Raw genomic sequence first — 115,610 nt, 5'->3', positions numbered from 1 at the left:
TCCCAAGACTGGCACAAAGACCCAATACTTTTAAAAATACTTTCAAAAATAAAGAAATACTTTCAAAGACCTTGACCTTGAAATACTTTCAAGGTCAAAAATACTTTTGACCTTGTATTGGTTCATTGATTAAATTCCTTTTTGATTGCATATAACCCAAAAAGTCGACACAATTTCTAACTTGATTACTGGTGAGATTTCAATGGAAATACACAAGATATTCTTCAATTTCTATCAAGTTAGAATGGAACTGTTGAAAAGCCATACTGTTCTGCATAATGGTTAACGTCTTGACAAATGATTTTCCCAAAGGATAGAAATTACTATTTGGAAGAAAGAAGACCTGATTTATGGCAGTAATAAGGCAATCGACAGCCTCAAACTCTAGAGGTCTCCCTGAACGAAATAAACCACACGAATAAAATTTCTTTCTAGATGTGCAAAATTTCATTCCTCTATAGTTGAACGGTTTAATTAATGATGTACTTTAAATCCTTTTGTCACATCATTTCTACACGTAGTATGAATTATTTCTAGTTATCAGTGCCGCTAGCAAATTCTAAATAACACAAGACTGACTTTATTTAATTTTGCCCTTCATATATGGCTCGCTTTTTTTTCGTAAACTGGTCTCCGGCAGCAATTGCTTTTAATCCAATTTTAACAAGTTAACTACTGTCTTATCTATCCTATGTAGTTCCATTTTTAATTTAGACCATCTCTTAAATATAGATTTTATTATCGTTTCAATCAATATGAAATTTTTTTATGCATACTGCTTTAGAAATAGATATTAGCAAAAATTAACTTTCACTCATTAATGGCTTTAACATGTAATAAAGTAAAAAACAAGGTTTTTAACTGAAAGTAAAGAGCGACTTTAAAACTTAAAACGAACAGAAATTACTCCGTATATTAAAAGGGCTTTTCCCTCCTCAACGCCCCACTCTTTACGCTAATGTTTGACTCTCTCTCTCAACTTTACTTTTTAAAACAGTAAAAAACTTTAGCGTAAAGAGCTGGGAGTTGAGGAGGGAAAAGCCCCTTTAATATACGGAGTAATTTCTGTTCTTTTTAAGTTTTAATGCCGCTCTTTACTTTCAGTTAAAACACTTGTTTTTTCATTTTATTTCTGAACATTTTTGAATTAATATATATTTTTTTTTATTTTGGCTGTCCGCAAAATGAATAATTACAAGGAATTTGGACATTAATTTTTTTTTGGCTAAATGGCTTTCTCTTAGTTTTGATCGGAACATTTTGAGCAAAGAAGGGGTGAGGGAGGAGGCCTAGTTGCGCTTCAACCTTTAGGTTACTTAAAAGGCAACCAGAACTCTTAATTTTTTACGAACTTTTTTATTAGTAGAAAATATACGTAACTTACGAATTAACTTACTTAACGAATTTTTATATTTATATATTTTTATTACTTATATGAGGGGGGTTTGCCCCTCGTTAATACCTCGCTCTTTACACTAAAGCTTAAATTTCGTCCCAATTCTTTAAGAATGACCCCTGAATCACAAAGGCCGTAGAATAAATAGTTGAAATTACTAAAAATACTTTAGCGTAAAGAGCGAGGTATTTACGAAGAGATGAACCCCACACATGCGTAATAATTTCTGTTCGTTTTAAGTTTTAAGGCTGCTCCATATTTTTAGTTGAAGAAACTTTTTGTTTTAGATAGTGCTAGAATATCCTGCACCCCTTTCATGGAAAAAAATTTCTCCCATGGCAAATTCCTCCATGGAAAGATCCTCCCACGTAACCCACTCCCCTCAACTCCCCCCCCCCCAACCAAAAAAATCCCCCTGAAAACGTCTGTACACTTCCCAATAACCATTATTATACGTAAACACTGGTCTAATTTTGTAAATTGCAGGTCCTCCCTCTTGGACTGTAAGGGAGTAAGTCGTCCCTAAAGACATTGTTATTAAGTTTTTTGACTATGCTGAACAATATGGCTATCTCATATTTTTGATTCGTTGACTTTGGAAAAAATGAGCGTGGGAGGGGGCCTAGATTCCCTCCAGTTTTTTTTGATCAAGCAAAAAGCGCACTAGAACTTTTAATTTCCGTTAGAATGAACCCTCTCGCGACATTCTAGCACTACTGTGTAGAAATGATCGCCCCCGGAAAAAGGAAGAAAAATAAACATACACCTGTAATCAGTCTTCTGGCAAAAAATACGAAATTCCACATTTTTGTAGATAGGAGTTTGAAACTTCTACAATAGGGTTATCCGATACCCTGAATGCAAGAGTATGATTTTTGTTAAGATTTTATGACTTTTAGGGAGTGTTCCCCCTATTTTCTAAAATAAGGCAAATTTTCTCAGACTCGTAACTTTTGATCGGTAAGTCTAAATCTGATTAAACTTATATATTTAAAATCATCATAAAAACTCGATTATTTTAATCTATCTATTAGTTCCAAAATTCCGTTTTTTAGAGTTTCGTTTACTATTGAGCCGGGTCGCTCCTTACTACAGTTCGTTACCACGAACACAGTTCGTGGTAACTCATACAGTTCGTATGATTCTGCAAATTATAATTTTGCCATTGATGGCTAGGAAATGTAGGGAAATAATTTAAAAAGTATCCACAAGCGGTGCTGATCTTTCGTAAGATTATAGATTTAAGGTTTTATCAGTATATTTAAAAAAAAATCGAAAGGCTCAATTGTGGGTTGACACCTGCAGTGCTACATTAACAATTGTACACAGAAATCTTAGATGGCAGTTCAGTATTTTGTGTTACAGGTAACTGCAGAGAAAATGCAACTAAGCTAACATTCTAAGTCTTAGTAATCTGTATAGCAGATCACAGAGAATTAAAATTAGAAAGACTGCTGATTTGTATTTATTCCACTAATCTTGAGCAAAATTTCTGTCATCGAGCGTACCATCGCCGCACTACGTGCTTAAATATTCAAATAATTTTGGTAATATATCGTACTAAATGCCAGTATAAAGCAGCTTAGGGGGCCTAAAGCTTGAAACTATTGCCTAGTCAGTTTTATTCGTATGTAAGTAATTTTCGAGAAATCTATAAAGTTTCGAAGTAAGGAATAACATTTCAATTAGCTTTTGCTAAAAGTTGCTGTTTACGTATCATAGTAATAAAAACGGCCCTAATTTACCCCAATGTACTCTCCTACTATCCGGTAAAATATCTCCTATTTAACGTTATTCAAATTTTATTAGCCCAAAGGCCCCGGAAGGTTCAGGCTCATATCACGTTAGTTATCATTTCAAGGAAACGTCTTCCTTTATAAAAAATTATGGTAATAAACCGTCAGTAAAGAGTAACCTGTGCTAATATTAACCGAAACCCTAAAAATATAAATTTTGGAAACATTAGAATTATTAGAGCTATTATTTGTATATTATTTACAAAGCTATTGCAGTTGAAATATATGTTTACACCAGATGAAGCTTAATTTTAGGTTAATTCCAAGTAACAGCCATTATCAAAAGTACTGAAAAAGGGGGGGGGGTAAATTTTCTTTAATTGATCTGATGTAGATGGAAATCGCATTATCAGATTACAGATTTCTGTGAATCCACTACCAGAATTTTCAAGCTGCTACAAGCGGAAACATAAAATTTGAATTTTTGCGAGGCACGGGGGTGTTTATTTATTTTTTCATCTGTTTTTTTTTTTTTTTTTTTCACCAAGGGTGAAAGGAGTGATACCCTTTTTCTAGTAAGATTTGTTACTTGTGTCCTTTTAAAGCTATCCCCGTCCCATCGAAGACAAAAATGGTGTTAACTCAAAATTTCAAGAAGGTATATAGATCTTCGATGAAAAGAAGGCTCATTACACTTTGTTGACCTTACAGATTTTACAGATTATTTATAAAAAGGATTTCAGGTTTTCCCAGGGCAATTTCAGGAAAGAGACCCCAACAAATACAAATGATTAATTTCAAATGAAAAGCTGTATCAGCGAATTCAAGTAGAAAGTAAGAAGGTTGTAACTTGTTGGAATTTGGATCGGGCACATTTATTATTGTAAGCTTTCTTAGAAAATTCCACGATCCCAAGGGCTAGCTGACAATCTTTTGGAAAGCGTTGAGCACACTGCAACATTTTTAATTGAATGGCAAGAGTAAATGTAGTCCTAAATGATGAAAGGACTCTATGCCCTGGCTCCCTATATCCCCCTAAAAATATGGCCGCGAGGACTGCTTGAATTGATTCGATAATTAAGAGATTGGAAAGGTCTCTTGTTCCCATTAGTTGCAAAAAATGATTTGAAATTAAAAGTTTTTCGTTGAGAAAGATCAAACTTTACGAACTTTGTTTTGAAGGTAAGTTTTCTAACATATTCTCGTTATAATATTAGAAATGAATGAGCGAGATTCAAATTTAACATGGACAGGCTGCTTCGAGAATGAAAGTGTTATCAATCTACATTTAAATTCAACAATAAAATTTGTATATGAAATGCTTCGAAAGGCAAACGGTAATTAGCGGTAATAACGGTAATTATTGGAATTAGCAGCTGGCTATACGTACTGCAGTCTAAAATATGTCCAATGAGAGCACTAATCAAACGTAAGCATAAATAGTGGGGAGCTGAAGAGGGCGGTAGTCCTCCCTATATACAGGATAGTTCTTTCTCTTTTCATTTTTAGTGTCAATCTTTACTTTCATATGATTAAACTTGTCTTTTGATTTAATATCTATTTAAGATAGTTTGAATTACGCATCACTTGAGTAAAAGAAATCTAAGTTAAATTAGAAATAACACATAGGAATGCAGGAGTTTTCTACAGCCGTGCACCTTCCTCCTCCACCCTAATATATTCAAAGCTTCAGTCATTATCCCCCTTCCATACTCTTCCAGCTTCCTTTAAATTCTTCATTGACTCCTTCCTTACCCATTCGGGAATGAAAGTAGATATGGAGATGGTAAAGGAGATAAAAGAGATGATTATCCAGAGACAAAAAAAAATGATCTTATAAAAAGAACAAGAGGACTAAAACAAAAGAAATTTTAAATAAGAAAAAGGGAGCCAGAGAATCATTATTTCTTATAATAGAAGATTGTTCCATGAATTTGAACAATCAGTGATACAGGTTGCAAAATACATCGTCTACAATAATCCATCAATAGGAGAAGTAATTGTTACTAAGCTACTGACACAAATTACTTAGAATTTTTTTTTGTGTCCTGTGCCTGTGTTTCTGTGTCCTTAAAATGTGCTCAAAATATGTTTTCTGCCCTTTAACATACAGCTTCTAAGAACGCTCTGTATTTCGCAACATATTCACAAACTGAAATAGGAAAAATCCGAAAAGTTGAAAACAGCAATGAAGTAATTTGAATTTTCAGATATTTTAGAAACATATCTGGGACATTTTCTTAAAGGATAAAGATGGAATTTATGAATATACTCAAACTAACTAAGATTAAAAACCTAAATAAAGTTACCTCTTTACTAACTAATATTTGGTTTATCTTGTTGTTTGTGTTCTACTTATTGTAAGCTTTTCGTTTTCTTTCCTTGAAAAATAGTCTTGTAGATGGTCTTAAAATATTCGGATTATTGTTGCATTCGCTATCGAATGAACATATTACAATGGTATCCTTTCGATTGTTTTTCATATTTTGTTGCGTCCTTTTATAATGCACGAAATTCTAAATCTAATTCGCAACTTTTTAATTCTAGACCAGACAGACTTCAGAGACAATCACTTAAAAATACAATTTCTTTTAATCTTTCTTTTAAAAATAATTTGTTCACAGCTTAAAACACTAAACAGACATAAGATAGTTCAGCAAGTACAGTTATGCAGCACAGGAAAAAAAAAGTTAAATCCGACAAAAATAATTCCGGAAGGTTATAAGAAATCAATGAAATGATAATGAAACATAAAATGCACATACCCCTCTTCCTAAAACAAAACTAAAATTACCTAGATTTCAAGTTGTGCAAAAAAAAAAAAAAAGCAAAAAAGAATACGTTTGAAGTTCCAAATATATGTTACAGATCTATATTAACAGAAGGTAACAGATGAATTAGACTTAAATGTATTTTATACTAAAGGTATATGAAAATGGGTGTTTGTTATTCTAGTGCAGTAGAAAATTGCCTCATTTGATTCAAAAATCTTATAGTGTTTGAAAGGATGATTTCAAGGACGTACTAGCGACGAATTATGACACCAAAAGAATTCCCCACAAAAATGTCAAACTGGATATCCAGTTGAGGCTGTTGAACTTAAAGTGCAAGTCATCATTTCTGCTTTCCTGTATTTGCCTTCTGCCTCATTCATTTCTGGTTCCATTAAGTCACCCTCTCCCTCCTTCCTACTACATTTTTCTGGAATGAAGGCTCTGAACCCTTCCACCCTTACGGTGAAGAGAAGCTCTGCAGCTTAAGATACTCCTTTTCAAAACTTTCATAATTTTATCTATACCTACGCATGCGAGGCATAGACGCGAAACTTGAACTTCAGTCTTAGACTAGTAGCCTTTAAAACTAAATATCTGTATCTCATCATTTGCGTCACATATCATGATAGAGTCTCAAATGTGGAACTTTGTCCAATATCTCAAAGTCAAAAAAGTAATCCACTCCAGCTGCTCTGGTGGCTCGGCTGTTACTAGTGAATTGATCTACCCCGTTTTCCCCATATAAACTTTGAATGCTGAATTAATAGTTCTCATCCTCAAAATTGTCTAAAGAAGTGAAAAGGAAACTTAGTTCCCTACAACTAGGGGACTTTCCTCATGTAGCACAAGACTTTGAAGCATACAGAAAACATATCTACGCCCTTACGAAGTTAGAAGCCCCAAGATGACCTTCGAAGACTAACAGGACTAAAGCGGAGCCATGTTCTTTTAGACAAAATAGCCAAGAAGTGCTAGATAACTTCGAAGACCACACTGCCTTTCCATGACGAAAGTATAACAGTTCAAAATAGGGATGAAACCTTTTAATCGACAGTGAGCAGATATAAAATTTTTAACTGGATATTTCGAACACGGCAACTTCTTCTATACGAAGTGTCCTATTAAGTGCTATTTTATTTTTTCTATTAAAAAACTCTGAATATGTATACCGGAGTTTCATCGACTGTTTTCATGCAAAAAAGTTTTTTTGGCAAAAACTTGTTTGCTACTGATACTATGAAGCTACTTAACCAGATTATCTTCTAATAATTCTTTCTTCAAAGAAATTGAGTGTTCTCGAGGAATAGTTTAATGCCATGAAGCTAGGTGATGAAGCAGTTGAAGAAGTAGACAAGTCTCTTTACTTAAATGGCGCTATAGTTGAAGGATGAAAATTATAGTGAAAGTGGAACAGCAAATGCAGACGTTGTTTTTACTCAATCTATGACCGTGTGGAAGAGCAAATGTGGAATAAGGTCGAAAGTAAGAGTTTACAGGAAAACAGTGCAGTGACGGTGCTGCTGTGGTAAAATATGATTATGGTGCAGAGTACTGAAGAAAAAGGATATGATCAGTCTAGACTTTTTCAGAGAGGTTATAAAAGGACTAGTGTAGATAACAAGGGTTATTGAAAAGGTGGCAGCACTTTTTTTGAGCGATGTAAACTATTTTAAGATCTAGAAAACAGGCAACCTGAAACATGTAAAGATGATGACAGAGAATTGTTCACTGTTGTACTGCCTTTTGAAAGCTGCAAAGCGTCTGGGAGTGTGTTGGTTAGTGTTGGTTATTTTGGAGTGACCCCTGACGATTGGGACGAATTTATTGCATGCCGTCTTTTACGATCCTTTAATACTACTTAGGGTTGGGAAAATAACATTTTTAGGAAACCAAAAAAGCCTAAGATGTCGTGATTAAATACAACTGAATAAAAAATAAATGACAGAGAGGTAGAGTTTAAACACAGCGCCATGTTTATGCCTTATTCCCGTTTAACGTGAATAGGCTATTAATTTGATATTCTTCCTTGAGGTGAGCCACCTCTGTCACCCGAGTATCTTGGGCTATATTCAACTTCACTGGAAGCGCTCTCACTATTTAAGGTTGTTGAGGATCCGTATGGATCCATTGACGACTGAACAGACATTGACCGAGCAGTGTGTACACGACGACCTCTGTTCGGGGAGAGCTTACCAGGGTCTATGCTAGATGGGTCTGCCTGAAAGAAAGGAGCTATTATTTAATGTTAAGGGGTAGTTTTGTCAATTGCAATCAGCGACAATGGCAGCAGTAAACTCTTGGATGCCAACGAGGGCAGGCGCTGGAACTACATTTCTGACCAAAATTGCACATAATCTGTTAAACTTTGAAACTTTCTGAAAAATACGAAATTTTTCAAGTAAAACCATCTTTTTAACCCTCTCCCTCTTGAGAAACATGTTGCAAGTGTAACCCCGCAGGAAATGTTTTCTTTTTTCTTCCCTATAAAATGAAGACATCTTCCTTATATGGTTTTTAAGATCCTTCTGATGGATCTTCATCCTCCTCCCCGTGCAGCCGAAGAGTTCCATTTTCTTTATCAAAAATTGGAATACGAACCACACTCGACACAATAAACTTTTCATTATCTTCAGCCCCCAGCTTCCCCCCCAATTCACATTTTTTCGTATTATTATAACGATAATAAGACATAAATAATGCATAATTTCAATCAATCCCCTTAACAAATGGTGCATGTGCTATTGAGCAAAAAAATAAAAATATTAAATAAAAATATATATTAAATAAAAAATATTAAATAATTTACATAAAAAAATATTATAACGATAATAAGGCATAAATAATGCATAATTTCAATCAATCCCTTTAACAAATAGAGCATGTGCTATTGAGCAAAAAAATAAAAAAAAAGAGAAAAAAGACATACATTCTAACATGAATCCGAAGAAAATCAGTTGTAATACCTCTCGTAAGCTGATTAAAATGATTTAACAACTGATTAATATCATAATTTCAAATAAGATACCAATGGTCCTTATCACACTCGACGTGTTGGTCTACCACATTGAATAAGAATAAAATTTGATTATAATATTTGAAAATTTTGCATTACGGAGTAAAAACAAAAAAACAAGAGCTAAGATCTCATATGGCACTTGTGACGAGGTTGGAAGAGCCAAGAGCCAAGAGCTCACAAGGCACGAGCTCTAGCAAAATTCTAAGAATCAATAGATTGATTAAAAAGGAAAATCAGAGGCTTAATGCCGGTCGGGATTCAAAATAAGAGCTCTGAGACACAAGGTCCTTCTAAATATCAAAATTCATTAAGATCCGATCACCCACTCGTAAGTTAAAAATCCCTCATTTTTCTAATTTTTCCTCTCCTTTTAACCCCCCCCCCCAGATGGTCGAATCAGGTAAATAAAAACTTTATCAAGTCAATTTGTGCAGGTCCCTGACATGCCTACCAATTTTCAGCGTCCTAGCACATCCAGAAGGACCAAACTCGCCAAAGCACTGAACCCTCCTAACTCCCCCAAAGAGAGCGGATCCATTCGGGTTACGTCAATCACGTATCTACGACATTTGCTTATTCTACCCACCAAATTTCATTCTGATTTCTCCACTCTAAGTGTTTTCCAAGATTTCCGGTTTCCAAGATTTCTGTTTCCCTCCTCCAACCCCCTATGTCCCCGGATCCAATTCGAAATGAAAATGGACCATCTGAGACATAAGATTTTTTATATATCAAGTTTCATTAAGATCCGATCACTCACTCGTCAGATACCTCAATATTCACGTTTTCCAAGATTTCCAGTTTCCCCCTCCAACTCCCCCCAATACCACCAGATCTGGTCGCAATTTATAATAAGAGCTCTGAAGCACAGGCTCCATCTCAATATCAAATTTTATTATGATATGATCAACCGTTCGAAGTTAAAAATGCCTCATATTTTCAAATTTTTCTCAATTACCCCCGCCCCCAACTCTCCCAAAGAGACCGGATCTGGTCCGGTTGTGTCAGTCACGTATCTTGGACTTTTTTTGGTGCTTGTTCTTCCCACCAAGTTTCACTCTGATCTCTCCGCTTTAAGCGCTTTCCAAGATTCCCCCCCCCCCAATGACACTGGATCCGATCGGTCTTTAAAACAAGAGGTCGGAGTTAGAAGGTCCTTCTAAATACAAAATTTTCTTAAGATCCGAATACTTGTTTGTAAGTTAAAAATACCTCCTTTTTTCTAACTTTTCAGAATTAACCCTCCCCCCAACTCCCCCAAAAGAAGCGGATCCGTTCCGGTTATGTTAATCACGTATCTACGATTTGTGATTATTTTTCCCACCACGTTTCATCCCGATCCCTCCACTCTAAGCGTTTTCCAAAATTTTAGGTTCACCCCGCCCCCCCCCCCCCCCCAACTTCCTTCAATATCACCGGGTCCGGTCGGGATTTAAAATAAGAGCTCTGAGACACGATATCCTTCCAAACATCAAATTTCATTAAGATCTGATCACTCCTTCGTAAGTTAAAAATACCTAATTTTTATAATTTTTCAGAATTACCCCCCTCCACCAACTCCTCCAAACAGAGCTTATCCGTTCCGGTTATGTCAATCGCGCATCTAGGACTTGTGCTTATTTTTCCCACCAAGTTTCATCCCGATCCCTCCACTCTTAGCGTTTTCCAAGATTTTACATCCCCCCCAACTCCCCGCAATGTCACTAGATCCGATCAGGATTTAAAATAACAGCTCTGAGACATTATACCCTTCCAAACATCAAGTTTCATTAAGATCCGATCACCCGTTCGTAAGTTAAAAATGCCTCATTTTTCTAATTTTTCCGATTTAACCGTCTCCCACTCCCCCCCCCAGATAGTCGAATCGGGGAAAAGACAATTTCTACTTTAATCTGGCCTGATTCCTGATACGCCCGCCAAATTTCATTGTCCTTGCTTACCTGGAAGTACCTAAAGTAGCGAAACCGGGACAGACAGACTGACAGACCGACAGAATTTGCGATCGTCATATGTCACTTGGCAGATACCAAGTGCCATAAACATGTTAAATGCTAAAGTAAAAAAAAGAACGTACTACATTGCCACAGAGAGTTTCTCTGAGGATATCAATGTAGTATTTACTGCTATCGATAGGACAAAAGAGTAGTGTTAATAAGTGGCTCTAATTTAAGAAAATTTCGAGGGGGCAAAATGTATTTTACAAAATTTAGGGAGGGCTAATGTGTTTTTTTATAGATTTCCTCCAATAAACATACCCAAAAATGGGTGTAATCGCTGAGAATGTCAAACAAGATATTGTTTTAATCTAGGGAAGCTTGCTCTTCCCCTCCTTAAATTGACATCTTTGGTGGCAATCAATGATTTGTTCAAACAGAACCATCTTTTTTTATATAATCGGTGAACCTCTGTTACCCCAAAAAAACGTATATAAGCGCCAGGAAACCCTTTTATTTATAAACATTAATTCATCAAAGGTTTGAAACACTGGTTAGCTTATACATAATATTAGACTTCTAATTGTTTGAGCCTAATTTTAGGCCTTTTTCTGAAGGTAAAAAGTAGGCTGTTCGGAAATCATTCCTTTTTTTGTAGAGGTTGAGTTTGGGAAAGAGGAAATTTCATGAATTAAAGAAAACAAAATTTGTGTGGAAAAATAGAAGGTAAAGAAGGCATGTTTTTCTGTTGGCGTGGATTCCAATCTATGATACTTTAGAATTAGACAGAATCAGCTATATATATATATATATATATATATATATATATATATATATATATATATATATATATATATATATATATATATATATATATATATATATATATATATATATATATATATATATATATATATATATATATATATATATATATATATATATATATATATATATATATATATATATATATATATATATATATATATATATATATATATATATATATATATATATATATATATATATACTACTACTACTACTACTAATAACTCACTGCAGCGCCAAGCCGCCTGAGGCCAACACAGCTACGCACGCTCCTCCTCCAATCTAATCTATTTAAAGCCTCCCTCTTTACACCCTCCCAGGAAGTTCCCATTTCCTTTAAATCTTTATTTATGACATCCTCCCAACCCAGACAAGGACGACCTGCTTTCCGTGTAGCCCCAGACGGTTGGCCAAAAAGGACAATCTTCGGTAATCTGTCATCCTTCATCCGTAGAACGTGGCCTAGCCATCTCAACCTTTCTTTCATTATAGCCCCAGAAAGCGGGATTGAACCACACTTTTCGTACAACCTACTGTTTGAAATACGGTCAGTCTGCCGGGTAGCCAGAACAATCCGTAGGCAATTTCTCTGGAAAACATCTAGCAAATTTTCATCTGCTTTTCGGAGTGCCCGAAATATATATGTTATATATTATTATATATATATATATATATATATATATATATATATATATATATATATATATATATATATATATATATATATATACATATACATTATCACATATATAGCGGTTATGTGTATATATAGTGGTTAATAAATAGATAAATACATACATTGCTTACCTGATATGCAAGGGCATTCATAATTGTGTGATCTGGAACCAGACCCAGTGGATGTACTTCCCTCATTAAAACATTAGCTGGAATTTTGTGAAATTGGATGTATTCCAAAAATGTTGATACAACTTCACGTAAGTAGACCTGAGAGTTGCTGTCACAATACTTTTTAGTCCACATTAAAGCAGCCTGTAAAGTCAAATAAAATATTTTTACAACTCAAAATCTTCAGGAAAAATAATCATGTTCAAAATAATAACCAAGTTTCAATTTTCATAATTTTTCCTCAGTTGCTTTGATGCTCTCATTGAAGTAACTCTAATAGCTTCTTTTCCCTACGTGGATCAGTAGCAACAGTTGTATTTATTATTATTGGTGATGGTTTTATTTGTTTTTAGTTTAGTGGTTTTTTTTTATCTTGTGCTGAGTACGCCTAGTTTTGATACAGACGAAATATCCGCGTTATTTTAGTCTTTCCTCTATGTTGGCCGCAGTCTCGTTTGAGGTTTTTTTTGTGAAGTTTTATCTCTCGTTGTTGTTTATTGTCAAAATGATAAAGGTTAAAGCCAATATTTTTCGGAAAAGAAGACAGGCATAATAAGTCAAATTTCCTTATAAAGCCCTCGGAGGAAAAAGTTTTAAGGCAAAAGATGGAAAAGGGGAGGGGCTATCGAGACGACTCCCGAAATGGGTTGTCAGATCTTCAACAAACTTTGTTGGTAATAAGAGCAAGTATCCTAGTCATGCCTTACGAGAGCCAGGACTCGATCCCTGGGTTGTATACTGAGTGTCATAAATACTTTACATTGGGATATATAACAGAACAGGTTGTTGGAATCCGGTCAAGCCATGTTCAAAGTAAGAGGACGTGTCCTTATGCAACTTTCGGTATCTTTACCTTATCCCGCCTCTGTGGGGTGGGGAAGCGGGCTTTTAAATTCTTGTCATTGTCAAATTATGACCAAGCTTTCTAAGAGGTTTGGGTTAGCGTCCTTGTCATACTTTTCATATTCTGTGTTCTATACAGAATACCGAAAGACTGCATTTTGTAGAGGCCAAAATAATTTAAAAAACTGATTCGAAGGGCCTTCATCTCTACTTCTGATGACTTTCGGCTTGTTGAGTTCGATCCCGAAGAAGAATGTATCTCCTTAAGAAATTCACAGAGAGGGAGACTAAATACAACGCAAATGTTTTTCACGTCGAGGGAGTCTAAAATGGTAGGGACTCTTTAGACCAATTTTTATTTTGAATTAAGGGGGCTTTTTACTTATTTAGGTTCGTAATCATAAAAGCAATTCAGCGAAAAGGGTTAGTTTTCAGTCATTGATTCACATTTTGAAATGCAAGAGACACAAAGAATTTCAAAAATAGCTCAAAACCCTCACCACGATTTCTGCATAAATAGGTGTCGTTTATCGGGGAAGTTATAAGAATTTGTGCAGAAAAATTTTTGAGCTTCAAATGCTTTATTTCTTGATTATGTCCTAGTCCGGCCATTAAGAAACTGTCTTCTAAAGCGTGTTGCTTGCCTCAAACACGAAAGAATTTCTCAGGCATAGTCTCCAGTGTGGAGTTGGTGATATTTGGTTCTGGAGATAATGTTGAAAACCTAGATTTACTTCGAAGAGAGGTGGTAAAGCATCTTCATGCTTTCACTCCTCATACTTCAAACTTAAAAATCAAAAAGACACATAAATTCTCAAAAATTTAAAAAAGAGATGAAGGCATCATTACTAACAGGGAAGAAAAAGGGAAAAAAGTTGTTATTCTTTACAATTCATCATATAATAAAAAGTTATGAATTATTTTTTCCGATAGACACTTGATGCCTATAGATTAAGACGATACCGATAATTTCACCCAAAAAATACGAAAAGAACCAAGAATTTCAAAAAATGAAAGATTCATTACCCCACAAATGTATAAAATATTTTATCCTAAATGTTGCTCCGCTCTTTGGCCTCCCTGTCAAATTCTTTAGCCTCCCAAAAATTCACAAAGATATAGTTCCTCTACACTCCATTATAACTTCTTTTAGCTGGCCAGTAGAAAGAGTGGGTAAATGGTTGTCAGATTTTTTGTCCCCTAGAAGTAAGTCTATATAAAGTAAGTCTATATAAGTAAGTCTATAAGTCTATATAAGTATATGTAAGTCTATGCTATCTTCACATAATCAAAATGTTCACCTTGTAGAAAAATCAAAAGACCTTAATGTAAAAAAGACACATTTTTGGCTACTTTCGATGGCATTTCTACATTCTACTTTCTTCAGTGATATTTCAAAATGTGAACTTGCTCTTCAAACAAGACTATAATATAATATCGACCAAATAGACTTCAAAACGGTGGATATAAAAATCTTTATGAGTCTTGTCGACATTTGCAATAATTTGTCCTATGTTTCCGATATAATAGCCAAATTACCCCCAAACTACGAGTCTAACAATAGGTGCCAGTCTTTCACCTTTTTTGGCCACTTTTTACATATAATTTTTTTTTTAAACCTCTGAAATCTTTTTCTCTGAAGTACCATTTACGAGATAGGCTTAGGGATAATATTATTTCTTTGTGGGATTACGGAGAAAAATCACTCCGCACCTTCTTAACACATTTTAACACGTTAGATTTTAATCTTTATTTCACTTTAGAACTAGAAAATACTCAGAAACTATATTTTCTAGACGTTGTAGTTCTCAAATAGCTGCTCAGTCTTGATTTTTCTATTTATAGACAGACTAAAAATAACGATAGGTATTTGTATTTTCTTCCAAGCCCCCTCCTTGTGTAGAAATGGGAGTTTTTATATCCTTAGATAATCGGTCACTATGAACATGTTCTGGAGTTCTCAGAGCCCCAATTATCTCAAGGACGTTTTTATCTTAAAACGGATATCCCATTAATTTGTTGAAATCTATTATAGAAAAAAAATGTTTTGAAAGGCAAAAAAGATGCATCAAACACCCAGAGGCATTACAGGCCAAAATGTTAAGGGGAGAAGGGGGTTTATAAATTTTACTGACTGGCTGGTCATTTTTACTAACTGATTTGGGTGATATCGCTATTAGAATTACTGGTTTTATGATTTCATTGAATTTACGTCATACATATCCAATTTACCCTAATAAAGAAAAATTCGAGCCATTAAAATAGTGATGCATCAAGCCACTGTTTTACCGACTCAAAATTTTTCACTAAATGGTTATAAGCATTTAAGGGGCATCCCCAATACGTGAAGCCCCTGTCAACACCCCAACGGCTTACTGAGGTTGATTTGCCTGCAGAAAAGTAAGTTGATTTCCCTGCAGAAATAAATCCTTTTATTTTTTCTGGATGGAAGACTTATTTGGAATTTTCTTTGAATTTTATTTTAGTAATAATATTGTATTCCTCCCAGCAAACGCATTTTTTTTTTACTGGAAGCTTTATGCCAAAGAATTCAAACAATGCCAGCCACAGTTAGATGACTAAGGTTCTTAGCTTTCAAAATTAAAGAAACTCCCAAGATAAATTTGACACCAATTTAGAGTTTGACAACACATTGTTATATGTCTGGCAACACAAAAAATTAAATTTTGGTACAGTTGCCATTCGAGGCAAAATGACGCATTCCTTAAAGATAAAAATAGTTTCAGTTAAGTACTGTATTAAAAATACTTTGACAAAATAATCGACTTGTCATGACTTTTAGTTATAACCTACCCCTTTTTACTAGCCTACGTGAGTAGTGATAGCATAATGACTTTAAGCACGTCCAAAGAGTGTGTTCAAATGGAGCTACTAGTCCCTCACGATGCTATAATGGACACCTGGGTCTTGTTTAATACTATAGCGTATCTGTAGCGGTATCTTCCTATTTGGCATAGGAATAGAAAAATATTACTACTACTACAACTAATAACTCAATGCAGCACCAGGCCGCCTGAGGCTAACACAGCTACGCGCGCTCCTCCTACAACCTAATCTATTCAAGGCCTCTCTATTTACACCCTCCCAGGAAGTTCCCATTTCCTTTAAATCTTTATTTATGACATCCTCCCAACCCAGACAAGGATGATCTGCTTTCCGTGTAGCCCCAGACGGCTGGCCAAAGCATGAAAAAAAAAGGATAAAATACAAGCAAAAAAACATGGATTAAAGAAAGGTGGGAACCTAGAAACTAGTTACAAAGGGGAGGGGATTGTTATTAAAGATAAATTTAATCAATATTGAGAGTTATTTCTGAGAGGTCTTAATGAAAATTTGTCCTTTCTATAGCATTATTAGACGTGCCTGCAGGAAAAAGAGACACATTTTCGCATTCAGTTATTTCTCAGAGGTCTTAATGAAAATGCCACGTTTCTTTGATCCAAGACTATGCATATTTCACACCGACGTGACAATATGTGGCTAACTCACACTAGCAAGTAATTACAGAGAGACGTGGTTGTTATTTGAGATAAAGTTTTATCTACGGTTTAGTTCACGTTTTACAAAGAAACTATGAGAGAAATTCAGAATTTGGCATTTTTCTATTGAATAAACATCACAGATGCGTTTGTGCTGTGGAGCAGTTTTTTTTTTGCTGAAACAGATGTCTATGTTAAAAGTTGTTTTGTAGATCTATCTCCACCTTTAGAAGTGAATATGCAAACATGCGGCATTACTGTCTATTATACTCGAGGTTCTGTATGTGTATAGTTCTTGGGTAATTTTGCATCTAGTATTCATTCAACGCAGTCGCATTTCGCTAACTCTGATAATTAGTTACGTGTGATTATTGGCACGATTATTTTAGATGCTCAGATGTTTTGACATTTTTTAAGAATACGGTGAAGAAATCAATTAGCAGGTCCTGCTTATCACTGGGCCACCTGTCAAACGGTGATTGCCACTGCTGACGTGGGCCTGCCCCACTAACAGGTACGAGTTTTTTGGCAACTGTAGTAAATTACTTTTGATAATTTTGAGCTATAGATAATGACTAAATTTAGTATTCATGATCTGACTCTAGCAAAGTTTCGACGATTTCCCGATTGGCCAGTTCCTGTTAGTGAGATTTTGGATCCAAAGACTGCGAACTCGAAAGTCAAAAGCCTTTAAGTATCTGTTTTTTTGCTACGGGACACATGACACCCAGTTTGTTCTCGAGTCACGGCTTAAGCAGTTTGAGGCAAATATGGCGGAAGCTATGAAATCTACTAGCAAGGGTGTAAAGAGAGCATTTGAGGATTTTATTCATTAATCGAATATTTATATAGAACTTTACAAAGACAAGCCAAAAACTTAAATTCCAATTCCTGGGCAACAAACAATGGCGGGATCGTCCGCTATTATTACTCGCATTTCCACGAAAGAACAGGAATTCCAAAGTGTGATGGAAAATCTTGCTAAGAAAATAGACGAGAAGCTGGATGAAAAACTAGTGGCTACTGCTGCTGGTAGGCAGTCTCTATCCAGTGACACTTTGAATGCCATAAAAGCTCAGAGTTTAACTATCGTCAGTGAGATTTACTCAGCATTGATTGTTGAGTTTGAATCGAAATTCCTAGCCCTCAGTAACGAGCTGAAATTTCTAAGAAATCAAATAATATTTCTTGAGGAGAGAATTAAGTATGCAGAGCAGAAACTAGATATGTATGATCAAGACTTAAGGCTAGACAGTCTTCTTTTCAACTGTTACAGCTTCGAAGTAGTGAATTCAGGTCAGTAATTGGGGGTGTGATTCGCAATAAAATGGAAACATCTGGAGTATCTGATGGTGATATTGTGGAAGTGAGAAGATTTAAACTAAACAGTTCTACAACTCGTCAAGATACCACAGCTCCGGTCCTAGTCAAATTCAGGTCGAAAGAAATTGCCCAGAAAGTTTTTAAGCTTAAGTCGAAGCTGGCGCACACTGGTATATTTGTATCAGAAAACTTATCAAAGCAGAGACGAGACATTCTGAACCTAGCATGTGAAAAACACGGTAATAAACAAGTGTGGTCTGATCAAGGTCGCATTTATATACGCCTTGCGAGTGATGCTTTCTCCCGTCACCTTTAGTCGTTGCAAGATGTCGCTTTGATTGTTTTTATTTATTTTTTGTTTTAATTTTTTTATGTATTATTATTTTCGTTTTTTTATTATTAGTTTTTCCAAAAGGAGTCAGTACAGTTTATATTGTTCTTATTTCTTGATAATTAGTTTTGCCGTTACACCAGAAGGATCGGTTGGATGAATTAGAAAATAATGCTTTAGAATATTAACGAAATTTTAGAGCGTAAAATTGCTCAAGATAGTGTTGTAAAATGCCCTGAGCCAGTAAGATAAAGTCAATATGTAACATTTGATTTTGCAATACGGAAAGAAAATAAGAGTTTTCGTGTGTCTGAATGGAATTGCTATGTTACATCATCGTCTGAGGATATGGAAATTTTTTTGTCTGCTATGAACTGTAGTATTGATGTATTAGGTATCTGCGAATCGTTTTTGTCTATGGACAGCTGTCTCTCGTCTTACATTTTTCCAGGTTACCAAACGATTTCGAAGGTGAGAAATCGGATAAGACAAGGAGGTTTGTTTTTTTGCTGAAAAACAGAATAAATTTTGAAAAGAGGAATGATTTATGCCTTTGGATTGAAGGTAAGGTGGAAATTAATTCTGTGGAAATTGTATTTGATGATAATAAAAAGATAGTAATTTGTTTGGTTAATAAACCACCTAACACTCCCTCGGTTGAGTTCCTTGATTTATTTGATGATTATTTATGTAAACCTCTGTCTTGAAAAAATGAATGAATAATCATGGGTGATTTTAATTTTGATTTGTTATGTTTGATTAGCTATAATTTTGAGTTTTTTTAACTTGATGTTATAGATGGTTATTTTCCTATGAATCGCCTTCCTTCTAGAATAACTGAACATTCTGCTACTCTTGTCGATAATGTGTTTCTCCCTTCAGATTTAGTTCCTGATTCTATTGTGATATCATGATCCATCTATGATCTGATCATCTTCCAGTTACATATACGATAAAGCAACGGAGCCCGACTTTCGAAAAAACTAGGCGTAAACTTATAAGAGATATTCGGCCGGCAAATTTACATGAGCTCCGTGAACAAATAAGTGTAATATCATGGGAGAAAGTGTATGAAGAACCGGATCCCTCGCGTGCCCTCGACAATTTTCTTGGGATAATTACTCCGATATTTGAATCATGCTTGTCCCTTGAAACTTACTAGGAAAAAAGAACGAGATATCCCCCGAAAACCCTGGATTGATGATGAAGTTGTTGTAGCTATAAATGCTCTTAACAGTTGCTTCTTCAAAAGTTTAAATGACTCATCTGAAGAAAGTGAAAATGAATATATTCGTCAACGAAATTTAGTGAGTAAGTTAAGACATTCTAAAAAAAAGAAATATTACGTCGAAAAATTTAATTTAATTAAAGGCACATACCATCTAATGAAGTGCGTTAATAGTGCCCTAAAAAGGAGTCTTATCCCTCTTACTGTGTTCATAGATTTTAGAAAAGCGTTTGATACCGTTGATTTTAATCTTTTATTATGTGGGCTAACTTGTTTAGGAGTCCGTGAGAAGTGTTTGGAATGTTTTAGGTCTTACCCGCATGGTAGGTCCATTAAAGTTGATAGATGATGTGGTAGGGAAAGCCTTCAATGTGAATAGTGGAGTGCCTCAAGGTTCGGTACTAGGACCTTTACTGTTTCTGATATACGTGGACACAATGCGTCTTTATTTTCCTGATGCCATAGTTACATAAGTCGCAGATGACACAGCGCTTACAGTAATTGAGAAATCTGTCGAGGATCTTATAGAGATAACTAATATACCTCTAGAGAATTTATCTCAGTTCACAAAGCATAGTTTTCTTGCAGTGAATATTGAGAAGACTAATTATATGATTTTTAGTCGCATTTATAAAGTTGTAAATAATTGTCATGGTATTCTTTTACAAGGTGTTTCCATTAGTTAGGTTTTTCAATGTAGATATCTAGGATTTTATTTTGATGTAAATTTTAGTTGGATTCATCATCGCAAAGTTTTATCTTCAAAATTGGCTCGTGGAGTTTGTATTTTAAGAAGATTTCATAATTTTTTTCCTCTACATGTTCTGAAAGCAATTTGTTATTCAATTGTTTATCCTTATTTAGTTTATGGTTGTTCATTGTGTGCATGCAATTTTTCTAGTCATGTTAAAAAGGCCCAGATTATGCAGAATAAGGAAATTAGAAGTTTGGGTGAGTATCTTGCGTCTGGTAGTGCTAGAGATTGTTTTAGAGACTTACATATTTTGAATATTGATTTTATTAAGTCTCAGCAGATTATAATTTTTTTATGCCAGGTTTTAAATGGATCGTCTCCTGAGCGTTTTAGAATTGTTTATCGATATAATTGAAATTATCACGATTATTCAACTAGGAGCTCTGAACAGTTGACTCGTGAAATCAGGCATACAACGTGATCTGGGTTTATGATTAAACATGTAGGTGTTGATATTTGGAACTCAATTCCAGAGAGAAATCTGTTGGGGATAAAGTTTGAAATAATGAATTAAACTTGATGTAGTTGACTCAGTGAATTTCCCCAATAATGAAGTTGATTACAAAGATTGAACAGACGGATTAAATTTGATATGGTTTTGTTCCTCGAATTTTCCTAACAACTAAAAGCATTAACTCTGCTGCGTTAAAAGTTTGAACAAATGAGTTAAATTTGATACAGTTTTTGCCCCCTGCATTCTCATGGACGTGCATCCTACACGTCCCTGCCAGGACGTGTGGACACGCCGGTGAGCGCTGTTGAGTGTGCATTTGAGGGGCCTTCTTGCTCCTCCACCTGTATTTATGGCCCTTGGAGAGGATGCTCCAGTTTCTATTATGGACCCGCAGGGACTAGGTTCCCCTTGGTTCGTGCTTCCCAGGACGTATCCTACATATATGTAGGGTGTTTTCCTATCTCCACCTGGGGATACGCAGAGGGGCTCTAACATCTTATGAATTCCTTTAGGAAGGGCATACCTAAGTAGGATATTTTTTTCTTTTACGTCTGCAAGACACCAGTTATAGCTTAATTTTTCTGTTATTGAATATGCTTTCGACAAGAAAGTGTACTTTTTATTTGATGAAATTAACAGAATTTATATTTTTATAAAATATCATATGCATTGACTTTCAACACTTACGAGAAGAGGGGAAGACGGGGGAGGGAGTATTCCAAGGATGAGCTGTACGGCTTTTTTTTTTGGCAAAACAATTTTGTTGAAAGCCAGAAAGCCTTGGTTTAAAAAAGAAAGAAAAAAAAGACATAATTAGTTGCTCACGAGGTTGTCACGTAATATATCTTAAAACTTCCCAAAGCAGGCTAATAAAAATAAACTAGTATAACGAATAACCTAGTATCTCATCCCTATTGTAACACATAAATACTATTTTGCTCCAGTATATAAATCACTTACAGTCGTGTCTTAAACGTACTGATTTTTCAAAGTTTAAAGTCTGATTGAAAAAAATACTTCGGCTTTGCATAATAAATTCACGATTCCAGAGGTAGATCTTAAGAACTAGTGAATTTTTAATGTTGTTATAATTAACCTATTCAGTTTACTTTTCTTTTGATTGGTCCGCACTTCCTGGTCTCCAAAAAGGGTCAACTTTACTTTATTTTCATTACGGTGCTCCCAGTTCAATCCATATTAAGCTTCAATTGAAAGTGCGTTTAAGTTTAGGTCTGTGTGACAATCTAGTAAATAAAAGCGAGCCATTTCCTTTATACCATTATTAGTTAACCCTTAACTCAACTTAGGTTGAGGAAGAGAGTTTTAGGGTAGTTCTTGAATTTATAACAAACAGAAATTTGGTTACTGCTGCCTTGTACCCCCTCCCTGCAACCCTAAAAGTTATAAGGCATATTGCTTCATTAACAGTTTAGGGAAAAAAATACATTACAAACCAGGGCTGTATCCAGGATGTCTTTCAGTGGGGAGGGGGCATTAAAACACAAAACAAGAGCCAAGAGCTCCTATGGCACTGGTGACGAGGTCGGAACCTAAAATTAGGCTCGGTACTAGAGTCATCGATTTCATCGTCCTAGCACGTCAAGAAGCACCGAACTTGCCAAAGCACTAGAAATCCCTCCAACTCCTTCAAAAAGATCAGATACAGTCTGCTTATGTCAATCGAGTATCTAGAGCTTGTGTTTAATATTCCCAACAAGTTTCATCCCGAATTCTCCACTCTAAGAGTTTTCCAACATTTCCGATTTCCAAGATTTCCGTTTCCCCCATCCTCCACCCCTATGTCCCCGGATCCATCCAGAATTGAAAATGGAGCGTCTGAGGCATGAGATTTTCTATATACCAAGTTTCATTAAGATACGATCACCCATTCGCAAGATAAACCTCGCAACTACAAAGGATAAAGGATGAACTTGATAAACTTGAAAATGATAAACTTTCACTTCCTGCAAACTTAATATTTTCTTTGTGGATGTTTTCTACTTTTAAACAGAAACAGTGTGTAATGAAACAGTCTTTAAGAAACGAGCCATAATTTTTTTTTTTTTTTTTTTTTTTTTTTTTTTTTTTTTTTTTTTTTTTTTTTTTTTTTTTTTTAGGAAAATATTTTTCCTAGGATCATTATTTTACAAGTTTTAAGGAGTGTGTACAACGGCAACGTCCGACTGATGGGTAAGAAACAAACCAAAGTGTTGCTCCTGCATTACCCACTTCACAACAGTTTAAAATTTTCCAGGCAGCGTGAATCTACTTCTAAAATGTAATAGAGGCCATTATCCCTGCTAAGGGACAGAACCAAAAATTAGTCATTTTTTGCTTATTTTCCCCATGCTACTATTAACCTTTCTACTAACCGACTGCAGCAGCAAGCCGCCTGAGTTCAACAAAGCTACGTACGCTCCTCCGCCATCCTAATCTTTTCGAAGCCCCCCTTTTTACACCCTCCCAAGAAGTTACCATTTCCTTTAAATATTTCATTTGGACATCTTCTATCCTTTTTTTGGGATGACCTACTTTTTGTTTGGCCCTAGACGGTTGGCCGAAAAGGACACTTTTTGGCAATCCGTCATTCTTCACCAGTAGAAAATGTCTTAGCTATCTCATCCGTTTTCGTATTATAACCCTAGACTACTACTACTACTACTAATAACTCACTGCAGCACCAAGCCGCCTGAGGCTAACACAGCTACGCACGCTCCTCCTCCAACCTAATCTATTCAAGGCCTCCCTCTTTACACCCTCCCAGGAAGTTCCCATTTCCTTTAAATGTTTATTTATGACATCCTCCCAACCCAGACAAGGACGACCTGCTTTCCCTGTAGCCCCAGGCGGTTGGCCAAAAAGGACAATCTTCGGCAATCTGTCATCCTTCATCCGCAGAACATGGCCTAGCCATCTCAACCTTTCTTTCATTATAGCCCTATAAAGCGGGATTGAACCAAATTTTTCGTACAACCTACTGTTTGAAATACGGTCAGTCAGCCGGGTACCCAGAACAATCCGTAGGCATTTTCTCTGGAAAACATCTAGTAAATTTTCATCTGCTTTTCGGAGGGCCCATGCTTCAGAGCCATATTTGACCACTGTCATCACTGTAGCTTCCAATGTTCTAAAATTGGTTTGCAGACTTATTTTTCTATTCTTCCAAACTTTTTTTTAACTGTGAAAAAACACCCTGAGCCTTAGCTATTCTGCTTTTAACATCTTCACTGCTCCCACCATCTTTACTAATAATACTACCAAGGTAAGTGAAGCTCCCAACCTGATCAATCTTTTCGTTACCCAATGCCACCTTTTCATCTTGACTTATTCCTAGCCTTAGTGACTTAGTCTTCTTTTCATTAATTTTCAAGCCTATTTTAGCGCCCTGAACTAGCAAAACCTCTAAAAATTCATTCATTTTGCTCACACTTTCATCTAATATGCTTAAATCATCAGCATAATCTATGTCCAGGAGCGTTCTCCCTCCCCATTTGATTCCATGGTCTCCAATTGCATTTTCTGTGCTAATAAAGACGAAGTCCATCAAAATGATCCATATAAAGGGGGATAGAACAGAACCCTGCTTAACTCCTGATTTAATACAAAACCAGTTGCTAACCTCATTTCCTACCTTGACTACAGCAGTATTATTCTCGTACATGGCACAAATCACTTTAATGTATTTTTCTGGTATCCCATATAAGGATAAGACCTTTGCTAATGCTCTTCTATCAACAGAATCGAAAGCTTGCTCATAATCAATAAAACTGAGAACCAAAGGTGTTTGACAACGAAGGGACTTCTCAATTATTAACCTAAGGGTGAAAACTTGGTCGACACATCCTCTACCTTTTCTAAAACCGCATTGTTCTTCCCTTAAAACTATGTCTACAGCATCTCTCAGTCTAAAAAGTATCATATTACTCAGTAATTTGCTACCTACAGAGACCAGACTAATGCCTCGGTAATTACGACACTCACTCTTGTCACCTTTCTCATAAAGTGGTTTAATTAAGGTTTTCCTAAAATCATTGGGTATTTCCCCTTTTTCAAAAATCATGTTTATAATCTTCAGTAGCTTATTCCTAACCTCAGAGCCACCATGTTTAAGAAACTCATTAATCACACTATCAGCACCTGGAGCCTTATTATCTTTTAATCCTTTTAGTACTGTCACTAGTTCTTCCTCACTAAACAAATCTTCCTTCACGTCTAAGGTATCACGAGCTTTTTCATTTTCATCTATATCTTTTCCTGCAACTGTATCTCGGTCTAGCACATTCTCAAAATGTTCCACCCATCTTTCTTTAACTTTTTCCTAATCACTAATTGTGGCCCCATTTCTATCTTTAACTGATACTAGTCCGGATTGACTACTCGCTTTCAATTTATTAACATGCCAGTATAATATTTTACTATTATGCCGTCTAGCCGCATCTTCCAGAATCCTCAGCAATTTTATCCATGGCCTCCACTTCACATCTCCTTAGTTCATATTTTAATGCTTTCTCCACTTTCTTTACATTCCTTTGGTTTTCATACGACCTATCACTCAGATAATTCTTGTAAAAGGTTCTTGTGAACCCCTTCTACTCTCTATTAAGCCTAAAGCTTTTTCACTAATATTCCTAGTTGCAGTCTTAGCACTCTTCCCTAAGACACCAAAAATACTACAGATATACATTTTTTTATAGCTTGGATGCACGAAATGTCTTTTGATTTAGCTTATCATACCTCTGAACATTCCCTGAAATTTAGTCTTAAGACCCTTAGGATTTTGGGACACATTCAGGATCAAACATCGTCTCCTTTAAAATGATAAATCCTGCATGTAAAAATGAAGGAATTGCATAATTTACATTCTATGCCCCAGAAGCTTTTTTTTTGGGGGGGGGTTATGCCATCCCCGACGTCTTTGCTATTTGGCCTTTGTGGACTATTTCGAATAAGGCGGCAATTTCAAAATTTTAATCGGACGACTTTAGGAGGAGAACAGGTAAATAGGGTAAAAAGGAGGGGAGGAGGTGATAGCCCTTTGATCGTTCTTCAACATTCCCTTTAGCATACCCAGAAAGTTTCAAATTATTACCCTCACCAGTTTTTGAGATTATGTGGATACACCTTTTTGATAAACTGGATGGGCATAGTGTCTTTTGATTTTGTTCAATATACACCTAAACATTCATAGAACTTTCTTCTTAATACCCTTAGCTTCTTAGACACGCTGAGAATTCAACATTCCCTCTTTCCCTAATGATAAATCCTGAATGAAAACAATGGGCAAAGTGCATAATTCACAACCCTTGCTTCAGGGTCGTGGGGGCATGATATCCCCAGAGACCTAGTCATAAGATCGTTTAACTATTTCCGATAAAATAGCTTTTTGAAAATTCGACCGGTGTTGAGTGGAGGGGATCTATAAAAAACGAAAGGAGCCGGATTGGTTTCACTCAAATCACCTCTCTATATCCCCTCAACATACCCTGAAAGTTTCAACTTAATACCCTCAGCTATTCCTTAGATGTTGCTGATATTTCCTTTTGACAACCGGCATGCACAGAGCATTTATTAATTGCATTTGGCATCCATCTCAACATTTTCTTAAAGTTCCATCTCAATACCCTAATTCATTTTGGAGAACCAGGGTCAAACAAGCCTCCTTACGCCAATAAAAACGTTATCTTAGAAATGGGCAACGTGCATAACTTACAGCCTTTGCCTCAGATGCTGTTGAAACACATACATGACGCTTTTAACGATAGACTTGGTTTTCACTCACTAAGGAAGAGTGCAGGAGTAGAGGGTAGTATACAAGAGTAGGGGGTTTTAAACCTCCAGTGAAGGGTTTTTGACACCGGAGTTTACAGTAGTACCCTTATTATTCCCACCAGACTTACCAGCCAACCTGATAGCCATGGCAGAAAAAAACAATTAGAAATGAATAATTAGATGCATGTTAACCATGCAAAAAAAGCGAGAAAATAAAAAGGCTCAAGGCTTCAAGTTGAGATTTTCAGGTCATGATGGATCAATTAGTTATCTTAAAATAGACATTTCCTAGCACTGTAGGGCCCATTTAGGCAATTCTATGGCAAAAAAATTGTCGAAAATACCACTATGCTGTGTAAGATCGCTTTTTTATTTACGTCGTCATTTGCTGATGATTTTTCCAGAAAGTCTGGTTATCCCTGTACTATCAACGTCGTTATGAACCGAACTCACTGTGGTATTCACGTCATACTTCAGAACTCTTTTTTAAAATGGGTGCTCAGGACATGCTGTTTAGAATTTTGGCCTATGTAAAACCGATTGGATATATTAAAATCTCCGTTCTCTGGCCTTTTGACTCTCTTTTTGCTGTACCACAAAATGAATGTTCCTTGGCCTAAAACGACAGATAACACCACTTTGTTATGCAACGATCTTTCTAGTTACTTAAAAAGAGCACTAGATACGGGAATTTTATTGCTGATGAGCCCCCCCCCCCCCCAACACTCCGCGATCAATGGTGTAATACGATTACCCCTGGGAAGAAAACTGGAGACACATAAGAAGTTCCCAGAAAAAAAAAATGTGATTTTACTTGTTGCTTAAGGTGGAGGACTGTGATTCTCCTGCATAGCGTTTTCAACAATGGTCATTGACTCCAATGATTTTGCTCCTCATTTTGATAGGATACTGTTTTTAGGAGTATCAGGCTTTTTTTTCTAAATTCTCGTAGATCTGTTATGGCAATAAACTTTTACTATTAAGTCCTACAAAAGATTCATGCTCCATTCCAGCTACTTATGGAAAACCCACAAATTGATATATTTGGATCACGCCAGCTGCTTGACATCCATCTTGCACGGATCTGTCATACCCTGCGATACGCAGAAAAAGCTGCTGCATCTCTCAAACGTCTCTGCCGGGGTGTCACAATGCATTGGTCAAGTAATTCGAGCATTGTTGAAGCTGAGCGAAAATCACAGTTTTGGTAACATCTATAGCTACAATATGAGTGCCCTCGTTCTGGTTGGGTATCAGATATTCATTTTTCTATCAAATGGAAGTTTGGTAGAGATACAGGTTACGATATGCGCAAGCGCTTGATTTTTTCAATCAGGTCGATATGATATTCCATGCAGCAAAACTTGGGGTGAACCCTCCGAGATATGTATTCTCGTCTATAAGTTCGCCTAGTCCTCCATTCATCATCTAAAGTGGACGACCTTTCGATATGCCATTTTGTTTTGGTTCTTAATAGACAGTCCCCTACTCCCTCATCTTTCATCCTAGCTGGTCTCAATTTGTCTCTCGTCTATTCTGCAGACGACATTCCAAATTTAGTCGCAATATCCAGCGCATCAACGACGTTGTCATATCGTTACAATCTGAGTAAACAAAACTCAGTCTTGAATTCAATGTTGAAAAGTCGGAAGTTGTATTCTTCAACTGGAAAAACACAATCGGAATAGTAAGATCAAGCCAGTGGATCACATTACTTATTGGTCTCCTTATTGGTTTCTCAGTAACGCACACAGGACAACTCCTTATTGCTCACATCGAACGCCGAGTAAGGCTATCGTATGCTGCTTTTGTGACAAATAAGCTACGTTTCAACCACCCTCTTCAATCAAAAGTTTTTAACTCAACCACGTAATTCATATATAGAACTGTTTTGGAAAATATTTACTAAACCAGATATCCAGAACTTTATTCAGTTTTCTTCCGTTTCAAAAAATATCTCCTACGTTTCCCCCATGGACTCGGAACTCTTATCTTGTTCAAAAGCTCAGCCTAACTGACCCTGTTATAAGTGTAATTAAAAAAGCAGGTCTCTGTGTACAGTATGCATTTTTTAAAGCTGAATCCTCCTTGGTCTTCTGCACTAACGCAGTAATTTATCGAAGAATTTGATGTGTTTTATATTTTTTCGTGTCTGAATCCAGAGATTGTTCGGTCGGGATCAAAGGAGTCTCAACGGTCTGTTGGTGTCATGGTAGTGATGCACTCCCGACTGTTTGTCGAACTCATGATCCCTAACCATTAACAGAAAGCCCAAGTTGTGGAACTCAAAAAGGTAGAACAGTGGAACTTTCAACGAACCACACGCCTGGCGCAGTGTAATGCCAACGGACACAGGGTGCTGTGAGTCTGGGGAGCTTACGGTGAAAGTAATTCTCACGTAAGATCTAAATAAAGAATGAATGGTCTCAATAGTATATTATCTACTAACATCCCCGGCTTTAAGCAATGTTCCCTCACTTTTGATGGTGGTAAGGCGGGTAAATGAGTGACCCACCCCAATTACGACATCCCTGGCTTTAAGTGAAGCACCCACGCAAATAGGGATTGCGGCGAGGACGATGAATGAGCAAATCATCCCAATCCACATCAGCCAGATGAAAAATATTTTTGGAGAATTCAGCTGGAATGTAAGATCAATGAAAGAAGAGAAAACCCACCGAGTCCTAGCTTACGGGGAATTGCACACAGTGTGATCTGCCTTTCTAAAACAAGGATCGGAGGTGTCCTGTCTAAAGAAATATCCATAGCAGAATCACATGAGAAGTACCAATTTTTGATTTCTGGATTACAGAATGGTTCCAGGCTTCAAAGGAGTGGGGTTCATACTGAGTACTATAGCTCATCGCATGCTTCTTGCAAGGGATCCTATTAACCCCCGAATCGCCCTCATCCGCTTAAAGTGTGTTAACTGTTCAACATAAGTTGACGCATTCTAAATGGAGCTGCAGCATACAAGGATAAGATGCCCGAATCAAGACTACCTCATAGTAGCAGTAGATTTGAATGACCGTGTTGGAACTACTGACCAATCAGTACAATACGTCATTGGACGCTACACATACGGACAGCAATGCGAAAATGGTGAGTGAAATATCCAGTTTTCTCACGACCACAAATTTGGCTGTACATTCTTTGTTCCTGCAGAAAAGCTCGCAACGCATTACTTGGTGATCTAATGATAATTTCACCGTAGCCCTAATACACTATATCCTAGTCAGGATAAAATGGTGAAGCTCTGTCCAAGATGTCAGTGCCTACAGGGGAACCCATACTGGATCCAGAGCAGGGAGAAACCATACACTTATTCAAGTGAAGATCCTTCTCTGTCTTAGTACGAGAAGGAAAGTGACCCCAAAGAGAAAATTTAACATCGCCAAACTGGATTCTGATCAAGCCAATTATGGGTTTTGCCTTCTGCTGCAAAATAGGTTTGATGCTCTACCAATCGACGCTCAAGACCCCAAAGAAATGTGGTTGCAGTTTGAGACCACCACCACTGAAGTTGCAATTGATATACTTGGCTATTTCCTTCCATGTAGACAGAGTTGGATATTGAAAGAAACCCTGGAAATGACTGAAGAGTGGTGTTTGCTAAGTCATCTAGACAATAAGTCTAACGCTGTACTGAGGAAGTGTGTTAAGCAAAACGTGAGAGAGGACTATAACCGTGACTGAGAGGAAGTTGCTTGTGAACTAAAAAACACAGCCCAAAACTATGACTTACAATGCACATATAAAATTCGTAAATAAGCTGCCGGAAGGTATTCGAGTGTTTCCAACCCTGTCAATGACCACCAAGAAAATATCAATGCTGATTGTGCCAAAAAACTGACGAAATAATCGAAAAAACCTCCAAAGACATAAGTCTCCTGGCAATGACAGCCTTTGGCTTGAGATCTACACAGCTTCCCCCCCCCCACTCGATTGCAAGCCAGCTGCTACTACTATTTATTGAAATATGGAAACCCCAAAAGTTCCCAAAAGATTGATAAATTCCCGTCATCCTTTACATTTACAAAGTAGGTGATAAGTTGAAGTATGTCAATTAAAGAGGAATATATATCATCGAGATTACAGAAAAATTACTCTCCATCATTCTACTACAAGGATTCCGCACAGCGAGAGATAAGCGAACGCAGGAAAACCAGTCCGGGTCTAGTCCAGTTCAGCGGATACTCGGATCAGGTTTTTGCCTTCCGTTTGATCATGCAACAATACGAAAAGTACAACCTTCCACTCATCAGCATATTCATAGATAACGCTGCTGCCTTCAACTCAGTTGAACGGATAATTTGCGGAAGATTCTCCTTTAAGATGGCATGCCACAGGAATTCATTGACATCCTGGGAATTTATTACCAAGGAAGTGCATCCCGAGTCAGAGTCTATGGCAAATAATCTTCATTGTTTGATGTGGAATGGGGTGTCAAACAAGGCTGCATACTTTCTCCCATCCTTTCTAATTATTATTTTCGATTGGATCCTTGAACATACTCTCTGGAGATTTGAAGGAGTACTAGTTGGTGAAAACTTCAGCTTGACGGCCCTTGACTACGCTGACGATGTAAATCTTCTCACCCAAACCTAGAATCAGTTTAGCAAATGCTTGACAAAGTGGCATATAGAGGAGGATGTGATCAAGATATCAAAAGAAAAATATTCGAAGCTCAAGCAGTCTTTGCTCATCTCCGCAGGATTTATAAGTCGACAATGCAGCTCAGGGGCACACTCTAGAAGTCTTACATCACCGTTGCTTGCGTCCAATCTTGCGCACAAGGTTCTTAGACCACAGCTCTAGTAAGGAAATCCGCCAACGTTGTTATAATAAGACAGAATCTCAGGCACTATCAAGCTCCACCGGCTCCGCTGACTTGGACATGCATCATATCACCCTGAAAATCACCTCATTAAACCAATACTGCTCGCTGAGCCCCTGTCAACATGGCGTAGAAGATATGGAGGACAGTTTAAAAATTAATGGACGCTAGTTAAAAAATTTGAAGCTAACTTGAGGTATCGCAAATTTGGCCACAGATGGGACGAATACTGGCTTAGGTTCGTCGAAAACTGGCTCAAGACCGCTCATCATGAAGACCATCAGTAAGAAGCTTTATTTAGATGCCAAGTGAGTTGGAAACATATAATCCTGCTGCAATTACAAGTAAGTATAGTAAGTATTTGTTTGTGTTTAGTTGTATTTTTTCTTTTTCTTTTGTTTATGCACCGTCTTTCTTTTTTGTATGTTGGGTTTTAATAAAACTCGTTACTATTATTAATAAAAATACTAGTTACCATTCCTGAATCAGCTTAAAACGGCAATTTATTCTGACTAGACAGTTTTTTTCTATAAAAAAATATGTTTTTTAAAGGTAACTTTATTATGGACAGTGGTTCACCCTTTGCTAGGTAGTAGCAATCTCTGCAACCATAATGAAAATAAAAACAAAAACAGAATAAAAACTGGAAAACCAAGTGGAAAGTTTCTTCAACAGGAAATCAAATTTGCCATACCTGGAATTTTGTAAATTCATCAGCTTTCAACTCATCTCTTGATAAGATCAGCCTAACAACATGTTGTGGCAGTAATGTAAATGACCCCAGATTCAGCACTTCATTCCCATGTTCATCTACAAATTCTAAAACTTTCTGGACCAAACTTTTCGTACATTTATACTGGATATACCGCTCTGCGGACGACAATAAGGCACACACCGTATCGACATTAATACAGGTTTGAACAAAACCAATGCAACCACGACGAAGTTCATCTAAACCGTAATAGTCTGCAGCATTCATCAAACCTGTAAAGTTTCAAACTTTAATATATATGCATATATATTATGTTCAATTCACCGCTCTTCAGAAAATTATGAGGCACATACCGAATTGACAATTAAGATTTTTTTCAACTGTCTAAACAAAAAATATCAAAGAAACAAAATACAATAGCTTGACAATCTGTATATATGTCCATTATATGTCCATTATATGCATATGTTAGTCGTGATTTTTTTCTATAAGAAAAGTAGTTTTTGTAGTTACATTTCCCTTATTTTTTCCTTTGCATTTCCCTTTTTGAACTTTCAAAAGCTCATATAAAATCAAATTAGCATAAGTGACATGTCAAGATAAATATTACGAAGTATTTTATGGGATTTCATTCAAAGCATTTATTTTTATTTGCAATGATTATATTCTATATGTTATTATTTCAATAAAAATGTGTTGTTACTTTGTTATGTTTCCGTTATTATAGGGTAAGCTAGCAATTCGAACATTTGGAATTTTTATTATAAAGTTGGAGAAGCAGGAAAAGGAATCTTCATACATGTATGTATGAGAGAGAGAGAGAGAGAGAGAGAGAGAGAGAGAGAGAGAGAGAGAGAGAGAGAGAGAGAGAGAGAGAGAGAGAGAGAGAGAGAGAGAGAGAGAGAGTGAGAGAGAGAGAGAGAGAGAAAGAGAGAGAGAGAGAAAGAAAAAGAGAGAGAGACAGAGAAGCAAACAGCCGCTCTTTTAACTACAATAAACCCAGGTACTTGGTAAATCTCGAGTCTTTTAATTAGTGACTGAAAATCAAACATTAATGAAAATCACTTTGGCATGTAACAAACACAGCAAGTAGGTAAATTCCGAGTGTCTTAGTTACTGATCAAGCATGAAAAATTTCATAAAAGCACTTTTGTTTACAATAAACTGAGGAAGTGGATAAATTCTGACTGTCTTAGTTGCTGGCAAAGTACCCAAAAATTAATAAAAGTACCTTTGACTTCAACCTTTTTAATTCGTGACTGAGTACAAAAATTTAATAAAAGCACTTTTACATACAACAAACTCAGCTAGTAGGTAAAGTCTGGATGTTTTAGTTGCTGACTGAGTATTAACAATTTTAATATAAGCAGACTGCAATAAACTCAGGTAGTTGAAAAATTTCGAGTGTTTTAGCTGCTGGCTGAGTTTCAAAAAAATTAAATAAAAGTACTTTTGACTCCATTGAACTCCGGTAGTTGATAAATTCCGACTGTTTTAGTTGCTGGGTGAGTACCAAAAAATTAAAAAAAGCACTTTAAACAAAAAACTCAGTTACTTGGTACATTCCAAATCTTTCAATTAGCGACTCAGTGGAGAATAATTAATATAAAAGCATTTATTCATTGAACAAACGTCTACACTGTTTGTTTGTATGTGTTTTTGTCTCTCTCTCTCTCTCTTTCTCTCTCTCTCTCACTTTCTGTGCCTGTGTGTTTAAGCGGATGCTGGTTTGTCGCTGTGTCTGTAATCTGAGTTTTTGTTTATGTTTTCTTCTTTCTTTCTCTCGCTGTGGATGTGTGTTTGAGCAGGTGTTTGCTTGTCTCTATGTCTTTCTTTTTGTGTGTCCGACTCTTTGTGTTTGTAGGGGTTTTGTCTCTCTCTCTCTCTCTGTCTGTCTGAGTGACTGTTTGCTTCTCTCTCTTTCTCTCTCTCCCTCTCTCTCTCTCTCTCTCTCTCTCTCTCTTGCTGTGTGTCATAGTGCTTTTTTGCTAACCCCCCTCTCTCTTTGTGCCCAAGTGCTTGAGCGGGCAGTTGCTTGTCGCTGTGTCTGTCTTTGTGCATTTTTCATATGTTATTTTTCTCTCTCTCTCTCTCTTTCTGTCTTGCTCTCTCTCTCTCTCTTTCTCTCTCTCTTTCTGTCTTGCTCTCTCTCTCTTTCTCTCTCTCTCCCTCTCTTTTTGTATGCCTTTGTATCTGAGCGGTTGTTTGCTTATCTATCTCCTATGCCTGTGTGTATTCGCGGGTGTTTGCTTGTCTCTAAGTCGTTCCTTGCGTATTTTTGTGTGCGTATGTGTGTGTGTGTGTATTTGTTTCTGTCTCTTTCTATATGCCTGTATGTCTGGACCTCTGATTGCCTGTTGTCGTTTTTTGAGAAATATCCAACTCTTCTCTTTCAAACTTGGGTAAAAGTACCTGTTATCCTATCTCAGGTTTTGTTATACCTTATATGCTGTCACTAGTAGTACCTATGTCTCTGAAAATTTCTTTTCTCACATCTTCAGCTTTCTAACAAAATATTTTAAATGTTCGACTTGCTAGCTTACTCTAAAATAATGGAAACATATCAAAGCAATGCATATAGAATATTTTTATTGAGATAATTGCATGATGTAGAATATCATAATAAAAAACAAAAATGAATGCTTTGAATCCATTCCATAAGACACTTCAATGATTTCTCTTGACATGGCACTTATTCCATTTTGGGTCTTATATAAGTTGTTGGAAAAAAATTTTTAAGTCCCAAAAAAGAATAAAAAAATTTAAACTGAAAATAATATAAAAAAGGAAAAAATGTCACTACAAACATTATTTTTCTAATAGGAAAGTCACGATTAACATATGTATATCATTTTCATTTTGTATTTCGAAAGTGTTACAAATGAATTTCTTTTGTTATAAGTATATTTAATGTCATTTTAAAACACGTACAAAAATTGGAAAAATTTGTATGACCCAAAGAAAGTTGAAAACATTTTTAAGTAATTTTTTTTCAAAATTTAAGAGAAATTTTAAAATAAAAAAAGGGGGACAAAAAGTTGGTAGACTGGTATTCTAGGCCCTCTGATATGGGACGTGGATGGTCATATGTTCCCTTTTAGAAAATGCAATAGCAATTGATTCATTCGGGAATATAAAATCGCCAGTTTACTTTACCCAAGCGCGTGCCATAAAAAAGGGGAGCATATTTGCCACTTTTTGATTCGTTAAAATTTGGTTCTTATTATAAAATGCATTTAAAGTTCCCAGATTTCTATTCACGCAGTGTTTGTAAAAATAAGTGATTCATTGGATACAAGCGTTCGCTGGTTTAGTTTACCCAAGCGCATGTCATAAGAAGAAAGGGGTAGCAGACTTTTTGCTTTTTGATTCATTAAAAATTCCGTTCATATTACAAAATAAGTTTAAAAATTCTGCTATTATATTCGCTCAGTGTAGGAAACCTATAAAATGTAAACCGATTTCATTCAACTCGAATAAAAATTTTATTCATTGAATAGTCATGGCATCACTGAATATTAAGTATGTACCGTTTTTAATATGCTAATGACCTTTAGGATTTGGTTCTTATTATAAGATGCATTTAAAGTTCCCAGATTTCTATTCACGCAGTTTTTGCAAAAATAAGTGATTCATTGGATACAAGCGTTCGCTGGTTTAGTTTACCCAAGCGCATGTCATAAGAAGAAAGGAGTAGCAGACTTTTGCTTTTTGATTCATTAAAAATTCCGTTCATATTACAAAATAAGTTTAAAAATTCTGCTATTATATTCGCTCAGTGTAGGAAACCTATAAAATGTAAACCGATTTCATTCAACCCGAATAAAAATTTTATTCATTGAATAGTCATGGCATCACTGAATATTAAGTATGTACCGTTTTTAATATGCTAATGACCTTTAGGATATATGCAATGAAGTTAACAGTATAATATTTAAAGCCTCAAGCGTATCTTCCGCTTCTGTTACAGGGTTACTACTTAGAATATCCCAAGATACCAATTTTCCCGAAAAATATGACGCCGTTTTCGAAAAAAAATACATACATATATATCCAATTATCGCCCAACCAAGACCCATTTTTTGTTGGTGAGATATTATCTGCGATAGCTATGTCGGAGATATTAGTTTGGAACTCAATTTTGAACTTTTTAAATCGTGCTCAAAAAGCTGGCAATAAGAGTGATGAGATAAGTCGTAAAGCATGCGAGTTTTTTACGAAGGACGATATATACATGGCTAAGGAGATATTGTGGTCTTCTGCTCACTACACCAATAGAGTGTCAATTAAAAAAAGTGCCGAAGACAATATTAACGAAATGTTAAAGGTATTTGGACTTTGTGAGTAAAGTACAATTGAGATGCTAGTTTTCGTGAGAGTTGAACCTGACGAAGTCCCTATATGTCCTGGTGAGATACCAGCAGTAATCACCAGAAAAGTTACAGAAGTTTGTAATAAGCTGGACAATTTCACGAATAAGAACCCTCACACCCCCTCGACTGTCTCTACAGTTACTGAAAAAAGCCCTCATATGCAGTGGTACTCAAGAGTTTGCCCTCTGACCTCACGAACTCAGATTTGAGGAAAGACTTTTTGCAAAAAATTTGTGGCATAAAGTGCTCTAAAATTGTCAAAGTTCAGCCCAGAAAAGGTAATTGGCGAGTTGTTATAGCTGGCAAGGCTGACGCAGAAACTCTTGTTGGGGTATTTCAGAACGGTGATATATCCCTTTCTGCAACAATCAGGAGCCCCTCTCACCTTCGTATTGCTCAATTTGTTCCCATCAATATAAATGACGATGAACTTTGCGCCCAATACCAAAATGTGTCAGTTCAAAACAGATTGACAATACCCACTCGTTTCGATTGAAATTTGAAACCAAAGTTTACCTTTTGAATACCATAAAAAATCCCCCAGTCATAGATTATGAGAGGATCAAAGTTGCTGTGTATCTCTCCCTCCCGGTAAGATGTTTCAAACGTCAAGCCTATAGGCATATTTTGCGCAGTCTTCGGTGACCATAGTCATTCAAGCTCCAAAATATCTTGTCAAAGACCCAAGAAGTGTGCATTATGCAAATCACAGGATCATCCCTGTTACAGCTTCAAATGTCCAGTCGCCCTTTAAAAGGACTTTTAAGTAAAGTTAAGTCAGCATAATTGCTCGAGCCTTAAGTCTTTTATCATGGAATATCAATGACAAAGTGGTTGACAAAGGCCTAGTCCTCTCTGAACTTCTAAGTACAAATGAAATAATTTTTCTGCAAGAACATTTTTTATCTGATGAAAGGAAAAATATACTCAGCATTTCACAGAATTCTTATCTCTTACTTCACCAGCGAAAATGAACAAGTGCCGTGGCCGACCTTCAGGCAGATTAGCTATCATTTCGCAATTTCTCGTCAATCTCCTTGAGTCGAATGACCATTTTATTGCTACTAAATTTTCGGACCTAATGTGTATAAACGTTTACTTGCCAACTAATTACTGCTCTTCGCAATCAGAGAATAAATTCATAAATGGTTGCAAAAGGCTAGCGAGTTTTGTGAAGAGAGTTTCAAAGTGCCCAAATGCTCGAGTTTTGATCACAGGAGATTTTAATTGTGAGTTAACAGACAGTTCATCGTCATGAACCCAACTCATTCTGAATTCCTTCCCCCCCTTCCTACTCAGTTGCTACCAAAACAGAAACTTTCACGTTTATTGCTGTCCTGTCAGCGACTTCTAACCTTGATCATTTTATTGCATCTTTCCCCTGAGAAACTGTCGAGGTAATTAGTGATGGCTTTTATTCGGATTACCTTATAATAACGTTAAAAATAAATGCTCCATTTAGTGCCATTAAACAGCCAGGTAAAAAGTGGTTTTATATAAAATACTGGAAAAAAGTTAACCACGAGAGGTTTCGTCTTGAATATGACAGAACATTAAATAAAATAAAGGTGCCCTTTCGTTTGTTGTGCACGCGCTGGGGCCTTAGTGAAAAAGAAATAGCCATCGGTCTTACCACCTATCTAGCAGAAATTAATCATGTATTAAAGTGTGCTGAAACTTCAGCTGTCCCGTGCAAGCGTATTAGGAAAGGCTCTCAAGTTCAGGATTGGTAAAAAAAAACCCTTCCCTTATTTCCACGTGCGAGTCTTCTAAAATTTAGCTGAATATTTGGAAGGATTGCGGCAGGCCGAAGTTTCGGACTGTTGATGGTTTGCGGCTACGTTCTAATCATTTTTTTGCTAAAGTGTCAAGAAAACATAAGGCTGATCTTATTGAGAAAAACACTCACAAAATTGCAGAGAACCCTTGGAAGTTCTGAAAAAAATTTGAACGCCCTTGTGAACATTGATGCAAATAATATTCCTGATCCTGAGTGGATAAATTATAATAAGCATGAGTTTTCTGCTCCCGATCCTATTCTTGAATCAAAATTTGAAAAAAGAACTAAGTGCTTGTCTGAAAAAAAAACACGAATCTTCGACATTTATAATTAAGCCACATGATGTATGGTGTAATTGTAAACAAACTAAAGAAAAGAAATTCCGCAGGAGTTGATGGAATTACTGCTGGACATTTTGATTATGCAAGTGCTTTTCTTTTTAATCGTTTATCTCTACTTTTCAAATATCTGTTGAAAACGTTATTCCTTATCAATTTACGGTGGGTCAAAAAAACCCTATCCCGAAAAAAGGCAAAAAGGATTTTACTGCGTGTAATTCGTTCCGAGCTATGACGGTTTCTTGTACTATTTTTAAATTATTTGGGTCAGTTATTTTGGATGAAATTGTTTCTAAATGTTATGTCCCACCCCACCAGTTCGGTTACCAAAAAGGTATTAGCCGGGAGCATGCCCTTTCTGCTTTAATGAATGTTCTTGCTGCTGCAGAAAGAAGTAGATCCGATATTATCCTTTGTGCCTTAGATGTTGCTCGAGCTATCAACTCTTGCATTTTTTCCCAAGTTTTACTTGTAGCGTATAAAAGGGGAGTAAATTTTTGTATAGTAAAGTGCCTTCTGTATGTGTACCATCACCTCAAGGCGAGGTTAGAGGGGGGATCTTCCCTTTTTGATATTTTGAAAGGAGTCCGTCAAGGTCGCCTTACCTCACCTTCTTTATTTAACAACTCTGTTTTACATGCCCAAAATTCTGTTAGTTTTAGTTGTATTCACCATGGATTTAACTTGTCTTTAATAACTTTTACAGACGACGTTTTGAATCTAAGCCGTACTTTTATTGGATTTGAAAACGCGTTTAATTAGCTTTACAATGGATATAAAGATATTGGGCTTTCTTTCAATGTGGAAAAACAGTTGTCGTAGCTTTCAATTTTAAAGAGACAAATGGCCCTATTTTTTAATCTTTAGCCAATGCTCAAGTCCCCCTTTCTCAAAAATTAGTTTATCATGGAATAAATATTAGAAAAAAATATGAAAGAAACTGTGAAATTATCCCTTGAAAACGATGAAAAAACTGAGAATTGATTATGCTTCAATTGTATATAATATTAAACACATAGATAAATTAGATCTTGCGAAAAATTTATAATAGCCTAGTTGTACTTCATCTCCTTTTTCTTTGTCCAGTTTGGCAGTTTTTTTTTTTTAGCGAATCTCAGAAACTATCTGTTGGTAGGGTATATTTTCGTTATGCTAAATTCTTTCTCATTTGCCCTCCTTGTACTAGAAATACTTACTTAATGAATAAATTCTACCTAATTTCGCCTTTATATGTTATTGATAAAAGGCTACACGATTTTCGTTCTTCTATGTCAATAGTATCTCATCCATTATATATATATATATATATATATATATATATATATATATATATATATATATATATATATATATATATATATATAGACAGTTTGTGTGTGTGTGAGTATATACTACCGGCACTTGGCACGCGGCAGGCTTCTAAATATGGAAAAATTAAATAAAAAAAACAAGCTTTTTGAAATGAAAGTAAGGAGCGACATTAAAACTTAAAACGAACAGAAATTACTCCGTATATGAAAGGGGCTTTTCCTCCTCGACGCCCCGCTCTTTACGCTAAAGTTTTGAATTGTTTTAAAAAGTAGAGTTGCGAGAAAGAATCAAACTTTAGCGCAAGGAGCGGGGTGTCGAGGAGGAAAAGCCCCTTTCATATACGGAGTAACTTCTGTTCGTTTTAAGTTTTAATGTTGCTCCTTACTTTCATTTCAAAAAACTTGTTTTTTTTATTTAAATTCTGAAAGTTTTTGAATTAATGCATGTCTGATTTTGGCTCTCCATATATAAATTATTAAAATGAAATGTGCATATTAATTCTTTTTTTTGGCTAAATGGCTTTCTCTTAGTTTTGATCAGACAATTTTGAGAAATAAGGGGTGGGGAAGGAGGCCTAATTCCCCTCCAATTTTTTGGTTATTTAAAAAGGCAACTAGAACTTTTAATTTTTAACGAACGCTTTTATTAGTAAAAAATATACGTAACTTGAGAATTAACTTACGTAACAAACTTTTATATTCTTATATTTTTGTTTATATATATGAGGGGGTTTTCCCCCTCGTTAATGCCTCGCTCTTCAAACTAAATCTTAAGTTTTGTCTCAATTCTTTAAGAATAACCCCTGAATCAGAAAGGCCGTAGAATAAATAGTTGAAATTACTAAAAATAATTTAGCATAAAGAGCGAAGTATTTTAACTCCCCTGAACCCCACACCCAAACCAAAAAAATCCCCCTGAAAACGTCGGTACACTTCCTAATAACCATTACTGCATGTAAACATTGGTCAAAGTTTGTAACTTGCAGCCCCTCCCCCAGGGACTGTGGGTGGGGGTAAGTCATCCCCAAAGACATAGTTATTATGGTTTTCGAGTATGCGGAACAAAATGGCTATCTCAAAATTTTGATCCGTTGACTTTGGGAAAAAATGAGCGTGGGAGGGGACCTAGCTGCCCTCCAATTTTTTGGTCACTTAAAAAGGGCACTAGAACTTTTCATTTCCGTTAGAATGAGCCCTCTTGCAACACTCTAGGACCACTTGGTCGATACGATGACCCCTGGGAAAAAAAACAAAAAAAAAAAACAAACAAACAAATAAACATGCACCCGTGATTTGTCTTCTGGCAAAAAATACGAAATCCCACATTTTTGTAGATTGGACCTTGAATCTACATTCAAGATCCTATGACTTTTAGGAGGTGTTTCCCCTATTTTCCAAAATAAGGCAAATTTTCTCAGGCTCGTAACTTTTGATGACAAAGACTAAATTTGATGAAACTTATATATTTAAAATCAACATAAAATTCGATTCTTTTGATATATCTTTTAGCATCAATGTCCAGGTTGATTTTTATTGTCTCGCTCACATGTTTGGTGTCGTATATTTTCTAACCACGTGCGTCTTTGTTTTCCATTTTCATTTTTGACTTGCTCACATACTCAATATCGCTCGTCTTCTAGCCACGTGTATCTGATCTTCATTTTCATTTTCGATACGCCGCCGCTGTTCTTCTAATTGCGTGTACATTTGCTCTTCATTTTCATTTTTGACTCGTTCAAATACTCGTTGTCACATGTCTTCTAACCGTGTGTTTCTTTACTCTTCATTTCATTTTTGACACACTCTAATTATCGTTTTTGCATATTTTCTAACCCTCCGTATCTTTGCCCTTCATTTTCATTTTTGACACGTTTTTGGATTCTGATTACTTCAGATAATTTAGCAATGGTCTTTACTTTAGCTGTCCGTATTACTGTTGTTGCAATTGATGGTCCTGGTTGTCGATTTTCACATCCTACCACGTTTGATAATTAAGGTGTTGGGCTCCAAAGAATCAGCATTTATAAGAACTGCAACTGTAAATTTTTGTTTTTTTAGGCCTTCCAACAGACATTATGTTATATAAACAATTGGTACGTTGGAAACTCACAATCAGTGTCATATGAGTGTCACGTGTCACTCTTATGACAAGGTGTCATAAGAAATTTTTATATTTATTGTCATGTAACATAGGACATGACATTATTTTCAAAAAAAAAAAATAAGACTCTGAAAGAATTTTCTCAGACTTCTGACCTATCTATATAGTTTTTCATGCGAGAATATCCCAAGATACTAACTTTCCCTTATATAAATAATTGTTTCGTTGGAAACTCAATATATATAATATATATCAATATATATAATATCATATATATATATATATATATATATATATATATATATATATATATATATATATATATATATATATATATATATATATATATATTATGTAGATTCGCAAAACAGAAGCGTTATAACAACAAATCTACCCTTAATTATTTGCTACATTAATATAGTTACAAGTTAAATTATCATAAAGGAGTCACAAGAAGCCAACCAATAGGCCTACTTTTTTCTTCTTCTTTTAAATTAAAACCAGCCAAAAATTGTTGAAGCCAATGGTTTTATCCTTGAGTGATAAAAATCACTTCACTATTTTGAATAGTAAAACAAAAACATACGAATATATAATAGTAGTAAAATAGTAAAACAAATAATAATAGTAAAACAAAAGAATAGCTCTAAAAATTTAGGAAAAAATAAATAATCAACGAAATTTGTTTTTAGCAAATGGAAGAAATTTTAATAATGTATACGGCTGTTGAATAATTTGCAGCCATACACACACACTCACACACAAAAAAAGCCAGTGAAAAAATAATTTTAGCTTTAAATTTTTCTTCAAATCTACATTCCATTTTTCATAGTCAATAAAGTATCAACAACTTCAAAGTGACTCTCTAATCTTCTCAAAATAACTCTTGATACAGCTATTGTTTTTTACATTATGAGATATTATAGTAATTGTAAATATTTAGGCTGTTATAGTGATTAATTAAAAAAAACTTTTTCAGCAAAATAGTTTTCCAAAGAAAAGGAAAGAAATACGTAAGCCAAAGATGAGCAAAAATACATCAAATAATTTTTCAAGCGTGAAACTACTACAAACCAAACCCCCAACCCCCACTACACTTCCTGGCTGAAGGGCCAAGAAACGGATATCAGTACCGCCGCTAGGGACTGCAAAGTTTAATGCCATATTCTTTACCTTTGTTTTTAATAAATAATGAAATCCAACAAGAATAGAAAGTACAATAAATAACCGCCCAGTTGAAACTTTAATCGGATGTATTAGGGATAAAATGTGCACTTGAGCGGGCTGGTTTCCCTCAAATCGCTTGTTCTCTTAAATAGGACACTGGAACTTTTAATTTCCAATCGATTGAAATTCCAACGAGGCCTCTACCAATACTATTTGATGCATTCATTCGATGCAAAGTGACTTGGTAAAAAAAAACTAAATAAATAATAAATTTGGCCCACATCGTACTTTACTTTGGCAGCGCTAATGCGCTGCCTATGGTAGCATTGCTGTTGCCAATTCCTTTATGTCTATTATTATTACTACCAATAGTTTTCCAATCTAATTTTTTCAAAACTAACAGACTAAAAGACTTGACAGCGCTGCATATATACACGATAAGAATTTGATCACAAAGAACTCAATTCAAGAGAACTTTCTAACAACATTTGCTCTTAAGCTTTCTGTCTTTCCAAGTGAAATAATGATTATTTCCTACGCAGTCTGTTTTCCATGGATTTCAACTTAGGTTTGATAGAATGAGCCTAAAATGTTCATATGTTTCTGCATGAGTTTTGAATATATTGGGCATTTTGGATAAGGTGATGTTTTTAGAAAAAAAGATTAACACATTTCATGATTTTACACACTTCAAAATTATCTTTTTTCCAAAGAAATTTAGATTATGTGATGACAGAATAGTGGTTGCAGTCATATGCAAGCTATCCCACTAAAGCTAATATATTATTTAGCCAAGTGTCTAGACTATATTATCTATTTTTGAAAGAGAATGTAGCAGCAATGATGAAAATTATCTTAAGCTAGTCTCTCAATCTTTTTCTGTGGCTCCATTGGCGTATGGAAGGGGGCTAGGGGCAGCTGCTTCCCCCTCAAGGACTTCAAATTTACACTAGATATTGACGAAAAATTTTTGCATGTTGGAATTTTTCTGTTAGATGTTAAATGGTAGATGGTTGAAAAGGCTGAGATAAACAGAAATTTCAAAATATCGTTTCCGATATCGATATTTACGTTTCGATTTTCAATATTGATTCTTGGTCCAATGCATAGAAATATTACTTTTCATATTAAATATTCTCCTAACCTCAAGCTTTTGAAATGAATTCTTAGAACAAGACACTGTTAACTAAAATTAACGTGATTTGTGTCAATCGCTTTTATGGTGCCTATGTTTAAAAAAACAAAACAAATGACCGTGGATTGTCCGTTAAATTGACATATACTGATATTTATTCCTTCAGGTTTTGATGATTTTTTACTTATGATACCAAATTAATTGAAAAAAAAAATTAGAACGTATTTTGTTTTCAGTAAACCACAAATTATGTTTTGGTCTTGAGAAGGCACTAGATATTACACTTGATATTGGCGGAAATTGTTTGCATGTTGGAATTTTTCTGTTAGATGTTAAATAGTAGATGGTTGAAAAGGCTGAGATAAACAATTTCTTTAAAGTTCTATCCTTAATACCCTTAGTGTCATTAGTTACAGTAATTTGTAGTGATAACATTCAAAGTATGCACGTAGTCCCTTCTGGCTAGTTTAAAATCCCCCACAACTTGCCCTTAAAGGTCTAACTTAATAGTAAAAGTTGTGTTCTTCAAATATTGCTGTATCAGGTTTTTGAAAGTCCACATGCTCATAGTTTATTTTGATTTTGTTCAACATCCACCTAAATATTTCTTAAGATCGTTACCTTAATACCCCTTAGCTTGCGCATTAGCAATAGTTGTAGCTTTATAAGTAGCGGTACGAGCATAGCACCTTTGGTGTCTTCAACATCTCTTTCAACATAAGCCATGTTTCAGCAAAACCCCATAAACCGTTCCTGAAGCATTTCTGATATGTCCGCATGACAACCTGTGTGGGCATAGTGTGTTCCGAATTATTTCCATACACTTTCTATGCATCCAAAATTTTTAGCCCTAATATCCTTAATTTTAAAAGCAGTAGTAGTAGTAGTAGCAGTAGAATTAATAGTAGTAGCCTAAGATTCAGTGGCAGTAGTAGTAATAGAAGTAGTAATAATAGTGACAGTAGTAGTAGCATGAACAGAAGCAGTTGTATTAGGATGCCAATATTGTTTTTGGTTAGTTCAACATCCCTAAGTCTTTTTGACAACCTGCACACAGACGGTATGTTGTGATTCAGTTCACCTTCTCCCCCCTCAAAATTCCATGAAAATTTCACCTTCATATCCTTAGGCATAGTTGTAATAGTAGTCACAGTAGTAGTATTGATATTACTAGCAATGGTATTGAACAGCGGTAGTACAACTAGCAGCAGTAGTATTAACATATTACCTTTTAATCAGTAGAACATCCTTCTGATCAAGTCCTGGAAGTGTCAACTTAATACAATTAGCCATTGCTATGACATTGCTGATATATCCTTTTCATAGCCTGTATGTTCGTATGTTTTGTTGAAATTTTTATCTCAATGCCCTTAGCCTTAGAAGTAGCAATAGAAATACTAGTAGCAGTAGTACTAGTAGTAGTAGTAGTATTAGTATTAGTAGTAGTAGTAGTAGTAGTAGTAGTAGTAGTAGTAGTAGTAGTAGTAGTAGTAGTAGTAGTAGTAGTAGTAGTAGTAGTAGTAGTAGTAGTAGTAGTAGTAGTAGTAGTAGTAGTGGTAGTAGTAGTAGTAGCAGTTGTAGTAGTAGTAGTAGTAGTAGTAGTAGTAGTAGTAGTACTAGTAGTAGCAGTAGTAGTAGTAGTAGTAGTAGTAGTAGAAGTAGTGGTAGTAGTAGTAGTAGCAGTTGTAGTAGTAGTAGTAGTAGTACTAGTAGTAGCAGTAGTAGTAGTAGTAGTAGTAGTAGTAGTAGTAGTGGTAGTAGTAGTAGTAGCAGTTGTAGTAGTAGTAGTAGTAGTACTAGTAGTAGCAGTAGTAGTAGTAGTAGTAGTAGTAGTAGTAGTAGTGGTAGTAGTAGTAGTAGCAGTTGTAGTAGTAGTAGTAGTAGTAGTAGTAGTAGTAGTAGTACTAGTAGTAGCAGTAGTAGTAGTAGTAGTAGTAGTAGTAGTAGAAGTAGTAGTAGTAGTAATAGTAGCAGTAGTAGTAGTAATAGTAGTAGTAGTAGGAGTAGTAGGAGTAGTATTAGTGGTAGTAGAAGTAGTAGTAGCAGTAAATATAAGCTCTTCTCTTTAGGCATTATCTGGAAGTTCCAACTTAATACCCAAACCAATCCTTGAGATACACTCTTTTGACAATGTGCATGCGCATAGCGTCTTTTGACTGATGCACATAGCGTCGTCTGAAGACACACATAACGTCTTTTAGTCCAAATTTCCCCTAATACTGTAAAGGGGGTAGTATGGTAGTATTATTAGTATGGTAGTATGGTGGGTAGTAGTAGTAGCAGTATTGGTAGCATGCAAATACTTTCTGATCATCTCACTTATCATTTCCTGAATTTTCCAAATTAATCATATTCAGATATTCCTGTGTTACACCCTTTTGACCATTCGTATACATATAACGTGTTTGGATTTGGTTCAACACTCCCCTCAAATTTCTCCGAAAGGCTTACCTGAATGCCATTCGTCTTCTTGGAAAGTAAAGTTCAAACATGCATACCTTTCTCAATAACATATACTATAAGTAAACAATGAATGAATTGACAAACTTACAGCCCTTGTCCTGAGGAGTGCGTGGAGGTTGACATCCCCAAAGACATAATTACTGAACCTTTCAAATATACTGAACAAAATAGCTCTTAAAATTTCGATCCGATGTGTTTTGGGGAATAATAGATTTGGGAAGAGGAGGGGCTGATTGCCCTCCATTCACTTTTGACTTTTAAAAAGGGCACTAAAACCTCCAACTTCCAATCAAATAGGCTCCATCTAATCCAAAGTTTATAAAATCATCCGTTCCATAAAAACCTTATATGCCATGGAGCATAACTTACAACCCTTACCCATGGGCTCTGGGGGATTATGTTCACTCTAAAGACAACGTTATATGATTTTTAGACTATTGGTAACATTATGGCTATGTCACAATTTCAATTAGATCTGTTTCAGGAAAAGACGATGGCAGAGAAGAATGGGGGGTATTTAGTTTCCATCATGTTCGACTCTTAAAAAGCGAACTAAAAATATGCAGTTTGAATCAAATGAGCCTCTTTTTTAAAGTTCACACGACCCCTGGGGCATAGCCTGCAAGCTTTACCCCCAGACTCTGGGAGATTCTGTCAACTCCAAATGCCTTGCTATATAATCTTTGGACTATTTTTGAACAAATGACGATCTCTAAATTTCTATCCAATGCATTTGGAGAAAATACGACCTGGGGGTGACTGCCCCCGATCACTTTGACTATCAAAAACGGCACTGGAACATCTGGTTTCCAATTCAATCAGCCTCCTCCGGAGTTTATATGACCAGCCTTTCCATAAGAACCTTATATGCCATTGGTTTGTAACTTGCAGCCCTTGCGCTGAGGGCTGTGGGGAGCTTGTCATTCACAAAGACATGATTTCCAGTCCTTTCATTTACGCTGAACAAAATGGCTATCTCAAAATTTTGATTAGATTTGACTTGGGCGTTGATGGGTATGGGGGGAATTGTTGCCCTAAAACAACCTTGACTGTTAAAAGAGGCACTAGCCCTTTCAATTTCCAATAGAATGAGCCTTTCTTGAAGTTTCCATAACAACAAATGGCCATTTCAAAGTTTCTATTAGATGAATTTCGGGAAAACACAAAGTGTGGGGTGATATCCACCCTCCGATCACTTTGAATCTTAAAAAGGGCACCAGAGCTTCTGATTACCAGTCCAACGAACCCCTTCGAAGTTCATTCCATCACCCTGTCTATAAAAATCTTATATGCCCCAGGGCTTAACTTACAACCCTTAATCTGAGGGATGGGGGTGTCCTCTACAAAAAATAATTTCCAGGCCCTTCAATCTCAATATCTCAAAATCGGCTATCTCAATATTTTGATTAGATGTGCTACGGGAATTGATGTGCGTTGAGGGGGTGGGCTGGTTACCCTCCAATCGCTTTTGGCTATTAAAAAGGGCACTAATCCTTTCAATTTCCAATCAAATGAGCCTTTTTCAAAGTTTATGTGACAACAAATGGCCATCTCAAAATTTCTATCACATGCATTTCGGGAAAATACGAGGTGTGGGGGGTATCCGTCCTCCCATCACTTTGAATCTTAAAAAGGGGCACCAGAACTTCTGATTACCAGTCCAATGAACCCCTCCGAAGTTTATACCATCAACCAGTCTATAAAAATTCAATATACCCCAGGGCATAACTTACAACCCTTAACCTGAGGGATGGGGGATGTCCTTCTCAAAGAAATAATTTCCAGATCCTTCAACTACACTGAACAAAATGGCTATCTCAAAATTTTGATTAGATGTGTTACGGGAATTGATGCGCGTTGAGGGGGTGGGCTTATTACCCTCCAACCACATTTCGCTATGAAAAAGGGCACTAACCCTTTAAATTTCCAATCAAATGAGCCTTTTTCAAAGTTTGTGCGACAACAAATAATGCCATCTCAAAATTTCTATCACATGTATTTCGGGAAAATACGAGGTATGGGGGGTATCCGCACTCCCATAACTTTGGATCTTATAAAGGGCACTATAACTTCTGATTAATAATTCAATGAACCCACTTCGAAGTTCCTACGACCACCCACTCTATAGAAACCTTATATGTCCCTATGATACAACTTAAAACCCTTGCCCTGGGGGCCTGGGGAAGGGGTTTCATCCTCAAGGACGCAAAAGATCCTCAAGGATCTTTTAACTGCGTTGAAAAAATGAATATCTCAAAATTTTTATTGGATGTGTTTGGAGAAATGATGGGCCTGGGAGGGGGTGAGTTGCCCTTTAATCACTTTTGACTGTGAAAAAGGGCAATACAACTTTCAATTTCAAATCGAAGGATCCCTTTGCAAAGTTCCTACAATAACCCCGTTGATACAGAGTGGCCTGATCTAAAAAAAAAAAAAATAATAGACTGGGCCCGCACCGCTATTTACTTAGACAGGGCTATTGTGCTGCCTATTATATGTCTGCCACAGAAGATGTTTTTGGATTTTTCTTAGCTCTCACAGCTTTTCTTAGCCTCACATTGTGAAGTATCTTCTTCGATTTTGCAAGAATGTTTTTACAAGCAAGATTAGCTTTAAGAAATTGCATCTAATTATTTTATTCTCTTCAGTTTGAATGAGCTTATATTCTCATTTCATTCTTTTCGCCAGTCCTGGTTGAACTTCGTTGAAGTAAGGATGCTAGGGCTATTTTTAAAAAAAGTTTTAAAAGGTGTTTTTAAACTTGTAAAATCGAAGAAGATACTTCACAATGTGAGGCTACTGATAAGCCCTCAAATATTGTCTATCTTCCGTATATCCCAAAGATCACAACAAAATTAAAAAATATTTGCACAAAAAATAATCTGTACATAGTTTTTACTAATAATTTTAAAATCATCAATTTCTTAAATTCGGGTAAAGATAAGACCCCAGTTACTCGCCAAAGAGGGGTCTATCAAATACCATGTGATTGCAGAAAATACTATGTCGGCAGGACCCATCAGAATCTAGACAAACGGTTACAACAGCATAAAAATGACATAGACAAGGCCTTAATTTCAAATAGTTCCAACAACTCCTTTGATTCTGCTTTAGGTTGGCATATATTTAATAATCCGTCCCACATGATACTTTTTGAAAACTCTTCACTCATTAGTAATGATTTGGGAATAAAACAGGTGGTTCGAGAATCAATCGAAATTAATCTCAAAATAAATAATAATATTTCTTTGAACAGGGATTTGGGGGAATACTCACTAAATTCTTTATACTCAAATTTAATTAAAAATGATCTAACAAAATATTTTACTAAACCGATTTATAATAGTACTGAACCAACTACGAAAAGGCCTTTGAGACAGGCTGCTAAACAAGCAAGATTAGCTTTAAGAAATTGCATCTAATCATTTTATTCTCTTCAGTTTGAATGAGCTTATATTCTCATTCCATTCTTTTCGCCAGTCCTGGTTGAACTTCGTTGAAGTAAGGATGCTAGGGCTATTTTTAAAAAAAGTTTTAAAAAGTGTTTTTGATTATTCAGTTTTAATCCTCACAATTTGATGTAAGTTCTTTTATATATATATATATATATATATATATATATATATATATATATATATATATATATATATATATATATATATATATATATATATATATAGTTTCTCTCTTATTCTTGTATTGTGCTGAAGACGGCCCTTGGACATAGGGCCGAAATATCTACAGAAATAATTTCCACTGTCTTAAAATTTTCCCTATTGTCTCTACGTTGTATTTGTTTGTTATGGAAAGGCAGTGTGGTCTTCGTCGCTATTTTCGAAAAGTGAATATCGAAATATCTAAGGAACGGCTGAGGATATTAGGTTGACACTTTCCAGGTATTTTGAGGGATTTTAAGAGAGATTGGAGGGCTACCACCCTTTTTTATCATTTTCTATGCACCACTTTCATCATCAATAGTTGAAACTCTGTGACTTTCATTTTTTCAAACTAGTCAAAAGATTTAATAACTGTGCTTTCAAGCATCTATGCCCCCCACAGCACCGGGGCATGATTGTAAATTATGTAAGTTAGCTTGCATTGTTTACATGCAGGATTTATCATTAGAAAAAGGGAGAGGTTTTGGTTCTACCTGCACGATACTACCTCCACGATGGTTGTCAAAAGGGTGTATCAGCCAAATCTAAGGAACGGAAGAGGATACTAAGTTGAAACTCACATGGTATGTCAAGGGAGATGTCCAAAAAGCGATTGTAGGGCTACAAACACCCCCCCCTGAAATCTGCCCATTTTTACCCTCCCTATCCTCTCAACACTCATCAGAATTTTGAAAAAAAATAAGTATGTTTAAAATGGGTAAAGGGTCTAGGGACTATGCCTCCAGCTATGCGATACCCCTCAAAGCCCCCAGGGCAAGGATTGTAAATAATATAACTTACCCTTTTTAATTGCAGGACTTGTCGTTTGGAAAAGGGGGTATGTTTGACTATGAGTGTGTTCGAAAAGGGTGTATGTATTAACGCGAAACTTCGAGTAATGTTGAGGGGCATGTTTAACTAAATCAAAAACTACAACATGCATCCAGTTTTCCAAAATGGCGTGTCTCAATATTTCGAGAACGACTGATGGTATCTACTTTAGACTGTCGGGGCATGCTGATGGGGATGTCGAAAAGGGTGTGGAGGGCAACCAGTCTCTTTATCATGTGCTTTTTAGCTGCAATATCTCCTAAAACATCTTATCTACATTTTGGAATACCCATCTTGTTCAAAACAGTCAAAAAGTAGAATAACTCTGCTTCCAGCGATGACACAACCCCTACAACCCCCTGTGAAAAGTGTTGTACATTATACAAGTTGCCCATTTTTTATGTAAAGTTAGCTATTCGTAAAAGTGAACATGTTTGATCCTGAGACTCCAAAGAAGCTAAGGGTATAAAAGTAAAACCTTCAGAAATTTTCAAGTGGATGTTAAATAATATCAAAACAGTATGCTGGAGGGCTGTCAAATGGGTGCAATAGAAACATCTAAGGAATGACATTAGGTTGAAACTTCAAAATTACGATGAAAGGGAAGTTGGAAAGGAACACAGGGTGACCAGCCCCCTTTCTTGTCCCTTTTAGATTCTCCCTTTACGTTGTTCTCACGCATGTTTCTGCACTAATCACTAACAGTGCTAACACGAGAAAAAATCTCTAGTGTTTTGAAGTTGGAAAAGAAAATAAAAACTTGTGATTTGGAGGCTTTCTTTCGGTCGAACTTTTCTTTTTACAAAACGCCAATCACGCACAAACACATAAAAAGTATTCAAGAGTGGGGAGATGTTTCAGAGGAAAGGCACATAAAAAAAAGAAAGAAAAATAGAGTGAATTACGGGAACAAAAAGAAAAGGTAATTTGGGGGCCTGGTGTTCTCACACATGTTTCTGCACTTCTGCACTAGATTATGCAGACATTATGAGACCCAGGTAAAAGTTAACTAATATAAAACTATATCCTTGAGGGCTGTCAAAAGGGTACAATCGAAATATCTACGGGATGAAGAAATATCAAAGGTTGAGACTTCAAAATTTTCTTGAAAAGGAACTGAGGGTAACTAGTCCTCCTTCTTGTACCTTTTAGATTCTCCCTTTACACTGATAGAAATCTGAAAAAGCCATGCCTTCACAGTCCCCGGGCTGTGAAGCAACTTGTACTAAATTACTTGTGACTACTTTTAGGGAATGATAAGGGATGTTCAACAAAATCAAATCCCACTATGTGCATGCTAATCGTTAAAAGAAGGTATCAGTAATAATTCAGGAACAGCTGAGAGAATTAACTTGAAACTTATAGGGCATAATGAACTGTGCTTTAACCGGCAGAAAATGCTGAGGGCGACGTTGAACAGAATAAGAACATTCTATTTACATCCAGGTTTTCTGTCAAACGAAAGATCACGGATGTGTTTTCATTTGTTTTTTTTCCTTTTTTTCCCAGGAGTAATGGTATCGAACACTTTAGTACCACACCTTTGTACATTGGAGCTTCAAACGTCTACAGTAAATCGCTTAATATTTTAGGGTTTCCTCCCCTTTTTCGAAAATTTGGGCAACTTATTTCTGGGTCGTAACCTTTGAAATGTAGCATTAAACTGGATAAATTTTATATATTTTGAATAAGCATTGAAGTTCGATTCTTTTGATATATCTGTTGTTACCAAGACTATTTTTTAGAGTTTCTGCTACTGTTGAGCCGCATCGTTCCTTACTTACAGTGTGTTCGTTACCACAAACTGTTTGTTAGCAGTTAAAGTTAATCAATTGTGGAAACGTGGTAGTTGCTGTAACGATGGGACCAGTCTGCCTAACTCCAAATTCAAATGGATCTCCGTGGACTCTTTTTCAAGTAATCGATTCCATAATTTGGGACCATTGCCATTGGGGCTGCATAGACAATGTAACCTGAGGATGCACTTCTTTAGACCTTTGGTTATAATTCTGATTAAACAGCTAATTATAAATTTTGTCCTGTGACATTTAGGGCTACTGAAGCTAAGGGGACATTAAACACCTTCTGTCCAGTTTAGCCCCTCAAAAATAGCATTGAAAAAAATACTTGGAATTGGCTACCGAACCAGACCTTCCCTAACTGTCTGTGACCATTTATTATATACAGGCGCAGAAGTACTTTCCTTGGACCTTACGAACGTTTTGATTAAAAGGATATTGTGGAAATTTGGCGAGATGTCATGTGGGTTTTCGGGGGTACACAATGATTGTGTATTGTATCCTGATCGGTTTTGACCTTTAAGGGGAACATTTGAAGGTTTAAGGTACACAGGAAGGTTAAACCATCCCATCATTTATGCATATTTTATAACATCATCTGTTGTATCTTACGTAGTAAAAAAAAATTTATGTCATAAAAATTTTGTCTAAAATTTTATGTCAAGTATTTTAAAGCAGGACTTATAAGGGTATTTTCTCCCCTTGGTTCGTAGTTTTTATGTTTTATTTCCAAATCCTTATTTCCCTACCATATGACGTTGATAGATTAAAAAAAATAAACAGGAATACAAATCATTGTTCAAGCATTGCAAACTTATTTACCTAATTCTAATAATGCCTAAGTTTGTTTTATGCCAAAATATAATTAAACTCAAATCGCAAATCCGACACAGTGAACATTTTTAGAACTGTGTACGCACAGATTCTTAGATTGTTTCTTCCACAATTCCTATGCGGGGAGATTCTATTCTATTTTTCTTCACTTTTCCCAAAGGTATATTTCTTGAACCCATTCATCACATCACCAAGAATAGTTACTTTGAAGGCATCAAGCTTCGTCAGAAACCTAATCCTTTTTGTGAATTTCTCTTATCTGAACATGTTGGCACCTTTGACCATCTCCATAATGTGGCGCATCCTACAAAACTATTCTGTTAAATGTGCATCTATTTTTTCTACATATTCTATCATTCCTAAAAACTCACATCATCCTTTTATTTGCCTTCGCCATCTCATATGAATTCCTAAGCAGCTCGAATTCCTTTTGATCTAACAGGAGGCAAAGGTGGGGCATAATAATTTTCTTTTTCGTTTTTTGGGGGTTTTTCTTATTTATGTATACCCTTTGTGTAAATAGAATAAGTGCATACTTATTCTATATAAAATTTTTTGATATTTTAATTTTCTAAATTTTTATTCAGTTCACTTTAATTATCCATATTTTCTCTTTTCTTTTTTTCTCTCTTACTTCATTTTCAATTTTTTGTTGTTATGGTCCTCAACAAGTTCGCTTCCAGTTTTAGAACCAAGAAGTTTTAAAAACCAATTAATATTTGGAATCCTTTTTCGAAGAAGACAAGAAGATAAAACATAAAATCAAAGGCACAATTTGGAAAGGGTCTGATGGGGGGGGGGTTAGAAATCAAAGCACTTCCTGTGCTTTGAGTGAAGAGTCTCAAGTACATTGTCTTTGAAAATCTTTTGTATTTTCCAGAGACTTGTATTAAGGTTTTCACAATTCCCGCCTGTCCCGTTTCGAAACAGAGAAAGTTAATCTGTTTAAAATGAGTCTTTTTAATCCATCGATTGTTTCAAAATTAAGTTTAATTTATTTGTTATAAATTTCAATGCAATGTCAATTAGATAAAAAATTTCATATGAAGTGGTGTGAAACCCTTAGCCCTACTCCAGTCCAAACAAAGTAGCAGAGTCATTTATCTCTAAGAAGAAATGTTCTTACCTAAAAGGGTTCTCGGTTGAAGGGTAACACAGCCAGTATGAATATACTCTATCAACTGTCGGAAGACATCGGGTTCAAATTCCTCTACTATTAATGTGTTTTGCTGATTGGCACTCTGAAAAATTAGACAAAAATAAATTGAAGAGCAAAAAAAGAAATTAGAGGGGCAGCCTGTCTTAGGGGCAGGATGACTTGATTTTACTATGAAATATAGGCGTTCATTTTAAAGCGTGACAATTGAACAACGAGGAAGTTAAGCATTGGGTCCGCATAAAACAATTTTTATGATTACTATCAACCGGGATGATTGCTCCGGGATGATTACTAAGTGTTTCCCTACACTTCAGAGTCACCAGGGAATAACTTCTAATCTTTAAATAGCGAATTCCACAAATCCTCACTTTGCTATATTTGGAATTTTCGGTATATTAGGTTCTTCTTGGTCCATGGCCAGAAAGCTATAAGTGTAAATTGCTGATCAAAGGCACACAGTTCCTTGGCCTATTTTCAGGCCTCTAAAGGCTTACCAGTTCAAATAAATGCGTGATCTTTTTGGCCAAAGAATAGCCCTTGAAAGTTTAGAGCTATCCCACCCTTGATTTCAAATATGTCCTCTTCACTATTATTTCTGAACAATTAAGAATCTGATTTATCTACAGTGATTATACGGTAGGAAACTGGGGGCACATTTACTGGAATTTCCTTCTATTTAAAAAAGAACGATTATCTTAAAATTTGGATCAGATATCTTGGGGAGGGGTTACGGAGGGTTGGGTAGTAAACAGCACACGGAAGGGGGATATTTGCCTGCTAATCATCTTTGACTTTTAATAACAATATAAATATAAATTAAAATACGTGTTCAATAGCCATATTTTGGAGGAAGACCCCTACCTATATTAAATTAATAAAAACAAGCTTTTCCAAATGGAAATAAAGAAGTGTGTTGTAATGCTTTTTATATACATTTTAAATTACATATTAACAGCATATTGAAAATTTAGTCCTTTTAAAGTTTTGGTAAGTATTTGCATGAATCACTCCTTAGTTACAGTTTGTTACTAACAGCCATGTTTACACTTACCGTCCATAAACAAAGTTCGCAGTGTCATCTGCCCCCCCCCCCTCCGGGTAAATTTTCTGATTTTGCTCGCGATTTGTCCCACCTGTCCTCCTCTCTTCGTTTTCTGCTGGTAAGATTATGAGTAAAACCTTAGACGTTGTAAAACAAAACATTTCTCTGCATATATATATATATATATATATATATATATATATATATATATATATATATATATATATATATATGTTTATATATATATATATATATATATATATATATATATATATATATATATATATATATATATATATATATATATATATATATATATATATATGCCCTAACTTGCAATTTTGGAATGCATTAGGTTTTTGCCTTGTGTATTTTCAGAATCAGACATGTAAATTTTTAGAAACAACCAACAGAAATCATACGTACCATTACTTCTGGTATTGGGGCTAAGTGTTGGCCATATCCTCTCTGGAAAAGAGAAAAAGAGAATTAAAATCCATAGGTCGTGAATTTGTAACTAGCTGAGCATTCATGGTGGGTTCAAAAGGAGGTCGATAGAGTGATTCAGAGCCGTTCCTTGGGTTGATAGTGCCCACCCTCTCCGACTCATAAATAAGCAAAAAAAGCCGGATCAAAGAAAAATTTGAGAAAAGGGGGCAATCTCCCAGCCACCCCAAGCCGTGGGGCCTGGGACAGCTGACCCGATTGTCCGTGGAATGGTTCTGGAAGGATTACGGCCTAGGATGATAAATTATTACATCCTAAAATTCGGTCTGTCACTCTCTTCATAGCTATCCTCCCCCTTAGACATCAAATCAAAATTTTGAGAGAGTCTTTTTGTTCAAAATAACTAAAAGATCCAATAGCTATGCCTCCAGGGATTTCTTGACCCCCAATTGCACTATGGGCAAAGGCTCTAAGTTATGCAAGTTGCCTAGTGTTTACATGTTTTACATAGGTTTTGTAAATGGGAAAGGAGGGCATATTTGATCCTGGGTCTCCAAAAGGGTAAAGGTGTTATGTTGAAACTTTCAGGGAATTCTTAGGGGTATGTTGAACTAAATCAAAACACACTAGGTGTATGCAGGTTGTTAAGATTAGGGTGTTAAGATTAAACTTTCTAAGCAAATTAAAGCGGATTTTGAATTAGCTAAAATATATTATATGCATACTACTACTGCTGCTACTGCTACTGCTACTGCTACTACTAATTCTACTGCTATACTACTACTACCGGTACTACTACTACTACTAACACTACTACGACTAGTACTACTACTGGTGCGAGTGATGCTAATGCAAATGCTACTATTACCACAAAGACTTCGACTAATTGCAAAAGTGATTGTTATTACTTGCTATTGTGACTACAACTACTTGCAAAGCGCGTGTGTGGTTACTTGCGACAGCGACTACTTGCGACTGCAACTACTGGTGACTACGTCTGTGACTCCTTGCAACTGCCATTACTTGTGACTGCAACTTCCTGAAACTGCGACTGCAATTGCAAACTACTTGTAAATCATGGTAGTAACATGATGATGTTCAGTATGGCTTCAACCCTATAGAAGCCCAAAGATTATGAACACTTTTAATCCGTTTATTTAGATGGTATTCCATGCAAACATCCATTAAAAGCTCTATAGCACAACTATTATTAAAATTTTGATGCCTAATTTTTTTGAAAAATACAAGTACCAAGACAAAATCTTGATTCTTAAGGAGGAATACTGAAAATAGCTTTACAAATATTCCTTTTATTAACCAATAAAAAAACTATCGAACAGTTCGTCGTAACGAACTGTAGTAAGGAGCGACCCAGCTCAATAGTAACCGAAACTCTAAAAAACGGAATTTTGATACTAATAGGTATATCAAAAGAATTGCATTTTAATGTTGATTTTAAATATATAAATTTCATCAAGTTTAGTCTTACTCACCAAAAGTTACGAGTCTGAGAAAAACTGCCTTATTTTAAAAAACAGGGATTCAGCGTATCAGAGCCCTACTGTAGACGTTTCAAGCTCCTATCTTCAAAAATGTAGAATTTTTTTATTTTTTCCCAGAAGACAGATCACGGATGCGTGTTGTTTTGTTTGTTTTTTTTGTTTCGATTTTTTTCCCAGGGGTTATCGTATCGACCAGTGGTCCTAGAATGTTGCAAAAGGGCTCATTCTAAAGGAAATGAAGAGTTCTAGTGCCCTTTTTAAGTGACCAAAAAATTGTACGTTACCTAGGCCCCCTCCCACGCACATTTTCCCCTAAGGTCACTGGATCAAGATTTTGAGACAGCCATTCTCTTCAGCTTAGTCAAAAACCTAATAACTATGTCTTTAGGGACGACTTAATACCCCAGAGTCCCGGGGGGAGGGGCTGCAAATTACAAACTTTGACCATTGTTTCCATACAGTAATGGTTATTAAGAAGTGTACAGACCTTTTCAGGGGGACCTTCTCACGTTGGGTTGGGGGTGGGTCGGGGGGAGGGGTTTACGTGAGAGCACCTTTCCATGGAGGAATTTTTCATGAGGAAAGAGAATATCCATGAAGGGGGTGTAGGATTTTCTAGCATTATTTAAAAAAAAGAGAAAATAGATCAAAATAATTTTTTTCAACTGGAAGTAATAAGCAGCATTAAAACTTAAAACAAAAATAAAATATTACGCATATAAGGGGGTTCGTCTCCTCCACAACACCTGGCTCTTTACGCTAAAGTATTTTTAGTAATTTCAACTATTTATTCTACGGCCTTTGTGATTCAGGGGTCATTCTTAAACATTTGGGACAAAACTCAAGCTTTAGTGTAAAGAGCTAGGTATTGACGAGGGGGCGAACCCCCTCATTTATGTAATAAAAATAAACAAGTTTGTTACGTTAGTTAATTCGTAGGGTACGTATTTTTATTACTAACAAAAGCGTTCGTACAAAAATAAAAAAATCTAGTCGCATTTTTAAGTAACCAAAAATTGGAGGGCAGCTTGGCCTCCTCCTCAATTTTTTTTTTTTTGTTATCAAATCGTCCGATCAATACTATGAGAAAGCCGTTTAGCCAAAAAACAAAAAAAAATACAAATTTCGTTTTATTTATTCATGTGCGGTGAGCCAAAATCAAAACATGCATTAATTCAAAAACGTTCAGAAATTAAATAAAAACAAACGTTCTTTTTTAACTGCAAGTAAGGAGTGACATTAAAACTTAAAATGAACATAAATTATTCTGTATACGAAAGGGGTTGTCCCCTCCTCAACGCCTCACTCTTTACGCTAAAGATTTTTAATTATTTTAAAAAATAGAGTTGTAACAGAGTCAAACTTTAGCGTAAAGAGCAGGGCGTTGAGGAGGGGACAAGTCCTTTCATATACGGAATAATTTCTGTTCGTTTTAACTTTTAATGTCGCTCCTTACTTACAGTTAAAAAAACTTGTTTTTTTATTTAATGTCAATAAAAAATAAACAAAATTAATTTTAAAAAATTACAAAAATGATTTACTAAGGATAATTAAAGAGCTATATTAAATCTAAGACGAGAAGGAATAAAGTCAATCGAACAGAAATAATCACAATCTGTCAACAAGTTAAATAAAGTCATTTTTATACAATACCAAGATTCCTGAAAAAACTATTAAATGTACAGTGACAGTGTAAGCTGTGGTAAGTATTGCATACCACGCACACAAGGCATCGTCATCTGAGAGATGTCTCTATGCGTCAATCTTGAGTACCTCTTAGGGAATGACCTGATGGCTCCCTCCTCCCTTCCTAGAATTTACGAATTTATAAAATAGGAACCACAGGCCAAAAAAAACCTAAGAGCAATGTACAATTTTTTGAATAAAAAAGAAGATTTTCTGAACTTTTTGCTACTGCTGGAGAAATGACCATGACCCCATCCTTGAAAGAAAACTGAAACAGTGCTCTTGTGAAGCAAAGTGAAATTTGATATCTTTATCGCAAATGATTATATCCTGAAATTAAAGTGACCTTACCGATTGAGCCGAAGACTGTAGGTTCAAGACTGGTTCACTACTCCGCTTTAGAAACAATCTTAATTTATTTTCTCTACTACTTCCTTGTTTTCTTTGAGGGCTGGCTGTCGAATATAGCATCTTCTGAAACACCCTGTAAAAAAGATACAGACCCACGTCAATGCCACAAAAATTCCATTTTTAAGGCGAATATTCACGGCTTTATTATGCTATCAGTCATTATTTCCCGGGACATAATTTGTAATGGATGATTTTTATCATTGTGATATTTCTCATTCTAGGACATTATGCTAAATGCTGCAAAACTCACCTTTTGATAATTCATTCAATTTAGTTTGTCAATTAGTATTAGTTGCTTTTGGTTGTCAATTCGCCCCACAGTTGGGTGGAGAAAAGCCATAAGAAATCATATAAAAGAAACTGAAACTTAATGGGAAGAGGGTAAAGAGTTAAGCTTCAAATATGTAGGGGGAGGGTGAGCGTGCACAGATGTTAGGCTCAGGCTGCTTGATGCTGCAGTGATTTGTTAGTAGGAACACTAGTAGTAGTTAGTTTATTAAGAAGTTGCTGAAAATAAAGAAAACATGATGCACACAAGAAACAAGTCAACTCCAAAAATCACTTGCTTGTCTGACGTTTCTTGTGCCCAATACTGTGTATAGTGATGAATAATTGTGAATCAACCATTATGGAGAAGGGACTGTTGATCTTTGCATAGGTAGATGGACTGTGCCTAAAGATTAAAAAAAATATGTCTTGTGCCAATTAGTGAACCTTCATATAAACGTAAAAAGTTTTATGGAACAAGGGAGTGCAAAAAATATCTCTAATCTTTTTTTAATCCTGAGAAAATTTTTAGTCTGCGTCTCTAATTCGGGCACTATCTGCTCGGGCAGATAGTGCCCCTCTAATTGCAACAAATTTTTCCCACATACTACAAAAGCTTACATTCACATGGCTACCGGCACAAAGATGGAAAGGTAAGGGCATGGCATCATTAGTAACTCCTGTAAATCCCCGGGGGAGGGATGTAAACCATAGAAAGGGTCCTCTAAATAATACTTCAATTCCAAACTCCCAATAAACATCCGAGGAGTATATTCTATTCAGGGAAGAAGATTAAAATTAATTCTAAAAACAAACTGTAAGTAAAGAGCAACACTTGTCAATAGAATCCAAAACTCCGAAATAAAGTTTTGGTCACAGTATATGCAGCAACAAAACCCGTTATTCATGCCGATTCTGAATATACAAAATACATTAGTTTTGAAGTTAATTATTAAAAGCTATTACAATATAAAATTATGCAGAATTTCAGAAACAGGAATTAAACTCGGCAAAAATAGAAAACATCTTGATGGAAACTCTGCAATGTAGGTGGGGTTGTTGGCAGAAAATACGCAAAAAAATTGTTTATATGCATTTTTGTGACGTTTTTACAAGATAGACAAACATTTTGGGACGAGAGTCTATACCCCCTAATTCTCCTCCCTCCTACACCCCTGAATGTGATTCAACATATATGAGAGACCTAAGGGCACTGTCTGAAAAATATAAGAGATGTGCACAAAAACTCAAATGTTCATCAAAATTTGCTTATGTGTATTTTTTATTCACTAGTCAGACAAACGTTTTGGGAAGGGGTAGACCATCTAATATATGAATAGCCCTACATATGAAATATTCACCTTTTGCGAGTAGCTAGGTTCTTACCTTTACCTGCACATTTCATCAATGACAGAGATTCATGACATTTAGCTACTTTTAAAAACAACGGATACATTATTTTGTAGGCATACAAATATCTTAATTTCGCAGTCATTTTTGGAATGTAAGAGAGTTAAACTGTATTTTAGTATTTTCAGAAACTCCTACAGACGGGAGACTTTTGATTTTAAGCGAATTCTGTTTAACCTTTGAGCAATTGCATTATTAGTGAAAATCAAAATATCAGAGAAATCGATTTTTCATAGGTTAAAGCTTTGAAACAGGAGGTTCTAAGCTACCCTATCTTGATTGACTACCGCGGTGGGACGTTTGCTGCCATTTTGTCCCACCAAATATTTTTCGCCCAAACAGGATCAAAACATCAGATAATCATGCTAGAAAGGTTTCTAGCTTCAAACTGGAAAAAATATGAAATTATACAATTTTTGTTAGAAGAAAGATCACGGATACGTACTTATTAGTTCTTTTTTTTCTTTCTTTATTTTGCAAGGGTGATTGCATAAAAACAATGATCATATAAGAGGACTGAGTGAACAGAAATAACAGTTCAAGTCCCCCATTTTGTGATCAAAACAAAAGGAGGGCAACTAAATTCCTCCTACCCCCCACACTTCTTTTTCCAAAAGTCATCCGATTAAAAATTTGAGGTAGCTATTTTGATCAGCATAGTTGAAAGGTCAAGTGATCATGCCTCTGGGAAATAAACGACCCGGCAAGTCCCTGGGGAAAAGGATGTAAATTTAAAAATTTTTCGTTTGTTTATATATAGTATTTATCATAGGGAAGTGAATACAAATTTTTGGGTGGAGGGTGATTTTTCTGTGGGGGAAATATCTAACGGAAGAATTTACCGTGGGGAGGGAAGTTTTCAGGGATGAACTTTCAAAGGGAAACCGCACACGGGGAATTTACAAGAATTATTATACGAAATTAATTTTATTTGACCTACTTTCTCTTTGCCAATTCAACATTGAATATATTTCGAAGAAATAGCCCAGGCGAAATTCCAAAGGAGTCGAAGTTGTCTGGTAGGTATTACCGTGGGGGATTTTCTACGGGGAAGATTAAACATGGGGGGGGGTTTCACACGGGAGAAACCTTCCATTGAGACATTCGGAGGGGAGAATTTTCAGGGAAAATTTCCCGCAGAGGGAGGATTTCTGGCATAATTTGGAAAACGATTAGAAATAGAAAAAAGTGTTCTTTTTTTTAATGAAAATAGGCTTAAAATAGTTTTCAAGGTGGAATTTTCCGTAAGAAGTTTAATTTATGGGACTTTTTATTAGGAACAGAACTGCCTGGGGGAAAGAAGATCTTACGCGGAAGTATACTTTCCAAGAAGGAATTTTCTTGGGGGGATTGTCCACGGAGAGAAAAGGTAAATTTTCTGGCATTATTTCAAAAAAATGATCAGAAATTAAATAAAAAAAACTGTTGCTTCAACTAAAAGTAAAGAGTAGCATTAAAACAATCAGAAATAATTCCGTATTTGAGGATGAATCCCCCTCCTCAATTCCTCGCTCTTTATACAAATTTTAATTTTTTATCCCAATTACATAAAAACAACTCTTGAAACACAAGGGCCGTTTACTTAGAGTCAAAAGATTTTTGAGATACGAAAAGAAACTTAGGCGTGAAGAGCGAGCTATTGAAGGTTTTTCCTTATATATGGAAAAATTGATGCTCTTTAAAGTTTTAATGTTGCTCACTGCTTTCAGTTGAATTTTTTTTATTCAATCTTTTAAAGGATGAACAAATTCTCAGGGGAAAATATTTACATGCTGCTGATTTGAACAGCCAAAAATGGCCAGAAGCTGAATTTCCTTTATCCTGAGCCCAAGTTCCAAATTAGGATTCTTGTAATGTCCATTCATGTAATGGAAGTCTTTTTATTTTAGTCAAAATTTGAGAAAAAAGTTGCAAAATACTCTTTAATTGCAAATTTAGTTATTGAATTTTGCAAGACTTTAAAGTTAATCTGAGCAAAAAACTTAACAGAAATATCAAAATCGATGCATCGACTATCGAATATCGAAAGTAAAAATATCGATATATCGTTTAATCAAAATATCGCCCAACACTACCATCGTCCCTGGGGGGAGAACCGCAGGATAAGCAAACAAATAAACATACATCCGTGATTTTTCTTCAGGCAAAAAAATACGAATTCAAAGTTTTTGTAGGTAGGAATTTGGAGCATCTTTAGCGGCTCTCTAATATTCTTAATCTTATGGTGTGATTTTCATTGAGGTCACTTGACTTGACTTGGGGATGTTTTTCCCTTTTTCCAAAAACCAGGCAAGTTCATTCAGGCCAGTAGCTTTTGATGGATATAATTAAATTTAATGAATTTATATATTTGGAACCAAACAGTTCGTGGTAACGAACTGTACAATAGTAGTGATGCAACTCAATAGTAACTGAAACTCAAAGAAACAAGTCTCGATAACCATGGATACATCAAAAGAATCGAATTTTGACGTTTATTCAAAATATATAAAATTCACCAAGTTTAAATTTACCCATCAAAAATTAAGCCTGATAAAGCTTGTCCAATTTTTGAAAAAGGAGGAAAACACCACCGAAGCATCAAGTGGTCTTAATGAAAAGGATAATATCAGGTTCAGCATATCAGGAAACAATACTTCAGAGGTTTCAAGCTCCTATATAAAAAAAATATTGAATTTAAAACAGTTCAAAATAGGGACGAAACCTTTTTATTGACAGTGAATAGATATAAAATTATTTACCCGGATATTTCGAACACATATACAGTGTTCATCATCAGCAGTAAAACTCTTTTTTTCATCCTTTTCTTCTTGCATTGATGAAGAAAATCTTGTTGATTTATAACATTTACGTGTCTCTTATGGATGTTAATATATTTAGACACCTCCTTCGTCACATTATCCCCATATACTCGACGTAGATAACTTCGAAGACCACACTGCCTTTCCACGACGAAAGTAAAAAAGTTTTACTGCTGATGATGAACACTAATATGTGTTCGAAATATCCAGTTAAATAATTTTATATCTATTCACTGTCAATAAAAAGGTTTCATCCCTATTTTGAACTGTTTTACTTTCGTCATGGAAAGGCAGTGTGATCTTCGAAGTTATCTAATATTGAATTTTGCATTTTTGCCAGAAGGAAGATCACAGATGTGTGTTTTTTTGGTGTTGTTTATTCGTTATTTTTTCACAGGGGTGATCGTATTGAACAAGTGATCATAGAAGATCGGGATATGACTCACTTCATCAAAAATTGAAAGTACTATTGCCTTTTTAAGTGACCAAAAATACTAAAGGGTAGCTAGTCGTCCAATCAAAATTTTGAGATAGTATTCTTGTTTAACATAGTCTAACGATCTAATACCTATATGTTTAGCGATAACTTGACCCTCCTCCAACCACCAGAGGAAGGGCTACAGGCCCTTCCTCCGTCCATTGCTACTAATACTAATACTCCAATGGGGAGTATTCAGATATTATTCAGGGGTCGGAGGTCTGGCAAGGTTACATCGGAGTATCTTTTCATGGATGAATTTTTCATGGAGAAATTCAATTTTCCAAGGAGGAGGGATTGGATATCTCAGGACTATTAAAAAAATCAATAGGAAATTAAAAAAAAAAAACAAGTTTTCAAACTGAAACTAATCAGCAACATTATAACTTAAAATCAAAAGAAACTATTACATAAATGAGGGGTTTTGTTCCTCATCAATACCTCTCTTTTACGCTAAAGTCCATTTTTTATAACTTTTAAAGCCAGTGATAGTCTTCCTGATTGTTTTACAGGAATATTTTGTGAGAGGTCTGATGTTCATCACCACATTACTCGGATACGAGGTAATACTGAGGTTCCTCGATTAGTTTCAAGTAGGTCTTTTTTTCTTTTTTTTTTTTTACTTTTGAAACAGAATAAGTAAAATAAATTTTCCATAGGTTATTCATTGGTAATATTTATGTATTTTTGTTTGTTTGTTATTTTGTTGTCTTGGTGTCACGCAAGGTGATGTATTGTTTATGTTTTTTTGTTTTTTTTTGTTGATTTCGGTATATAGTCTCATTCTCCATATTCTCTCTTTATTTTCCTTGAATTTAGCACAGCCTCGCAAGCTTCACTTATGTTGCGCTGTTGATTAAGAAACGTTTATTTCTAATAAAATTGTTCTACTACCAAAAAAAAACAGCTTGTTATTCTATTTAAGCTACCTTGTGTTTCAGGAGTCATTCTTAAATAATTGGAATAAAAATTCAGACTAGCGTACAGAGCGAGGTATTGAGGATGTGGCGATACCCCTCATATACGTAATAATTCTGTTCATTTTAAGTTTGTATTTTTCTCTTTACTTTTAGTTGACAAAAACTTGATGTATCAATTATTCTGATGTATCAGTTGTTATTAAATTCTGTTTTTTAGAGTTTTGGTTACTATTGGTCCGAATTGTTCAGTACAGTTCTATATCACGAACTTTTGATTAATCAAGATCTACTGGATAATAATATTGGCTTTTATTCATAGTTTCAAACTCGTCTTTTGGATTAGGCCCCTTCGACGCTCGTATTGCTGAGATCAAGCAATAATTTTTTTTTTCTTTGAAACAATTGTTCAAAATGTGAAACAATTGCCAAGGACCAAAGACCAAAAGCGGTGGAAGGAGGGGGGTGGAGAGAAACCATTTCTGTCAAATTTTTATGGCTTTGCCTAAATGTTTGCCTTTCCCATGCAAGATATATCCCCCCCCCCCCCATTTTCAGTAAATATATACACATGTTGAAAGTTTATCTACAATCAGGGTAACCTTTTACCTGATCATCTTTATTTAATTTAGCTATGTATTTTTTTTTCTTTCTCTCTTTAAGTGCTCAAATGCTCCTTAAAAAAAAGAAAAAGGAAACGCAACTAAAAATCATTCCAAGCTTTTAATTTGCAGATCTATCCTAAAATTACAGCCAAATATATAATAAGTAAAAAAATTATATTATATATAAAAAATATTATATATAATATTATATAAAATTATTATATAATAAAATATTATACATAATATATATAATAAGTAAAAAAAATATATTTAAATACAGCAATATGAAAATATCTCTGTTCAACGAGAGAAACAGCAACAATTAGACAATAAGTAACTTTTATGAGGAAATTAGACATTGGAACAGGAAATCGGACTTTTATCAAGAAAATGTTTTTTTTGTCTTTAAATTTTATTCAATCCCTATAGTAGCAGTGACGTGTCACTGACTCTTTTAAAAGCCCTCTAGGACTTAAACCTTTGTTTGAATGAGCTTTTCCTGTATTCTCAACTACCGTTAACCAAATAAGTTCACCACCACCCACAGATTTACATCCCCAAACATTCACGGGAAGATTTAAAAATGCTACAAAGTAAATTATAAAGAAGTAACTCTGAATATTTTAAAATGAGCTAGGCTCCTTCTGACAAATATTTATTTTTCGTGGATCGTCCGCAATTCCTTCCTCCCTCTTTATGCAGGAGAACGCTATGATAAAGTTGTCCGCTTAATTCGTCAAACATTTCCTTGGTAGTAGAGTCAGAGCCCCTAAATAACAGTAAAAATGCATTCCTTCAAAATCAGGGGGTGAATTATAACCTGTTTCAGCAGGACCTGAAGGGCAATGTAATTAGGAGTAATTTTTTAAATACCCTTAAAAAGTAAATATTATACTTTTAAAGTATGGAGTTTTCGGACAAGCCTTGGTTTTGGAGCGTTACAATCCTCCTCCTTTAGAAATTATAACAGTGTAATCTTTCATTCTGAAACTAAAATCTTTCAGAACAAAAATAAATACTTCTTCCCCCATCAGGAACTATGCTTAATGCCAAATCTAAATAAAGTAAATATATTCTTTTCGATGAAAGGAGATTTGGCAGTAAAACGCTCTTTCCTTAAAAATGATTTAATGGAATTGTACCCCTGATCAATAATGGGGTTGCCTTCCTGCTCAATACCTTTCTCTTTATTCTAAAGTTTGACTGTTTGTCCCTTTTTTTAAGAACGACTCTTGAAACCTAAGCACCGTTAAATTAGAATAGGAAGCTTTTTTAAAATACTAGAAACTTCAGCGTGAACAGCAAGGTATTGAGGAGGGAGGCAATCCCTTCATATACGGAATAATTTCTACTCGTTTTGAGTTTTAAGATTGCTCCTTATTTTCAGTTTGAAAAACTTGTTTTTTTTATTTTAATAGATATACTGCTCACCCGCCCAAAGAACAATTTCAAGTGAACCCTTCCAAAAACTCCCGAATCACGAGCTTGACGTGATCGATCCTGAGGGAGGAAAGGGTAAAAGGACGAAGTAAGAACGCATCCAGGACTGACTTCTCCTGAAAAATTCGAACATGTATTTTTGCGGACCGAAATCGTCGTTTCATAGTTTTCAGATAATGTTGGGTTTGACGTGTAATTTTAATCAAATAGTATCACTTTTTTAAGTTGTCTATCTCCCTTACATAATAATTCAAATTTTGTCTAGCTGTTAACTTTCTCTAATGATTGTGGCATCAAACTAACTTGGGATTGGCATAAAAAAGTGACTGGTTTAAATGCATGCTGTTTTATTATTATTATTTTTTTTAGTTTCTATTACTTTTGACAAGGGTCGTTCTTTCCAACTTTTAATTATCATAACTTTTTTAAATTCGTGTTTTGTATTCATTTCAAAAATTGGATGTGTGCAATTACCAACAAGAGGGGGGCGGGGAAGATTAGACGAATTGTCACAAAAGTTGTGACACAAGTGCGTGAAGAAAAGAATAAATATAATCATTTTTCCAACCGCATCAGCTTGGCTACCTAATGGAATACTTTTTTTGTGGTCGAACTATTAAAACCGATTATTAAACCGAAAACCGATAATTAAAACCGATTATGGTCAAACTATTAAAACCGATATGCAGGAAAAAATAAAAGAAGAAACATTTTGTAAAGAGCAACGCGCAAGATAAGCTAATATTTGCTCATGAAGAATTAGACAGAAAAATAACCCATGGTATTAATCCTCACAAGTGCTCTGTGGCCTGTAAATGAGTAAATTGGCGTCTCAGATCGGCCTCAGCATAAGGCCTCAGCAAAAGGCATAAGGCCTTTTTTTTGGCCTCAGCATAAGGAACGCATGGTCGTAAAAACCAGAGAGAGCTCAATCGACCGGAAATTAAAAGGTGTAATTTTTCAGATTCGAAATCGATAGGGGAAACCTATAAGCCCTCCAATATGGAATTCAGACTACGCAAATCTGCTACATATGAGAGGGGTTGCATACGTCAATTCAGAGGATTAGTGATACAACTTATTCTTATGCATATCCTTATTATTCCAGCTATTAGATTTGAGCTAGATCAATCCTTAAAGTAATCAAATAAAAAAAAACTTTTATCAACGGAAAGTAAGGAGCAACATTAAAACTTAAAACAAACAGAAATTATGAGGGGTACACTCCCTTGCCAATACCTCGCTGTTTAAACTAAACTTCCAATTTTGTTCCAATTCTTTATGAATGACCCCTGAACCACAAAGGTCTCCTAACTCCTGAACTAAAATTGTCTCCTAACTGTTGATTGGTAAGATAAAAATAGATGAAACTCGCGCATTTGAAATCAGCATAAAAATCTGATTCTTTTGACATGGCTATTGGTATCAAAATTCGATTTTTTAGAGTTAAAAACTCTACTTACTTTCTTCTTTCTTACTTTCAGTTCGTTACCACGAACAGTTTGATTCAATTCATACTCAACATCGCTAATTTGATTTGATCAAGTAGGTAGACACAAGCTGGTATTAAGGGGATTTTTAGGCTTGTTGACTATGAATCTGAGTCAAAGTTTCCGACACAGAATTCCATCAATAGAGTTTAATTACCCCTAAAGTTGGTATAAAGGATTTCTAAGGTGCTTGATTCCACATGTGATGTACACAGCTAAATAGTTGTATAGCTGCCCCGACAATAACTAATGCGAAAGGATTAATTTTACCTCATTTTGCTATTATTAAACATAAATTGGTAACATTAATAAAAATAATCACCCGTTATTGCTACTAACAATAAAGTTAGGGGTCCTTCCGACAAAGATGTAGGAGGGCTTACCCCATAGCCTAGGTCGTTTGGACAAATGTATTTAGACGAAATATGTTAGGTGGGTGTTGCAGTGAGTGCTCCCCTTCTTACAAACAAATATTTTGTGTCCAACATAAAATTCGTCATTCCTACAAAAAGGGGGAAGGGCAAGGAAAAAGATATATTCAATAGTGTTGCCAAAAAGATGATTGAAAGACGAAATGAAAATCCTGCTCAGATCTCTAAGCAGGAGTTTTCCGAAAAACTCCAGTAGATACGGAGAAAATGACGTTACAAAACTTAATTTCGATAAATCAGCCCCTCCCTCTGAAATTTCCACAGAATGCTCTTCTCTAGGGCTAAAACCCTACTTTAAAACATATCAGAATACTTTATTAAGACAAACCAGAACTTAAATTTAAAAAAGGATAGAACATTTTTACTTTAAGTAAAGGACAATTTTAAAACTGAAAACTAGGAGAAATTCCTATATAAGAGACGAACTATCATTGTCTAAATCTACAAGAAACAATGTCTATTCTATGCTGATCAGGAATATGCAAATTTTGGTCGAAACCACAAGCAAGAGAGTGGTAGCTGGATTTCATCAATATCTGACATAATGTGTTTAATTGTTTAAGAATAATGAGTCAGGTAAATAAGTAGGGAGTTATTTCTGGCAGGGTTACCCCTCTCTCACCCTAAAAAAGGAGAAATATTTAAAAGATATCGAAAATAAAGGGAATTTTAAAAAATATCGAAGATTCAAGAGGGTGAACGCAAAAAAATCTCTCCCTATCTAGCTATGACTAGTGTTACTGACTTGTAAAAAATCAAGCCATTTATTTTACGGGATTATTTTAAAGTTTCAAAAACAATTATTTTAATTATTTTAAAAATTTAATTATTAAAATTTTAATTAAATTATTTTAAAATTTAGCTAATTTCGAGCATTTTCTTTCTTTAGTGCTCTGAAAGGCAGTCTAATTTTTATCACTATTAATTTCTTCTTATCAGGAAAAATAATTATATATATTCAGGGGGGGGGGAATAAGAGTGAAAAATATCGTACAAAAAGGATAAGAAATGCTCATTATAAAATTTGGTAAATATTTCTCAGTTCATATAATAGACTCACCAATAAAGTGAACATACCACTCGATGCCTTTTTTTATGTTCTTAACAAATATAATAATCGCTTTCGTCGCAAATTCAAATTTAAGCACTTTTTGACCTTACCTAACCCAACCTAAAAACCTAACCTAACTATAAATAATTTTGGCACTGAGAAAACGTAGTATTATTTTGTCGGAAACGACTGATAACTCATACATTAATTGAAAATTCGTCATTTTTAAGAGCTCAAAAAGTGCTTAAATTTGAATTTGCGATAGAAGCAATTATTATATTCGTCAAGAACATAAAAAAAGGCATCGAGTGGTATGTTTACTTTATTGGTAAGTTAATTATGTGAACTATCAAATATTTACCTAAAATTTTACCTCTCTTAGCATGCACTTTGTAAACTTTTATTCCTTAGGGGGAGCATGCCATCCTTACCCATCCCTCCCTCTCTCTCCGAAGGAAAAGAAAACACCACTGCAACTAATTCTGTTGTGACTCTTAGTCCAGGGGTTTAATACAGTATAACACTAACTGTGGCAAATATTAACAAACCACTTATTGTCATTTATATGTACCTGCTCCTCGCTGCTAACACCGCTCTAACTGCACAGACAGGTTCTCTTGTATCCCCGACTAAAAATGTCACATCACATAGCTCAGGCATGCTGGCCAAAAATTTCAAGTCCTCAGCCAATCCACTTTTATTCTCATAGATACATAAGTCGGGCTCCTCATTTGATCCATCAGTCACCTCAGTTTCAGCAACCCCACCTTGCATCACTTTCAATCAAAAACGAATGAACCAACCTGTTGGATTCTAAGACAGTATTTTCTCATTGTATCGATTGTTTCCCCGTAAGCGCAAGCGTGCAATTGGCTTTTTTACCTCGTGTTTAGTGAATGGGATATAGGGAAAAACGTCATTAGAAAACTTTCTTTTCCCTAGGCCTGATGGGCTAGAGAAAGCTTTGTAAACTTTTCCAGGGTAAAATAGGCATTCTTGAAAAGAATTGAGGTAGGTGTTTTGACGTCATAGGTAACAAAAGAAACGAAGCGTAGACTAAGATGAAGAGCGCTGTACAGGAAAACAATATCAAAAGAATGATTTGATTAAGAAAAAGAAAGACACATTGCTAGTGAGAATGTACGACAGTAATTTGTTATCCAAATGTGTTAGAAAGTGATTTCTGAGAAAAATCTATAAACTCTATCAGATTCGAGAACTTGCTTGATCTATAGCGAATTCTTTCCCGCGTAGGCGTGGCAATTGCCACTCATTTGTGACTGTTATGTTCTGAACGGGAAAAAAGCTATGTCAAGAAAAAGAATCAAGGAGCTGTAGTTATAAAGAAAGTATAAAAAAAAAAATAAAATAACAAGGAAGTCAGTTAAAAGCAAAGTAACTCTTCGGTGACCAATATCAGGGCATATAGAAGATAACCAACCTTCATTAAATTTTTATTAGTTTTTAATTGTCCTAAGAAAGAAGGACGATGTGCTACTCATTTTGAAGGTAAATCACCTAAGGACAATTTTAGGTACATATTCACGTGTGAAGGGTGCAATTTTGTGACAAGCCTACAGTTATAAGTTGCTCTGAAGAGGAATACCTATATCATTCGATTTATTGATTGCAGAATCCATCTATTCACTTAAATGTAATTTGGTAGATGGGTAAAACTGAGTCTCAGCTGTCGATTGACGTTGATATAGTCGTTTTACGTTGGAATATTGATGCCGAAAGGCTATAGAAAAATGAAATTTTATGTTAGACTTGGAACATATTAAAAAACGAGATAACATTGAAAATCTTACCAAAATTGTTTTGTTAACAGAGTATCTTGTCTTACCTTTATGTCTACTGTTGAGTAAGCAAGCCATTGGACATAACCGCACAGCAACGTGTACAATCACGCTCTGTTTCCTTTCATGTTTGATGAACTAACGGCCTAGCTACGAATCTTTACAGCATTTTTTTTTTTTTTTTTTTTTTTTTTTTTTTTTTTTTTTTTTTTTTTTTTTTTTTTTTTTTTTTTTTTTTTTTTTTGTAAACTAATAGGACCTTCCAATGAACGTAGGTAAGAAGAATATATAAGTAGGATCAAGCTGGGACACTTGAAACAATAATTGTAGCTGTTCGCTAGGTTTACTTGGGTTTTGCTGCCACCGTGCCTAGTAATTCGGTTACTTACGAAAGACTTTCAGCCCCCCCCTCAGGGAGCTTTAGTCAGGTGTAGGCTGTAGAAAAGTATAGCTATAACCCTAGTTTTTATATAGCCACTTGAATATAACAAATTTGAGTCGGGTATAACCACTCGAATCTAATGCATTTCTGATATGTGTACTTCGGTTGAGAGTTTGAGACCCCTTACTCCTCCGAAATATAAGTCAAATTGATCCCATAAAAAGCATAATGTAGGTACTAACAATTATTTTTCGCTAATATTCGGTTGATATCTCATCACTAATTTTGGTAGATATTATGATGACTAAGTTTGAAAGAAATTTTACACAATAGAAATCAAATTGGTTGGTCCCTCTCCTTAATGGTTGGATTTGATCCATACTCCAAAAAGCATAATCTAGACCTTACACTTACTTTTCACCAAATTTATTTGTGTATTTTCAATCGCTTTTAGTAGATGTCTTGAATGCAATAATATAGGAATCCCCTCCCTCGGTGTGGCAGGGTATTATTTAGATACCCCAAAGGAGCAACTAGGACATCAGCTCTTCAATCAAACTTAATTAAGTTTTGATCATTCTATCAGATAGATGTCTAGTTGACGATATTTCGGGAAAACGATCTCCTGCCGTCATCTACTATTCACCTCACTGTTTGACTTGTTTCTTTTAGGCCCAAGCTTCATATGGTTGCAATGATATTTAAATAGGGGAACTTCACTGGAAAACCAAAAAAAAAGGAAATCTATTTTGATATCGACGTTTTAAAGAAAATATCCAGGAGATGTAAGAGACATAAATAACATCAATCTCAGATTTCAGAAGAGATAAATCCATTTTCTTCACGCACTCGGCGTTAAGTCATCCCTAAGGAGTTCACTACTGAGCTCAGGACCGTTTGTGTCAATATAATTGAAAATCAGTATCCCAAAAATCTTTCTACTTACTCTCTTTTACAACCAAACTTTAAGTTTAGAGTTTTCGATGTATACGACATTCTGGCTCTCTAACTTGTCGACATTTTATTATTATTATTATTATTTTTTGGATCCTTGAAGCATTGATTTCTCACTTAATAAGTTACTAATAGTGACAATTTTAGCTAAACACGAATACACAAATATACTAAATTCAGAAAGAAGTGAGACTTCATTTACTTTTTGTTGTTTTTTTCTTCTTCGAGAAAGCGAAATAAATCGAAAATGTCCTGAAAATTTGCAAGGCCGTCAAAATTTGCCGATTTAGGACATATTATATAAATACTTCACTATTTCTTTTGTAAAAGGATGTCATGCTCAAAAACATTCTTCTCGAAATAACTTCATAGATAAAAAAAAAAAGTCGTGTTAATATGTGCGCATAAGAAGCTAAAAACTGCCATATCAGCAGACAGTATTTGTCAAAGGAAACCGAACTAAAGGAAAAAAAATATAAGTGGTATTACTAGTACTATAGTTCTTCAAAGGGCGAGGGCCCAGGAGACAGCCTAGTCAAATGATCCCATAAGTTAAAATGGTCCCATGTTAAGTGAAAAACATCTTTTTATTAGCCGTAAAATACTGTATATGCTACTTTCTGTGTCTTAAATGCAGTTTACCCAGGACTAAATTTCGTTTACCACGGAACATGGGAAAATAAAGGAATATGGCACAAAAGCTCTTTACCTGCAAAACAAATACTTTTATGAAAAATAAAACAGTAAATTGAGGCTAGAAAAAAAATGCTGTGGCTTTTTCATATTTTTTGCAAAGGTACGAGCAGTGTAAGAGACATTCTACTAAATCTAGAGTATATTTTCAAGTGATTCTTAAATCACCCTGAGTCGAACCAGCTCCAAATGGGTATCTAGAGAAATCTGGGAGAAAAACAAGGGAAGTATCGGATGCTTCGCCTCAACTGCGAATTGCACTCCCAGACACGGTCAGTGAATCAGGAGATCGGTATCTGCACTGAGCAGATCATTGGTCAGCAGGCCAAACAGTTTGATTTTTTCTTTTCCTTTTTTTATTCTTAATTTTGCTGCATCTCAGATTGAAAATTTAAGAATGAATTATTCTGAGTAGTTCTTGACTGTTAGGGGAGCCTAAAGGTAACTCAAAAGCTAAGAATTCGAATTCCTCGAAAAGATAAAGAACTAATTGAGCTAGCTCTAATCAACTCTTCATTTTGAAGGCTTAATCAAAGTTACGGCTTCTTGACCTCGAATGTTTTAAGCAATCCACATATTTAGAAAGTCGTATTTGTTGATACTGAAAAATGCATCATATGATTTGGAAAGCAAAAAAAGTTGGAACGACCAACTATGTGAATATAATACTCAGAAGAATGTTGGATTTACCAGCAACGAACTTTTCAGCACAAACATTGGCTCTTTTACGCTTTTTTGAGCCGGGTCGCTCCTTACTTACAGCTCGTTACCACAAACTGTTCGATACTCACCAAGGCAAGCAATGGCTGAACCAAGAGATCAATCAAGAGTTAAAGTAAAAAGCGTAAAAGAGTCAATGTTTGTGCTGAAAAGTTCGTTGCTGGTAAATCCAACATTCTTCTGAGTATTATATTCACATAGTTGGTCGTTCCAACTTTTTTTGCTTTCCAAATCATATGATGCATTTTTCAGTATCAACAAATACGACTTTCTAAATATGTGGATTGCTTAAAACATTCGAGGTCAAGAAGCCGTAACTTTGATTAAGCCTTCAAAATGAAGAGTTGATTAGAGCTAGCTCAATTAGTTCTTTATCTTTTCGAGGAATTCGAATTCTTAGCTTTTGAGTTACCTTTAGGCTCCCCTAACAGTCAAGAACTACTCAGAATAATTCATTCTTAAATTTTCAATCTGAGATGCAGCAAAATTAAGAATAAAAAAAGGAAAAGAAAAAATCAAACTGTTTGGCCTGCTGACCAATGATCTGCTCAGTGCAGATACCGATCTCCTGATTCACTGACCGTGTCTGGGAGTGCAATTCGCAGTTGAGGTGAAGCATCCGATACTTCCTGTGTTTTTCTCCCACATTTCTCTAGATACCCATTTGGAGCTGGTTCGATTCAGGGTGATTTAAGAATATTCTTATGGCTAAACCAATCCAAGGCAAAACACTCTCATTATTATGTAAGCTAGTCATGTTGGGCTTGTTAGTGCTAGTGTTCTTAGTTTTTTATACTTTGCAGTACAAGTAATCAAATATCTGAACTTTTGTTCCCTGCTATAGACATATCGGTTATAGCCAAAAATCGTAATTAACTTTATTCTTTTCAACAGATATTCACGCCATCTACGTTCACCTGCTTATCTATATTTGTCAGTGGAAATTCAAATTCTTAAAATGACCACCAGATAGCAACATTTTAGCGTTTTGGGCAATTCCTTGTCGAAAATCATTATGTTCTATCCCCTGGAGCCAACTGAGTAGTTAGCACCAGGAAAAAGAATTAGTTAGTACCAATATTTTGCAAAGTCAACCGCTTAGCAATGCATTTATGCAGTGCCTTTAAACTGGACGGCCCTTGGACACAGGGCCGAAATATTTACTGAATTGAATTCCTCTGTGTTGAGAAAATGCTCCCTATTGTTTCTAATTGTTGTTGGTTTGCTATATATGTTTTTACTGTGGTATCTGGGAATGGGTAGCAAGGTCATTTTGTATAATTGGTAAGTGTCAGTACCTCTAGCTCTAATCTAGAAACAATTGCGTTTGTCTTAATAATACATTTAAGTGTGAAGGCTTTGTGGTAATTTTCTATGAGATGTTCTTTTTCTATTAGTCTGATTTTTCCCAAAGGATTTTTTTTGTTAGGAATTTATAATGCATGGCTTTTAAGGAGATGGTCAACTTTGATCCGACCTAGGACGGTAATAAGCAAAATAATCAATGAAGTTAATTCCTGACACAATTAATTATTTTAATTAATAAATTTAAAGTAATGTTAATAGTTTGAAGACTGATCAAGCTATAGCAACTACTATGGGTCTCTTGTTTCTTCTACTCATTTTGCAAAAGGAATTAAATTTGTCCCTGAAGCAATTTTCTAAAACAAATTCTTCCGCCGTGGATGTTATTTACTGTTTATGTATCTTGTTATGTGTCTTGTTATCTTGTTATGTTATGTATGTTGTTATGTGTGAAGAAAAAAATCACCCGCCAACCTCAAAATCACAATGTTTTTTTTACAAAATAAATTATTTGCAAATGAAGGGCTACTTCTTAGCCCTGCTAATTCTGTCATTATGTGTCTGCGTGACGTATTTTTGTTACAAGATGGGCCCAGGATCACCCAGAGCCTCCCTAAAAAAGGAGGTTCCAGGGATTCTGCTGCCTATTTCTAAGGCGGCTTAAGTGCTTCACAGACTTAAGTGCTACAGACTAGAGAAGAGGTATTAGTCCCTGTCCTGCACTGGTTTGTAACCCATTACCTTTCCTGGGGTAATAATAATATCACTGAATTAAAATAATATAAAAATTCTAACTTGGAATGTTATAATGTTGAATAACGACAATTGTATTGACATTTTGACCGACGAATTCAACAGTCTTCAAGTGTACATGTTAGGAGCTTCAGAAACTTATATTGCAGAGGTAGGAAACATAAAATTAGACGACATAGAACTTATTCATTCAGACAGGAAGCATGAGGTTCAAAGGCAGGGAGTAGGGCTCATGAAAGCTGCTAAGTCTTGTTTAGGTTGGGAAGGTATTAATAATAGAAAGCTAGTGGTTCATTTTACTTACAGCTACAGGAACAAATAGATTGGATTCCTGATAGAAAAAGGGTTTTTTAAGGTGAAACTAACGATAATAGAATACTGCAATTTTGTAGGTATAACAATCCAGTTGTAACCAATGGGGTTTTTGGTGAGAAACTGGCCCATAAGTTACCATGATACTCTCATGGTGGAAAGATGGCCAATCCGATTTATTGTGTTATTATTTTTATATACATAGATTGTACACAAAAGACTAGCAGGATCAATACAAGATATAAGCTTATATGAGAGCACTGTTATTGATGTTGAAACTAATTATAACCATCTAGTAGTATTTAAGGTTAACAGAAATTCAGGAAGGGTATTTACCTTCCGGAAAGTTATAACATTGTTAGACTCCATGATGAAACTTCGAGTGAAAATTTTCAGGAAAAGTCTATAATTGAAAAATGTAGACGATGGATGGAATAAGTTTAAGGAAATAAATTGTGAAGTAACAGATGTGTCTGTAACAGATGGTGGAAAGTATGTTTTGTTCTGACAAGGAGCCTCACTGAGTCACTGTGCGGGAGAACGCTCATTTGGTAAGATGGCTTCAGCCTTTACTTTTATCTTTGGTATATTAACTTTATGCCTTTGGTATAACGTCACACAATTGTTTCCACAGCTAAAGGTTATGGATATTAGCCAATTGAAATACTATATTATTCTGTTTTACTGCTATTGTAATAGTTCTTTGATGGAGCATTTATAAATGTAACATATCTTCTTTATTATTTTAGTAGCCATGGCTATCTTCTTTAGGAATTCGTGACGTTTTACATAGAACACAAGATGTTAACTATACATTATAATTCAAAGTCTATCACTCGAGATTTCATATCACCACTCCTTCAAGGAAAAAACGTTCGAATCATACATCAAATTTGGCATTTGGGCAGCTACCCAAATATTTGGAATATACGGGTGTACTATCCCAGAAAACAAAAAATATGAGAAGTAGTAATTCCATCTAGTCAACCAATTATACCAATGGTCAACGAATTGGTCAATCAATTGTTCCAATGGTCATCTAATTGGTCAAACAATTGTGCCAGTAATTATCTAATTGGCCAGTCAATTAAACTGGTAATTGCAAAAAAATTGCATATATTTTGACAAGGGATAACAGCAATTCAAAAACTTCAAAAAGAAAATCAAAATTTTAAAGCTTAGTAAAAAAACATTGTTGGAAAACATCACTACCGAATTTCTTTTTTTCATAAGTACAATGTCTTTTTAAGGAATGAAAAAAAAAATGAGAATTTTTTTTAAGTTCAGTTTAGAATCGCTAAAGCTAGTATGTACGCTGCAAAAATATTTATGGTGCCAGAGCAATGAATTTAATGTTTGAATTCTAACAAGAAAAATACCTGAAAATATTTTTTTTGCAAGATAAAATCGACTCGCTACGTCATTAAACTTACAAATTTCAACGCAAACAGTTATATAATGTCGGTAGGAAGGCCCTAAAAACGAAAATTTTCAATTATTACAAAGCATGATCCTCTATTTGGCAAATGATTGCAACAATTCAAAAACCTTAAAAAAGAAAACCAAAAGTTTCAAGCTTAGTATTCTTTATTCCGTCTTAGTTTTCCGTTGTTAGAAATCGGAATAGCTTCAATAATCAAATATCTTTCAAGAGACATATTATAAAAAAAATAAATTGTATAAAGATAAAAAACTGGTAATTACAAAAATATTTTTATACATATTTTAATAAGGGATTATGCTAACTCAAAAACCTTAAAAATGAAAACCAAAAAATTCAAGCTTAGCAGAAATCGTTGTTAGATATTGGATCTGCTCTAATAATCAAACATATTTGAAAGGACCCAACATGAAAAGACATTAAATTCCGTAAAGAGCAAAAAACTGGTAATTGCTAAAGTGGTTTTATATATTTTAACGAAGATTACAACAACTTACAAACCTTAAAATAGAAAACCATAAATTTGAAGCTTAGGAGATATCGTTGTTAGAAATTGGACATGCTTTAATAATCAAATATCTTTGAAAAGACTTTAGAATGAAAAACATTAAATTATCTGAAATTATATATGGTTAGAAAACAAGAGGCAATGAGAGTCCATAAACATAGAAGTATGCCGCATGCTGAGAGCTGGAACCAGGACCGCAGTATAAAAACACATCAAATTGTCTACGGTTAAAAGACATGCGACAATGAGAATCCATGTATAGAAACCTGTCACGTGCCGAGCGCGTTGCTCTGGTAGTTCCTCGACACGCCTTCGTTGACGTAAATCGCACATTCCTAATCTAGCATTATCTCTTGAAGCCGCAAGCCTGTTTTCACGTTGCTCATGTGATTCCTAGACACACCTTCTTTTTTTACTTTTTCTTTCAGCAGCAAGTCTGGTTTCGCGTTGCTCTGGTAGTTCCTCGACACGCCTTCGTTGACGTAAATTGCACATTCCTAATCTGGCCCTTTCTCTTTGAACCGCAAGCCTGGTTTTGCTTTTTGGTAACATTCTATAACATTGACAGTTGGAGAAATCTCCACGTGCCAAGCTGGGTAAAGCTCAACAATTTATAATAAACCTCAAAATTTTAAGCATCAAAATTTTAAATATTTATGTAATTCCCAGTTTTTACATTTAAACCCTCAACACAAAAATACATACAACTTATTTTTATATATATATAGAAGATATAATCTGGCGTAACAGACAGAGTGTAACAGACATAACCCACAGACAACTTATTTATATCTTCTATATATATAAAAATAAGTTGTCTGTCTGTGGATGGATGGATGGATGTGTCAGGTGACGTCACCTGAAAAAACTGGATTAGGTGACGTCAAAACTGAAAAAACTAAAAAAAGGCAAAAACTACAAAAAAAACTAAAAACTAATAAAAAAAATAAAAAAGCTAAAAAACTAAAAAAACTATAAAGGTAAAAACCAATAAAAAACTAAAAAAAAAAGTGAAAAAACTAAAAAAAGGCAAAAACTACAAAAAAAACTAAAAACTAATAAAAAAAGTAAAAAAGCTAAAAAACTAAAAAAACTAAAAAAACTAAAAAAAGGTAAAAAACTAAAAAAAATAAAAATAAAAAAAATAAAAAATAAAAAAAAACTAAAAAAAAGGAAAAAACTGAAAAATAAGCTAAAATAAAGGTAAAAACCAATAAAAAACTAAAAAAAAAAGGAAAAAACTAATAAATGACGACACTCAAAGAGAAAGCGACCAGGACATGTACACCGGGATACAAATGACGACCGGGACACAGGGAATATAAATAACGACCGGGACACAGGGACACAACTACAACGGGGACACCGGGGGAAACAGGGGGATATAAATGACGACCGGGACAAAAAAACTAAAAAGAAATAAAAACTAAAAACTAATAAAAAAAACTAAAAAATCTAAAAATCTAAATAAGCTAAAAAAGAAAAAAAAAGGAAAAAAATAAAGGAGAAAAACAAAACTAAAAAACGAATGTATATACAGACCGGGACACCGGGATACAAATGATGACCGGGACCCGGGACACAGGGAATATGAATGACGACCGGGACACAGGGACACAACTACAACGGGGACACCGGGGGAAACAGGGGGATGTAAATGACGACCGGGACACCGGGACAGGGAATGGTCGATTAGCAATCACCATCAACAAAGCTCAAGGGCAATCATTAGAATCATGAGGTATAGATCTGAATACAGATTGTTTTCCCATGGACCATTATATGTTGCATGTTCAAGAGTCGGTAAACCTGACAATCTATTTATATGCAAAGACAATGGGACAGCAAAGAATGTTGTATATTCGCAAGTTTTACGTAGTTAAAACCATATATATATATATATATCTATATTCACAGGTGGGACATATGGACACAACTACAATGGCGCGTAACTATTATGGCGCGTAACGACTTACGCGCGCGGGGGGGCTTGGGGGGGGGCGCGAAGCGCCCCCACCAACTAGGTGTTGGGGTGGCGCGAAGCGCCACCCCAACAGCTAGTATATATATATATATATATATCTATCTATATATATAAAAATAAGTTGTCTGTCCGTTACGCCAGATTATATCTTAAATATATATAAAAATGAAACTAAACTGAAAAGCAAACTGAAACTAAAAATGTAGAAACTGGTAATAGCATAAATATTTCTATATATTTTGACAATAGATTAAAGTAATTCGAAAACCTTATAACAGATATTTATAATTTTGAGTTTTATTATAAATTGTCGAGTGTTTGCATGCTTGGTACGTAAAATTTTTTTCTAACATCAATGTTAGAATGAACACTGAAAAATTGAAAAACATTGAAAAAGGTATGTTTGTTCGCATATGACGTCTGAATTATTTCACAATAATACAAAAGAAGAAAAAAACTAAAAAAGGTAAAAACTACAAAAAAAACTAAAAAGAAAAAAAAACTAAAAAAGCTAAAAAACTAAAAAAAACTAAAAAAAGGTAAAAATCTAATAACTAAAAAAAAACTGAAAAAAATAAAAAAAGGCAAAAACTACAAAAAAAATAAAAACTAATAAAAAAAACTAAAAAAGCTAAAAAACTAAAAAAACTAAAAAAAACTAAAAAAAGGTAAAAAACTAAAAAAAACTAAAAACTAAAAAAGAAAAAACTAAAAAAAAAGGAAAAAACTGAAAAATAAAAGAGAAAAAGAAAACTAAAAAAATATGAATAAATATATATAAAAATAAGTTGTTTGTGGGTTATGTCTGTCTGTCTGTCTGTCGAGTGACGTCGTGTTTGTCCGCATATGACGTCTGAATTATTTCACACTAATACAAAAGAAGAAAAAAAACTAAAAAAGGTAAAAACTACAAAAAAAACTAAAAAGAAAAAAAACTAAATAAGCTAAAAAACTAAAAAAAAACTAAAAAAAACTAAAAAACTAAAAACCAAAAAAAACTGAAAAAACTAAAAAAAGGCAAAAACTAAAAAAAAACTAAAAACTAATAAAAAAACTAAAAAAGCTAAAAAACTAAAAAAAACTAAAAAAACTAAAAAAAGGTAAAAAACAAAAAAAACTAAAAACTAAAAAAGAAAAAACTAAAAAAAAGGAAAAAACTGAAAAATAAGAGAAAAAGAAAACTAAAAAAATATTAATAAATATAAAAAATATAAATATAAATATAATATAAATTAGCAATCAACAAAGCACCGAGACACAAATGACGACCGGGACACAGGGAGTATAAATGACGACCAGGACATAAGTAAAAAAAAAAATAAAAAAACTAAAAAAATGGTAAAAACTACAAAAAAACTAAAAACTAATAAAAAAACTAAAAAATCTAAAAATCTAAATAAACTAAAAAAGAAAAAAAAGAAAAAAGGAAAAAAATAAAGGAGAAAAACAAAACTAAAAAACGAATGTATATACAGACCGGGACACCGGGATACAAATGACGACCGGGACACAGGGAATATAAATGACGACCGGGACACAGGGACACAACTACAATGGGGACGCCGGGGGCACAGGGGGACATAAATGACGACCGGGACACCGGGACACAAGGAATATTAATGACGCCCGGGACACTCAAAGAGAAATCACAGACTGGAACACCGGGACACAAATGACGACCGGGACACAGGGAATATAAATGACGACCGGGACACAGGGACATAACTACAAAGGGGACGCCGGGGTGCACAGGGGGATATATAAATGACGATGGCGACTCAGGGAATGGTCGATTAGCAATCACCATCAACAAAGCTCAAGGGCAATCATTAGAATCATGAGGTATAGATCTGAATACGGATTGTTTTCCCATGGACCATTATATGTTGCATGTTCAAGAGTGGGTAAACCTGACAATCTATTTATATGCACAGACAATGGGACAGCAAAGAATGTTGTATATTCGCAAGTTTTACGTAGTTAAAAACATATATATATATATATATATATATATATATATATATATATATATATATATATATATATATATATATATATCTATTTATATTCACAGGTGGGACATAGGGACACAACTACAATGGCACGTAACTAATATGGCGCGTAACGACTTACGCGCGCGGGGGGGCTTGGGGGGGGCGCGAAGCGCCCCCACCAACTAGGTGTTGGGGTGGCGCGAAGCGCCACCCCAACAGCTAGTATATATATATATATATATATATATATATATATATATATATATAGGGGTTGCAGGCGGTGATTCCATCCCCAGAGGCATAGGTACTGGAGCTTTTGACTATTTTTTTTTAATGAAACGGCTAGCTCAAAATTTTTATGAGTGTAGGATTGGGGGCATCTAAAAAAGTCGAGAGGCGGGTTAGTTGACCTCCAGTCACTTTTCAATATCCCCCTGGACATTTCCTAAAATTTTCAACTTCATGCCCTCAGCCATTCCTATGATATTGCTGATGTGTCCTTTTGACAACCAGCATGCACAAAATGCAATTTGATTTGTTCAGTACCACCTTCAAAATTTTATTGAAGCTTCATGTAAGCCTTTTTTTGACAATGAAGATCAAACTTGCCTTCCTTTCTCAATAAGAAACCCTCTATGTAAACAATATGCAAAATGCTCAACTTACAGCACTTGCCCAAGGAGTTGTAGGGGGCATGTCATTCACAGAGGCATAATTGTTTGACCTTTATAATATTCTGAACACTATGGCTATCTCAGATTTTGATGAAATGACTTTGGAGGGAGTTGAGCTAAAAAGGGCATGGTAGAGGGACTGATTGCCCTTCATTCGCTTTTGACACTTAAAAAGCGCATGAGAACTTTCGCTTTACAATAGAAAGAGCTTCCTTATAAGTGTCTACGACCCCCTCTTCCACATGAAGTGGACTTGGACGGAATATTAAATTTAATAGTACAATAAAGGCTTATATGTCTTAAAAATCAAATAATACATTAAAGGCTTCTGTGACTTTACTGCAGGCAACATTAGAACGATGCCTCTGATAATGGACAACAAGTTTATAAAAACTCGTTGCATGCCACTTATTTTAACCTCATTTTGAAACCTCATTTTCAATGAGAGAAAACTCTCATTTAAAACCTCATTTTGTCTCACATAACTGAATTAGGAAATACTGTATATTAATTCAAGTATACAAAGACATTTACGAAAAAAACAAACAAAAAGAAACATTAAAAAGAATAAACTGAGCTGTACTTATTTCTTTTTGTCAGTGTTCAAGTTTCTGATTAGTTCCTACAAAACGAGCAAAATTATTCCCGAAGATGAACAAATGAATTAATGAAGTTAAAATAAATAAAGTGTTTAGCCGAAAACAAGGGCAGCGAATTCGCAGGCGACCCGCAGGCGACTCGCAGCGTTGTTGCCATCCTTTTGCCACGGTGAGGCCACCAAGCTGAATTTTTTATGAAGTAGCTAAAAGACTCATATCCAATATGCACAGTGATCTTTTAGTAAAAAGATTTTAATCAGATAAAAACAATTACAATTAAATAAGACAATTCTATAAAAAACCATACTCAATGGGCAGTAGCTTAATGGAACAAAATAAGATAGAAATTAAAATACAATATTGTTGATATGTGTTAAGATATATTCCTGCGATGAATAATCTAAAAGATTCCCTAGTAAGCACACAGAGCAATCTATTGCATTCAAACTGAATTATAACTAAAACAGTCAGTGTTTCAATCAGAGTAAAATTCAAACATATGGCAAGAAGAGATGTTTAAGGGGTTAGAAAGCTTCAGAACCAGAGAAGCATCCAGTTGGATTTTTCAAGCTGAGCCTCATTGAGGGCAAACCCTAAATTGCTACAATTATACGGGTGTCTCAATTGCGGACGTTAAACACAAGTAGTCATAAACAATTAGCGAGTATATTCTCTTTATTTTTCTCGGGCTAAAAGCTTTAGGTTCTTTTTCAGGTTTTTGAAATCAAATTTTTAAATCCAGCTACATAAGGGTTTGAATTTGAATATTTTCAATTATTTATACAATCTATTGACTGTCAAATGTTTTCAGAGAGGAACAGCCTTGAATCAACAATTCATTAGCTCCTGTATTAACTAAAAGTACTATGGTATATTTTTAAATTATTTAGTCTAATATTTTCTTATAAATATTTACAAGACCAGGTGATATTAATCTTTTATGCTTGAGAAATGTCTAATTTTTGTTACTTTTTTGTATTTTTCGTTACTTTTTTGTGATTTCGACAATTTACTTCATCTTAGAGAGTTTTTGTCCACAACTGTCAAAACACTCTTACAAAGATGGTGTTCTCCTCTAGAATAAACACACACCTTTCTGTGTTTATTTTATATGAATGTTGGTATTCAGGAGAAAAAAATTAGTCAAGATTTACTTAAAATTGACTATTGTAAGTTTACATTGCTACTTTTGAATTGTGGTTGCTAAATTTGGAGTGGAGCTAAATAGGGCATGGTAGAGGGACTGATTGCCCTTCATTAGCTTTTGACACTTAAAAAGCGCCTGAGAACTTTCGCTTTACAATAGAAAGAGCTTCCTTATAAGTGTCTACGACCCTCTCTTCCATATGTAGTGGACTTGGACGGAATATCAGATTTAACAGTACAATAAAGGCTTATATGTCTTAAAAATTAAATAATACATTAAATTATTCTGTGACTTTACTACAGGCAACATTAGAACGATGCCTCTGATAATGGACAACAAGTTTATAAAAACTCGTTGCATGCCACTTATTTATACCCGATTTTACCCGAAGTACAGTGGATGCAGTAAGACACAAAAGAGCTCGCATGAAATCTCTGATTCTATCCTCTAAAAGCTACTTTTGAATTGTGATAACAAAATCGTTAAAGAAACTTAACACAAATCAATTTCAAAATGCACTAACTTCTTTAATTTTCAACACGGATCTGTTTTCTTCTTTTGTTATTTCATTTCACTTCTTATGTTCCTTTCTTCTGTAGTCTTTTTATTCTTATCAGTTTTTTTTTCTTCAGTCTTTTTATTCTCTTCACATTTATTCTGTGAAACTAATGATGTGGATAGTGGATAGAGTTTTCGGATGCTTCGAAATACTGATAACAATTCTTTTGATCCCACAGATTCTTCAGTTCATGTTCAAACTTCCTATTCAAGAACATATTTGATTGTAAACTAAACATTTGGATGGTTTTATAATCATGCAATATTCCTTTTTCTAATCGATAAGTGTTCATGGACAAGAATTGCTACTGAGATGACTTCAAGTTTACCCCCATACATCTGATCCTATATAGCCAGCATTTGCTAGTAGCAGAGCTCAGTCACATAATATGTTACCTGGTATTAATTTTTAATCAATATGGGGTTCAAAGGTCTTTTTATACCTCTCCTTGGCCATGTGCCTAGATTCGTTATGTTAGTAAAAATAAAAATAATGCCTTTTCAAAACAGACGATTAAAAAGGACGAGTTTAGGAAATAATTAAAAAAGGTAGAAGAGGAAAATAGAGAGTGAGTGAAAGAAAGAAAGATAGACGAATTAAAAAAAGGTATTTTTCTTTTCCTTTTTTAATAGGGGGGGGGGGTCAAACGTCTTTTCACATATCTCCTTGGCCATGTCCCTAGATAACAAAAATTTGAAAACTGTTTGTGAAAACTAATATTCTATAAGATATTTTTATTGTAGCCTATAAACTAGCATGCTTTTCCCTAGAATGGGTTGTTATATGACACTTAAGATTTGATTTAAGCGAAAATTTCTTCTCACATAGATCACATTTATACGGTTTCTCACCTGTATGCAGTCTTTGATGTGCATTCAAATTGCCTGACCGTGAAAAGTTCTTTTGACAAACATTACACTTGAACGGTTTCTCACCAGTATGTACTCTCCGGTGACTGACCAAAGAACCTGACTCAGAAAAACTCTTTTGGCACACATCACATCTAAACGGTTTCTCACCTGTATGCAGTCTTTGATGTATATGTAAAGAGAATGCTCGAGAATAACTCTTCTGACATAAATCACATTTAAACGGTTTGTTTCCTGTATGAACTCTTCGATGTCTTTCCATTTGTGAATGGAAGGGAAATCTTTTATTGCATATATTGCACTCAAAGTTTTTTCTGTACTTCTTACTAAGCAAACCAATATTAGAATTTGAAGCTTCCGTAAATGCATTGGTATTACTTGATGATGTATCTGCAGCTCCTACAATAAAATAAATAAAGGGGATAGAAAAACAGAATGCACTATAATAAGACATTCTCAATCATATACCCTAGAACAGGGCCGTATTCAGGATTTATTCGAGGGGGGTTCACGAAAGGATTTTTGAGGGGTGGGGGGTACAAAAAGACTTAAGAAAATTAAAAAGTTGTTTTACGTTTTTACAAGTCGAAAAACTCTTCAGGGGGGCAGCTAACCCCCCCTAAGTCTCCCTGGAAGCAGCCTTGCCCTAGAGTAATATTGCTCACAGAAAAAAATGAATAGCAAAACGAGAGGCTTTAATAGATTCAAGTCTATTACTATAAGCATTATAAAAATATATCTTCCCAATTATTTACTTACAGATTTTACCATTGAAATAATAAAAATATCTCTCTGTTAAGAAAAAGAAGAAAACTTGTACTTGCAATTAAATAAACTTTAGGTTAGAACGAGGGTCTGATGGTCGAAGGCTTTGTTTGTCGATATTTTGAGCAAAAGAATGAAGAACGAATTTAAAAAAAAGTAGCCTGAAAAATTCACCCCCTTTCTTACATAAATGTATTTAAAATGAGCTAGCACTAAATCTGAAATTCCTTTATTACTTTATTTTTTTGTTTGCTTCGATATCGTACTTAACTTTAAGAAATGCAACTTAAAATTTCATTACAGCAGAAATTTCATTTCAGGTGTACACAGACTCCCAGGGATCCAAAAAGACTAGTGAAAGTTATTTATTTTGAGAACAATAACAAAACAAAACCGTTCATTACAGTTCACCGATCACCTGTCAGAACACGTGATTTTTAGGACTTGTGATTAGTTGTTATTTTAATTTTATGCTATTTTTATGTCTTGTTTTCACTTTCATCCGTGGAAAACAGTTTCAGATATCAAGACCGTAGAAAACAGTTGGACCTTCCTTATATCATATGCATAAAAATAACTGATCAGCCAATCAGCAGTGGGAACAAAGAAAAGACGATCAGCACTCGGGACAGGTGATTTTTAATGCTAATAAATCGTTGGATACAGTTGGAACTTAATTATATTCTATATAGATATGAAAGCCGATCAGCAGCCGATTTTTAAAGCTCTTAAGTCGTTGAAAGTTGGAACTGCTTATATGATTTTATATTGACAACCGCTTTAAAAAAAAATAGATATTCGAGATAGAGAGAAAGACATAGAGATATTAGGAACCTACCAAAACCAATTTGCATCAATTGATTACGTTTTATTTGCATGGAGTAGATTTAATTCTCCTTCATTGAGTCGCACCTGAGGTACGATTTAAATTAAAATGCTCTCTCGCATAGATCACATTTCCATGGCTTCACATCAGCATACACTCTTTGGTGCTGATTCTAACCTTTGTGTAAATTCATTGTCGCTTGTCTTCTAACCGAGGCTATTGTTCCAGTGAATAAACAGGTTGATTTACATCATCATCATCATTTCCCGCGTTTTCATTTAACCTCTAGCATAGTTGATTGCATCTTGAAATATTTATTGTAAGAGATCCTTTACGTCACGAGAGATCCCATAATTTAAAGGATGTGCAAGGCGTTCTTCAATAGTTTTATCTGGTCTAAAAAGTACATTTGACTACATGAAGGTGGTTCAAAATTGCCTCGAGGGGTTTGTGATGGGTCTGCCGCATAATTGGTTTGGTGATAAAATTGTCTCGCTACTTTGAAGCTGAAACAATTACAACTATTGATGGTTTGATCATCGCTTGTGTTAAGTGAAGCTAAAGCAGCGTATGAGTTCGAGTTTCGGATTTGTTTGTAGAATTAGAGAGCCAGCGACGTCCTATTCATTAGGACGTCAACGATCATTAGGAAATTGTGGAGGTGGCAATGCAGTTCAACCAAGCAAGCGGCAACCTCCAAATGAATCACCTTTATTGGCGACTTTTTCATTGGAAAAATGGAGGACTTTCCAGTGAATGCATACAAATCTGTAGGGTCCAAATAACTTTTAATTAACATTAGCATAGTTTACTGCATCTTTATTTTTTGTTCTTCATTTTTTTTATCCTTGTTGTGACATGTCATGCAATCGCATATTTTCTTGTATTTTGCTTCGTTTCTGGCTCGTCCTAATTCTCGCTGCAGCTTATCTTTCAATGGCATATTTCTTTTTTCTGTAATTTCGTTTATTATTGCTTCATTTTTCTTTTCAATGTCCTTCACCTTAGCTGCTCAGATTTGTCTTTTCACATTTGATGGTTGTTCATTTTTAACAGAGAATTTAAATTAAATATTAGCTTCCATTAATATTAAATTAAATATTAGAGAAATTAAATATTAGGAATAAGACATCTCTTATTAGGAAATACACTTTTTAATTTTTTCCTAAAATTTAAAATCATTCTAAAAGACTTCGGAATTGCTATATTGGAAACTAGAAGAAATTTCAGAATAAAACTTTCGCCAATAGTCGCATAACATATAATATATCAAGTGACAAAGTTTTTAACCCTACTGATGTAATCCAAATTCCACGGTTTCTTGAAGTTAGATAGCATTTAATATATGATACTAATCTTTTGACACAGACTAATGACAATTTTGTGTCTCAAATACTACCCTAGGGTATTTCTAAGGGAGGTATTTTGGCTTTTCTACCTCATACCTGTTTTAATACCCGTTGAGGAGCATTTTGCTATCTTGAAAATTTATTGGGTTAGGATAATGAACCTCTCAGAAACGGATACAAAGCTTCAATGATCACCTAGTAAATTAATGAAGATGCGATTAAGATAGCTAGTGGGACATGGCTTGTTAGACCCCTATTACCTTAAGCTCCTTATGATGAGTAAGTTCCATTAAGCTTTTTAGGATCTGTTGTGTTTTTATATTTCTGTTGGATTCACATATAAACACAATTCTTTTAAGAAATGTATATATCCCTGAACAGTTGAAAACTCTAAAATATGCATTAATATTTCAAATATTTAAAATTATTTTAGAAAGATCAATTAGGCTATCCTATTCTGTTGTATTTACACATTTGGCTGACTACTGGAAAATTATATTAATTCTTTTTTACTGATTTAAAGAAACATTACTTTTCAAACAGTTCGTGGTAACATTGTAGTAGGAAGCGAGCCGGCTCAATAGTAACCAAAACTCTATAAACGGAATTTTAATAACAATATGCACATTAAATGAATCAGATTTGTATGCTGATTTTAAATATATATGTTTCAACAAATTTAGTCTTACCCATCAATAGTTACGAACCTGAGAAAAATGTGCATTATTTTCGAATAAACTCGGAGAAACACCTTCTAAAAGTCATCTATCTTAATAAAAATCACACCACCAGCGTATTAGAGAACCCTACTGTAGAAGTTTCAAGCTCTTATCTGCAAAAAATGTGGAATTTTGTATTTTTTGCCAGAAGAAAGATCACTAATGCGTGTTTATTTGTTTATGTTTTGTCTGGGTGTGATCGTATCGATCCAACGGTCCTAGAATGTCATGAGAGGGCTCATTCTCGCGGAAATTAAAAGTTCTAGTGTCCCTTTTAAGGGACCAACAAAATTGGAGGGCAACTAGGCCCTCTCCCACGCTCATTTTTGCCCAAAGTCATCGGGTATAAATTTCAAGATAGAATTTTGTGCAGCATAGTCAAAAATCTAATAACTATGTCTTTGAGGACGACTAAATCCCCCACAGTCCCCAAGGGAAGGGCTGCAAGTTATAAACTTTGCCCGTTGTTTATATATAGTATTGGTTATTGGAAAGTTTACAGACATTTTCAGGGAGGATTTTTTCTGCCGGTGGGGAGGGGGTTACATGAGAGGATCTTTCAATGGAGGAAAAAAGAATTATATAGCCCAAATGATAATTGAAAAAGCTGACTGAATCGATGCGCATAAAATGAGCTCCATGATTCAGTGTGGCAATTAAGGAGATAATTTGTAAGATCAAAATAACAACTAAATATTATCTTAATATTTTAATAACAACTAAAATACTAATCGTAGAAAATCATCATTTTCAGGAGTGAATAAACATAAGCTGGATCGAGAGAAAAATATGCTTTATGCCCTTAGTGCCCGAATCATACAATTCTCTGTCACGAAAATGTCTAACATTGTATCCTCCCAATATATATTTAGAGGGGATGTAAGAAATCTTTACCATTTTCTAGTACGTTTTCAAAGCAAGTCAGATGAGTTTTACAAAATAATAAGAAAAAAAAATATTGTCAGAAAACTCACTTTCATCCTCACTAATATTTGATTCAAGTTCAGAAAGCTTGAAACTACCACTAGGCTGTTGAGATACGCCAGAAGAAAGCACCAAAGGAACATCTTCATGTTTGGGTGATAAAATGGGATACTTCCTTCCAAAAATATCTTCACTAAAACCTGGCAACGTTTCTTCAACCTCTAAAGAAAGTTGAAAATAAATCAACGTTAAAACGATCACAAAAGCAAACTCCTCTGTTATTACAAATAATAAAGAACAAAAACAATCATTACATGGAGCTTTAAAAATGAGACAAGGAAACTTAATAGTAAAAAATAAAACATTTAGACATTAAATTAGATTTAATGAAATTGTAAATTAGACATGTCATCTTCTAGTGCAACATGGCTGATAAATACAAAAACACTTCCTTGATTCTCAAGACTGACAAAATTAGATGTGGAATTCAGATCTCTCGGCCTTTTGAAGGCCGAACTCGCCCTAGACAAATTTTCAAAATTGGTGGAAATGGGCCTATAGAATTATTTTCAACAAAGGCGTTTATCCTAATAACTTCTCGTTGGCTTACTAAAAACTAGCAATTTTCATACATTTAGAACTAACTCCAAATCATGAGTTTTTTTTCAAAAATTATAAACAAATTTCATTTCTAAGAGTAGGACTTGAAATGACACTTGAAGATTTTAAAAATTTAGTTTGTAGTGACGTTTCACTGACTGACCAGCAGCAATCCTTTACTCACAGTCAGTTGCCCATAACGAATTGAAACCTGAATCTCAACAAGTTTCGAATTGTCATTTAATGTCTGAAAGCAGTTGAGTATCAATGACTAACAAGCATTATATATACAGTTGGAAGAGGGATAGAGGGTCAGCTTGGAGCCCATCAACCATTCATAAATTAACTCTCGGATTCTAGCTCATCCAAAACGTAACCAGTTAATCTTTAGAATAGACTTCATAATGCCCATGTCTTGAATGGTACTAGCGTAATTAAGCACACCTCACCCTTAGGCCTAAATCACGTCCTAATCCCCGCAGAGATATTTCTTTTTTGATAATTCAGTTTAATGGAATAGCAAAAGGGCTGAGTTTCATAGGATATACTCCGAAAAAAAAAGAGATACAACTGTCGCAGCAACATTTTCACAGACAAATTTAGACGCTTCGAACTGGACTTAATAGGAATTTTAGAAACTCATATCCCAGGATTAGGAAACTTGAAATTAGGGGATACAGAATTTACTTACTCAGGCAGGAAGGACGGGGTGAACAAACTTGGAAAAGGGCTTATTTAGAATAATGAAACTGCTAAGTCATGTTTACGTTGGGATGCTCATAATAATAGAATTATAGTTGCTCACTTTGTGACCATAAGGTTGTACTAGTATACAGCCGTACTAGTTATAAGTCGTACTAGTATACACCCCTGTAAATCGAAGTAATGGAGATAGTGGTGACTCAGGAGGTCATTGAAGAAATTTACAAAAAAAAAAGTTTGTGACACTTTGGCTGTTAATGAAGATTTATTTTGTGATGATGAATTAGTGACTATATTAAAAGGATAAAAAAATAAAAAGCACCTGATTGGGAAGTAATTATGGCAAAACCTTCTCAAAATGATTTTAGTCTGTTGATATATTACCTTTCCTTGTCATTCCACATAATTCCTGTTGGTTATAGGGATTATTTTTTTCATCATAGCAATATTTGTTATATTTGTGTTATTTGAAATCATATATTTTAATTTTCGGTCGTCCCAGGCTCTATTTACTCTTTTATAATAGTTTATATTCGTTTCAAAATTGTGTTATTATTAGACATTATTTCCACTCTTACTTGTACTTGTACTTGGGTCACGTTCGAGCCTTGTCCAGGCCCATCGTGGCCTGGGTGTATCTTGGGTGTCATGATTATTCCCACTCATGCGAGGCCGGATCCATCCATTGGGCCAGAATTGAATAGTATGGCCTTTTTACCTGAAGGGGCTATTAGGTCAAGTGTCGTTTATCCATTTAATCTTGTCTCTGAAACACAGAGTATGTCCAGGTTATATAAATAAAATTCTTCAGCTACGAAGGTTTGCGTTAGTGAACATTTGATGGAACAGAGGTTCCAGCAGCCGATATTCAGGCCATGTCTCCTTGATAGTATGGTAGCTAGCTCACTTTTCGACGAGGTCGCCAGCCTCGATGCATCGCTTAATGCCGGGAATGCCGTAGCCAAATTCGCTCTCATATTAGACATATTCAACATAATTCTGGATGTTTCTTGGGTATGATTAACCGCAGGGGCCCCAGTCCTACGGGTCACCCGGAGCACGTTGGCCGTCACTTCGCTTGGCGTGAAGCTAGGTGACGTTTACACCCTCTCACCGCTATGAGGTGTGCTAGCGGGTTTGCTCTACTGCCTAGGGACGGAAGGGGGGAGCATCCTTGCTTGCAACGCCACCACCGCCGTGGCAATTTGCAAGCTTAGCTTCCACCTTTGCTCCCACCTAGAATCAGTAAAGCCTTCAGGAGAGGGGGTATTTCCATTCATCATAAGTTTAATATTTCTTTTAATTTTCTTTTGAAAAACTTTTTCAAAACCCTCTTTTATATTCATCTAAAAAATCAGAACGATTATTTCAAACATTCTTCCCATCCAAAAATCTCACAGTAAGGCAACATTTTCAAAAACCGTCCAGAATTTAGTTTACTAAAATCTATTTTTTATACCTATTTTAAAATATTTTTAAATTTTAAAAGCAATTTTAAAATTTTGTATTTTTAAAATAATTTAAAAATATTATTTTTTAAATCATATTTTTTATTATTTAGAAAATTGGCAGAGTCGTCAAACAGGCACATAAAAGAACATGAAATAATATCGAGGTATTAATACTTTAGCGACTGCAATATAATAGTTTTGTATTCTAGTAGCTCTGTTTATGATAAACTCTCGGACAAATCACTGTCGTCAGTGATTGAGTGAGTAAACAACACTTTGAGCAACAAAAAAAAAAAAAAAAAAAAATCCTAGCACTCCCGTTTGAGGGTATCTTCGATCTTCGACAATGACTGAATTAAGAATTATGGATTTAGGAGAGTAAGGAGATAACTGCATTAGGAGAGAACTATATCTACACATATTCTATCTATAGGCTATACCTATTTCTACCGACCTGGGCTTTGAAATCTTCTAATAAAAACACCATATTTCTGCGAGGGACCCCGTCTATTTGTTCCTCTATCTGAAAGCAAAAGGAGGATGGGGTTAATTGTAAAACGGTTTTAGAAATGACGTAAGTAAATAATTTAGGATCATTTTAAGTTATTTTCAGAATTTTATCGTTTTTCTTCTCACTAGCCCCACCTGTGTATTGACACACAAATTTATTCTAACTATTATAAAAATGTGCGATATTATTTATATGGAACATTCTGGGTGTTTTTCACACCTTTTTAGCGCATAAGAAAAATTCAAACTAATAATAAAAATAAAAAAAAAAGATACCAAAAGTAACCTACAGAAATTAACTTTTTGGAAACGGTCTAGGTAAAAAAAAAGTTTCTAAACTGCCTCGATGCAACCGAGTTCTATTTTCGTTTATGAAGAGTTCTATCAAGGTCTTATTCCTCGTTTGTTTTAAATGCTAATTTGTATGCTCTACTTGGTGAAAGAATGCATGGGAAATATAGGATTTGAGTTCTATATTCTCATATTAGGAGGTCAGTGTTAGAGTAAAATAAAGCTCTTATAGAAATGATATAAGTAAATAATTTAGAGGTATTTTCAAAATTTTATCGTGTTTTCCTTATATTAACCCCAACTGTCCACTGAAACAAAATTTATTGTAACTTTTGCAAAAATTGCAAAAACCATTCTCGAGACATTGCATATACGGTATTTTGACAACCTGGTGGTCAGCACTAATAGAAACGATAAAAGCAAACAATTTAGGATTATTTAAAGTTGTTTTCAAAATTTTATCGTGTTTTCTTTATATTAGCCCCAACTGTCCACTGAAACAAAAATTTATTGTAACTTTTCCAAAAATTTGTGAAATCATTCACATGAAACATTCTGGAAAGCACATCCGTGTACGTTTTTTCTGATTTAAAAACTTGAGGTCCACTTTACCCTCCAAACAATCCCTGAAAATATCAACCTGATGACAAAACCGTTCTCGAGATATTGCATATAAGGTATTTTGACAACCTGGTATCACGGAATGTCTTGATTCAGATCTGCCCTCTCCCTCAAAGTCAAAATTCGACGTTCATCTAATTCGTTCCCCTCTACGCTGACCGCTATTCAACTTACATAAGCTGTCTTAAGATATTTCAAATAGGATTAAAAAAAAATAAACGGGATTATTTAGCATAATCGTGACTAAAAACAGGCAGGAATAAAACTTCAGCTTTTTTTAATAGATGTAAAAAGAAAACTTTAGGCTACGGTCACAGAATTTTTTTTTTTTTTGTCTAAATAAGAGGGGGGATGGGTAATTAAAACCCGCTCTTTAGTATAAAGTTTTTTTTTAACGTTTTAAGACCAAATGTTTTAACACGAATATACGTCGTATTTTTGTTTCATTAAATAAAATAAACAGGTTTTCTTTAACTGAAAGTAAGGAGCAATATTAAAACTTAAAACGAACAGAAATTATTCCGTATATGAGAGGGGTTTCCCCCTCATCAACGCATCGCTCTTTACGCCAAAGTTTTTTTACTGCTTTAAAGAGTAGACTTGTGACAAAGAGTCAAACTTTAGCGTAAAGAGCGAGGCATTGGGAGGGGATAGACCCTTTCATATTCGGAATAATTTCTCTTCGTTTTAGCTTTTAATGTCGCTCCTTACTTTAGTTTTAAAAAACTCGTTTTATCTACATAATTTCTGTTCGTTTTTCAACTAATGCAGGTTTGAATTTGGCTCACCGTAAATGAAAAATCAAAACAAAATTTGCATATTAATTTTGGCAGATTTATTGATCTTCCCAATTAATTTGTTTATTTATAATCTTCCCAGTTAAACTTGAACCAGTATTTTGTCATCGTAAGCATTAGACCAGTAAATATTTGACAAAGTAGACAATCGATTATCGAGGGACGCTAAATTACTACATTATTACAGTTTGTTTTTGTTTTTTAAATAAAAATAATAAAAAAAAACACCTCTAGGCCACAGAGTGCATAATCTCATCATAATTATCAAAGAATATGATAGATAAAATCATAACGCTTAACGTAACCCCCTAAGGTGTTATGTATACTATAGTGCATAATACTATTATAGAAAATGTGAAAAATCTTTACTTGTTATATTGATTCCTTCAGGAACCTTCAGTATACCTTCGAGCACTGAGTAAGAGGAGGTTTAAGTAAAAAATTAGCTTTAGTAAAAGAGTTTAATGGGTTTAAGCAAGTCATTATTCTTATTTCTTATATTCTAATAAAAATAAATAAACAGAAATAAGGGAAGAACGAACAGTCCATAATTTTACTTTTGCTTTCCCTTACTTTTAAATAAAACAATGAAAGACTAACCTGAGACATATAAACTTGTGTTTGGCTTCCTCGCTGTCCTTTCAAAAGTCCAATTCTCAATTCCCTTAAAAAGAAGAAGAAAAATTAAAAAGAAGAAGAAAAATTAAAAGAAGAAGAAAATATGTCTTTTAGCAACATCAATCCTGTTATTATTGATGTGAATTTAATTGCTTTCATAAAAAAAAAACAGGTTATAACACGGAGAAGGAGGGCGGGGCGACAATACATACATAAAAGAACAAAAAAAACTTTGAATTTCACTTCAGAAGCGGTTTTATCAAATGGGATATTACAAATCCGTCCAATTTACTTATACAATCATATAGAGGATGGAGAGAGGGGTATCCTATCGGAAATGCATAAATATGCATGGTTTTGAGACTCTTTATTCCCTTTCTTTTGGTGAAAGACACTCTAAGATATCTAGTATACGAAAAATTCCGCATTACTTTAAGTAGACTAAAAGAACATACACAAAAATTCAGGGTTTGAACAAGCTGAAGAGCCCAACATACTTGAACAAAGGTTTACAAATGTCTCCTAGCTTTAAAGATATGCAGTACACAATAAGAACAAAAAAAAGAAGCATAATGATTTAATTTACTAAACAAAACAGAGCGGCAGGAGAGAAACATCTTCTTATCGAAAACACGTTAACAAAAAAAAACTTTAAAGACTATTCAAGTACGGACTTCATGTTTTAAGCTGAGAGGAAAATGAAGATGTAATTTTCACTTGTACTATCTTAGGCAATCCGATAGCACTGCCTGAGCAAAGAGCAATGTGGGCGCAATGTATTATCTATTATTATGATTATTATTTTTAGACCAGGGCACTTTGCATAGAAGGACTTAGAAACATCAAAAGGGGCTCATTTGGTTGAAAATTGAAAGTTCTAGCGTCCTTTTTAATAGTCAAAAGTTGTTGGACGGCAACCAGCCCCTCCCCCATTATTTCCCCAAGCAAATTCAATCCAAATTTGAAATTTTTGAGCCATTTTTTCAGCGTAGTTGAAAGATCAAGTAAATATGTTTTTTAGGACGACAACCCTCCCCCCAGATTCCTAAGGGGAACGGTTTTAGGTGATGCTCTGAGGGCATATAAGGTTTTTAGGAAAAGAGAGGCCGTATAAACTTCAGAGGGGGCTCATTGGATTGGAAACAAGAAGTTTTAGTGGCCTTTTTAGGAGTCAAAGTGATCGGAGGATAACTACCCCCCCCCCACGTCCTATATTCCACAAATGCATTCGATAGTAATTTTGAGAGAGCCATTTGTTTAAAAATATTTCCAAGATCCCAAATATTTTGGGGCTGACACAACACCCCAAAGTCTGGGGGTAGGGGTGATAGTTTTTTTCCCGGGGATACACAAGGTTTTAATGAAAGGGATGGTCGTGTAATTTCTAGCAGAGGCTTCTTTTATTACAAATGTAAAGTTCTAGTTCTTTTTCAAGAGTTTAGAGCGATGAAATGCAACTAGCCCCCCACCCACTCCCTCACGCCCTCTTTTCCCCAAAACGCAGCAACCAAATTCTAGGATAACCGCTTTGTTCACTATAGTCTGAAGAGCATTTAACAATGCCTTCAGGGTGAAGACAACCACCGCCCCCCAGAGCCCAGGGGCCAGGGTAGTGATTTATATCTCAGGGCGTATAAGGAATTTATGGAACAGATGGTCACACAAACATTGGACGGGGCTCATTTGATTGAAATTCGGAAGCTTTAGTGCCCTATTTAAGAATAAAAAGTGAATGGAGGGCAATCAGCACCCCCCCCCTCCAACCAATCATTCCTCAAAACACATCCAATAAAAATTTGAAGAGAGCCAATTTGGCATGTTTGAACTTTACTTTCCAAAAAGACGAAGAGCATTAAGGTGAGCCTTTCAGAGAATGTTGAGGGAAGTGTTGAACTAAAACCAAAACACATTATATGTGCACCAATTGTAAAAGGGCGTAACTCAGGAATGACTGAGTACATTCACTTGGAACTTTCAGGAAATGATAAGGAAGATGATCAAAGAAGCAATATTTGCATGCTACCACTACTCCTAAAACTACCAAATTCGTTTACAATATTGAGGAAAAATTTGAATTAATTCAAAAAACCCTATTTACATGTACATCGACAAAAGAGCGTATCTAAAGAATTGATGTGGGTATTAAGTCGGAACTTTCAGAGAATGCTTAAAGGGGAAGATTATCTACCAAAAGGCAATATGTGCACGCTAGTAATAATACTACTATCACTTCTACATTAATAACTACTACTACTACTACTTCAAGTACTACATCAATCGCAACTACTTGTGGATACTAAGAGCATTGAGATGACAATCTCAAGAAGTATATGGACATAGAGGTTATTAAAAGTACATATCAGCAATGTCACGTCAATGGCTAATTGTATTAAGTTGAAACTTCCAGGACTTGGTGAGAGAGATGTTCAATTGACCAAAAGGCAATATGCTAATACTAATACTACTACTAGCACTACCGCTATTACTGTTAATACTTCTAATAGTAATAACAATGCTACTGCAATGACTACTGTTACAACGAAGCGAAACTTTTCAAGGAATTTTGAGGAGAGAATGTGAACTAGATAACAACATGTCATTTGTATGTAGGTTGTCAAAGGGCGTGCCAGCCATATCTTAAGAACAATTTGGTGTGTAAAGTTGAAACTAACAGGTATTGTTGTGTGGAGCGTTGAACTAAACATTTGCATCCTAAAGCTTCTGCTCATACTGCTACTACTACTACTATTACTGCTTCTACTACTAATACTGCTGCCATTAAAGTTAAGGTTACTGTTATTTATTCTACTATTACTACTGCTACTGCTGCTACTAAAACTAAGGGTATTAAGGCAAAAAATTTGGGAAATATTGAACAGGACGGTATTAAATCAAAAACACTATGCCCACACAGGTTGTTGGTAGTTGATGGTATTAAGTTGAAACTTTAAGCGTGTTTTGAAGGGGATAATAAAGAAGCCAAAAGTGCTATGCGCATACTGTTGTTATTTCTACAACTAATGCTACTGCACAAGCTGAGAGTCTTAAGGTGAAGCTTTCAAGGAATATTTAGAGGGATGATGAACTAAGTCACAACGAACTATGAGCATATAGATTTTTAATAAGAAGACAAAGCAATATCTCAATAACGGCTTACATTATTAAGTTATACCTTTAAGGGTATGTTGTGGTAGATTTTGAACTAGCCAGAAGACACTATGTCTACATTATTAATACTACCACTACAGTTAATGTAACTAATGACGCTAAGGGTATTAAGATGAAACTTATAGGAAAAGTTTAAGAGGAGTCCTAATTTATCAAAAAACTATATGCATGCAGGTTTTCGAAAAGGCATATAAGAAAAATCATAGGCAGCGCTGCTCTATGATAGCTAGAAATATCACTGAAACTTTGAAAGGAGCTAATTCAATCGAAAACTGTTGAAAAAGTTTCTCCAACATATAAATAGCAAGCCAAAGGATGGCCTAAAATTTAATTTTTTCAAAAAAAACTAAGTCAGTAAAAAACGAACAGAAATTATTTTAAAAAACCTTTTTCACAAAACAAGTTTTTTAAAGAAAAATAAGAGCTCCAATAAAAACCCAAAATTAGTAGAAACAAAGTCAAATAATCTTCCAAACGTAAAACTACCAGAAATTACAATCAACTAATAAATGAAACTCAAATCTAAAAGAAATTACAATAAAAAACCGAATCAAACTCAAAACGAGCGAAAGCAAACATGAGTACATCCCTCATGCCATACAGAGACCAGACAATAATTTGCACTTTACTGAAAACAAAATACATTTTAAAGTTTTCCCTTTTTTGCTTTAATAAATCGAAATTATTAAGACTTTTAAAAATAAATATCATCATATGTATATTAAACTCACAATCCACGGTCATTTTTTTTTCAGTGAAGTGCAAATTATGTTCTGGTCTCAATCGTATTCGCGCCTCAATCGAATTAGCTCCAATCGCAGTTGCAAGTAAAGACAGTCAAAGTCAAAATTTGTCCAAGTCGTAAATAGTGGCATAGACGTGAATAGTGGAAGTCATAAGTAGGTGCAAGTGGTCATAGTCAAAGTCACAATTAGTTATTGGCACACAACAAGTCACAGTTGCAAGGAGTCGCAAGCAGTTCAATACGCCAACACTAGCAGCAACGGTCACTAGCAGCTGCAACCACAAGTTGTTGTATTCACAATAACAAGTAGTCACAGTCTCAACTAGTCTTAGTAGTAGCTCTAAAAATTCCGACTCAATGTTCCTAGCTATTCTTAAGATTTTGAAGACAAACCCCTTTGACATTCGAAATGCACTCCGTGTCTTTTAGTCAAGCTCAAGACCCCCAGCTCTATTTGATACCTCAAAACTAAGATCAGTTTTGAACCTTACTTTAGACCTTAGATCCTCTAGAGCCAGGGGTGGCACATAGGGCGTCTAAGAAGCCTCACCAGAAATCTCGGAGCTTAGCTGCAGCCGTGACGTCCTCCCATTGTGGTTCACAGATCAGTTTTGAAGGAATATACAAAAGAGCAAGAGGGCTAGCTGCCTTCCAATTGCTTTTAACTTGCAAAAAAGCACTAAAACTTTTAATTTCCGGTCCTTTCCAAAGTTTCAACTTGTTATAAATGATGTGGACTGGAAAAAACTGCATAGAGCCCACTTTACATTTTACTTAGACAGTGCAATTACGATACCTGTATCTGAGGTCAATTCCTTTCAAGATTCTAATGTAAGTTTTCTAGCATAAAAATTAAACTTTTTTGAAGGAAGACTATAGTTATTGGTATTGCCTAGTGTGGGAGAAAAACGATGAGAACCTCTGTTATAGGTTATTCGTTTGACCCAATGCCATTTTGTGTAGTTTTGGAATGTTTTTCGAAACCCCCTTACATTTGCTCTTAAAATTAAATTTTACTATTAAGACCAATTTAGATAGCAATTACTATTTATGAAACAGCTAGAAATTGCATTGTTTTTTCTCTCTAGCCAGTTTTTTCTTTTTATAAGCGTTTTTTAAGTTTTATTTACTATGGGTCATTAGTATGATCCATACTATAGTAATCAATACTATATGAACTTACATGATCCATACTACAGCTGAGTATATTAAATAACAAACTCCAATTTCAATAGACATCATCACAGGGTTTTCTGTAACGTCATCTATGATTGTAATCAGCGATAAAACTTCATTCATCTTCCAGTGCATGGAGATACAAATTTGTTATTATCGAAAAATTGGTTTTATTTTAAATATTCGGTTTTGGTACACGCAAAAGACACTACATATAGGAAATTCTTTTTAATGAGCACTTAAAACAGCTCTCTGCAATGTTCAAGTATTCTGTCAATAATGAAGAAAAAAAAGAGCACACAACAATGCTACCCAAGCAAAAGTGATTCTTCATGTTGTTGAATCCACAAAACTATGGGTCTTCAGCCATGGCGATTCCAATAGTCTACTTTTTGTCTAAATCCGACACCCTTTTTTAGGGGGTTTTCAGGCAACTTTTTGAAATTCCCTTTGTTTTCCTTTTCAAGATAAAAATTTTGCTATTAAGACTGATTTAGATAACAATTACGATTCCTGAATCAGCAAAAAATGGCAATTTTTTCCAACGTGGCAGTTTTTCTTTATTTCATTTTTTTTTGTTTTGTTGCTATGTGCTACGTCCCCTGCTAGGTTACGGGTGCTGCAGGTAGTGACTTGGTCAGAGGTTGTGGTTGGTAGTGAAAAACATGGTCAATGTGATCTAAGACTTTAGAGCGTAAATAGTGTAAAGCAAGACAGATAGTCTCTGAGAGCGGCAAACATACCATAAACTTTTCAGAGTTGTATAAAAATAATTATTTTCACTTTGTCACGATAGTCTACCCCCCTAGGGCAGAACTAAGGCAGATAAAATGTAGTAAGGGTAATTAACAATGCCTTTCAGTTCTGTGAGACATTTAAAAGATATTTAAGAACAAATATGATTCAGAATTCGTGACTATGTCCACAGGACTTGCAAGTGAGTGGGCAACTGAGATTGTTCATATTATATGGGCTTTGCCAACTGAGAAAGGCCACTAGAATCGTCTACTGCAGCAGCCATTAGAAACTAAATACCTTTTTACTAAATGACAATTCTCTAAAAGGAAAAAAGTCAGTTTTCTTTTTTAGCCAGTAGAATAAACTATCTTTACAAATAAGATAACAGAAAAGACTAAATTTGAGAAAGTCATAGATTTGAAAGATTTAACCTTATTCGAGTCCCATGATTGAACTGATGAACGGCCCCCTTTTGAGCTTTCTAATTTCTATGGTTTCAACAGGAAATATATTTTAATGAAGATAAGCAGATAATCATCCTTAAACATTCTTATTACAGATCTAAAGATAGAAACAGAACTACCAAGCAGAACTGCCAAAAGGAGAAAGACCTGTTTCAAAATGAAAAGCTATGATCATGTACACTGAAAAAAGCAAAAGTAATAAAGGAAAACAGGTGGTTACTTTTTCACTGCCATAATCAAAATTTTGTCCATCATCTTCAAACTGACAAGAATTGTTGTTCCTTCCTTTGCAAATACCAACACCAAATTCGTCTTTGACTTGCTAAAAATAACAATCCAAATTAAAATGAATATTAGCAAAGGATCAATATAAAGAGAAGGGCAGAGCTTAATTATCCATCCAAATTAGTATTTTTTGGACAGATAAATGAAATTCTTAAACATCATGAGAAAATTGAGGTTACTTTCTATAGACCTTTCATAATCTTGTTCAGAAGAATACAGACACATTTTGATAGCTCAGCAGTTTCATTACAAAATACATAATATGAATACCTTTTTTAAATTACTTACTGTCGATGAATTCAGTTATTCCAGGGAAATACTTGATATGGCTGTCTATGCTTGAGCAAATTTGTCAAGAAGCATTTACCACAAAGAAATGAATAAGTCAGTTGGCCAAAGCTTAATCTTAGCATGTTCAAGGGTTTAAAATTAAAAGCTTTTAAAAACACAAAGAGGACAAAAAAAGTTGCATGTGGCCAGGAGCCTTTGTAAACAAAAAAGTAAACACCGTGTTTCCATTTTAAATAAAAAAGGGAAACAGTGACCTGAAATGCAGTTTACTTAGAATTTTTACCTATGTGATAGAGAGATCTTCAGGTAGGTTTCCAACAGGACTGGGAAAAGGCCACACCTGTTTACACATCATATCATAAATTCAAGAAATGAAAACAGTCTTTAATAGAGTCCACACTGCAAACTTATCAAGACCCACCCAACTAAAAATTAAGAGCCTAAGGGGGTAGGGGGCTTTTTAGACATTGGATGTGTTTTGAACAAATGTTCTGGAATGGCTTTTTTTCTTCAAGAGTTTAAACAGATTAATGTACAAATATATTTGACAATACCTATTTATTAGACTCTTTTTTCATAAGATTAGATCTTAAATCTTTAAGGAATGTTTTTTTGTTTTTTTACAGAAAATCTGTGGAGCCTAACCTCACATTTTACATCTCAGGCCATTTCTCAAAATATAAGTGTTCAGTCTATCAAAACCAGTAGTCTAAGGACTTCGATTATAATATTATTCAACTCTACTATATTTGTCTTGTAGGAGAAACAAATCAAGTTTAAGTATTTTTAGGAATATCTGGAAGCACTAGGATAGCCTATTAGCACTTTGAACTAAACAAAACCAGAATGTGATAAAAAAAAAAAAATGTCAGATTGAAGAAAAACATCTCAAAAGCAAAATCAGACCTTGGGCTTTGTACTTTTTCACTGTCAAGTTAATAAATTTCTAGTAGTAAAGGAGATTCTAGTGTGTAAGCATGAAGCAAGAGTCATATTAGCTTTTGACTTTAATCTAGCTCCATCCTGAAATTAAATAAATTAAATACATAACCACCCTTTTGGTAATTTGATTTTCAATAATGTGAACTTCAATGAAAAAAAATTCAAGTAAGTTACGTACAGAAATACCTGTTTCGCCAACAAAAGAACTAGTTTCAGCAGGGTATTTTGCCAAATTATCATTTGAGGTATCTACTACAGGAGGTCCTAGATTACTGGAAGAACTTTCAGCCAAGAAGCTGTTTTCAGAGGTCCTATCAACTCTCTTTCCCTTTACGGCAGGTTGAGTCATCTGAGAGGGATAGCTATGTTTTCGTAACTGGTTATCTGTCTCATCAGGATAAGTAAGTCCTTTAACTTTAAGGATCTCAGCCACTTTTATTAATGAGCTAATTTGAGCTTGTGGAACAGTCAGTTCACCTGTGTACATAAATTTCACCAAAGCTTTCAGATCATGAAAGTTCACATCGTTTAGAATAATAATAGGATGGGAGTGTGAAATCCCAAGAAGTAGTGTTGCAAAGTAGGAACTACATGATGAGAGAACAAGTCTGTGACAATTGATGCTTTGACTCTCACATGATAGAGTGACATCTGTGAAATGCTCACTATCCAGTATATGTAAAAAAGCTTCATGAAATACATCTAGGTAGCTGTTCCACTTCAAACAAAATTCTTTTTGATCCATTTTAGAAATAGTAAGATAAATTCTTGAATGACACAAACACTGAAATAGAATGAAACATATTAATATGTATTCAAATCACAGGTATTATTGGTACTGAAGGTGAAAATTAAGAAGCTACTCAACAATTAGAAATTAAAAGGTGACACAAAACACGTATTTGTCTTTCAAAGGCTTAACGTACCATTTCAATTTATAAATATACTTAAGCTAGATAATAATTTTTTCTCTGGGAATATTGAACAACATGGTTTCATAATTTGCAAGAATTATTATTAAATCAACATTAGCCAATATAATTTTTGTATATCCCACTGAAGACTTAACGTTAAGCTACTAACTGTAGACTCATGCCCAGTCATTACAGTATGACTGGGCATATTGCCCAGTCACATTTTCAAACATTTATAGTAACATTCTTTAGCAATAATCAAATAGAAGGGAAAGATGAGTGACAGCTATGGGGATAGAAGATTCAACATTAAAAAAATCTTAAAACACTTTCAATCCCCTGGTCCAAAACCCCCCAATCCCCCCTGCTGGATACAGCCTTGCTTGCCTCAAAGACAAATCACGAGGAATAAAAACAAGACTCACAGAATAAAAACAGGACTGCAATACTAATTATTCACTTATACATGCCTGATATACTAACTTGGATGGCAATTAAATCCCAAATGTTAAACTTTCTCTAAAATTAGTAGCTTAAGATGGTTGCCGTTTGATTACTCTTGACTCTGAAAAATAGCACTAAAACTTTTGACTTTCAATCGAATGAACGCCCTGTGAAGTTTCTATGATCACCTCTTTCTTTAGCACCTCAAGGATTTATAAAAGGGATGGCAATTCTATTAAGCCTTATATGTAATCAATGGACAACTTGCATAAATTATGCTAGAGTCCTTGCCCCAGGGTATGTGAGAATTTTGTCCACCTTGAGACATAGGTTATTTGATCTTTGGATTATTTTCAACAAAATGACTATCTCAAAATTCGGATTGCATGCATTTGAGAAGAGAAGGATCGGGGTGGAGGAAAGCTAGTTGCCCACTGGTCACTTCTGATTCTTAAAAAGGGCATTATAACTTCCAATTTCCAATCAAATGATACCCCTCTGAAGCTTGTATGACAACCCCTTCTACATGAAGTGCCCCTGAGAAAAAATTCAAGCTTTAGCCAATGGCTCTTTATCATAGCTCAGTAATGCTATAATACAAGATTGTATACAGTCAGAATGCTTTGCTCAAAGGTAACAGGCTTTTTTAATAGTTTAGTATGTATACCCTTTCTTGTCTCAAAACTAAGAAAGTGAAAACTTTAAGGTTTTTGGAAAGATAAGCGAGGGGAGGCTAGTAACTTTGTGTTTGGGGTAGATGTTCAACTTAGGGTAGTTATGAAGCAGTCCACCTACAAATAAAGTGAACATAGCATTTTGTTATTTCCCTTTGTTGCAAATTCAAATCTTTTTTGGATCCTTGAAAATGATAATTTCTTTCTATAGTCTTGGGGTATAAAGAAGGGTTAAAACATTGGTTTCAAACTTACTACTTATTTATAAATTTATTTTGAAAAAGCTATAATTGAAAACCATTGATTTGCCATGATTAAGTTGAATAAAAAGCAAAACAATTCTGCTATGTTTTCTTCTTATTCTGTTAGGCTGCTTAACAACTGCTGTTTCACTTATATGTAAAAAAAACTAATAAAAAAAAAAAAATCAAAGCCGACAGAAGAAACATAGGCAGATTTAAAACATAGAAAAATTGCTATGATTTTTTTTTTTTTTTTTTTTTGTACAGCACAATCATGACAAATCACTGTATGTGAATTATACTACTACTACTACTACTATTAATAACAACTCACATCAGCATCAAGCTGCCTGAGGTAAACACAGCTACACACGCTCCTCCTTCATCCCAACCTATTCAAAGCCTCCCTCTTTGCACCCTCCCAGGAAGTTCCCATTTCCTTGAAATCTTTCTTTATGACATCCTCCCACCCCAGACGAGGACAACCTGCAATCCATTTAGCCCTAGACGGTTGGTCAATACGGAAAATCTTTGGCAATCTGTCATCCTCCATTTGCAGAATGTGCTGCAGCCATCTCAACCTTTTTTTTTCATCATAGCCCTAGAAAGTGGGATTGAACCATATTTTTCATACAGTCTACAGTTTGAAATACCGTCAGTCACCTGGGTACCCAGATCATTCTGTAGAAAATTTCCCTGGAAAACATTTAGTAAATCTTCATCCGCTTTTCAGAGTGCCCATGCTTCAGAGGCATGTTTGACCATTGTCATCAGTGTACCTTCCAATATCCTAATCTTAGCCTCATTCTTCCAAACTTCTTTTAACTGTGAAAAACCCCCTGAGCCTTGGCTATTCTACTTTTAACATGTTCACTGTTCCCACCATCTTTACTAATAATTAAATATAAAAAAAACAAGTTTTTTAAATGACAGTAAGGAGCAACATTAAAACTTAAAACGAACAGAAATTACTCTGTATATGAAAAGGGCTTTTCCTTTTCAACGCCCCATTCTTTACGCTAAAGTTTGACTCTTTCTCTTAACTCTACATTTTAAAACAGTAAAAAACTGTGGATTGAACCATATTTTTCATACACTCCACAGTTTGAAATACAGTCAGTCACCTGGGTACCCAGATCATTCTGTAGAAAATTTCTCAGGAAAAGATTTAGTAGATCTTCATCTGTTCAGAGTGCTGATGCTTCAGAGGCATGTTTGACCATTGTCATCAGTATACCTTCCAATATTCTAATCTTAGCCTCATTCTACCAAACTTCTTTTAACTGTGAAAAAACCCCTGAGCCTTGGCTATTCTACTTTTAACATGTTCACTGTCCCCACCATCTTTACTAATAATTAAATTAAAAAAAACAAGTTTTTTAAATGAAAGTAAGGAGCGACATTAAAACTTAAAACGAACAGAAATTACTCCGTATATGAAAGGGGCTTTTCCTTCTCAACGCCCTGCTCTTTACGTAAAGTTTGACTCTTTCTCTTAACTCTACATTTTAAAACAGTAAAAAACTTTAGCGTAAAGAGCGGGGCGTTGAGAAGGAAAAGCCCCTTTCATATACGGAGTGATTTCTGTTTGTTTTAAGTTTTAATGTCGCTCCTTACTTTCATTTAAAAAACTGGGTTTTTTTTATTTAATTTCTGAACGTTTTTGAATCAATGCATGTTTTGATTTTGGCTCTCCACAGAGAAATAATTAAAACAAAATTTGTATATTTATTTTTTTTTTGGCTAAATGGCTTCCTCATAATTTTGATCAAATGATTTGGAGAAAAAGAGCAGGGGAGGAAGCCTAGTTGCCCTCCAATTTTTGGTTAATTAAAAATGCAACTAGAACTTTTAATTTTTTATGAATCTTTTTATAAGTAAAAGATATACATAACTTATAAATTAGCTTACATAAAGAACTTTTGTATTCTTATGTTTTTATTACATATATGAGGGGGTTCGCCCCCTCGTCAGTACCTCACTAAAGCTTAAATTTTGTCCCAATTCATTAAGAATGACCCCTGAATCACAAAAGCCGCAGAATAAATAGTTGAAATTACTATAAATACTTTAGCGTAAAGAGCAAGGTATTAGGAGGAGGTGAGCCCCTCATATGGGTAATAATTTCTGTTCGTTTTAAGTTTTAATGCTGCTGCTTACTTCCAGCTGAAAAAAAAAACTTTTTCATATTTATTTTTTCATTGTTTTTTTTTTTAAGTAATGCTAGTAAATCCTGTGCTCCCTTTATGGAAATTTTCTTCCCCCATGACAAATTCCTTGATGGAAAGCTCCCTTAGCATATCCCCGTCTTCTCAACCCCTGCCTTCAACCAAAAAATTCTCCCAAAAACGCCTGTACACTTCCCAATAACCATTACTATATGTAAGCACTGGTCAAAGTTTTGAACTTGTAACCCCTCCCATGGGGACTGTGGGGGAGTAAGTCGTCCCCAAAGACATATTTATAAGGTTTTTCGACTATGCTGAATAAAATGGCTATCTCAGAATTTTGATCCGTTGACTTTGGGAAAATAATTAGTGTGGGAGGGGGCCTAGGTGCCCTCCAATTTTTTTGGTCACTTAAAAAGGGCACTAGGCTCGTAACTTTTGATGGGTAAGACTAAACTTGATGAAACTTATATATTTAAAATCAGCATTAAAATGCAATTCTTTTGATGTAGCTATTGGTACCAAAGTTCCATTTTTTAGAGTTTTGGTTACTATTGAGCTGGGTCACTCCTTACTACAGTTTGTTACAATGAACTGTTTGATAATACCAAGGAAAGTGAAAGTCTTCTTATCATTAATTTTCAAACCTATTCAAGCACCCTGAACTCAGAAAATCTCTAAAAGTTCTTTCAATCTGCTTACATTTTCAGCTAGGATGCTTAAATAATCAACATAATCTAAGTGCAGGAGAGTTTTTTCTCTCCATTTGAATCTGTGGTCTCCCCTTGCCTATACTGTGCTCCTTCAGACAAAGTCCATGAAAATGATCCATATAAATAGTGATAGAACAAAACCCAACTTAACTCTTGATTTAATACAATACTAGCTGCTAGGCTCATTTCCTACCTTAACCACAGCAGTTTTATTCTCGTACATTGTACTTATCACTTTAATGTATTGTCTGGTATAGCATACAATGATAAAACCTTTGCTAAAGTTCTTCTATCAACAGAATCAAAAGCTTGTTCATAATCTATGAAACTGAGGACCAATGGAGTTTAACAACTAAGGGACTTCTCAATTATTAACCTAAGAGTGAAAATTGGGTCAACATTCAGTACTTTTTCTAAAATTGCACTGTTCTTCTCTTTAAACTTTGTCTACAGCATCTCTCAGTCTAAAAAAGTATCATATTACTAAGTAATTTGCTACCTAAAAAGACCAGACTAATGCCTTGATAATTATGGCACTCACTCTAAATACCTTTAACAGTGGTTTAATTAAGGTTTTCCTAAAATCGTTAGGTACTTCCCCTTTTTTAAAAATCATATTTGTAATCTTCAGTACCTTATTTCTAACCTCAAAGCCACCATATCTAAGAAACTCATTTACCATATTATCAGAATCTGAAGCTTATTCTTCCTCACAAAATAAATCTTCCTTCACAACCAAGGTATCACAAACTTTTTCATTTTCTTCTATATCTTTTCCTGCAACTGTATCTTGGTTTTACACATTACTCTTTTTACTCTTTCCTTATCACAAATTGTGGCCTGTTCCTGTCTTTAACTGGGGCAACTCTGGATTGGCTACTCCCTGTCAATTTATTAACACACCAGTAAAATATTTTACTATTATGCCATCTAGCTGCATCTTCCAGATCCTTGACAATTTTATCCATGGCCTCCACTTCATGCCTCCTTAGTTCATATTTTAATACTTCCTCCTCTTTTCTTACATTCCTTTTGCTTTTTTTACAATCTATTACTCAGATAATTCTTGAACAAGGCCCTTCTCCTCTCTAATAAACATAAAGCTTTTTCATTCCTAGCTGCAGCCTTAACTTTCTTCTCTAAGACACCATCAGCAACTTCACCAATAGTTTTTCCAAAATTATTCCAACCATCCTCCATATTGTCAAATCTTAAACTTTCATGTTTAGTATTCAACTGCTCCTGGAAAGTTGCCCAGAAATTCTCATCCTAGAGTCTATAAACACCACAACTTCCCAGGAGGTAGTTACCCTTGCAAGATTTCAGCTTTGAACTACCAAGGACATAAAAAAAAACATATTTAGCACACTGGATCTATCTTAATTCTGTTCATATCTGAAAACCTGAGTTTCCTGCGAGTTTTCTTTTAGTTGCTATAAACACTTTTAGTTAGAATCCATCAGCAGTACAATGTTGTCAATAATGAAACAAAGATAAACCATGCTAGCTATTCCCTCTACATAAATAAGTAATTTGCCACCTATGGAAACCAGACTTATACCTCAATAATTACCAACTCATTTTTATCACTTTTCTTACATAGTGGTTTAATTCAAGTTTTTCTAAAATTGTTAGGAAGCCTACTTCCCAAAAACTTTCCCCACAACTATATATCACAAACTTTTTCATTTTCATCTAGAATTATGTCTTTTCCTGCCACTCTGTCTTGGTTTAGCTAGCACATTCTCAAATGTTCTGAGCATCTCTTGGTAAAATTCAGTTAATTAACTTCTTGCTATCTCAGTAAGGGTTTAGGTTAGGAAAATGAAACTTTCTGGAATGAATTTACAGACTAAAATATGTCCCAGAAAGGTATTTTGAAGCAATTACCTCTACTCCTTCTCTGTCTAGAGGGCCCTGAACTTTGATGACCTTTAAAAATATGTGTGTTATAAAAGTGAAACCTTGCAAAATAGATCTTCTGCTTAATTGAAGTACAACAAAATTGTTTTCAGCTTCATAACTTTGCTCAATTCCATTTTATAAGGTTTTAAAGATATGCAAATACATTTCCTTAATTAAAAAAAATATATTGATATGGCTCAAAATTCTACTCAAATAACAGGAATTGCATTTTCAGAACTAAAGGCAGAGAAAAAGCAACTAGTAACCAAAAATTAAGGTAAAATGTTGTTTTGTCAAAATTTCATTAGGCATAGACCTGTCATGTAGGCAGATTTCAGAGCCCTCTAGAGAGAGAAAGAGTGGAGGGGATTACTTTAAAATACCTTCCAAGGACATACTTTAGCCTATAGACCAATCCCTGAAAGTTTCATATTCCTAATCTTAACCCTTTCCAAGATAGCAAGAAGTCAATTAGGCTAACTAGAATTTTACCCATCTCTCTTTAACACCTTCCTTATCACTAATATCACTACCTTATCACATTTTGTTTTCATATGACCATTCACTTAGATAATTCTTATACAAGCTCTTTCTCCTCTCCATAGCCATAATTCTATCTTTAACTGGGACAAGTCCAGATTGACTACTCCCTCTTAATTTATTAGCATTCCAGTACAGTATTTTACTATTATTCCATTTGGCTGCATCTTCTAGATCCTTGTCAATTATATCCATGGTCTCCGCCTTAAACCTCCTTAGTTCACATTTTAATGATTTCTCTACTTTCTTCACATTATTTTTGTTTTTATATAGCCAATAGCTCAGATAATTCTTGTACAAGCTTCTTCACCTCTTTATTAAACATTGGCCTCGAGCCCTCTCTCTGCCAAATTGGCTTTTTATATTGAATTTATGTAGTAATAAACAGAACTTGAACTTGAAAAGCTATTTCACTAAGGAAATGCAGTCAGCAAGAACAGTAGCCTATGTTTAAGAACCATAGCTTATCAAATTGAGTAGGCCTATACCTAACAATCCAAACCAATTGGTTGGTAATTGGCTAAGGTTTGTTGTTCTTATGTTCTGATTAATTACTAAGTAGGCTTAGCATATAACTGTGACAACTGAGTATTGTAGACCATAGCCTTTTTTTATTTTATGTATTATCTTCACCCTAGAAGTCTGTTACCCTTTGTCTACTTGACTATTGATTATAGAATCTGCACATCTTTTGTTAGTTTTGAATCTACAGCCAGTAATGGCATATTAACTTAGGATTTGTGCTGTTTCTTCTGTTTACTGGTGATTTCATACAATGTTTCAGGTGTATAGTTGCGAAGAATTTTTTCGACAATCCACAGATTAAGTGTACCAAGTCGTTTATTTTCTATATAACCTGTGCAGAAGAGAGCAATAACGAACAAGAAGAGCCGTATTGGTTCCGGGTGGATATTCATCCTTAGACTGCTGGGGATAGGAAATTCAAGTATATGCACTTCTCACAGATCAAAAATCACACGTTTTCCCTCTGAAGTTTGGGAAACCCCCTCGCAAATTAGCATGGTTTCTAAACAAGATTGCAAACGGAAGTTGTGTAGTCCTACCAAGGGCCTAGATTTCTGTATAGGCTGCAAAATAGGTCTTGATCCAAATTCTAAAGATGTTTTGTGTGATGGATGTGAAAGATGACTGTCCATAGACTGCTTTAATATGTCCGTCTCAGAATTTCAACTCTTTACAAAAATGTCAAGTGTTGGAGATATGCAGTGGCACTGTCCATTTTGGAAGCTCTCTAGTGCCCTAGCTGCCCCCATTCATAAGCAAAAATTTCGAATCTAATAACTTCCAAGGTCCCCAGTGCCTTGGCTTTTGCGCAAATAGTAAAAGGCATGGTGGAGGAGCTTAAAAATGACATTGTCGCTAAGATAGACGAAGTCGAAGAGCGTGTTGATGACATAAAGAAAAACATGGCTACTAAACGTACTGTTTCAGAGGTAAAAAAAAATGTTGGAGCGGAAATGCTTCAGAAAACATCCAAGATAAAATAGACCATTGATTCTCACCTCAAAGACAAAGTTCGCAGATTGTTCAGACAGGAAAAATCCACAGATAACAAGAAACTTAACCTAATTGGATATGACGTCCCCCTGCAGCCAGGAACAAATAGCGATAAGGTGTTCATTGAGAAACATCTTACTGAGCAGTACGGCATTGTCAATCCAAATATTAGTAATGTAATACTCATAATAAGCCAATCCCCGCATATCAATAAGCCCAAAGCCAGCCAGCAACCCAATAGTAAACTAACAAGTATTGATGAAATTTCTGACTAGTCCTTTTAAGTTCTTCGCAAATGAAAGCCCAAATCCAACTGACGATAGTACATCTTATAGCAGTTTCTTGTCCATTGTAGACGAGCCGATACAAAATATCTACTACTACCAAAAGGAAGTATCCAACACAAAAAGGAAGCAAGTAAGTGTAGATTTGTCTGCTATAATCACAAACGTAGACCAACTTCCAAACAAAATCAACGAGCTAAAATCTATGATTTACGTAAATTACTATGATGTTACACTCCTTACCGAGATCTGTCCTAAGAACTCAAGAAACCAGCTCCTAGACTCACACGTCAATCTGCAAGGCTAATATATCAAATCTGTATTCCAG

General features: G+C 34.9%; 2 protein-coding genes across 11 annotated transcripts; both read right to left on the bottom strand.

The window, feature by feature from the left end:
• Positions 1–5,705: 5,705 nt before the first annotated feature.
• Positions 5,706–87,981, bottom strand: LOC136027395 (serine-enriched protein-like). 3 transcript variants are annotated; one of them, XM_065704606.1, is made up of 7 exons: positions 87,881–87,981; positions 60,256–60,388; positions 56,696–56,737; positions 55,195–55,309; positions 32,264–32,553; positions 12,483–12,674; positions 5,706–8,124 (listed from the first exon to the last, which is right to left on the bottom strand). In XM_065704606.1, the coding sequence occupies exons 2-7, from the start codon at positions 60,373–60,375 to the stop codon at positions 7,915–7,917; spliced, it is 969 nt and encodes a 322-aa protein (XP_065560678.1). In that variant the 5' UTR covers positions 60,376–60,388; positions 87,881–87,981; the 3' UTR covers positions 5,706–7,914. The 3 variants fall into 3 exon arrangements, with proteins under 3 accessions (XP_065560678.1, XP_065560675.1, XP_065560676.1); XM_065704603.1 differs by lacking the exon at positions 87,881–87,981 and adding an exon at positions 71,777–72,141; XM_065704604.1 differs by lacking the exon at positions 87,881–87,981 and adding an exon at positions 71,777–72,139 and having other exon boundaries at positions 12,492–12,674.
• Positions 85,325–114,235, bottom strand: LOC136027393 (zinc finger protein with KRAB and SCAN domains 1-like). Of its 8 annotated transcripts, none has more exons than XM_065704599.1 (7): positions 114,212–114,235; positions 106,059–106,664; positions 104,583–104,684; positions 98,054–98,117; positions 95,689–95,757; positions 92,532–92,702; positions 85,325–88,297 (listed from the first exon to the last, which is right to left on the bottom strand). In XM_065704599.1, the coding sequence occupies exons 2-7, from the start codon at positions 106,623–106,625 to the stop codon at positions 87,774–87,776; spliced, it is 1,497 nt and encodes a 498-aa protein (XP_065560671.1). In that variant the 5' UTR covers positions 106,626–106,664; positions 114,212–114,235; the 3' UTR covers positions 85,325–87,773. The 8 variants fall into 8 exon arrangements, with proteins under 8 accessions (XP_065560671.1, XP_065560667.1, XP_065560672.1 ...); XM_065704595.1 differs by having other exon boundaries at positions 114,167–114,223; XM_065704600.1 differs by having other exon boundaries at positions 114,114–114,220.
• Between the last annotated feature and the right edge of the window lie 1,375 nt (positions 114,236–115,610).

Source organism: Artemia franciscana, chromosome 5 (genome assembly GCF_032884065.1).
Source record: "Artemia franciscana chromosome 5, ASM3288406v1, whole genome shotgun sequence".
NCBI classification, from domain to species: Eukaryota; Metazoa; Arthropoda; class Branchiopoda; order Anostraca; family Artemiidae; genus Artemia; species Artemia franciscana.
This window is presented reverse-complemented; position numbering and strand designations above follow the sequence as displayed.

Coding starts and splice junctions, on each gene's coding strand:
- LOC136027395 (XM_065704603.1), bottom strand. CDS start 71,979: ATGCAAGGTGGGGTTGCTGAAACTGAGGTGACTGATGGATCAAATGAG. Junction 55,310..56,695: donor CCCCAATACCAGAAGTAATG/GTACGTATGATT, acceptor CTAATTTTTCAG/AGTGCCAATCAGCAAAACAC. Junction 12,675..32,263: donor ATGAATTTACAAAATTCCAG/GTATGGCAAATT, acceptor TTGACTTTACAG/GCTGCTTTAATGTGGACTAA.
- LOC136027393 (XM_065704595.1), bottom strand. CDS start 114,205: ATGCCATTACTGGCTGTAGATTCAAAACTAACAAAAGAT. Junction 92,703..95,688: donor TAGAAGATTTCAAAGCCCAG/GTCGGTAGAAAT, acceptor AACTTTCTTTAG/AGGTTGAAGAAACGTTGCCA. Junction 88,298..92,531: donor AAATATTAGTGAGGATGAAA/GTGAGTTTTCTG, acceptor ATTTTATTGTAG/GAGCTGCAGATACATCATCA.